At 38.7% G+C, this 144,179-nt stretch overlaps 3 protein-coding genes across 3 annotated transcripts; 1 reads left to right on the top strand and 2 right to left on the bottom strand.

The window, feature by feature from the left end:
* The first annotated feature begins 16,706 nt into the window (after positions 1 to 16,706).
* LOC138901181 (uncharacterized) lies at positions 16,707 to 17,165 on the top strand. Its single transcript, XM_070188926.1, has 2 exons — positions 16,707 to 16,809; positions 16,945 to 17,165. Exons 1-2 carry the CDS (start codon positions 16,707 to 16,709, stop codon positions 17,163 to 17,165), a joined length of 324 nt encoding a protein of 107 aa, XP_070045027.1.
* Positions 17,166 to 33,799: 16,634 nt separating this feature from the next.
* On the bottom strand, positions 33,800 to 34,360 carry LOC138901180 (uncharacterized). Its single transcript, XM_070188925.1, has one exon. The coding sequence runs from the start codon at positions 34,358 to 34,360 to the stop codon at positions 33,800 to 33,802; it is 561 nt and encodes a 186-aa protein (XP_070045026.1).
* Positions 34,361 to 43,776: 9,416 nt separating this feature from the next.
* On the bottom strand, positions 43,777 to 79,427 carry LOC138901179 (uncharacterized). Its single transcript, XM_070188924.1, has 4 exons — positions 79,231 to 79,427; positions 78,433 to 78,779; positions 44,962 to 45,386; positions 43,777 to 44,622 (listed from the first exon to the last, which is right to left on the bottom strand). Exons 1-4 carry the CDS (start codon positions 79,425 to 79,427, stop codon positions 43,777 to 43,779), a joined length of 1,815 nt encoding a protein of 604 aa, XP_070045025.1.
* Between the last annotated feature and the right edge of the window lie 64,752 nt (positions 79,428 to 144,179).

The raw sequence follows: 144,179 nt of genomic DNA, 5'->3' as shown, positions 1-144,179 counted from the left end.
TCGATTTGGATATGGGCTCGATAATGATATCGAGCTTGTCATTTGATCGGTCTTAGAGCTCGAAGTTAACCGCCCTTACTTCGGATCTTGACTGAGCTTGTCATGCAGATATCCTTTGATCGAAACATTATCGTCTCGATCAGTCCGTACGACTGACTCGAATCGGTTTTTACCATATACAATATGATTAATAAAAAGAGAAGAATGAATGAAAACCTACTTAGGAACAGGCAATTCCTAGTATTACTATCATCTGAAGTCACGAGACTTGTTAAGTTGCTAAATGATAGTGCAATATAAGAGGAACCAAGAGAGACTAAAAAAAGACCCCATAATTAAGGATAAATTTAAATAGTGACCTTTTTAAAAAGGTCATTTCTGCAATCCTTACTCTACTATGTAAGTACAAATTTTTTGTTTTCTAGAAAATATTGTACATTTTATTTAACATTGAGTATCATTTACTGGATTTGCATTACTATAGTACTTATGGCAAATGAAAGGAATTCACGTCCCTTGCTGATTAAAAAGAATGAAATAAAACCTGCTTAGTAACAGCTAAATAGGAAACTGCTAGTATTACTATCATCTGGGAGTTATCAAACTTAATAAATTTCTAAATGATAGTGCAATTGCAAGAGAAGCCAAAAGGAAAAGAAAATAAGCACTTAACAAAGAATAACGAGTAGTGTATATGCACGACATCACATTGAATTGAGTTGTAATTTAATATTGTGTTGCTATATTTTATTTTAAACGTACAATTCGATTATCATTATCAAATATCCCCTATTCTAAAAAATAGAGAGTGAAAGTCTAAAGTCTATAACATGACACTTTTTCTGATGATAAATGTAATTAATCGGTTAAAGACAGAGGTGGATCCATGATGTATATTCAATGGGTTCAACCTTTTAAGTTTTTAGTATTGAACTTGTTATATCCTTAAAGTTATGGATTCATATCTACAATTTGATGTGATTTTAGTAAGCTTTTACACATATATTTATGCTCCGTATCGAAAATGATAAATTTAATTGAACCCGTTGATACAAGACTACGTTCGCCCCTCGTTAATGAGCAAAGCTATTCTTCTCTCAGAGAGACAAAATTCGTCCTTTTACAGACCGAACACTCAATTTTGACATCTTTGCCCTTTTTTTTTTTTTTTTTTTTACCAGGACTTCCTCACCTTACCAAGAAAAGAAAAGTGAAGAGAAAATGACATCACACTAATCTTTTCTTACGATTGTCCACTAATATATAGTTGTTGTTAGTTATACTTTAGATTTGGGACCAAATCATGTCCCTATCATCACATTTGACCCTATCATCAATTTAAGTCTTTTCTTGGTCATACTTGCAGTCATGGTGTTTTATGACTTTGGAGAAATTGGAACTCAAGTCAGCAGCATCTTGTTTTTGGCAACCCCACTTTGCTTGAATATATGCACATTATTTCTCACCCCTTTCAAAGTACAATTGCCTCTATAATTGCTCAGACCACTAAAAATCATAGGCCACTACCTATCATGCATTTTGCCAACATAATCATTATTGTTTTCGACTTGATTTCTTGTTTGACCTTAAAAACTAGTAGGGTATAAGAAAGAAGAAGGAAAAGACAAGAAAACAAAATAAACGTAACATGTATTATGTTATCCAACCTCCATTTATGGTAAAAGGTAGCATATTCTCTCCTATTTGCGGACTGACAAAAGCCAATTATTAGAGATTTCTATTATTACCGCAATCTGAAAAATTGAGGTCAAAACCCAATCATGCAATTGATCCTACTAGTACAATGTTGGTCGATTGAAAATTGAATACATGATTTGTTGGAAACTTATCCTTAGTCAACCAAATTTATGATATTTCAAGATTCTTTTTCAATATAAAATAGAAAGGACTTGACTTTTCTTTAGATTTGTGGGACAAAATGGAACTTGCGAAATTAAAGAATCTAAAATTTTAAACTCAATACCTTATACTTATAAATTCAAACTAAAGACCAAACACTAGCCCAATTTTGTAGTCGGGTCACGACGGCCTTCTATTCCAGACAATTTTCCATTTATTAGTGTCACGATCTAAAATTTGACTAGTCGTGATGACACCTAACCCAACCCGCCAGATAAACCAATTAACCACTAATCAATTTCAATGACTGTTAATAAAGCAATTAAGTAAAGAAATATCTGAATCTAATACATTCCCCAAGAACTGGTAGTATAAATCATGAGTTTCTAAGAATAGAGTTAACAAAGCGAAAATGAAATAAATACATAGTTTGTTTGAATAGTACATAAACAGAGTTTTACAGATCTAAAGCTACCACAAACAAAAGGCAGCTATAGCCGAGACACAGGTACATCTTCAATCCAGCTCCCATCGATCACAACAACATCATCAACCAACATCTGCACGCAAGATGCAGAAGTGTAGTATGAGTACAACCGACCCCATGTATTCATTAAGTAACAAACCTAACCTTAGGTTGAAAGTAGTGACGAGCTAGTACCAAGGTCGGGTCCCAACTTCAATAACCAACAATAGTTCATAACAACATAAAATAAGTAATACCAGAAGTAACTCAACAATCAAATGTTCAACAAAAACATGATTTCTGAAGATAGTTTTGCCTTTCAAGTACTTCAATGAAAACCCAAATCGTTTATCAGAGTTACCAAAAATATGAATAAGTTTGAAAATAATAATTTTCCCAAAATCCTTTCCATAATAATAAGATGTTTCATTTTCTTTCTAGATAACTAGTGTAAAATAAATGCATCACTATGTCCATATCTCAACATGTGTGAGAAATCATGAATGATGTGATACCGTACATCATGAGGAAAATACATCTCTATGCATGTATGACATGTGTGCATGTCAATGCAATGTAACTCAGAGATAATCATGTACTCACACTCTGAGAGTACTCAATCTCACTATCTCACACTTTTCACTCATCATGCTCAACCACTCGGTACTATATATATGGCCCACGGAAGATCCATCCCGGAATATATACACCACTGACCCTCAGTCACTCAGTACCAAGGAAGGTCAATCCGGCCCCATGGAGAAGATCCATCTCCAAGTATATAAATACTTCGGACAAGATCCATGTCCAGGGAAGATCCATCCCTCAATATAATCAACCGCGCTCACTGGGGGTGTTCAGACTCCGATGGGGCTCCTACAACCCAAGCGCTATCATAAGCAAGATCCAGACATAAATTAATATATCATGCTATGGCGTGCAGCCCGATCCCATATCTGTCACTCGTAATCAGGCTCTTGGCCTCACTCAGTCATCAATCTCTCCAGTCTCACTCATGGGCTCACAATGTCATGAAACTAGCCCGACAACAATGATATGATGTATCAATAAATAACAACTGAGACTGAGATATGATATGAATGCATGAATATGACTAAGTACGAAATATCAATGAAATTAGTGAGATGACAGCAAGAAACGACCACTATGGGTCCCAACAGTATAGGCATAAAGCCTAAACATGATATCTAGCATGATTGACAGCTCAATTACTTTATCACATGGTGAAAACACGGATATCAACAAACTAGGGCCACTATTCAGTGCAATGGAAACAACAGAGTCCCAATTCACATGGTGCACGCCCACACGCCCGTCACCTAGCATGTGCGTCACCTCAACACAAATCACATAACACGTATTTCGGGGTTTTATACCCACAGCTCCAACATTAGAAGAGTTACTTACCTCGAACAAGCCAATTCTAACACCGAGCAAGCCAAGCGATGCTCCAAAATTCCATCTTGCGCGTTCCGACCTCCGAACGACTCGAAACTAACCAAAAATAACTAAAATACATCAAACAATGATAAAGGAACCAATCCCGAACGAAAAAGATCACTTCTTGAATCAAAATCCCAAAATTGCCCAAAAGCCTAACCCGGGCCTGCACCTCGGAACTCGACAAAATTTATAAAATCCAACAACACATTCAATTACGAGTCCAACCATACTAGTTTCACTCAAATCCGACTCCAATTCGATATTCAAAACTAAAAAATTCATATTATAAAACTTTAGGCCAAAACCCCTAATTTCCTCTATGAAATTCACAATCCAATTACCAAAAACGAAGGTAGATTCATGATATAAGATAAATAATGAGTAGAGAACGCTTACCCTAGTCCACAAGATGAAAATTACTCCAAGAATAGCCTTAATCCGAGCTTGAAAATGTTAAAATGAAGCCAAAAGTTGCGAACCCTTGTATTTATCATTCTGCCCAGCACAACCGCATTTGCGGAAAATTTGTCGCACCTGCGACCACCGCTTTTGCGGAAACACCTCGCACCTGCGCTGCCTGGCTTCCTCACCATTTTCGCTTCTGCGACTTGCTTCCCGCATCTGCGCCATTGCAGGTGCGGAAATCACATCGCACCTGCGACCTCTAATGACACCCTCCAACTTCGCACCTACGCTCGAGCTCCTGCACCTGCGGTATTGAATATGCGCCCAAATCTCCGCTTCTGCGGTCTTCCTCACCCAGCACTTTTCTCGCATCTGCGATGCCTTTGTCGCTTCTGCGGCCATCGCACCTGCGCAAACCAACCGCAGGTGCGATCCTACCAGAACCAGCAGCCTCCAAATTTGCACATGAAGTGAAAAATGATCCGAACCTCTTCCAAAACTCATCCGGTCCACTCGGGACCCCGTTCGAATATACTAACAAGTCCAATAACATAACACGAACCTACTCGAGGCCTCAAATCACGCATAATCACATCGAAATGACGAATCATACTTCAAATCGAAATCTATGAACTTTGAAACTTCAACTTCCACATCCGATACCGAAACCTATCGAATTACGTCCGATTGACCTCAAATTTTGCACACACGTCACATTTAACATTACGGACCTATTCCAATTTCCAGAATTAGATTCCGACCTCGATATCAAAAAGTACACTCCCGGTCAAACTTTTCAAAATTTCAACTTTCGCCATTTCAAGCCAAATTCCACTATGGACCTTCGAATCACAATCCGGACGCGCTACTAAGTCCAAAATCACCCAACGGAGCTAACGGAACCATCAAAACTCTGTTTCAGGTTCAAATTCACAAAAAGTCAAACTTGGTCAACTCTCCCAATTTAAAGCTTCGATGATGAAATCCATTCTTCCAATTCGATTTCGAATAATCTGAAAATCAAAATAGACGATTCACATAAGTCATAATGCATCATACGGAGCTACTCATACCCGTAAACTACTCAGCGAAGTGCAAATGCTCAAAACGACCGGTCGGGTCGTTACATCCTCCTCCTCTTAAACAAACGTTCGTCCTCGAACGTGTCCAAAGTCGTTCTCAAAGCCATCAAACCGCATATAACCTTACCATGCACATACCCGGGGCTGATCCCACGTCACCTTATCCCATACAGGTCCGACAACACACCATAACCAAAATTTCTCAATGCAACCTAGCCCACAAGCCTTCGAATCCAATTTCCAACATCCGAAATTTCTTATAAGATCTAAATCTCGCAACCTACACACTGTATAAGTCTGAACAAGCTGTAACAAAAGCCAAAACCATAACTCAAATACTCAAAACTGAAATACCATATAGCTCAAATGCTCTAAGCAATGATTTCTAATCACAGTAGCTGCTCAAAACAACCCTATGCCGGTAATAAACCTCATATCAAACAAGACTCCATTCTAAAACCTTCGTACAGTATCGATGATGAAAGAAACACGCAGAAACTCGTAACCATTCATCAGATCCACCAGCCGTGGAGCTCCCTCTCCTTCGACAAGAACCATAGCAAATTTCTAAGATGACTTTCGATATTATCCTTCCAAATATACCACAATCAAATCTGATAGCACGCATCCTAGATCCGACGACTCCATCCTATCAAATACCAGCTACTCTACTGACATGTCACACCAATACTATCCAAAGCCGTAACACGTGCAATTCGTGCACCAATAAGCATTATTCCAAATGTACTCAAACACGAAAATGACTCAAACAAGAGAACCATCCCGCAAGCTCGACGGGTACCACCCCAACGCAATGTTGAGAACCCATCACACACCGTAGAACTATAACATATGAATATAACACAAAGAATCATATCTCAACATAACTCTGCCGCAATGTACGACCCCATCCAAACACTGATCCATATGAAATACCTCAGCCACCATGCACAAAATCAATAACTACGCGCAATCCGACATCAAGTACTCACAGTGCATTACCATAACCATGGAAAAGCAAATGGCACAATGCCACACAAACCCGAATGAACATAACCAATGCGCAATCATTCATGCATCACCCAAATACCTATCTCGCACGAATTTTGCTATAAGGCCCCAATAGAACTGCACCATGGGTGCATACAACCAACGAATCACGACCCCTTGTAGCATAGAAGAGTAACTTACAGAACATAACAGAATACGAATAAGCTCCTCTACAACCAAATGACACATCCCTCAACAATAGAAGTATGGAGCCAGCCAATCCGGCTCGATGTAGAATACACATCCTAATTGGGCCTACCAATAGACCCCCAACTCAACTTTGGGCGCCCACACATGGATAAATAACCCTCTGAAAGCCCACAATAACCGAATCATAACGCTTACTATCATCTAGCTAGCTCCGGCCATGACTTCACAGTCCACAACCATGAAAACAATCTGCTCTTGAGAACTCCCAGTCTCAAAATCCATAGAACACACGAATCCCATATCCGATCCCATCTCCACCGCCAGAATGTCTAACACATCTCTCATACACGATCATCCCACGAGAAATACTTCTGAAATTCTTCTGTGCCACATAGAAAAATTTGAATATCGGCAATCGATCAATCAGGAGAGTGCCGCAATATCAATGAAGTACCCATAAATCAAAACACATTGCCTCTTCTGAAATGTATACTCTCATCAGGCCAGACCGAGTAGTAATATCATTTACCTTGTCATCTGAAACCGTCTATGCTGCCTACGAATTGATGTCCTTCCCTTCAAAACTGAACTGTGACCTTGCATATGCAAATCTCAATCCCACACCACACACCGCATTTACCATGCCATCATATGAAAAATACGAGAACTTCATAGTATGCTCCGAGTCACAAGAAACTACATACTCAATTAGCCAAGGACCTTCCATTTGATCTCATCTCGGAGAAAATCCCAATATGCAACATATTCCTCACGCCGGTAGGAAATATACTCCTCAAATCGTGGTAAAAACCATTGAGAACTCTTCGAAACCCATTTGCACACAACCAAGCTATCAGAACCAAATCTCTCTAACCCAACCCAGCCACGCAGGTTGCCAAGACCTAAGAGCATTGCCTCGAAACACCTGTAGAGACTAGCCACCTCATAAGTACCCAGAGAACCGATCATACCTATTACTGTGCTAACCCAACCTACTACCACGCTGTCCTATTTCTCCAAGTCCCTTCCAAATTTCCTTCAAATTGATACTTCTCCTTGCTGGAACACCACGATCCTTAACCAAAATTCACCACACAAGAGACCCTAGTATAAAACCATAACCCCCTAAGGCCCATAAGCCACTGACTTCCCTCTTAAGCACCACAAAGTACCACAACCGAGATACCCACTCTAAACAGACCTTATGTGAACCTAAAACTATTTCCTGAACCTTCTTGATACCAAAATGCATAATCCACAATGCTATAAAAATGCCACAAGTCTCGACACCATCCCATGCAAATATCAGATCCTAGCCATATACCAATCCGAAATTCTTAATTTCTACATATAATTCTTGAATCCATTAGAACCATTCTTGAGAGTCATCCACTCTACTCAAATTTCAATAGAACGAACCAAATAGATTGAATGACATGTGCCCCATTAGTACACCAACACCCAAGGGAGTAGTCCACACTCTTAAGCAATCGAGCAAATTCCTACTCCACGTACCCTACATCCTTCGCGAATAACCACTCAATTATTTTTATGATTCCCATATACCCATAGAGCGTAATACAACATATATCCAAAAATTCCTTTACCCGAGTCATCCTCGATCTCGACCTCTGCAAGTCATAACTGATTCACCAGTATACCCCAAACCGAAATCAATACGACACATAATCGTGCAAATAACTCATCGATAGCAAACTCCTCCACTTGGCTCAAAGCCATAGAACAAAATAGTTGATAACATCACGATACCTATACTCTATTACTGCTAGAATCCCGCACTGAAATTCAACTAAATCCTTCGCAAGACCATGTAACACAAACCATATAATACCTCAAATCGTCTGGGCAAATCTCGCATTCACCCTTGTAATAGTCAAGCCAACTTCCACAAGCGATCCAAAATCAAATTTCAACATATATCATTCACTGGTAAAAGAGAACTCTCTACAAAATATCGTAAGGACCACACAACCTCAGGACACCTCGCAGGAGATAACCCGCCTGCTTTGCCTCAACCGATATCTCTCTATACAATTCCACAGTCATGACTACTACGCAATCACTTAATATTCTTGATTCTGTACTTATCAACAAGACACGAGAATCTACTTCACTCCACAACTAAACAACATGAGAGATCCCTCAACACACCCATAACTCGAGACTATACGCCAAATCAAGACAGAAATCAAACACCCCATAGTCCTTGCTACATATCAAGTAAACTCTTCTAGTCATATTCGAACAATATAAACACATCCCCCAGTCACATCATACTCACCACATAGTCATCTAATTATAAATTCCACTAATAGGGACACCACCAGACATATAAGTCCCAAAGGCACGTGCTCACACAATCACAATCTCCGTGCTCAAGCTACAGTCAAAACCCGGCCTCAAGTCCTCCAGACTGGCCCTTCATCAGCGCACATAAATCACATCTCGCACCTTATTCATAGAAACACAAGACGGTGATGCTCAACTGATACCGAGCGCCCATGTGCGCATACGAATGTGTGGAAGGATTTCAAAGAGTTACGCTTCAAGCTGAATCAATGGCGCATAATAAGAAAAGAAAGATGGGAAGTATATCCTAAATGTCCTGTAGCCTCTCGAAGATAGGTATGGATGTCATCACGCAGATTTGCAAGAATCTACTAGACACTTTCTCATGACTTGTAGAACCTATGAACCTAGAGCTCTGATACCACCTTGTCATGACCCAAAATCCGACTATTCGTAATAGAACCTAACCCAACCCGCTAGGAAAGTCAATTAACTACTAACCAATTCCAATAACACTTAATAAAGCAATTAAGTAAAGAAATATTTGAATCTAATACATTCCCCAAGAACTGGTAGTACAAATCATGAGCTTCTAAGAAGAGAGTTTATAAAGCGGAAGTGAAATAAATACATAGTCTGTTTCAATAGTACATAAACAGAGTTTTACAGATCTAAAGCTACCACGAACAAGAGGCAGCTACAGCCGGGACGCAGGTACATCTTTAATCTAGCTCCCATCGATCACAGCAACATCAACCGCCAACATCTGCATGCAAGGTGTAGAAGTGTAGTATGAGTACAACCGACCCCATGTACTCAATATGTAACAAACCTAACCTTAGGTTGAAAGTAGTGATGAGCTAGTACCAAGGTCGGGTCCCAACTTCAATAACCAACAATAGTTCATAACAACAAAAAAAAAGTAATACTAGAAGTAACTCAACAATCAAATGCTCAACAAAAACATGATTTCTGAAAATAGTTATGCCTTTCAAGTACTTCAATAAAAACCCAAATCATTTACCAGAGTTATAAAAAATATGAATAAGTTAGAAAATAAAAATTTTCCCAAAATCCTTTCCATAATAAATAAGATGTTTCATTTTCTTTCCAGATAACCAATGTAAAACAAATGCATCACTATGCCCATCTGTCAACTTCAGTGAGAAATCATGAATGATGTAATATCGTACAACATGAGGAAAATACATCTCTATGCATGTATATCATGTGTGCATGTGTATGCAATGTATCTCATAGATGGATCATGTACTCACACTCTTAGAGTATTGAATCTCACTATCTCACACTTTCCACTCATAATGCTCAATCACTCGGTACTGTATATAGCCCATACAGCCCAAGGAAGATCCATCCCGGAATATATACATCACTGACCATCAGTCACTTAGTACCGAGGAAGGCCAATCCGGCCCCATGGAGAAGATCCATCTCCAGGTATATAAATGCTTCAGACAAGATCCATGTCCAGGGAAGATCCATCCCTCAATATAATCAACCGCACTCACTAGGGGTGTGCAGACTCCGGAGGGGATCCTACAGCCCAAGCGTTATCATAAGCCAGATCCAAGCATAAATCAATATATCATGATGTGGTGTGCAGCCCGATCCCATATCTGTCACTCATAATCAGGCTCTCGGTCTCTCTCAGTCATCATTCTCTCCAGTCTCACTCACGAGCTCACAATGTCATGAAACTAGCCCGACAACAATGATATGATGTATCAATAAATAACAACTGAGACAGAGATATGATTTGAATGCATGAATATGACTCAATATAAAATATCAATGAAATCAGTGAGATGACAGCAAGAAACGACCACTATGGGTCCCAACAGTATAGGCATAAAGCCTAAACATGATATCTAGCATGATTGACAGCTCAATTACTTTATCACATGGTGAAAACACAGATATCAACAAACTAGGGCCACTATTCAGTGCAATGGAAACAACAGAGTCCCAATTCACATGGTGCACGCCCACACTTCCATCACCTAGCATGTGCGTCACCTCAACACAAATCACATAACACGTATTTCAGGGTTTTATACCCACAGCTCCAACATTAGAAGAGTTACTTACCTCGAACAAGCTAATTCCAACACCGAGCAAGCCAAGCAATGCTCCAAAATTCCATCCTGCACGTTCCAACCTCCGAACGGCTCGAAACTAACCAAAAACAACTAAAATACATCAAACAATGATAAAGGAACCAATCCCGAACGAAAAAGATCACTTCTTGAATCAAAAGCCCAAAATTAGCCAAAAGCCCAACCCGGGCCCGCACCTCGAAACTCGACAAAATTTACAAAATCCAACAACACATTCAATTACGAGTCCAATCATACTAGTTTCATTCAAATCCGACTCCAATTCGATATTCAAAACTAAAAAATTCATATTATGAAACTTTAGGCCAAAACCCCCAATTTCCTCTATAAAATTCACAATCCAATTACCAAAAACGAAGGTAGATTCATGATATAAGATAAATAATGAGTAGAGAATGCTTACCCTAGTCCACAAGATGAAAATTACTCCAAGAATAGCCTCAATCCGAGCTTGAAAATGTTAAAATGAAGCCAAAAGTCGCGAACCCTTGTATTTATCATTCTGCCCAGCACTACCGCATTTGCGGAAATTTTGTCGCACCTGCGACCCCCGCAGGTGCGATCCTACCAGTATCGACTTACCAGAACCAACCGCAGGTGTGATCCTACCAGAACCAGCAGCCTCCAGCTTTGCACATGAAGTGAAAAATGATCCGAACCTCTTCCAAAACTCATCCGGTCCACTTGGGACCCTGTCCGAATATACTAACAAGTCCAATAACATAACACGAACCTACTAGAGGCCTCAAATCACGCATAATCACATCGAAATAATGAATCACACCTCAAATTGAAATCTATGAACTTTGAAACTTTAACTTCCACAACCGATACCGAAACCTATCAAATTACGTTCGATTGACCTCAAATTTTGCACACACATCACATTTCACATTACGGACCTATTCCAATTTCCAGAATTGGATTCCGACTCCGATATCAAAAAGTCCACTTCCGGTCAAACTTTCTAAAATTTCAACTTTTGCCATTTCAAGCTAAATTCCACTACGGACCTCCGAATCACAATCCGGACGCGCTCCTAAGTCCAAAATCAACCAATGGAGCTAAAGGAACCATCAAAACTCCGTTCCGGGTTCAAATTCACAAAAAATCAAACTTGGTCAACTTTCCCAATTTAAAGCTTTGACGATGAAGTCCATTCTTCCAATTCGATTTCGAATAATCTGAAAATTAAAACTGATGATTTACATAAGTCATAATGCATCATACGGAGCTACTCATTCCCGTAAATTACCAAGCAAAGTACAAATGCTCAAAATGACCGGTCGGGTCGTTACAATTAGGTAGGGACATTATTTGAATATGCTCTGCAATCTTTATGTAATTTGCTATTCCTCGAGATTTTGACTTTCATTATAAATCCAACCCCAAAAAATTGCTTATAGAGGTACGAATTTCAAAAATCATATAAGGAAACAACAACTCATTCTTTCAACGATGTGGGAAACTCTAAAACATGCCTTGCGTACGCCTCAACACTGCATTCCCTTAATCAATGTTGGAGACTCTAACATTTTAAAACTATATGTGAAGTTACCTTACATTTGTATACCTCTTTAAGTGTGTTTATTTTGGAAAAAGGAATAAGTACCTCCTTGAGCTAAGCTCGAATTTTCTGTTGCACACTTTATCTTTATGGGAGTCTGATTACCCCTTGAACGTTTTTGAAGTGAAATAAATACCACCTTAAAATGTCACAACCAAATCTATTTGACATGTGTATATTTCTTTTAAAAACTATTTTTCATTTTTATTCTTTTTTGCCCTTTATCCTCTTCTTCTTTTGCTTTTGTCTCTTCTTTCTCATGTTTGCGCCGCTGCTCGTCACGCCGTTCCCATCATTTTCTTTCTTCTTTTCCTTTCTCTCCTACTTTTTCATTTTTCTTAGTTCCTGATTCTATTCCCAAAAGAAACTGTTGAGAATTGGGGTTTTGATGATTAACAAAGTGTGTCCAGTAAATGTGCACTGAGAACCAGGTCCTCAAGGTAGCTGTTGAAGTATTCTAAGAACCAGTTTCTCAAGGTAGCTGGTGAAGATTCTTACAAGGCAGTAAATATTTCACAAAGTTACTATGATCCGAGATTGCTGAAAGAAGGCTGTTAATGTGATAGTGTGATAAGGGTCGTTGTCCAAGAAGATATGTTCGCATAAGTGATAGACAAGAGTCACAAGATTTGTGGAGTCCTTGGAACAGTAGGAGTCCTATCAAATGAGAAGTTGACTATGTATAGGACTCCCAAAAGATCTCATAGTCCAGTGAACTTAAATACTTTCCTGATGGACTAAGGACACTATCCTTTTGCATGGTAACTGTGGAACTACATTTTCAATACTCAAGACGATTACTAGTCTTAGTGTTCTTCTTAAGTCTGTTAGTTAATATGTATTAGGAAATCGATTTGTAATCAAGTTGTCATTCATAATATGTTAGTTGGAGGAAGTGTTTGAGTGTGAAAGTTAGAGTAACTTATAATTCATTTAAATAGTTGAAGTAGGAGAACTGTGTGGGTATTGATTTGCAGGTCTTGTATTCAGTACATTTGTGTGATGACCCAATATGTCATCTTTAATTTTAAACATTCACTTTTATGTTCTGAGACCTCGAATAGTACCTTTCAGCTCTGCTCGACTTGCGTGCACAATCCGTAAATGTTTTTGGAAAGTTTTTATGTGAAATAAATTAAAATATAAAATGGAGCTTCAAAACTCATTTGAGTTGACTTCAGTCAATATTTTGAGCAAACGCTCCCAGAATAGTATTTTGACAGTCCTGGTGGATCCGTAACGTGATTTGGGACTTGGGCGTATGCTTGAAATTTAATTTGGAAGTCCCTAGCTTGAGTTATCACTAATTATTAAAAATTAAAAGTTTGAAAGCTTAAAGAATTTTTAAGTTTGACTGATGTTTGACTTTGTTGATACCGGGTCTGTATTTTAGTTTCGAAACTCGGTATAGGTCCATTACTATATTCATAACTTGTCTGCCAAATATAATATCAAACGGAAGTGATTTGACGTGATTCGAATGCCCGATTGTTAAAATAAAAATTCTTTAAGTTTCATTGAAAATTTTATTTTGTCTGGTGTCCGATTCGTAGTTCTCACCTTATTTTGGTGTTTTGATCCCGCGAGCGAGTTCATATGAGGTTTTTGGTCTTGTGTGCATGTACGGTTTGGAGCCCCGAGGGCTCGGGTGAGTTTTGGATAGCCTACAGACCTTTTGAACTTTGGAAAAATCTAGTTTCTCTGCTGCAACAATCATCTCGTGCATTGTACTCCGCGACACGAAGCCATTGCCGTGATCGCGAAGAGATAATTATGAGCCATGATTTTTACTTTTCGCGTTCGCGAAGATTGACACGCAATCGCGGAAGGTTGGCTCCCAGTGCATCGCGAACGCATAGAGTTGATCGCATCCGCGAAGAGGAAATAAGGCAGAAGCTGGGGCACTCAAATTTGTGCTTCGCGATCACATGAAGAAGTCCGCGATCGCGAACGTCTAAATGGTCATGCTTCGCGTTCGCGTAGTGTAAATTGGCCGCCTGAACAATTTGTGCTTCGCGATCGCGAAGCCATTCCCACGACCACGAAGAGTAAAATGGACCTGGGTAGAAATTGTTCTACGCGATCGCGAAGGGATTTCAGTAATCGCGATGAGTTAATCCCTGGACAACAGAACTTAAGTTGTGGAAATGGAATTTCATCCCATTTTCCATTATCCGCGATTTAGAGCTCGGCTTGGGTGATTTTCAGAGGGTTTTTCACAAATTCGAACTGGGTAAGTGTTCCTTATCCTTTATTGATTATATTTCATGATTCCATACTCATTTAAATCATGAATCCGTAAATTTAATTGAAGAAAATCATATTTTTATAAAATCTTCCAAAAGTGTAAAATGAATATTTGAAAGGCAATCCGATGTCAGAATTCGATAATTTTTATATGGTTGAACTCGTATCGGCATGGGTTTTTGGATTCTGTGATTTTTTGTCGGGTTCTGAAAAATGGGCCCCACGTTGACTTTTGGTTGACGTTTCCGAAAATAACTTAAATTAAGTTTCTTTTGAAATGTGAATAATTTCTATAGCTCAAATTGAATTGTTGGTAAATAATTTGATAGGTTTGATTGGTTTGGAGAATAATTCGAAAGGAAAAGCCGTGGTCGAGTGATCACTTGAAATTTCAAAATAAGGTAAGTGTCGTGGTTAACCTTCACTTAAGGGAATAGAACCCTTGAATTATTTGTTACGTGAATTCCATGTGTAACGACGTATAGGTGAGGTAACGAGTCCCTATACGTCGTCAAATTGATTATTTGTATATTTATCTGAAAATCATAAATTATTTTAAATCATGAATTAATTATTATATTAATTATTTATCTCATATTCCTTGTCCAATGTTATGTCTTGAATTCATGCTATAATTGCTACATGCTTATTTGACTTATGTGACTTAATTGCTACTTGACATTTAGCATATTAAATATTAAATTACCTATTTTCTCCCTAATTTTCATAATTAATTGCTACTTGTCATTACTTGTTTCCTAAATAAATCATAATGATTGTATGCTTTGTTGCCTAAATATTTCTTATTAAATATAGTATTTATTGGAGTATTTTTACATTTAAGAGTTGTTAAATTTTATTGTCGGATCAGGTTGCACGCCGCAACAGATTTTATTTTAAGTTTATTTTGTTGGAGTGGGTTACACGCCGCAACAGAATTTAATTGGAAGATTATATTGTTGGAATGGGTTGCACGCTGCAACAGATTTTATTCTAAGTTTATATTGTTGGGGCAGGTTGTACGCTGCAACGGAAATTAATTGAAGGACTATATTGTGGGAACAGGTTGCACGCCGCAACGGAATGATAAAAGAAACTAATTGGCTATGACTGTTGAATTGACTTTAGTTATTGATATGCTTTAACGGTCTTACCTTTATTCCTGTTATTATTATTATTATTATTATTGCGTACAGGTTAGTGTAAGTGACTTGCCTTAGCTTCGTCACTACTTCGTCGAGGTTAGGCTTGGCACTTACAGAGTACATGGAGTCGGTTGTACTCATACTACACTCTGCACTTCTTGTGCAGATACCGGAGTTGGTCCCAGCAGCGTACGGTAGATTTGCTGGGATTCAGCTATCAGAGGAGACTTGAGGTATAGTTGCACGACGTTCACAGCTTTGAAGTCCCCTTCTACTTTATCTTAGCTATGTGCTTTCTTTCAGACAATTTTATTTTATTCAGGCCCTTGTTTGTATTATTCTAGAAGCATGTACACTTGTGACTCCAGTTTTGGGATGGTATTTAGACATCGTTAATACTTTGATTTGTTCATTTAAATTCATATATTATTCCGGTTGTTAGTTTTTTACTATTTAATTAAGATGATTTGTTAAAAATGGTTAAAATTATTCTAACGTTGGCTTGCCTAGCAAGTGAAATGTTAGGCGTCATCATGGTCCCAGAGGTGGGAATTTCGGGTCGTCACAATTTGGCTAATTTGTTTTAGTGAAGTTGAAGCTAAAATCCTACGTGGTAAGTCGTGGTTTTTGTACCTTTGAGCTGGGTGATTTTCCACGTAAAAATTGATGTCTTTAATTTTTACTGTTTATTTTGTTTACGCTTAAGGAGTAAGGGAAAGAACTAAGTTCTTTAGTAATTTAGGAAGGCACTTAATCTAATAAATGGTATCAGAACACGTTCTCTCAAATGTGGTTAACACATAGAGAAATATTGGAAGCAAAATGAGTGCTCCGCCTGGAATTAACGAAGGACAGTCAACTGCTAGACCACCTATGTTCAACAGAAAACACTACAGTTGGAAGAAAGTACTACAATTGGTGGAAGGTAATAATGAAGGATTTCCTAACGGCTGAGGACTATGAACTATGAAAAAAGTGAATTGAGGACCACTAACTCCCACCAAACAAAATGGGCAAAATGAGATTGTTCCCAAAGAGCCCTCTGAATTTGTGGCTGTAGAATTTAGGATGATGGAGAAGAATACAAAGGCAAAGAAGATCCTCATTTGTGGACTTGGTCTTGATGAGTACAACAGGATATCTGCATGCTCAAATACAAAAGAGATCTGGGATGCACTTCAAGCTGCACATGAAGGAACTAATCAAGTGAAGAGATCAAGGATTGAGTTGCTTATGAGAAATTATGAGTTCTTCTCTTGTTTAGTTGTTTGTTCTTCTTGACATATGCTTTATTTGATTGTATGACTACGCGAGCCTCTTTATTTATGCTAGAAATCATATTTTAGTTTATGAAACCTTATTTAGGCATGATGGGCTAAACTTGAGATGGTTGCAATACTTGATTTAGTTGTAGTCATACTTTATATCATGAGCATACATCTGCATCTTTATTTTTATTTTCCTCATGCATTTAGTTGGTTATTTCTTGAACATATGTGCACATCCTTTGAGATGGAGATATTGGTATGAATTGATATGATTATGTCATAATTGGACATTTGAGCGAATTGATATTATTATGGTATGATGGTTATTTTCGTGCGGTTATGGTGATCTTGATATGATGTTGGCACGATGAATTTCAATGCGGAACATAGATATGGATTCGTCCCTCTGGAGTAGGGTGATTACTCATGCTATATCGGGCCCTATAAGTCCAGGTGATACGTGTTTTGTGTTGAGTACGTGGGGCGTGCTTGATCATGTTGGAGCACATGAAATGTGCTGGATATTGATTATGATCGAGCCTTGAGCATGCATGATTATCCTAGACTTATGTAGAAGCATTCATATAGATGCTACTTGGTCCATATTATCTTTATATGTCGTTTTAGAAATTGTATAGTGTTTTGGCCATCTTGTTTAAGAAACATGCTTATCTTATCTCTCATTTTATACCTCATTGTTATTCTTGATTGTTCTCTATGATTTAATGTTATTATACATTGTTCAGGTTGAGAAAGTCAATATTTCGCTTTTGTCAAAATCTCGCCACTACTTCTTCGAGATTATATACTTGATAATTACTAAGTACGCATTATTTTTGTACTCATATGATACACCTGCATACTTTTGTGTAGGTTTTGATACTGGACCTAGCAGCAATCAGGAGGACACTTAGTGATTGTTTAGAGACTTCATGGTGAGCATCGTTCCCTCTTCGCAACCTATGAAGTCCCCTTGTTTTTTGTTATATACTTTTGTTTGATTCAGATAATATTGTTATATTTTGAGTCTCGGTTTTATTTTATTTAGTTGCTCATGACTTATAGTAATTCCGCTTCGGTTATTATTGTAAAACTTATTATGCTTTATCTATATTATGATAACTTACTATATCTTGTTATGCCTTATTTAGATTGATTATCATTGTTGGCTTAACTAGCTAATTGGGGTTAGATGTCATCACGATCATTGGTAAAATTTAGGTCGTGACAAGAATGCTCTTATTTTCCCGTAAAATGGTACAATTGAATTTATATGTGATTTCTAGACAAGTGAATTTGATCCTAAAATAATTAAGGAAATGTACAATACTTAGTCTTGAAATGAAGATATAATCATGAAGAATAATGATTCGGGAGCAGAGCTTCCGGGTACAACGGTGATGAAAACGAAGAACAAGAAAGTAAAATTGTATAAAGATTTTTATTGATTATAGCTTATGTTTGCCAAGAAAGTCGCAATGATAATTGATATCACTATTTATAGTTGCACCTAGGGAACAAGGTCTTAGGATCATGCCATTCTTTGATGTAAATTATGAGGGCCATTGAAGAAGGTATAATGGTGAGCATAAATTCTTTGTAATGGACAGCGCACTAAATGCTATGAAATATTCTCCATTAAATGCTACCGAGTGAAGAGTATTTATTTCACCTTTAAGAGCGTTATTCTTTCCGGTGAAAGACGGGAAAATTGCCTTCGATTTTAGCTATCCCCCGTTTTAGATTCCATGTGTCCCTCTTTTAGACGGCCACGTAGCATAGCATATTTTACCCTATACAGATAGTCCCCCTGCTTTCCGGTGACATAACTTTGTGTCACTGGGAAGTTGGTAGGAGAACTCTTTTTGGCGGGAATTAATATGATTCCTTCTAAAACGCTTCTAACGGTTGATTAGACACACGTCTCTCCGCATTTAATTTCCTAAACACGCGTCAACCCATGATTCAGCATAACATTTGCCGGTTATCGAGGTAATCATGGCCACAAACTTAGCTGCCTAAACCTTTACTTATACGCATTAACCTTTTCATTCATACTTCATAACTCTCCAAAATCTACTCATTCGACTTGCATCCTGTTCTTCAACCTTTCTCCAATTCTCTTCAAGTGAAAAAATCTTTTTCTTCTTCCATATAATGGCTTCTTCCTAAAACAATACAAGTTCTACAAAGAACAAGAACAAACCTGAGGAATCTGCTCCTCCAACAGTAGGCACCATCATCCCTAGAAGTCTTGTTACAACAAAAGACTTCGAAGAGAAATTTCCTTCTGCTAGCTCTCGTACATGGGCCGTCAGTAGGTATCCTTCTTCCATTCGTCATTATAGCATTCCTGCTGTGAATGAAGATTGTCACTGCCAGGACCTAACCATTTTCGCTCCCAATCCGATGGAGGGGGTAACCCTACCCAATGAGGGTTTTACATTATTTTACAAGTATCCCTTTACTTTGGGTGCGTTTTTCTTGAGTGGAGAGCTTGACTCCATTATTGCAGAATCTGCCTCCTATACCGGGTGTGTTTGGCACAAGTAATTCTTTCTGTGTGGAGGATGGTTGCTTGCCTTCGGTGTTTATGCCAAGAGACGAGAGAGGAGCTAACCTTAGCTCATGTGATAAATCTCCATTCCCCTAAGATATTCAGCGGGGGAATGATAAATTTCAGGTAGCACGATCACCATGCTCTACTATCTAGGATGGATGACGACAACGACTGTGGATGGATGGAGCGGTTCGTTGATGTTGCCACCAGTGATATCATTCCGGCAATGGCTTCATCCTTTCCGAAATCAGGGAACCGCACTCGTAATCTCCTTATTTAATATCCCTTTTGCTAGAAATTTCTTCATATTCGCACTGATCCTCCACATTTTGCCTTTTTCAGCAACTCGATGGGTTCCATCTAAGGTTGAGGGCTTGGCCCGGTGGGTGTAGAAAATCTTGGATGTTACTACGCCCGAGACTCGTACATGGAAAGAACTGGTCCTTAAATATAGGTGGAAGGCCAAAAACCATAGTAACTCAAACTTGTCTCATTTTTGCTTTTCACGTTAAGAAATTGATTGACGCCTTCTCCTTTTTTCCTGAAATTACGTCTACCTGTGGGCTCGGTTGCCATCCCTGAGGAGGACGTTCTGGCTGACCTTCTGACATGGCGAGGCTACTTCAAGAGGCACTTACTCGAACAGGTGTCTCCGAGCTTGCCTCGGGCATAAATATTTCTTCACGTAGTCCCCGGCCGGAGAACAAGCAATCAAAAAGAAGGCGTTCCTCTGCGGCCGAAGGAAAAATAAGAGGGAAAAGAGTGATGCCCCCGAATCGTGTCCGGAAGTCGTGGTGACGAGCCCTCCACCTGGGCCGCCCATTGATACCGTGATGATTAACGATGATGGAGAAGCTAGCGAGGACGGAGCTTCTCTACATAGAAGACGACGACATTTCTTAACTCAACAGACTGTTCAATATGTTGAGTTAGTTACACCAGTTGAGGACGATGTCTCGGAGCTCTGGGAGGGGTATGAAATGGTGGAAAATGTCAAATCCCGCTTCCGTGTCCCAATCGTCGCGCCCGATATTTTGGGGCTGAGTACCGGGTCCCTTCTATCCTCTACTGATGAGAAACCAATAACCAGCACTGCGCTTGTTGCAGCTGCTTCTCACTCTTCAACTCCATCAGCTTCTTCCCTATCTTCATCAACACCAGCAACTGCTACATCATCTCCAGCAGCCGCGTCTTCCAGAGAAGAGGGTGTCCCTCTCCCCCAGTCCCCAGTTCATGTGAATTTGAGGCAAAACTATGCTCCCCCCTCAGAAGATCCATAAAGGAGGAGGAGCATTACTTTCTCGGTCTCCACCGGATGAAATTTTCTATCCTGACCGGTGGAACTTGCTAAGTATAAGAAGCCTTTGGCTTCATAGAAAGATCGGGAAAAGATACAGGCTCTCTCTCGAGAGTGTATGTTGAACAATGCCGTGCACAACGCCGAAGCGGTATATTCCTTACTTCCCTTGTTACTGCTTTTGCTTTTGCCTGAAAATATCCTATGTTTGCCTTTCTTGCTTTGTATTCCAATTTTCCTGCTTTCGAGGGCCTCCAAAGATTGATTCGGGAAAAGGAAGAACTTACCTCCACACAGGATCAACTTTTGGCCGAGCGGGAGCAAACGGACGCTCGTGTCTCATAATTGGAGACCAAAGCTGCTGAGGCTATTTTATTGGAGCCTCGTTTGCAGTAAAGCAAGCAAGAAGTGATAACCTTTATCCAAGAGATTGGCCCACTGAGGGTTAGATTTGAATAAGCCAGGGCCAAATGCGCTGAATTCCATAACGCGTTATTGCTGCAACCAACCGTGAGGCTAGCTCCGCTAAAAGATTGACTAACTTAGAGGCAGCCTTGAACTCCAAAACTGAAGAACTTGTTGTTGCGTTGGCAAAACATGCCCAGTTGGAGGAGAAGTATAAGAAAACTATCGAGCACAATAGGATCTTTAGTTCAGCTGTCTGTGTCCTTGATGTTAGCCTCAGATGCGTTAGATCTGTCTGGAAAAGCCTTTCTACCGAGGTAACCCAACTCAAAGAAGAACGTAAGCGCTAATCGGCTTCCCTCATTATTGAGAAAATTACGCTATGTACAACATGAGGAGAAAAACCTTGGAAGAGGCCAAAGCTGGTATCATTGACTTTGATGCTGAAATTTCTAAGGCCCGTGAACTCGAGTTAGCCGCTAAAAATGTTCTCCCGGCAGAGCCTGCTACCGGTTCCAAAACTTCGGGAACTGAAAAGGAAGCAGAAGGCGAAGATGTTGAAGGTTGTTGCTCCCAAACGCACACGCAAGTATACGTGGTCGACAAGTAATATAGGATTGTAAGTCCAGATATCGCACCCACAGGGACTTGTGATTAACTATTCACTAAATTAAACTAAGACAATTAATCTACTCAAGCGATTTTCTAAAGTGTGATTATTTAACTACAACTGATCTAGAGCAGCAAACAAAGAGATTAAAGAAAACAAGTTGGCAATATTAAAGACGAATTCAATAGGAGAAAATATTCCAGAGTTATGGGTTAGCTAACAATCCCGTTAAGTTTTCTACTTAAATTGTCTAATTATTTTATTTGCTTTATTGATTGACAGGGTTAATATTGCTCGTAGCCTTCTCCCGAAGTACTACTCGCCTATTCAAGCTAACCTAACGCCTATATTCTTATGGAATTAGGTTTAACAAGAACGCATTAATAATTCCCGTATAATAACTAAGCAAGGTGATTAGGTATATTCTTATCCTAACCGCAAATCCATTCCCGATACTCGAGTTTAAGATCTTGCTCTACTCAATCTTATATGCAATCTAAAATTCCCTCTCCTGAGTTCAATCCTAGATTCGTAGATAGTATTTAATTGGTGATCAAGCAATCAAATAATTAAGCGCAAGATTGAATAAATAAACCAATATGATAAAATAATAAGAAAAATTCAAGGTTCAAACTACAACGTTCATGTAGCACCCAAAAAGTCTAGAACTAATAAACTATGAGATTAAAGGAAGAGAAGAGAAGATAAACTAGTTAGACGCTTCCTCCAAGCGTGGTGTGTTCCTCTCTGTGACTTCACATTCAAAGTATGTTAGATCCTCTCCAAATTAGGTTTAGAGCCCCTTTTATACGAGTTGGGGCAGTGTAGGACTGAAATAACATTGTCTCGGACGAATAGGAAAACTCGCACACGCAACGTCCAGACTAGCGCGAGGCCCTGGCCTTAGCGCCGAATCCAGTACGTTTTCACGTTCAGTTTCTTCGATGCGTTACTTTCATCAATTGCATTCTAAATGCAATTGAATTATATATCATTTTCTTGTTTTTTCACTTGGGAGGACAAACACCAACGGGTGCCCCCCCCTCCCGTTTCCTCCTTTTTTTTGTTTATTTTCCTTCTTTATTTCTTCCGCGCTTTATCCAATTTCGCTCCAAATCTCTTCATCTTCATACCGCTTTATTCCTACACAGTTAAAATATAATATTAAGCATAAATTTATATAGTTAATACTCAAAAGATGATTAAAAGTGTTATAATGTGAGGCAATAATAGTTAAATATATGCATTTCTGACCGAACATCAAAGGCCAAACTGGCGAGGGACAAAATGTTGAGCCATCGGCGGATCCATCCACTTTCCCTGGGGTGAGGACACTTCTCTTCCTCCAGGTTCCGGAGATGAAGCACTTTAGCTTTTCTTTTCTTTTTCCAATTTTTGTACTTGTGCCATTTTGGCATGTTATTATAAATAAGAACATCTTTTTTTCTCAAGTATTGTTTGAGTCTTTATTTCGTTTGAACATTTATGCAAGTTTTAATCTTTGCATTCTCTTCTTTTTTGCTTAAGAGTTTTGCGCAAGTTTTATTGGTTGCGTCTTATTATGTGAAGCCTTGTGTGTCGTTTTCATGAAAGCATTTTGATTCCGGGCATAAATTCTTCCAAAATCAACCCTTTTACATGGGGGTTTTCATAAGAGAGGCCCCTCTTATGCTTACTGTGCTCTTGAAGAGGATGTATCATGTTCATTACTGCACAAGCATTTGAAATACTTGTTTAACTTTTAAATGATAAAATCAATTCATCGATCAGAAAAGAAACAAGATGGAAAATAAAAGGAATTTACTTTATTCCTTTCGTTTTCAAAATGTACATAAGCATTCGTTATGTTAAAGAGAAATTGCCATTTCTTGTGGCTAATTTGTACAAATTGTTTCTACGGGGCTGGCCGCACAGTCCCCGATCCCGATGACATAATTATGTTCCCAATTTCCGTGCTCCGGTCGACGTGGCAGTCATTGTTGCTTCATTCTCATATCACCATCCCCCAGTGTTCAAATGCGAAGAATGTGAATTGGAACACTGGGAATCTTGCACCTTCGAGGATCCCACTAATGAATTGCTAGGCAATCCTCCACTCGGTAACAAACTTTGCTTCCCCTTAGGAATTTATTCTATCGAGTAAAGGACTATCTAACAATCCTCTAGTGGTTTGCACTTTTGAACGGTCGGGTAATCTTAACTTTATAGCAAACTTATTTTCCTGGTGGGAATTTTTCTATAGAGCCACCGATTATCTAACCGTTGGTATTTAGCTTAAAATATATATATTTATATGAATATCGCCTCATATTTTTCATGTTTTGTGGATTTTGGATGTGAAATATATTGATTTATGCTTATTCATGGTGTTTGTATATGCAGGAATCATCCGGAGGTGATAGGGGGCGAAATGTGCGAGATTATAGTCAACAAGAAGCAAAACATGAAAAATTGGCCATTGGGGCACCACAAGCAGCGTGGGACACTACCCGTGGCACCATTTTCAGAATGTTTAATTTTCCAGCGCCAGGGCTAGCACCCTACGCTGCCCTGAGCGCTGGTTACGAAAATTTCTCCAACTTTATCCGGGACAAGGTTATTTTGGCCAAGATCTATCGAACGCGTATAAAAGCAAGACTAACCCTATTTGAGCGGAGAGACGCAGCTTTGAAGAAACAAATACACATGAGGAATATCCGGGAGCGAGGATATCTTAGTTTTCTTCATCTTTTCTTATTATTATCAATTATTCAACACTTGTGAGTTTGTTTTGATACTATCATGAGTGGCTAAACCCATAGTTCCGGGGTTGTGATTTAGCCATGAATATTATCATTTAAAGTTGACTTAACCTTGATTACAATTTACCAATATATGGTTATTTTTTCAATCATGTGATTAATTGCTTATTTGTCTGGCCAACAGTTTTATTTACTATCTATGCTATGCTTGGGAAAGCCATGTTTAGATTAAAGAAGAATTGAAGAGAGCATGATCTTAACTTTGAGGGGGGCAGATTTGTTGTTAGGATAGGAATATACCTAGTCACCGTGCTTAATTGCATATCGTAATCTTAATGCGTTCTTAATAGATTGATTCCATAAAATATAAGCGTTAATCTATTTTGAATAGGCGAGTAGTACTTTGGGAGAAGGCTAGGCGTTAATATATTTTGAATAGGCGAGTAGTACTTTGGAAGAAGGCTACGAGAGAAATTGTTCGATTAATTAGCAACCATGAGTGAATTGTATGAAAGGGAGAGTTAACTAGAGCACAATAGGATTGGTGAATCGATCACAACCCTGGAATATTTGTCTCTACTAAATACGCAACAACCATTTTATTTCTTGATAATTTAGTTACTTGTTAGAATTATTGTGTAGTATAATCACACTTTTGAACTCGGTAATACTTGACTGAATAATAATCTTAGTGAAACTAGTGGGTAGTTAACATAAGTCATTGTGGGTTCGACACACAACTTATCATTTTGTATTACTTGTATAACCACGTATACTTGCGTGTGCCAACAAGTTTTTGGCGCCGTTGCCGGGGACTTAAATATTGACCACTTTCTAGTTTTTTGCTTTAATTATTTTTTTCGTCAAGTCTAACATTTTTATTGGTTGCTCTGCTCTCAGGAACTTTCATTGAATGTGCAGGGTCAGAAGCTAGGATAGACTTCAAGGTTTTGACCCCAAACCTGAGATAACATTTCACAGGAGGTTGAGGGAAGCAAGGGACACAAATAATCTTCAAGCACTTGTTTCATTTCCTGTGGACATGGAAGAGGAGCAACATATGACTGTTCAGGAGGTGGCGATGCCCAGCATTGCTAATGTCACCTCCAGTATTGTGGAGCCCAGAATCACTGGGCACTTTGAACTAAAACAGAGTATGATCCAAATACTACATGCGAATGGGTAGGTCTTCCACACGAGGATCCATAATAACACATCTTGAACTTCTTGGAGATTAGTGATATTATATCACTAATGGAGTCACTCTAGACTATATTGGGCTCACATTGTTCCCATTCTCAATGTTGGGTGAAGCAAAGTGATGGTTGAAGGTGGAACCAACTAATTCTATTACATCATAGAATGATCTGGCGAGGAAAATTTTGGCAAGGTTCTTTCCATCAGGAAAAACTACAAAGATCAGAAATGAGATAGTCGCTTTCAAACAAAAATTAGGGAATCTTTATACTCAGCTTGGGGAAGCTTCAAAGGGCTTCCTTGAGACCGTCCTCATCACAATCAAACAAATGAAGTGTGAGCTCACACTTTCATAGAAGGGCTACATACTGAGACAAAAATTGTGGTGGATGTTGCAGCGGGAGTTCAATTGTTGGAGAAAATCTTCGATGAAATATCAAGCATTATTGAACAAATTCTCCAAAAGAAATTCGGATTGGCAAGGAGAGACGGGTAAACACACAGTGCAAAAATCTATAGGGGTTCTCGAGTTAGATGTCATCTCTGCATTATCAGCGCAGATTGCCACACTGGCCAACCAAGTCAATCAGATGACCTTGGTTATTAACAAGCAACAAGATCAGTCAGTGCAACATGTTCAAATATTTTGTAAAGTATGTGGAAAGGGTCACACGAGCGACTTATGCCCGGTTAATCCAGAGTCTATATATTTTGTGGGTAATGTAAATAACGGCCAGACAAATAAGTATGGGAACACTTACAATCCAAACTGGAGGAATCACCCAAACTTATCTTGGGGTAGAAACCAAGGTGCTCAGAATCAGTACAGGCCACAAACGCCTCAACAGTAATATAGACCACCTCAGGCTAAACAACCTACAAACCTGACAAGTCACCTTGAGGAGCTAATGAAGAAATTAATGGCTGACCAACAAGCTCAAGCAGCAGCACACGCTGTAGCGATTCAAAATTTGGAGCCACAAATGGGGAAACTTACTAGTGCCCTAAATACTCGGTCAGTCTGAGCTCTTCCAAGTGGCACTAAGGCTAATCCTAAGGCATCTATTAATTCTATTTCATTGAGGAATGGGAGACAGTTAGAAGAATTCCAGTCGAAAAAGAGGAAGCAAGTTACCTTTCATAGAAGTAGAAGCAGAAAAATCAAAGGAGTCAGAGAATCCAGCTGAAGAGGTGGTAACTAAGCAACCCCCACCATTAGTTGCAAGGCCACCACCTCCTTTCCCTCAAAGAATGCATAAAGTGAAGGATAATATGGCCTATAAAAAGTTTCTTGATATTTTGAAGCAAGTGCAAATCAGCATTCCACTGGTAGACATCTTGCAAGAAGTGCCCAAATATGCCAAATACATCAAGGACATAGTGGCAAATAAGAGGAGGTTGACATAGTTCGAGACTGTGGCACTCACTTAAGAATGTAGCTCAAGAATTCAAAGAAAGATACCTCAAATATTGAAGGATCCAGGTAGTTTCACTATCCAAATCTCGATTGGTAAGCACACAGTCAGGCGAGCTTTGTGTGATCTTGGAGCGAGCATCAATTTGATGCTGCTATCTATGTTCGGACAGTTGGGGTTGGTCGAGCCGCATGCAACCTTGGTAATTTTACAGTTGGATGATCGCTCCCTTGCTCATCCTGAATGAGTGGTTATATATGTGTTAGTTCAAGTGGGTTCTTTCATATTCCCTGCTGATTTCATTATCATGGACTCTGAGCCTCATCAGGAAGGCCCATTTATTTTGGGGCATCTATTCTTATCCACAGGCCGAGCTATTATTGATATATGCGAAGGAAAGATGATGATGAGAGTAGGTGATCGAGTGGATGTATTCAATGTGTATAAATCACTCAGATTGCCAACCCACTATGAAGAGCTATCCATGATTTCTGTGGTGGAAAGTGATGTGACATCATTAGTGTCTTATATGATCCCCATAGATCCTCTTGAACGAGCCTTGATTAGGGATGAAGAAGATAGTAAAGATGAGATGATGGAAGAAATTGAGAAAGTACTTGACATGTCTTGCAATTATATCCATGGGTTTGGGAGATTTGAGGAGTTGGACATACCCGTTACTCTGATCCCTTCTAAGCGATCTATTGAAGAAGATCCAAGGCTAGAGCTTAAGCCCCTTCCAGCGCATCTGCGCTATGCTTATTTTGGGAACTATGAGACATTGCCAGTGATTATCTCATCCCGCTTGACCGCGAGAAGAAAAATTGCTCAGAGTACTTTGTGAGAATAAAATGGTTATTGGGTGGACAATTACTGACATCAAAGGAATCAGTCCATCATTTTGCATGCATAAAATCTTTCTGGAAGATGGACACCGACCCAGTGTTGAGTAACAAAGGAGATTAAATCCCATTATGAAAGAGTTCGTGAAGAAGCAAGTAATTAAGTGGCTCGATGCAAGTATCATCTTTCCGATTTCTGACAGCAACTGGGTAAGCCTAGTAATGGAGGGCTTGACAAATACTTTTTAAATCTCTCAAAGCCTGCTGGCACTCTAGGGTCCATTTGAAGTTGTTTTTCATTTTGAGCAGTATAAAGAAACGGTGGCATTTCTCTTATGACCAAGAAATGAATCTACTCAAAGCGGCCAATCTCCCCGTGAGGGTTTGGACATCTTTTATGCTTGACAACTGATCCAGAATGTCTTTGATGGCCTTGATCTTATCCGGGTTTACCTCGATCCCCCTTTGTAATACCAAAAATCCTAGGAACATACCTGAGCTGACCCCGAACGCGCACTTCTCGGAGTTAAGCTTCATGTTGTGCTTCCTTAGGATGTCAAAAGTTTCTTGCAGATGCTTAAGGTGATCACCTGCATTCAAAGACTTAACGAGCATATCATCTATATAAACTTCCATAGTATTCCCTATTTGTTTTTCAAACATCTTGTTTATGAGCTGCTGATAAGTGGCTCCGGCATTCTTCAACCCGAAGGGCATCACATTATAGCAATATGAACAAAAATTCATAATAAATGAAGTTTTTTCCCGATTCTCTGGGTTCATCTTAATTTGGTTGTACCCGGAATAAGCATCGAGGAAACTCATTAACTCGTGCTCGGCCGTAGCATCAATCATTTGGTTGGTGTTTGGCAGTGGGAACGAGTCTTTCGGGCATGCCTTATTCAAATCTTTATAATCTACACACATGCGAAATTTATTGTTCTTCTTAGGAACTACTACTACATTAGCTAACCAATATGGATACTTTATCTCTCGGATCAAATCGATACCGAGTAAGCAATTTACCTCTTTTTTGACGAATTTATTCCTGGCCTTCGCAATAGGGCATTTATTTTGTCTTACCGGAGGGATATTAGTATCCAAGCTTAGATTATGTACGACCACCTCCGTTGGGATACCTGACATGTCCACATGAGACCAAGCTAAGCAATCGACATTAAATTTAAGAAATTCAATAAAGCCAGACTTGAGCTCAGATTGCAATCCTGTCCCCAAGTAGAATTTCCTTTCTAAAAACTCTTCAAACAATGCAACTTGCTCGAGATTTTTTGTTGTGGATTTTTTTGCATCTATCTCTTCTAGTAACTGGAAATACCTTGGCACCTGATAAGCTTCTGACGCCTCTACCCCTGGGCTAACTTCATTCGATTTGGGAGAGGGCGTCGATTCATGTAGTTACTATGCCGCGTGTTCCTTCCCTTTGCTACTGGATATCGAAATTATATTTATCTCCCTTGCTGCGGGTTGATCGCCCCTTATCTCTTTGATTCCCTTGGGCGTTGGAAATTTCAGCTGCTGATGATACGTTGACGATACATCTCTCATCTCGTGCAACCATGGTCTTTCTAGAATAATATTATATCCCATGTCACCATTTACCACTTCAAAAAGAGTCGTTTTCATCACCCCCTCGGCGTTCGTGGCCAACATAATTTCTCCTTGGGTTGTCACCCTCGCAAGGTTGAATCCGGTAAGTAGCTTTATGGCCGGAATGATGCTTTCGTGGAGTTTAATGTCACAACCCAAAAACCTGACCTGTCGAGATGGCGCCTATTGTGGAACTAGACAAGCTGACGCATTCCAAAACAAACCGATATTTTCATTTCAAAGAAAATTTCAAGGCTAATGAGCATAAAAACCTTCGTAAAGGAGTTCAAATCAAAACAAAAGTGCGGAAAAGAAAAGCCCAACATCGGGGTGTCACTAGTCATGAGCATCTACTACAGTCTGTCTAACAATATCAAGGCTAACTCAGCCTGAAAAATAGCTAAATACAACTAAAGGAAGATAAGAGGGAGAAGAGCAAGGGCTGCGATCGCCAAGCAGCTACCATGCTATTCCCGAGAAAATCTTCAACCAGAATAATCAACAACCGCTACCGTGTCTAGCTACACCTGGATCTGCACACAAGGTGCAGGGAGTAACGAGAGTACACCAACTCAGTAAGTAACAACAATAAATAAAGACTGAGAAGTAGTGACGAGCAATAAAGCATATAATGTTTATATCAGGAAATCTCAGTAAAATACCACATGCTTTTAAAATTAGGATTTGAATCAAAACATCTCGTTTAAACCCAATTCCAGTAAAATCATTTAAAGATATTTTTCAACAGTTTTCAAATAGAGACTAAATGCAAAGGTGAGCAAAAATGATGAAATTATAGACAGCCCCTCGGGCAAAACATCACTCATATACAGTCCCTCGGGCAAACCTCACAGTCACTCGTGCCACTTGGGCATACCTCGCAATCACTCTTGCCACTCGGGCATACCTCACAATCACTCTTTCCACTCGGTCATACCTCACAATCACTCATGCCTCCCGGTCACTCAGCACTCGGCACTCGTACTCAATAGGTACCTGCGCTCACTGGGGGTGTGTACAGACTCCGGAGGGACTCCTTCAGCCCAAGCGCTATATCAAGTCAAATCATGGCATAAGTCACTCAGGCCCTCGGCCTATATCAAACATGTTGCGGCATACAGCCCGATCCCTTAAATATCCTCACAAATCAGGCCCTCGGCCTCACTCAGTCATAAACCTCTCAAGCCACTCGGGCATTTTAGTAAAAACAGGGTGCTCAGCCCAAACAACAGTTATATGCATCAAAATCAAGTAATTAAAATTGAGTTATACAGTAAACAGGTATAACCAAGACTGAGTATAGATTTTCAATCGAAACCAGTGAGAGGATAATAAGAAAAGGCCCCTAAGGGTCCAAACAACACTGGCACAAGTCACAAACATAGCATTCAGCCCAATTTACAGAAACTCTTTCTAAAACATATAAGTATCATATAGTTTCAACAAAATATGCAACTTTACAGTTGCTATGGGATGGACCAAGTCACAATCCCCAACAGTGCACGCCCACACGCCCGTCACCTAGCATGTGTGTCACCTCAAAATAGTAGAATGATACGAAAATCTGGGGTTTCATACCCTCAGGACTAGATTTACAATCGTTACTTACCTCAAACCGGTCAAATCTCTACCCCGCAATGCTCTTGCCTCTCGACGCGGCCTCCAAATTCTTTGAATCTATTCACAATCAGTACAATACCATCAATATACGCTAATGGGATGAATTCCATAAGAAAAACTATCAAATTAGCCCAAAACCCAAAATTGGCTCAAACCCAGCCCTCGAACCCACGTCTCGAAATCTGAAAAAAGATTACAAAACTAGAAAGCCTATTCACTCACGAGTCCATACATACGTAATTTATCCAAATCCGACATCACTTGGTCCCTCAAATCCTTAAATTAAACTATTAAAAATTCCAAGCCCTAACCCCTCATTTTTACTAATTACATGATTAAACAACGGAAAATCACCATATATACGAGTATTAGGACTCAAGCAACTTGCCTCACTGATAGCCCTTGAATCACCTTTCACAAATCACTCCAAAATTTCCAAAAACTGACTTGAAAATGGTGGAAATGAACCAAATCCGCGATGGGGTTCTATATATGGTTTCTGCCCAGGCTTTTCGCACTTGCGGACCATTTCTCGCTTCTGCGCAACCGCACCTGCGGAAAAATCCATCGCGGGTTCGGAACTCACTTATGAGCCCAGGTTCCGCATCTGCGGCTAACCTGTCGCACCTGCGCTTGCTCACTTGCTCGTGGCACGCTGCATCTGCGAAGCCAGCCTTCTTCCTTCCTTCCGCATCTGCGCCCTAGGTCTCGCACCTGCAGGTTCGTAGATGCGATAGCCTTCTCGCACCTGCTTATCCTGCTTATCCCAGCACTGCCCGCACATGCAAAACCCCATGCGCACCAGCGGCCTCGCACCTGCGACTATTCCTTCCGCAGGTGCGGAAATAGCAGAAGCAGCAGCTTCACCTGCATTTTCCAACTTCGACAAATCCGCTAACCACCCGGAATCACCCCGAGGCCCTCGGGACCTCAACCAAAAATACCAACAAGTCATATATCAACATACAAACTTAGTCAAACCTTCGAATCACTCAAAACAACATCGAAACACCAAATTACCCTCGGATTCAAGCCTAAGAACTTCTAAAACTTTCAAATTCGACAACCGATGCCGAAACCATCCAAACCACGTCCGAATGACCTCAAATTTTGCACACACGTCACAAATGACACTATGAACCTACTCCAACTTCCGGAATTCCATTCCGGCGCAGATATCAAATTTTTCACTGCCGACCAAAAATCGCCAAATTTTTAATTTCGCTAATTTAAGCCTAATTCTACTACGGACTTCCAAATCACATTCCAAACGCGCTCCTAAGTCCTAAATCACCTAACAGAGCTAATGGAACCATAAGAATTCAAATCAGAGATCGTTTACACATAGGTCAATATTCTGGTTGACGTTTCCAACATAAGCTTCTACTTTAAAGACTAAGTATCTCAATCCACTCTGAAACCACTCCAGACTCGAACCAACTAACCCGATACATCATAATATAGATGAATAATACAAAAATAAGTAGAAATGGGGAAAATGGGGCTATAACTCTCAAAACAATCGGCCGGGTCGTTACATTTAGCTTGCTCCAATACTATCCATTGTATAATGTTGGCCGAACTTCCTGGATCCACTAGAACACGTTTGATTTTAAAGTCAAGCACATTTAAAGAAATTACCAATGTGTGGTTGTGCAGTAGTAACAATACGTCTACGTCTTCCTCCATGAAAGTGATGTCGTCTTCAGCAACTTCCCGGAATTTCTTTCTATGGGTTATTGATACCTTCGTATTTTTTGCTGCCGAGAAGGTGACCCCGTTGATTTCATTCCCCACAAAGATCATGTTGATCGTCTGTCGAGGAGGATCTTCTCTTGCCTTCGAGGGTTCTGCGTTATCCCGATTACGACCGTAGTTATTCTTGGCCCGATCAGTTAGGAATTCTCTAAGGTGCCCATTCTTTAATAGTGTTGGCACTTCTTCCCAGAGATGCTGGCAATCCCCAGTTTGGGAACCGTGCTTCTTTGATGTTTCTACTTGTCGGCACCAACTCTACTACACTGACATCAAAATTTTATTTTGACAGCTTGGGGTAGGAAGGATCCCGCGTAACTAACGCTTCTTTGTCCTGCAATGATCTATTTTTTCGACAGTGATCAATCCTTTTGTCGATGGAGAACTTGTCCGCTGATGGGAAGCCTCTATCGTGGCCTTCGGTCCTTTCATAGGCCGAAAAACGGCCCCTCAAAGATCGTTTGTCCGTGTAGAGATCGTCTTTTGATTTTTTTTATTCTTCTCCTATCCTTTTGTCGGCGATGGGAAGCCAACCTGATCATCTTCGATCCTTATCTTTGATTCGTACCGGTTGTGGACGTTCAACCAAGTCGTTGCTTAAAACTTAAGCAGGCTTTCCTTCAATTTATGGGAAGCGTCCGAACTTATCAGATTCAGTCCATTGGTGAACGCTTTAGTCGCCCATTCATCAGGAACAGTTGGGAGTAACATTCTTTCCTTTTGGAATCGGGTAACGAATTCTCGCAGCAACTCGGATTCTCCTTGCGTAATTCTGAATATGTCGAACTTTCGGGCCTGCACTTTTCTAGCACCGGTGTGAGCCTTAATAAAAGAATCTACGAGCATCTCAAAAGAATCTATGGAATGCTCGGGTAACAATGAATACCACGTCAAGGCTCCCCTGGTGAGAGTCTCTCCAAATTTCTTCAGCAAAACAGATTCAATTTCATGAGAAGTTAAATCATTCCCCTTCACTGCCATTGTATAGATGGTAATATGCTCTCGAGGGTCTGAAGTTCCATCATACTTCGGCACATCGAGCATTTTAAAATGCTTCGAGATTAATTCTAGTGTCGCGCTTGGTTTGTATGGAAATTGAGTATACTTCTTTGAGTCCGGACCTTTTAGCACCGGTGGTGCACCCAGAATTTGGTCCATGCGGGCGTTTACTTCCCTCATAAACCATGAGATTTCATTCTTAAAGGGATTATTTTTGTTAGTGGGGCCAGATCTGTTCCCCCCAGCCCCATCAGATCCAACTTTACCCCTCGGGGTATTGTTGTCGACCCTATACGATGTTTGATTCGCGAGAGCGACGGAAGGAATCAGACCTCGTCTTTCATGTTATTCAAATCCCCCGGCAATGCCTACTTCAACTCCGTCACAACCCTATCATGTCACGTGAGGTGGCCTAGAATGATTGCATGTTGTTCTTTGAGGACCTTTACCGCATCAACAACATGTTCCTCTTTAGCATCATCGGGGGTTGCTTCCCGAACAAGTTGTGGGTACCGCCTGTCGTGGACTGGCGTGAAATCATTTCCCTCATTGTAGTTGTCACTCACTGAATCCTCGAGGTGAAGCTGGTCTCCTTGAACCTCGGGATTGTGTGCGTTGTTAACACCATTTTCTGCCATTTCTTATGAGTTTTTTCTAAGATGAATAACCAAAACACGTTATTAAAAAAGATAAGGATCAACTTAATTACACATCTGCCTAGGCCCCACGGTGATCGCCAAACTGTTTTTCCGTCAAACGGTAAAGTTAAATTTATAAGTGGTTTTTCCAGACAAGTGAATTAATTAGATCATGAAATAGTGAAATAATTAAGATAATGTACAACACTTAGCCTTGAAATGAAGATAAAATCACGAAGAATAATGATTCGGGAGAAGAGCTTCCGGGTACAACGGTGATGAAAATGAAGAACAAGAAAGTAAAATTGTATAAAGCTTTTTATTGATTATAGCGTATGTTTGTCAAGAAAGTAGCAATGATAATTGAGATCACTATTTATAGTTGCACATATGGAACAAGGTCTTAGGATCATGCTCTTCTTTAATGTAAATTATGAGGGTCATTAAAGAGGGTGTAACGGTGAGTATAAATTCTCTGTGACGGGAAGCACACTAAATTCTGTGGAATATCTTCCATTAAATGTAACTTGTGTTAAACAAATATACAAAATAAATGGAAAACAAATAGACAAAAAAAATAGAAATGTTAATTAAATTTTTCGAGCCCACATCTTCAGTTAGTGTCTTTAAGGAATTAATACTCTCACGGTACCCAAGGTATTAGATTATTTTCTCCTAGGATGAAACAAATATACTGTTCTTGGAATATCTGTACTTAAATTCCAGCAAACGTCGAACGCAAATATAGTAACAAATCATACATAGACTCTATTTAATTTGTACGCAAATATACCGAAGAAGAGTGCAAAATTTGTTAGAAAAATCTGAGTGTCTCTATATTTATATAAGTAATGAATGGGTGAGATGAAAAGGCAATTCAAGGCAGGTACCTATTCGGGAAGAACATGTGCCTTTCCTGATGTCTCTTCGGGAAATAACTTTCTTCTCTTTATTTCATGTGGGACAATATCCCTTTAATTCTTGTTCACATTCTACATATATTGCAGAAAATAGTAAATGGGTCTGTAAAAATCTTAAAATGGAGCCGCCAGAACTATTTTTCCCATCGTGAAAAGATTAGGTGGAATGACTATGGTAGAGACAAAGTATATACGGTTAAATCCTGGCCCACCCAATTTTACTGTTTGATCGAGATCGGGAGTTTGCATCAAATGACAGTCTCGTAACGGAATAGGCCATATCACGAGGATAAGGTACCGAGCTCAGAACCGAGATACCTGTCGAGATCGAGACTAGTAGCGATCGAATCCAAATGAGACAAATATCGAGCAAGATCTAAGATAGCATAAATCTCGGAACTTCCTGGATCTAACAGAAAGGCAAGATATTCGTGGCTGACGGAGGATCATGGCATAAATCTCGGTGACTGGTCGAGGATCATGGCGTAAATCTCGGAATGGATCAAATCAGAAATGATTAATTAGCTTATTATGGGGGTTCTTTCTGTAATTAGAATTGTACCATAAGTGAAACTTCTCTATTATATAAAGGGGGTTCTAATCATTTGTAGGGCACGGTTGAGAGACACAAAAAGCAATATAATTCTCTTTATTGTTCTCACCATTGTTATTCAGCTTGTTATACTTTCATAGTTCTTGTATCAACCAGTTCGAGGGTGTCCAAATTCAAGGGTTACGTTTCATTCTAAAACTGGTTTGCTTTACTTTATTGTTAATTTCTATTACTAATCCTCACATTTATCAATTGGTATTAGGTGAAATCACGTATCCTTATAACCATATTATAATCTTAATTGTTATCCAATTTTTAAGGTAAACAGTTTGGCACCCACCGTGGGGCTAAGGATAATAGTGATAGCTTAATACTAATTTTAATAACACACACTACTTTACACTTGTTCTCGTAAGAATCTTTGTTTTCAGGACAAGCATGTCAAACACACAAGCAGCACCTAGACATGGTGACAAAAACCTTGGATTTCACGGGAAAAATGACAACATAGCCGCCCCATGAATCGAGGTGCCTCAGGCCGACCTCGAGGGGGCACCAATTACAAATCTCGTCGATGCCAGTTCATTGTCGCCCTAAATGCAAATTTGGGCGTTGAGCTCGAAGGTAGTATACACGGGGAAGTTCGATCAGGTGGTCGAGGTACACAGGGCGGAGAAGATGGTGGAGTTAGTCTCCAATTGATATTCAAAATATTACAGGCTCAACATGCCGCTATAGCACAACTACAAAATCAACACCGAACACCGAGTAGGATCGAACCAGAAGTCGTTCAAAGGACCGAGCCTGTGTCAGAAAGGTAGAATGCCAACGAATCGGGGACTGACCCCGCCATTATGAAAATGTTCGAGGCGCTCACTAAACGGATTGAATCGGTAGAAAAGAAAATTTAGGCAAATGACAAGAAAGTAGAGACATATAACTCCCGGGTTGACCAAATATCGGGGGCGCCACCGATTTTAAAAGGTATGGATTCAAAGAAATTTGTACAGAAGCCTTTCCCTCTGAGTGCGGCACCGAAACCCATTCCGAAGAAATTCCGAATGCCAAAATTTCCTAAGTACAACGAAACCACTGACCCTAATGAGCATGTCACTTCTACTGAAGAAATTTGGAAAAACCTTATGGAAAAGAGCAATGATATGGTACCGCAATTTGCCGCCTAATTCCATCGATTCCTTCGCCATGCTTGCACACTCCTTCGTAAAGGCACATGCCAGAGCAATAAAGGTCGTGACTAGAAAATCGTACCACTTCAAGGTGAAACAAAAAGACAACAAAATGATGAGGGAATTCGTATCTCGGTTTCAGATGGAACGCATGGAACTACCACCGGTCACAGACGATTGGGTTGTTCAGGCCTTTACTCAAGGTTTGAACGAACGAAGTTCGGTGGCATCACGACAGCTAAAGCAAAATTTAATTGAATATCCAGCGGTAACCTGGGCCGATGTATGTAATCAGTACCAGTCATAGATCATGGTTGTGGATTCAATTGGGGACCCCTTCCAATTCTACTTATCCAAATAGGCCCGTCGGCAGAACTCAAAGGGATATCGACAGAGAACCCCGGTCGAGCAGAGATCGGTATCTACCATACAACGCAGATCGTAGAAACAGTGGCCCAGAACGCAATCCCATCCGAAATGATCGAAGGAACGATCGAAGACAAAGCTCTCTAGGGCTCATGAGCAAAAGTGGCATCTATAAACATGTCAATCCAAGAGAATCACCATGATTGTCAGAATACAAATTCAGCATCGACGCATCAGGAATTGTGTCAGCCATTGGGAGAATCAAAGATACTAGATGGCCCAGACTCCTACAAACTGATCCATCCCAATGGAACCCCAATCAAACATGCAAATACTATGGTACACATGGTCATAAAACCGAAGACTGCAGACAACTAAGGGAAGAGGTGGCATGTCTATTCAACGAAGGTCACCTTCAAGAATTCTTGAGTGACTGAGCTAAAAACCATTTCAGAGATAGAGATTCAAACAGGAAGAACGAACAGGAAGATCCACAGCACATGATTCACATGATCGTTGGTGGGGTCGATATTCCACAAGGTCCCGTGTTCAAATGCACTAAAGTATCAATCACCAGAGAAAAATGAACTCGAGACTATGTGCCAGAAGGCGCTTTATCATTCAATGATGAGGAAGCATAAGGGATTTCACAACCCTACAATGATGCTTTGGTAATCTCTATCCTTATGAATAAAATTCAGGTTAAATGTGCTTTAATTGATCCAGGAAGTTCGGCCAATATTATTCGATCGAGGGTAGTAGAGCAGCTCGGCCTATAAGATCAAATTGTACCCGCAGCTCGGATTCTCAATGGCTTTAACATGGCAAGCGAAATAACTAAAGGTGAAATCATCCTACTAGTAAATGTAGCCGGAGCTATTCAAGAAACAAAGTTTTATGTGATCGAAGGCGATATGAGATACAACGCACTGCTTGGAAGACACTGGATTCATAATATGGGGGAGGTCCCCTCAACCCTTCACCAAATGCTGAAGTTCCCAACACCGGATGAAGTAAAAATGGTGTATGGGGAACATTATGCTGCCAAAGAGATGTTCGCGGTCAACGAAGTGATACCGGTATCGGCACTTTTGTCAACAAAAGGATCAGAGTCCACAGGAAAACAGGAAGCTAAATAGCAACCATAGCTACCAGCCCCGACTCAATCGGAGAAGCAGGGAACGGACGAGGACGATGATTATTGGATTCCTCGATCCTTAATAATCCCCGAGGATTCTGACGCCACTAAATTGACGGTCGGGGAGCTGGAGCAAGTCGTACTGATCGAGCATCTACCCGATCGAAAGGAATACCTGGGTACGGGGTTAACCCCCAAGCTTAGGGAAAAACTCACTAATTTTGTTTTATCAAAAATATGGATTGCTTTGCTTGGTCACATTTAGATATGATTGGGATCCCGTCGAAAATTGCTACACATCGACTGAGCTTGGACCCAAAGTTCTGCCCGGTAAAACAAAAGAGAAGGCCCCAGTCCGAGGTAAAACATGCATTCATCAAGGACAAAGTTACCAAAATTCTCAAAATAGGGTGCATTCGGGAGGTAAAATATCCCGAATGGTTAGCAAACGTAGTCATAGTCCATAAAAAGGGAAATAAACTTAGGATGTGCGTAGACTATAAAGATTTAAACAAAGCATGTCCTAAAGACTCTTTTCCTCTGCCGAATATAGATCTCATGATCGATGCCACGGCCGACCACGAGATCCTTAGTTTCGTCGATGCCTACTCCGGGTACAATCAAATACAAATGAACCTGGAGGATCAGGAAAAGACTTCATTCATCACTAAGTACGTCACCTATTGTTATAATGTAATGTCGTTTGGACTAAAAAAATGTCGGTGCCGCCTATCAACGCTTAGTAAATTGAATGTTCGAAGAACAAATAGGTAAGTCAATGGAAGTTTATATTGACGATATTCTAGTTAAGTCCCTGCGAGCAGAGGACCATTTGACACATTTGCAGGAGACCTTCGATATACTAAGGAAATACAACATGAAACTCAACCCGGAGAAATGTGCATTCGGGGTCGGCTCGAGAAAGTTCCTCGGCTTTATGGTATCAAATTGGGGTATCAAAATCAACCCCGATAAGATCAAGGCGATCTAAGACATCACGGTCATGGATAATGTTAAGGACATACAAAGATTAACAGGGCACATAGCCGCCCTAGGCCAATTCATCTCGAGGTCTTCAGATAGAAGTCACAGGTTCTTCTCACTGCTAAAAAAGAACAACAATTTTGCATGGACCTCGGAATTCCACCAAGCATTAGAAGAACTAAAGAGGTACCTCTCGAGCCCGCCACTGCTTCATACTCCGAAAGGGGACGAGCAATTATACTTGTACTTAGCAGACTTGGAAATTACGGTAAGTGGGGTCCTAGTTCGAGAAGTGCAAGGTACGCAATTTCCTATTTATTATGTTAGTCGAACTTTAGGTGAGGTCGAGACCCAGTACCCACACTTAGAAAAATTAGTGCTTGCCTTAATCAGCGCTTCTAGGAAATTAAAACCATATTTTTAGTGTCACCCGACTGTGTGGTGACTACTTATCCCCTTCGCAATATTTTGCATAAACCCGAACTTTCGGGCCGATTGGCCAAATGGGTCGTCGAGATTAGTGGGTACGATATCGAGTATCAACCCCGAACAGCCATCAAGTCTCAAATCTTAGCGGACTTCGTGGCTGACGTTACGCTCGTCCTCGTACCTGAGGTCGAAAAGGAATAATTATTAAAATCATGTACATCATCGGGGGTGTGGACCCTATCCATAGACGGCGCTTCGAACGTGAAGGGGTACGATCTAGGCATCGTTTTGAAGCCGCCCACGGGTAATACAATTAGACAAGCTATCAAAAATTCCAAGTTAACTAACAATGAGGCCGAGTATGAGGCCATGATTGTAGGTCTTGAGCTAGCTAAAGGTTTGGGAGCAGAAGTCATCGAAGCCAAATGTTACTCTCTGCTCGTGGTAAACCAAGTCAACAGAACTTTCAAGGTCCGAGAAGATCGAATGCAAAGGTACATGGATAAATTACAGGTGACTCTACATCGGTTAAAGAATGGACCTTACAGCATGTACCTCGAGAACAAAGCAGCGAGGCCGATGCCCTTGCAAATTTGGGGTCATCAGTCGAAGACGGCGAGATTAACTCAGGGACTGTCGTACATCTTTCAAGGTCAGTAATAAAAGAAGGCCACGCCGAAATCAACTCCACAAGTCTGACCTGGGATTGGAGGAACAAATATATCGAGTACCTAAATAACGGGAAGCTTCTATCGGATCCTAAAAAATTGAGGACTCTATATACAAAGACCGCACTATTCACATTGACCGAAGATGGAACACTATATAGAAGGATGTTCGATGGACCATTGGCGATATGTTTAGGACCAGGAGATACCGACTACGTCCTACGAGAAATCCACAAGGGCACCTGCGGAAATTATTCTGGTGCCGAATCATTGGTTCACAAAGTCATCAGAGCAGGATACTATTGGGCCGATATGGAAAAGGATACAAACGAGTTTGTTCGAAAGTGAGACAAATGTCAAAGGTATGCGCCGATGATTCACCAGCCTGTAGAACAACTCCACTCAGTCTTATCCCCATGGCCATTCAGGAAGTGGGGAATGGATATCGTCAGCCCTCTTCTATCGGCCCAAGTAAAAAGCTAAATTTATTTTGGTTATGACTGACTATTTCTCAAGTGGGTTGAAGCACAGGCTTTTGAGAAAATTAGAGAGAAAGAAGTCATAGACTTTATCTGGGATCACATTATATGCCGATTCGGGATACCTGCCAAGATCGTATGCGACAATGGAAAGAAATTCGTCGGTGGCAAAGTAACAAAATTTCTCGAAGATCACAAAATAAAGAGGATCCTATCGACGCCGTATTATCCTAGTGGGAAAGGACAATCTGAATCGAAAAACAAAACCATCATTCAAAATCTAAAGAAAGGATTGAACGACACTAAGGGAAAATGGAGAGAAATATTGTCCGAAGTCCTTTGGGCGTATCGAACAACATCAAAATCCATTACGGGGGCAACACAGTTTTCTTTAGTATATGGCACTGAAGCTCTAATCCCGGTTGAACTCGGGGAACCCAGCATCAGGTTTCGATATGCAACGGAAGAGTCAAATCATGAGGCTATGAATACAAGCCTCGAATTGCTATATGAAAAATGGGAAGCCACCCTTATTCGAATGGCCGCACAGAAACAGCAGATCGAAAGGTACTACAATCGAAGAGCCAATCTTTAACACTTCAAAATCGGGGACTTGGTTCTGAGGAAGGTCACCCTCAATACTCGAGACCCAAACGAAGGAAAACTTGGCCCAAACTGGGAGGGACCATACAAGGTCCATGATACCATCGGAAAAGGATCCGACAAAATTGGCATGGTGAACGGCGAACAATTACCAAACAATTGGAACATATCACTCCTTAAACGATATTACTGCTAAGGCACGACCTTCTCCATTTTCATTTATATTTTATACTAACCATTTGCAGGTGTTTAATCGAAGATATCAAAGGATTCTTCAAACGCGGAGTCCTTAGGTCTGAAAGCACGCGTTACACTCTTTTTTCCTTAGACCGATTTTTGTCCCAAATGGTTTTTTCTGGCGTGGTTTTTAACGAGGCAACCATTGTTTGTGCTAACTTAGAGCAATTCGACAGTATCCCAGGATCCTTTACAATCAACCTCGAATACTAGGGGGCATCACCTTCGGATAGTTACAAGGAAAAAACTTTGTGTCGACAGGTTCTCGATAGGTAAATTTTGTAGAGGACCAAACGGTCAAATGAACCGTATCCATGTAGGTTACTCAAACCCTGATGGCAAAACATGTACGCATGTATAATCTATTAAAAGAAGTATTTTTCCTTAACAAATGTTCCATGATTTAGAAAAATTTATACGTTACAGTTTCATATTTATGATCTATTGTGGAAACTGGCTTAAGGGACGAGCACAACTGAAGTTCAAACATTTTACCCGATACTTAAGGACTGCCGTCCAAAACATCGACAGGATTGAATTATTAAACCTCAAAATCGTAAGACCTTAAAAAGGTAACCCTAGATTTTATAGGCCACGGCCACCCCACTCGGGGACTAATACTTCTAAAAAGTTCGAAGTATAATTGGGGAACAAGCCCAAAAGGAGAATCCCAAGTTAAAGGCTACGGCCAAATTAACACGGTTCAGAGACGTCTAATTTTCGTTATTAAACAGGTCTTCTAATATTTTCACAAACCGGTTAAAAAGGCTACCCTCGGCTAAATATCTAAGGGTCTCGATAATATCAACCCTCGAAAACCCTAATGGGTACAAATTCGTTCGTAACTCTCGAACAAATTCTTATTTTATGCCAAGGCATTATGAAACAAAGGGTCTCGATAATATCGACCCTTGAAAATACTAATGGGTACGAAACCGTTCGAACTCTCCAGCAAACCCTTTATTTCGTGATAAGGCACAACATAATTTATATGATTAAACAATAAACATTTCAAGACGAAAAGGGGGAGAAATCCATTCTTTTTTCCATAGCCGTATCGGCCTAATTCAAGAGCCTAAAGGACCAGTTTATTTTTGAGAAATCATCCTCACTCAATTAAAACCTAAGGGTCACCCTACTCCGAGTTCGAGTAAGTACTCACTCGATTATAAAAACTACACTAGCTCAACTTCGATCAAATTGCCTAAGCCTCGAACTTATGAACAAAAGTTTCATAAGGCATAAATAAATAAAATTTTCACAAGGCATAAATGAAATAAAGACAAGTCGGAAAGAAAAGAGATCTTTATATATATGAGAATATTTACAACGTCCGATCAAGATCCTAAACAAAAGAACAAAAGTGAAAAATCCTAAGGTTCCTGATCTTCTTCGGGGGCAGCTTCTTCTCCGTCGAGGTCCTCCTCATTCTCGTACCCGCTCTTTCTTCCACCATCATCATCATCATCGGAAGTGGCCAGTGCTCCAGCTTCGGCTTCATGCTTTCTAGCCTTTACTATCTCGTTGGTAAGATTGAAACCTCGAGCGTGGATTTCCTCGAGGGTTTCCCTCCTAGATTGGCATCTGGCAAGTTCGAAAATCCAATATGCTCGAGTTTGGGTGGTCTCGGCTGCCTCTCTCACTTGGACTTGAGCGGTTTCAGCATCGGTCCGGTAGACGGCCACGATCGCATCTGCCTCGACCTTTGCCTTTTCGGCTTTAGATTTGGCCTTGGCAAGTTTAGAAGCCAACCGAGCCTCGAGATCATCTATTTTTCTTGCTTGAGTCAAGATCTTCTCCTTTATACCTTGAAACTGACTTTCAACCGATGATAATTGGTCTCGAGCAATCTCTTTTTCTGCAGCAAAGCGGTCCATACCTTCTTTCCACCCCAAGGACTCTACCTTTATCGTATCTACCTCCTCGCGGAACTGCTCGATCCTCTTGATCTTCTGCTGCAGCTGTGAGATTGAAATGTTAGCCACTGTTCCCGAATTGAGCCCATGAGCTTTTAAGATTTTCATTACCTGCTCGATCAGGTCAGTCTGATCTTTGTGAGTCGTGGCCAACTCGGCTCGGAGGCCCTTGATCTGTTCTTCTTTTTTCTTACTGAGAAGGTTGAAGGAATTCCTCTCATCGATAAGCCTTTGAATGTCGGCCTCGTATCGACTCAGCTCAGTTTGAGACCGAGAACATTCTTCTCGATGAAGCGTTGAGGCCTATGCTTAAAGAAGAAAAGAAGTTAGAAAAAGAAAAATGAACACAAAGGTAATACCAACAAAGGGAATTAAGGCTTACCCTATTTAGAGTTTTCTGCGCTTCATTGAAAAGGCTCGATGCCTCGCCCGAGTCCTTCCTCGAGACTTCCAAGTCACTCAGGTCGGTAGCATCTGCGACCCTAGTAAAGTAATCGCGGAAGGGATCCTCCCTTCCGTGGGCTCCTTCGATGGAGAGGGTCTTCAAGGCCCGAGCCTCTTGAGTCATCTCCTCAGAAAATGAGTGAAGTAGCGTGAGCCTCTAATTTCTATTTCCCTAAGTGGATCACTTGGGGCATTCACCTCACCTCGAGGGGCCTCGATATCCATACCCAATGTTGGTTCAGTGTAGTTGAAAGCATCTTCGATCCTCGACCACTCGGGGACTTCGCCCAAGTCTTTTCCCGAGACCCCCTCATCTCGAGACGGAGTCTCCACAGCCTTCACCGATTTAGTAGCCTTTGGGGCCTCGGTGCTCATTCCCGCTCGGGCCACCTGCCCGGAGCCGTCTTCTCCCTCTTCTTCATCCTCCTCCCTTAGATGTCGAACAGACTCTTCGGTCAGGAGGATGATGTTCTTCCTCGGCTTACGAGCCTTCTTCTTCTTCTTAGGTTCTGGATCCTTGGAGGATGAGGTCTTTTTCCTCTTTTTGTCCTTTGCCGGTTTCGGTGCCGGGATCGAAGTCTCCTCCTCACCAGATAGGTTCATAACAGTATCTTTGCCAATGCCTATATGAAAATAAATTAAGTGAGAAATTCCTTGACAAAAACATCAAACACATGGAAAAGGGGCTTACCATGAGTTTTGGCCTCCTATCGGCCATTTGATAAATCGCGCCATGAGTGCTCAGCGTACGTAGAGGTCGAGGCCAGTTCCCGAACCCAGCTCTTGAGATTAGGAATTGCACCGGGCATCCAAGCAACCGCTACATCACGGAAAGGGATATCGATAAGAAGAAGCAAAGGGGCAAAACAATAAATAAGAACTAATCGTGGGATTATACTTACGCTTCATATTCCATTTCTTAGAAAATGGCATCTTCTCGGCCGGGATTAGGTCAGAATTCCTCACCCGAATGAATTGGCCCATCCAGCCTCGGTCCTTGTCCTCGTCTATGCTCGAGAACAGCACTTTGGTGGCTCAGCGTTGGAGTTTTATTAACCCGCCTCGATAGAGGCGGGGGCTGTATAACCTAATGAGGTGGTCGAGGGTGAAAGGCATCCACTCGACTTTGCTCACGAAGAATCTGAGCAGAATGACAATTCGCCAAAAAGAAGGATGGATTTGGCCTAGGGTTATTTGATACTTACGACAAAAATCAATGACGACGGGGTCGGGGGGGGCAGTGTGAAAGGGTAAGTGTAAACAATTAAAAACCCTTCCCCATGGGTGGTAATGTCTTCTTCCGGGGTCGAGATCACCACTTCTTTTCCCTTCCAGTTGCAGTCGTTCCTTACCTGCTTAAGGTACCCTTCAGTTATCGAGCATATATACCTCGATATTGGCTCGCATCGGCCAGGAATCGACGAGGCTTTATCGGTCTTGAAGTCATAAGTGAGAACACACACCCCGGGAACACACTCTTCAGGTCACGGCTCCACCGGTGTTTTGTCGCCGGTCGGCCACGATGAAGAAGTGTTTTCCTTTTGAGGAACAATTTTTGATGTTTTTGCCATTTTCGTATAGATTGGAAGATAAATATAGATGGAAATGATAAGATTTGGTGTTTTGAGAAGATGGTAGCAGTGAAAATCGTAGATTTGCAGATGAAGAAGTTAGAAGATATAAAAAGCTTTGGAGATTAGAAATCTGAAAGTAAAAGTTCGGAATGGTGGAGAGGGGATATTTATAAATTTCACAACGACGGTGCATTATTGGCGGTGGCCGACCATTGACTGACGCTCATTAAATGCCTTGGTAACTGTACAGACGAGACGTTTCAGTCACTTCTGTCGCTTACGGCACAAGGATGACGTCATGATAGGTCGAGGAAGAAAATCAAAGGCTCAATTCGTTTCTTGTCATTACACTCTAAAAATGAGGGGACTATCTGTATACGGTTAAAATCAAGCCCACCCGATTTTAATATTTGACCGAGACCGGGAGTTTACATTGAAGGACGGTCTCATAACGGAATAGGCCATATCACGAGGATAAGGTACTGAGCTCAGAACCGAGGTACCTGTCGAGATCGAGGCTAGTAGCGATCGAAGCCAAATGAGACAGACATCAAGCAAGATCAAAGGTAGCATAATAACAGAAAGGCAAGATATTCGTGGCTGACCAAGGATCATGGCATAAATCTCGGTGACTGGTCGAGGATTATGGCGAAAATCTCAGAACGGATCAAATCAGAGACGGTTAATTAGCTCATTATGGGGTTTCTTTCTGTAATTAGAATTGTACCATAAGTGGAACTCCTCTACTATATAAAGGGGGTTATAATCATTTGTAGTGCACGGTTGACAAACACAAAAAGCAATATAATTCTCTTAATTGTTCTCGCCATTGTTATTCAGCTTGTTATACTTTCATAGTTCTTGCATCAACCAGTTCGAGGGTATCCAAATTCAAGGGATGAGTTTCATTCTAACATTGGTTTTCTTTACTTTATTGTTAATTTCTATTACTCATCCTCACATTTATCAATTGGTATTATGTGAAATCATGTATCCTTAGAACCATATTATAAGTTTAATTGTTATCCCATTTTAAGGGTAAAAACAAGGTAAAGGAGACAAAAAATAATAATAATGAAAAACTAGTTGTTTTCACGCTCTTAAGAGTGATGTTATTCACGCACCATGCCATAAAAGCAATATGTGTCTAATAGGCACATTTTAATTTCGGTTAAGATGTTAAGTAGGTAGAACCCTCAAATTCAATGTTTAAATGAATAGATTGAACAAGCTTAAGGGTCGTCTATATATTTATCCTAATTAAAATGTCACATCTATCAAATGGGAATATATTGGAAAACTAACTTCACATTCCATGAAAGGACATCCTCTTCCTTATCCAATTCTTCTAAGAGGGGAGATGTGTCAACCCGATACGTTGTTTTGAGTATTAATCCTTATTTTTATAGTTCGAGACCTCCTTTAGCTTCGTTTGCTATTTTTTGATTTGCGTGCGTGGCCCGTATCCCTTTTTGAAAAGTTTTTATGTAAAAATTAGAAAAAAATATGTTTTATAGCTTTAAAAACAACTTGAGTTGACAATGGTCAACATGTTGTGAAAATGACCTCGGAACGGTATTTTGACAATTCTGATAGGTCCGTACCGTGATTTTGGACTTGGCGTATGCTGAAATTGAAATTGAAGGTCCCTAGATTGATTTGACTTATTTTGCAGAAAACTAGTATTTTGAAAGTTTGAAAATTTCATAAATTTGACCGTAAGTTGACTTAATAGCAATGGGGTTTGGATTTTAATGTTGAAACTTGGAATAGGTCTATATTGCTATTTGAAATTTGTCTGCAAAATTTGGTGCAATTCGGAATTAATTTAACATGATTCGGACGCTTAGATGTGATTCTAGTTGGTCTCAAGATTACTTTAAAATTCCATTCATTTTGATGTTCGATCCTTAGAATTAGATGTTATTTTGGTGATTTGATTGCGCGAGCGAAGTCATGTGATATTATTACACATGTGTGCATATTTGGTTTGGATCCCTAGGGGCTCGGGTAAGTTTTGGACGTGTTTTGGATGAGTTTGGATAGTGCAAAGGTTATTGGTGCAATGCCAGTTCTGGTGTCTGATGTAGATCTCGCATTTACGAGGTCTGGCTCATAATTATGAGCCTCGCTTTTGCGAAGAATTGTTCGCATGGGCTGGCCGGGTGAATCTATCATTTACAAGAATTTTGTTCGCTTTTGCAAAATGTGGCCATTCGCTTTCGCGAAGAAAGTGGTCGCATTCGCGATCACAGGCCACTTGAGTCTGCTTCGCATTTGCGAAATTTTTGGCCGCATTTGCGATCTAAATGTCGCATTTGCAACTTCTGGTGTTCTGAGGCAAGGTTCTCATTTGCGACCCTTATCTCGCATTTGTGATGTTCGCAATTTCGAACAAGACATCGCAGTTGTGACATTTGCAGCTGGGTAAAAGAGGAAAAATGGGAATTTAGCTCATTTTACACCATTTCTCAACCCTAAACACTCTAGATGCGATTTTTCAAGAGACGTTTCTTCCCAAATTCATTGGTAAGTGACCCTAATCCATTTTCTTTCAATTACCCTTTACTTTTCATGAGAATTCAACATCAAATTTAGGATTTCCATGGTAGAAATTAGGGATTTGGGTAGAATTGGAGATTTTTGTAAAATAGAGATTTAGACCTTAAATTGAGGTCAGATTTCGATACAAATTACATAACCGGGCTCGGGGGTGAATAAGTAATCGGATTTTAGTCCGAATCTCGAGTTTTGACCAAGCGAGCTCATGGTTGTCTTTTGTTGACTTTTTAAAAAATGATCAAAATTAAACTTCTTTTATTGATGGGTAGTTTCTAAAGCTTATTTTGAAATATTTTATCGATAATTTGCTAGATTCGGTTGGTTTGGAGGCTTGTTCGAAAGGCAAGGCTATGGTTGGTTGATTGCTTTGATTCGAGGAGTAATGTAAGTGTTGGGTCTAACCTTGACTTGAGGGAATTAGGAATCCTTCAAGTATGTGTTATGTGAATTATGTGCGAAAATGGCATATATGCTAGGTGACTAGTGTATATACGCCGTCATGATATTTGTTTTCATGTTTTCGTTCATTCCATGATATATCTTGCTTCATGCCTTAATAGTTACATGCTTTATTTGACTTCTATACCATAAATTATTACCTGTCATTTAATTATTCTTGTATTAAATTGTTCGTCCCTTCCATGACTCCATACTTATTTGTTATTTGTCTCTACTTTCTTTAATTGCATATCTAAATTTTCACATGCTTTACTTGTCTTATTGTTTGTAATATTTGTTGCCTTGTATAATTTGGTTTCACTTGCATGAGTTGTTTAATTGATAGATACCAATGAATCGGTAAAGTTGAGACTTCGAATTGTTAGAGATTATTTGATTATTATATGGTTATTTATTGCCTCGAACATTTACCCTCTTGATGTAGAAATTCTTGTAAATTTGGTTGTTGAATTGTTTATGTTGATTGAAATTGTTTGGGGAGCGGGTTGCATGCCGCAACAAAAATTGAAAGGTAATGAATTGAAATGATGGAATAAGGACGGATTATGATATTGACAGATGTTGATATGTGTGGGATCGGGTTGCGCGCCGCAATGGATTGTATATGTGGTACTTGTTTGTGATTGTTGGATTTGCCTCGGTATTGTGATATGAGACTATTAGACTTGCTCTTTTGTACTCTTTGGTAGTTGAATTTCGAGTTCGTTTTCATGAATTTATCTGCTTTACTTCCCTTTCCTATTTTCTTGTTGTTATTATTATTATTATTATTATTATTATTATTATTATTATTATTAGACTTGTTATTTTGTACTCTTTGGTAGTTGAATTTCGAGTTCGTTTTCATGAATTTAACTGCTATAATTTACTTCCCTTTCCTGTTTTCTTGTTATTATTATTCTTCTTATTATTATTATTATTATTATTATTATTATTATTATTATTATTATTTATTGTAAGTGGCCCGTCTTACCCTCATCACTACTTCGTCGAGGTTAGGCTCGGCACTTACAGAGTACATGGGGTCGGTTGTACTCATACTACACTCTGCACTTCTTGTGCAGATACCGGAGTGGGTCCCAGCAGTGCTGAGTGAGATTGCCCGGATCCAGCTACCTGTGGAGACTTGAGGTATAGCTGCACGGCGTGCGCAGCCCTGAAGTCCCCTTTTATGCAGTGCTATTTATTTTGATTCAAGCAATTGTATTTTATTCAGACTATTATCTATAGTACTCCAAACACTCATGTATTCGTGACTCCAGTTTCTGGGATTCTATTTGGATTACGTCGTTCATTAGTTTATCACTTTATTTCAGACTATTCGGATTTATTGTTATCATTTCATTTGAATTGTTAAAAATGGTTAATAAATAAAGCTAATATTGTCTTGCCTAACAAGTGAAATGTTAGGCGCCATCACGATTCCGAGGGTGAGAATTGGGTCGTGACAGTAGAGCTAGAGTATAGGTGACCGATTTAGTCGCACTCAATAATTTTGGTCCAAATCGTGTAGCGTACGAATTATAAATATGTACAAATTCTTAATTTAGAACCCAATAACTTAAGAGGAATAAAACCTCGAATATATAAGTTTCAAATGTTGATTTCGTGATTCTTCCTTTTCTGTTTACTCTTTCTCCTTTCCTTGGTGCTATATGTATATGTTATGTATCAAAAAATTAGAATTAATAGGGGGGGAAAAATGAAAACTGTGGTGATTTTGAGCAATTTTTCTTTTAAAAGATATATTCGAATAGAAAATCTGATTGGGCTTGCATATTTATTTGGGAATTTTTTAGCTTTTTTCGACGTGTGTACTTAATAGGATGAGTTCTTACTTCTTAATGGTATATAATTTGTTTCACTATTTGAAGGCACCCAAATATTGTCAACAGTGACAGGAAGAAATAATGGGTTCTATTTTTGGTTTCTTTGTGTTGCTCTTTTTATTTTTGGAACAATCTATATCTATATCTATATATTATATTAAAAGTACGAAGGCTCTTAGCGAATGTCGTTCGTCTTTTTTACCCTTTAAAAATAGATTTCTTATTGGATTCAATAGTCATTTCATAATTTCCTAATATTAAGAATTTTCAAATCAAAATAATATTTTCTTATTAAATTCTTACTTATTTAAACTAGCTAAAATAATCATAATACATTCCAATTAAGTTATTTTTTTTTATTTGAGTTAGCCACAACTCCCACAACTCTATTGCTTTATGCTTATCAAGTTATCAACTACATTGCTTTATCTAACTTTAAATTGGTTTGATTATATATTCTTTGGCTTTACGGCAATTAGTGTGGTTTCCTAAGTTCTATGTTCTCTGTTGCTATACCTTGTATATTTGATTTCGGCAAATATCGTTTTTAATCTTTGCGTCGTGTTTTTAATTTTTTATAATTCATGGTATTTTATCTATGTTTTCTATTTCATGGTTTAGAGAATATTATCGTGAAAAAATTGGGATGGCCAAGATAAAGAAACTATTTTTTATGCATGAACATGTATTCACCATGCGAACTCTATTTTCTAGCAAAGTAGAAGCTATGATGGGTGTGTATCTTAAATTCCCTTCGTTGAAAACCAAATTTTGGCATTTTAGATATTATAAGTATTAAACGCTGAGTTAAGAAAAACTATATTTCCTACTCGTGGATTGTTATGGTTTAGTATTTTAATTAAGAAATAAACTTTAATTGGTGTTGCTTTAATTCCAGGGATATGCACTGCTCCGCTTAGGTCTTGAAAATTTCTACTATTGTATCAAGGTATGTCATGCAACACTATAATAACACTTCATGCAGAAATACAATTTGTTTATGCTTGAATTAGTACTATTGTATTAGTTCGATAGTAATTTTAATATGTTGCATTCATGGATTGTTTAATCATTAGGAAAAAAGTTAAAAACCAATCAACCTTAATTCTTCTCAGATCAAAAGTTTCTTCTCTAAGTACACGGATTGTAAAGATTAAAAAGAACGTCACAAGTTCAAACCTTATGAAGGACCATTAAACAAGATGTTAAAAGAGTTTTAACTTATACGGAGTATTATATAAAATAGCAAAAATTTAAATATAATTAGGTCACTTTTATTAGGTTACAAAATCTCACTTTTATGGAGTGTTACCTATTAATCTTTTAGATGACCTAATAATATAAAACTTTTTAAAACTATCGGCGTATTCAAGTTAACTCATGTTAAAATTCTTTTGTATGCAATTTAGTTCCAATGTTGTTGCCCGTGGTAATTTGATTTTTAAAAATTTATGATTCTTTTTTTATACATATGCAGGGTAAGTTTTTGAGATGTCGACATTGCTTCGCTATGGCAGACCAAATTTATTATTTACATAATCTGTTTGAAACTTTCGTACATGATTCTTTGAGAAAATACAAAAAGGGCATAAAATTAAGTAGAAGTACCATTCTTAAAGTGCATAATATCTTCTAACATGTCACTCATTATTCATCTAATAACCAATATAATCAAAAGCTAATGTTGCTAGAAGCCTATCTAGATATGGATATGGAAAATCATAATCTCTCTATTTCCATATTGATATTTTTATTATATTTCTTATCTTAGAAATATTTATTATCCGAGCTTGATATTTTCGACTACTCTTGTAAAGAAATTTATAGTCTTTTTTCAAATTCTTTTGATTGTTTTGTACTTTTAATAGCTATAAGTTATTAATTTGTACTTCTACTAATACAAATGTGCATTTTCTACAAATCTAATAGCAACTGATTGCACATAATCAAGTAGCCTCATAATATTTGGATTTCAGCATCTTAATAATTTGTTGTGTTATGGCTTTTAAAATTTTGAATCTGTTTAATCTCTCTATTTCCATATTGATATTTTTATTATATTTCTTATCTTAGAAATATTTATTATCCGAGCTTGATATTTTTGCCTACTCTTATAAAGAAATTTATAGTCTTTTTTTCGAATTCTTTTGATTGTTTTGTACTTTTAATACCTATAAGTTATTAATTTGTACTTCTACTAATACAAATGTGCATTTTCTACAAATCTCATAGCAGCTGATTGCACATATTCAAGTAGCCTCATAATATTTAGATTTCAGCATTTTAATGATTTGTTGTGTTATGGCTTTTAAAATTTTGAATCTGTTTAAAATTTCAATCACTTAAAGGATTTCTCTTTGTAGGTTCGTGATTAACTTTTTTTTTTTTTGCTCTGAAGTTATTATTACATTAATATATTTAAATTGTAGCAAATCGCTATCCTTCATTAATTATGTTAAAACTAGCCAACCTTAAGCAAATAATCAAAATGCGTTCCATTCTTCTTCTCCTAGACTTTTTGTACGCACATATATGAAGTATTTCATAAATATGTCGAGTAATTTTTTTTACAATTTTGTCGAGCAGAGAACATACTCTTAAGTAGTGTATATATTTTTTTAACCTCAATAATAATATACTTATTTGAATATGATTTACCAGTAATTAAGACGATATGTGATAGTTGGAGACGAGACGTCTAAATAAAACTGACAGTTGCAGAAGAAGTTTTACGTTGCATTGGAAAATATGGTTATGAGTATCGTCAATAGTTATATATCGTTATTAAAGCACCTACTTGTTAAGTATGTGAATAAAGAAAAGAAAGTCCCACGTATAGAAATTTGATGAAGAAAAATTGGTAGAATATCTATAGTCTAGATTAGATGCCCAAGATGTTTAGTATTATTATTTTGATGTCGGAATTAGTCTTATGAGGAGTGTGTTGAAGAAAACTCTTCTGGAACTAAAGTGTTTAGAATGGCTATGACTGCTGTGGTGTATTATGTTTGGCGCTAGAGGAATTAAAGGGTATTCCAAAATACAAAGAATGGCTTTTGCATCATCATAAAATAAATTGTTCAAGAGATGCATTGTAGAGGAGTTTTGAAGTGAAAGCTTGTCAATTGGCTTTAAAAGCTCAATTTATATCCTATTTAACTCGCTTCAGATCTTAGCAATATGTTGTCAAGACCCCAAATTTTTCTACGTAGGATGTTGTGATGGCACTTAAATAACAATAGAAATCTAAAATAAATGAACTGCAATTTAAATAATTACAACTCACAAAACCTAGTAGAAATATGTCACAAGCTTCTAAGAATTTATCCTCAATGTATCTATATATCAGGGTCTAAGAAAAATAAGAAAGCGACATAATAATGGTAGAAGGGGACTCCGGAGTCTGCGGACGCTGGCAGATATACCTCGAAGTCTCCGTACACAGGTAGCTCACTGATGTCTGTACTGGTAGGATGTACCTGGATCTGCACAAAAAGATGTGCAGAAGCTTAGTATGAGAACACCACAGCGGTACCCAGTAAGTGTCAATCCTAACATCGGTAGAGTAGTGACGAGGTCAGGTCAGCCCTACTGGAATAATAAAAGACAAGGTAAAATGTTTAACAATATAATAAAAATAAAATGACAATAGAAATGCATCAAGTAAGTAGTATGTCACCAATTAACTATGCAAAATAGTGGCAAATAATAACTCGTGGAAACAAAACAGAATTCTTTTCAACTTTAAGAAAATCACAACAATAATCAAAGGCAACTGCGGCCATAAATCAATATCAACAAGGGCACTCCTGAGGTACCGCCTCGTAGTCCCAAATCATAAATAAATTCACAATATCTCATTTCCTTATATCACCGCGGGAACCTTCACAATTTATTTTAACAAAAATATTTTTTCCGAAATAACACCCCGCGTTTTAGCCACCTTTATCACACCGCATGACTTCTAGTAGTTCCCCTACTAGCCACGCGTATCAAACCACCCTTATCTCACTGCATGCTTTTCAACACCCAGACCTTATACCACCGCATGCGTATCAATATCACAATATAACACAATCTGCACCTCAAGTGCTCAAATATTTTAATTTGCAAAATTAAACAATATCAACAATATTTTCCGCAACAGGGAGCTCACGGCTCAATCACAATGAGTACAAACAATCTCACAAAAATATTTGGGAATAAATAACTCAATAAAAATAATATTTCAAAATTTTTAATACGTTGCTTCAATATCAAATTTAAAATGTCAAATACTTCATATTAATAATATTTAAATTAAAGAAAATCAACCTTCAAATAATGCACGAAATAAAAGAAACCAAGTTTCAACTAAACATGTAATACAATTAGCGGGAAAGGTCAAGCAAATTTAAAATATAAAAATTAAATCAATGATGAAGTATATAACAAGGTAAAATTATTTAATTACTATACAACGGTGATCTACACAATTTAAAGACATAATATTTTATATTTAGCCCGTGTACACACTCGTCACTTCGTATACACGACTTTCATTACATTACAATTATCACATCAATAACAATCCTAGGTGAAATTTCCCCCACACAAGGTTAGACAAGTCACTTACCTCGACTTGCTCCAATTTAATCCACTAGTATGCCTTTTCCTCGATTATCCAACTCTGAATGACTCGAATCTAGCCAAAATAATTCGATACAGTCAATAAAAATTATAGGAATCAATTTCATAAAAAATACTATATTTTTCAATAAAATCCGAAATTAGCTCAAAAATCGCCCGTGGGCCCACATCTCGGAATCCGGCGAAACTCACAAAATCCGACAACTCTTTCAATTACGAGTCCAACCATACCAGTTTCACTCAAATCAGACTCTGAATCAACACTGAAATCTCAAAAATTCGTTTCTATGAAATTTCTAAAAAAAATTCTCAAATTTCAATCTCAAAACACTAATTAAATGGTGAAAACAAATGATGGATTCTGGTAATCTAACCATAATTGAGTTAAGAACACTTGCCCCGATGTTTTCTCTGAAAATCTCTCAAAAATTACCTCTCCCCAAGCTCCAATTTGTCAAAAATAAAAAATGGGACGAAGTCCTTTACTTTATAACTTACAGTTTTGTCCAGACTGCCCTCGATCCTCGATCCTCGGCCTCGATCCTCGCCCTTGATCTTGGCCTCGATCATGAGCCTCGATCCCGGCCCTCGATCATGACCTCAATCATGGGCCTCGATCCTGCCCTCGATCATGGCTTCGACATGGCCCTCGACCCTGGCTTCGATCCTGGCCCTCGACCCTGGGCTCGATTTTTGGGCCTTGATTTCTGGGCTTCGAATTTTTCTAGCAGAAGAAAATTGCAGCAGTTGTTTAAGTCCAACTTTTGATCCGTTAACCATCCGAAACTCACCGGAGGCCAGGCCCTCGGGACCTCAACCAAATACACCAACAAGTCCTAAAACATCATGTACTTATTTGAAACCTCAAATCACATCAAACAACGCTAAAATCACAAATCACATCCTAATTCAAGCTTAATGAAACTTAAGAATTTTCAACTTCTACATTCGATGCCGAAACCTATCAAATCAAGTCCGATTAACCTCAAATTTTGCACACAAGTCACAAATGACATAACAGAGCTATGAAATTTTTTAGAACTGGATTCCGGTCCCGATATCAAAAAGTCAACTCCCCAGTCAAACTTCCAAACTTAAATTACTATTTTAGCCATTTCAAGACTAATTTAACTACGGACTTCCAAATAAAATTTCGAACTCGCTCCTAAGTCTAAAATTACCATACGGAGCTATTGGAATCATCAAAATTCTATTCCGGGGTCGTTTGCACATAGGTCGACATCCAGTCAACCTTTTCAATTTAAGTTTTAAACTTTAGAACTAAGTGTTCCAATTCATTCTAAAATCTTTCCGAACCCGAACCGACTACCCCGACAAGTTACATAACTGTTTTAAAAGCACATAATGAGCAGTAAATAGGGAAACGGGGCTACAACTTTTAAAACGATTGTCCGGGTCGTTACATATGTAGTATTAGGTGTTGTTGATGTTTTCGACTAATATTCGAGCTTGATGACCACTAATTAGTCTTTTTTATGTACTTACACCTAAATTTTTATTAATAAAGTCTTTAATACGACGATACACCAAATTCCAAGAACATCATTTATAAAGTATAAGGTCAGCTACAACAACATGACATATTATTATCTTATATAATGAAATACTTATGATTACAGTATTATAACTAATATACCAAAACTTTTATCTTTGTAGGTTCAAAAGATACCCGATTACTTGAAATTCAACTATTGTGCCAGTGTAATGACATTTTTTAAATGAATGTTGCATATGTCTTGACATCAATTGTTATAGGCATGCTTCATGCTTATTCTATATTCCATATATATTTTTATTAACAAACATAGAATACACGTGCAATGCACGTACATTGTAACTAATATACATAAAAATTACATAGCTGAAATTATATAGGTGAGTGGAATCTTCCGATAGCTGCAATTTCTAGGCATAACCCCTAATATTGTTTTGGATGAATGATGTAGGAAATTATAATTTTAGTCCCTTAATTATTGGAATTCGGGCTAATTTTCAAATCGTGGTATCATAGTGAACAAAAATTAACCTTCAATAAGCAGAGTTGTATGCTTTTAGTTCCTCCACTAACTCATTTTCACAAATTTTACAGGTTTCTTCACTTGATGAAAATTCGAATAAATTTTATATAAAAATATATTAAATTTACAGATAATTTGTTTTTGCAAGGGCAAAAATGTGCAACTCAAATAAGTTTAGGTGCAATATGTCCAGTTGAGCCATTACTAGGATCGAAAATGCATTTGCTAATAATTAAAGGACTAAAAATGTAAATATCCCAATACAGTAAAAAGTGAAAGAAAGAAAAGAGCAGTAACGCAAAAGAATATGGAAATACATGGGATGTAGGAGGAAAGTAAAATTTAGAGCGTGCGGATATATCCATCGTCATTTATTGAGATTCTATTACCAATTTTTAGGTTGAAACAGGCGAGGGTAAAGATTAATTATCTTTTATTCTCCCTCTGTCCAAATTAATAGTCACGTTTTGCTTCTGGATAGTCAAATTATGTGAATTTTGATTAATATACTAAAATATATTTTAATTTTGTAAAATCTATATTTTAAATTGATTCTCGTGAAGCGAAATATGAAAATTAATTTGGGACAAAGGGAGTAAAATAAGACTATGTTACGTTTTTAAGAGTTAAATGTTTTAATTTTTATCATTCTTGCATCTTAATTTTTTAGAATAAAGATTATGAGAAACAAATTAAGTGAAAGGAATCAACTAAACCTCGCTAAACATTACTATATCATGTTTATTTAATCCCCTCCCACATTATGCTTTATTTTAATTTTGCACAAACTTTCTTGGAAGGGATACTCCACGATCTATTCCAATTTGTAATGATTCACCTCAACTACTTTCAATAATATCTGAGTCTTTATTAGGCAAAAAGAAGAAGGTAAAAAAAGGAAAAGAATCAAACCATCATTTTACATTAAAAATAATAATTTTAAAGAAAAGAATTTGGTATTCTTCTATTCTTTCTTGTCTTCCTCCGAGTCGGATCCTAAGGACATCTACTAGAGAATTTGGATTAATTTGATTGTGAATAACTTAATTTTATGTCGTCAACTTCATGTTTTCACATCATTATCATACTAAAGAAGCAATTTCAAAGTCAACAACCATGGAATCAATCTCAATTTTTTTTCTTGTTTCTTATTTTCTGTTTTTTTCCCAAGATTTTTTTTTTTTTTTTTTTTGGCATGGGATTAGAGAATCAAAATGACTTGTGTGAGTACACCTATGTGTGTTGCGTTATAGAATTATAACTATTACAGTACAACTTCAATTCCACGAATATGTAACCTTGTATTTAAAAGAAAAAAAGTAAGAAAAATATTATTAAGAGATCACTAAGGTTTCAGTTAAAATATAACAATAAGCAAGAGATTGGGGTATTAATCTAATGGGTTTTGGAATTTTGCTATTAATAGAGATATTGCTTCTTTTTTTTGGGTTTTGCAACTAATGTCCCGTATTCATATATTTAGGGTTCGAACCCGCAACTTTTAATTAAAGAAAGAGTATTTATTACTTCATCACAACTGTAATCTTGCTTCTATTTTAATAACTTCATGATGATTATAAAAAGAATTGTACCATTTTTTGAAATAACTTGCAATGCAGAAAGATCTCTTGATGTGAATTTGTGACAAGTGTGCACTAGCAGCAATTAGATACTTGTAACAATCCGACTTGTCGTTTTGAGCATTTACATCCCGCTCAACAATTTGAAATCTTGAGCAGCTTCGTAATGTATATTATGACTTGTGTGAATTGTCAGCTTTTGTTTGCGGATATTCAGGATTAAATTGAAAGAACAATCCTTGTTTAGAAACTTAAAAGAAAAGAGTTGACCGAAGTTTGACTTTTGAACAAACAACTCCGGAATGAAGTTTTGATGGTTTCAATAGCTATGTATGGTGATTTTGGACTTAGGAGTGTATCAGAATATTTATTTGGAAGTCCATAGTTGATTTTGGCTTGAAATGGCAAAAGTTGGAAATGGAAGGTTTGAAAGTTTGACCGGGAGTTGACTTTATTGGTATCGGCGTCAGAATCCAATTCTGAAAATTTTAAAATAGGTCCGTTATGTCATGTATGACTTGTGTGCAAAAACTAAGGTCAATCGGACTTGATTTGATAGGTTTCGGCATCGAATGTAGAATTTAAAATTCGTTAATTTTTATTAAGCTTGAATTGGGGTCTGATTCGTGTTTTAGTATTGTTTAATGTAATTTGAGGCATCGACTAAGTTCGCGTCATGTTATGGGACTTGTTAGTATACTTGATTGGGGTCTCATGGGGCTCGGATGAGTTTTGGAAGAGTTTTTGGAAGAGTTTGTTATTTTGAGCATAAGCATGTAATGATCTAAAGGTTCATTTTTAGTTCAAGATATCGAAATTATATTTCGAGACTTCCGAGAGTTTGATAATGAATTATATGAATGATCTGGAATATTTGGTCTAATTTCATCAAGTCGCGATTGGGTTTTTAGCGCGAAACATGAGTTAGTCGTTTAACGAGCGAAATTGGTATCGCATTGAGACAATGAGCTTCGAATTAAGTTTCGATTAAACGACTAGGTTCGTATTATTATTTGTGACTCATAGGAACAAGAATCGTCGCATTCCGAGTTCGAATGATAGAGTTAGCGCCTTTTTAGTGAAAAAACTAAATTGTTGGTGCAAACAAGTTCTGGTGCGGACCATTAGTGACGTAAAATGGACTTTTAGCGACGGAAAATAAACTTTTAGCGACCTGATTATTGTTTTTATTGAAAACTTTTGTTTTTTTAGCTCATTTCAACATTTTTAGGCGAAAGAACACGACTTTGGGGTGATTTTTCAGAGAAATTTCACGGGAAATCTTGAGGTAAGTCACTTGTGATCATTGTTAGTCAATAATTGTCACGACCCGAAATTTCTCACCGATGGGACCGTGATGGCGCCTAACATTTCACTTACTAGGCAAGCCAACGTTAGAGAATCATTTACCAATTGCTTATTTTCGTTCAATAATTAGCAATAATTAACTACGATAAAATATAATAAGTGCGGAATATCATAAATCTGTATTAACTACTACCACCCGGATCTGGAGTCACAATTCACGAGCATTCTAGAACTTACTATAAGTAATAGTCTGAAAGAAATACAATTGTCTGAATGAAAGAAAACAGTAGGGCATAAAAAGATAGACGGGGACTTCAAGGTCTGTGAACGCCGACAGATCTACCTTGAGTTTCTGGACAGTGGACTAATAGCAAATCTCGATCAACCTGAGCCGGTATCAAAATCTACACAGAAAGTGCAGAGTACAGCATCAGTACAACCGACCCCATGTACTGATAAGTATCGAGCCTAACCTCGATGAAGTAGTGACGAGGCTAAGGCAAGGCACCTACAATCAACCTGTACAATTTAACGGTGTATACGCAAATAACAGGAATGAAGAACTAAACAGGAAATGTTGGGAGGGGAGACATACTAAGGGAAATATAAGATAAAGAACTACAACAAAATGATCACCGGAGCAGTCAATATACCATGAATTAACAGGAATAGTGAATACAGTAAAGAAGAATGCACGGCATCACCCTTCGTACTTTTACTCTCAATCTCACCATAAAATTTATAGAAACGGCACGACATCAACTTTCGTGCTTTTACTCTCATATCATGGCACGGCATCACCCTTCGTGCATTAACACTCACAATATGGCACGGCATCACCTTTCGTGCATTAACACTCACAATATGGCACGGCATCACCCTTCGTGCAGTAATACTCACAATACGGCACGGCATCACCCTTCGTGCATTAACACTCACAATATGGCACGACATCACCCTTCGTGCATTAACACTCTCCCTTACCATAATGCAATGCATAAATAACAACAGAAAGATAGAATAACAAGTACAAACCTTACTTCAATATTTGGTTCCATAATATCAATCTTAACTTTGAAATAAAAACTCAGTTATCACCAGAAAATTCCGTAAACATGATAAGAACGATAATTTGAACAACACTAGTATAACATGTAGCAATTTGGCATAGGAATAAGACAATATCAGAAAAACAGAGAAACATGAAAAAAAACAAGTAAATTGGCGGCGCATAGGTACTCGTCACCTCACATATACGCCGCTCACATGAATTTTACTTAGCAATTAATCTAAGGTTCCTAATTCCCTCAAGCCAGAGTTAGCCACAACACTTACCTCGCTCTGAAGGCCATTTAATTCTCAATCACAACTTTTTCTTTGGAATTCACCTCCAAACCACTCGTATCTATACAAAAATGACTCAATAATATCAAATATTGCTAAAGGAACCAATTATATTGCATAAATTAAATTTCCCAAATTTTCCTCCAAAAAGTCGAAAAATTGACCCCGGGGCCGCTTGGTCAAAACCCAAGGTTCGGACCAAAATCCTTTTACCCATTCACCCCCGAGCCCGAATATATAATTAGTTTTGGAATCCGACCTCAAATTGAGGTCTAAATTTTCAAATTTCCGAAATTCCTATTTTCTACCCTAACCCCTAATTCTACCATAAAAACTCTAGATTTTAAGTTGAAAATTCAAGAAATATAATGGGTAATTGAAAGAAACGAGTTAAGGAACACTTACCTATGATTTGGGGAAGAAAATGTCTTTGAAAAATCGCCCTAGGCCTCCTATCCTTTTGAAAACGAGAAGAAAAATAGCTGGAGTCCGAATTAAATACTCACTGCCCAGCGACCTTCACACCTGCGGTGCTTTGGTCGCACCTGCGCATCCGCATGTGTGGACGGGGTGTGTGCTTCTGCGGAAAAGGGCTGGGCCAACTAGGGCCGCACCTACGGACAGGGTTCCGCTTTTGCGGTCCCGCTCCTGCGGAGAAAAGTCCGTATCTGCAAAAAAAATGAAGTCCAGGCCTGGGTCGCATCTGCAGGGCTTTCGCTCGCACCTGTGACCAAAGGCTCGCAGGTGCGGGCACACCAGATTTGGTGCACCAACAGCCTTGTTGAGGTTTGAACTCAACTCGCACATCGCCCGAATGGTACCCGATCCCTTGGGGCTCCAAACCAAACATGCACGCAAGTCTAGAAATATCATACGAACTTGCTAACGCGATCAAATCGCCAAAATAACACCTAAAACTCTAAATTTAGCACCAAATCAAATGAAATTCTCAAGAACACTTTAAAACTTCTAATTTCTCAACTAGACGTCTGAATCACGTCAAATCAACTCTATTTCTCACCAAATTTCACAGACATGTCTTAAATATCATAATGAACCTGTATCGGGCTCCGGAACCAAAATACGGACCCGGTACTAATAATGCCAAACATCAATCAATTCTTAAAAACAATTAATTTTTAGACTTTTAATTTTTATCAAAAATTCATAACTTGAGCTAGAAACCTCCGAATTCGATTCCGGGTATACGCCCAGGTCCCACAATTTGATACGGACCTACCGGGACCGTCAAAGCACGGATCCGAGCCTGTTTACCAAAAATATTGACCGAAGTCAATTAAAATCAACTTTTAAGGCAAAAATTCTTATTTTCATCAGTTTTCAACATAAAAGCTTTTCGGAAACCTGCCCGGACTGTGCACGCAAATCGAGGAGGGTAAAAATGAAAATTTTAAGGTTTAAGAGTGCAAATTTGAGTTCTAAAACATAAGATGACCTTTTGGGTCATCACAATAATATTGAATTATCATCGAATATTACGACTAGATTACGTATTTTTGAGGTGTAATTCGAGAATTTGGGAGGGATTTGAAAATAAGATTTAAGGATTTTAAGGTCGAGTTGATGTCGGAATTTTGAAAATTTGGTATGGTTAGACTCGTGGTTGAATGAGCATTCATATTTTGTAACTTTTATCGGGTTCCGAGACGTGGGCCTCACTGTTGACTTTTTGTTGATGTTTTCAAATTTATTGTGAAATTTAGCATTTTCATATGGAATTGATTCCTACACCTCATGTTGAGTGTATCGAATTATTTGTGACTGGATTCGAGGCGTTCGGATGTCGAATCGAGAGAAAAAGGCTTATTGGAATAAAGAATTGTACGGTTTAAGGTAAGTAACATTTTTAAATTTGGAGCTGAGGGTATGAATCCCTGAATTACGTATTATATAAATTGTTTGGAGGTGACGCACATGTTAGGTGACGAGTGTGTGGGCGTGCATCATGGAAATTTGTGACATAATTGATTCCGTAGAATTTTGTAATCAAATAATCTTGGCATTATCCATGTACTTTCATGTGTTAAAAAAATTGAGCTGAGAATCATGTTAAAAATCATGCTGAGGCTATATGCCGCTATTATTGAGACCCACAGAGGCCATATTATTGTTGAATTATTTGTTTAAAATGTAATTTAATACTCAGTCATGTTCATTCATTTCATATCATATCTCAGTCTCTGTTGCTAATTATTGATACAGCATATTATTATTTTGGGCTGACTTTCATGACATTTTGAGCCCGAGAGACTGGAGAGATTGATGACTAAGTGAGGCCTAGGGCCTGATTGTGAGGATATTTTATGGATCGGGTTGCACGCCGCAACATGCCATATTGACTTTATATACTTTATTATTATGGGATCGGGTTGCACGCCGCAGCAGACCAGATTGGCTTATTATAGCGCTTGTGCTGAAGGAGCTCCTCCAGAGTCTGCACCCCCCACAGTGAGCACAATAGATATTATATTTGGGATGGAGTTCCCTGGGCATGGAATTGCCATATATATTCACTTTTGGGATGGATTTTCCTCGACATGGAGTTGCCTTATTTATTTATATTCGGGATGGAGTTCCCTAGGCATGGAGTTGCCGTATTTATTTATATTTGGGATGGAGTTCCCTAGGCATGGGGTTGACTTATTTATTTATATTTGGGATGGAGTTCCTAGGCATAGAGTTGCCTTATTTATTTATATTTGGGATGGAGTTCCCTAGGCATGGAGTTGCCTTATTTATTTATATTTGAGATGGAGTTCCCTGGGCTGGATTGGCCATGTACAGTACTGAATGACTGAATGTAAGTTATTATGTATATATTCAAGATGGATCTTACCTCGGTTGGATTGTCCATATAAAGTGAGTGTGAGTGATTGAGGAAAAATACTTATCAGAGTACTGAGTGATTGAGTACTTAGAGAGTGTGAGTACATGAGTTCATCATGTGCTACATTGCATTAGACATGCATACTCGATATGTAGGCATAGAAAAGTATTTTCCTCATGCCATCTCATAATTTTATACGAACTGAGGATTTTATTATTGAGTTATTACTTGTGATGTTTTAAATTATATTGTTATGAACTGTTGCTAGTTATTGGAGTTGGACTCTGACCCTTATCCCAACTCGTCACTACTTTCAACCTAAGGTTATGTTTGTTACTTATTGAGTACATGGGGTCGGTTGTACTCATACTACACTTCTGTACCTTGCGTGCAGATTTTGGATGTTGATGCTGGTGTACATGGCGGGAGTTAGCATTGAAGATGTACCTGCGATCCAGTCAAAACTGCATCTTGTTCTAGGTAGCTTTAGAATTTTTATATATTTTTTAATTTGTTCATGTATATTTCAAACAGATGACATATTTTTATTTCACACATGCTTTCCAAATTCTAATCTTAGAAGTTCATGATTTGTGCTACTAGTCCTTGGGTAGTGTATTAGAGTGTCACGACCCGAAATTTCCACCTTCGGGACCGTGATGGCGCCTAACATTTCACTTTCTAGGCAAGCCAACGTTAGAATAATATTAGCCATTTTAAAATAATTTTAAGTTAATTAATAATAAAGAAACAAATGCGGAAGTAAAGTCTGAAATGTAGTGAATAATCCATAATAATAACGATGTCTAAATACCATCCCAGAACTGGAGTCACAAGTGCACGAGTTTCTAGAATAATACAAATAAAGGTCTGAATAAAATTTAAGTTGTTTGAAATATAATACACAGCCGAGACAATATAGAAGGGAACTTCAGAACTGAGAACATTGTGTAGTTATACCTCAAGTCTCTACTGGTAGCTATATCTGGGTAAATCTACGGTACACCGCTGGGACCAACTCCGAAATCTGCATAAGAAGTGTAGAGTGAAGTATCAGTACAACCGACCCCATGTACTGGTAAGTGCCGAGCCTAACCTCGACGAAGTAGTGACGAGGCTATGACAAGACACGTACATAAACAACCTGTACAAGTATATACAAATACAAAGTAACCATAATACATTAAATAATAATTTATAAATTGGGAGGGAACATGCGAAGGGAAGGATATAATAATTTCAGCAGGAGATGCATCACTTAGTAGTCAATTAATTCATCAACAATAAAATGAACAAATGATAATATGAAAATGACATGGCACCACCCTTCGTGCTTTTACTCTCATTTGACACGGTATCACCCTTCGTGCTTTTACTCTCACAAATGGCACGGTAACACCCTTCGTGCTTTTACACTCACAAATGGCACGACAACACCCTCCGTGCTTTTACACTCTTCCTTACCATAAAAATGATAATATAAATTCGGAAGAGTATTTAAATGTAGGGATATACATTTATCTACCAATCAATTCAATACCAAAATACCGACTTCACCTTCCAAAATATTTAACAATAATTAAATGAATAAAAATTTCATGAATAATGATCAAATAATCAATAATACTTAAACAGGAATATCTTTAATTAAAGAGACAATTATTCACAATAAACAAATTCCACCCGCATGCTTTGACTCAACCACAACGCATAAGTATTTGTCAACTCAAATATACCTTGTACCCGCACATTAAATCATGTAGCAAATAGACAAATAATTCCTACTCCCTCAAGTCAAGGTTAACCACGACACTTATCTCGCTTGCAACCAAAATCAAGAATCCAATAAACCTTTGCCTCGCGAATTCGTGTTTGAAATCCTCAAATCTAGTCATAAATAATTCAATATACTCAATATAAATCGTAGGAATTAATTCCATATAAATTTGCTAATTTCCGAATTAAAATTAAAAATTCATCTCAAAAATCAACAGTGGGGCTCACGTCTCGAATTTTGGAAAAACTTATGAAATTCGAACACCCGTTCCGAGACGAGTCTAACCATACCAAAATTACCAAATTCCGATATCGGATTGGCTTTCAAATCCTCATTTTACATTTTTAGAAGATTTTATAAAAATCTAATTTTTCTTCCATAAATTCACGAATTCATGATGTAAATGAGTATGGAATCATGAAATATAATCAATATAGGATAAGGAACACTTACCCCAATAATTCCCGTGAAAATCGCCCAAATATTCGCCTTACCCGAGCTCAAAATGACCAAAATGAGAAAAAAATCTCGTAAGCCTTCGTTTTTAACACTGCCCAGATGCGCATGAAGGAGTTGCAGAAGCGGTGCTTTCTTCATTTGCGATGGATGAGCCACAGAAGCGATACCACACCTGCACTCCAAAAGTCGCATGTGCGAAATACCAGAACCAGAACTGGTAGTTTTTGCAAAAATGATCTGAAACTCACCCGAGCTCCTCGGGACCTCGTCCAATTATACCAACCAATCTCGTAACATAACTCGGACTTACTCGGGGTCTCAAATTACATCAAACAGCATCAAAATTACAATTCACACCTCGATTCGAATTTTTGGGTTTCAAATTTTTCAATTTACAAAACTTATGCCGAAACATGTTAAATGAATCCGGAATGACTTTAAATTTGGCACACAAGTCATAAATGATATAACAGAGCTATTCTAATTTCCAAAATCGGATTCTGGCTCCGATATCAAAAAGTAAACTCCGTGGTCAAACTTGAAAATCTTTAGCCTTTAAATTTTTAGTTTCCATTAAATTGCTATAACTTGAGTTAGGGACCTCTAAATTAAATTTCGGGCATACGTCCAAGTCCCAAATCATGATACGGACCTACCGGAACTGTCAAAACACTGATCCAGGTCCGTTTGCTCAAAATATTGACCAAAGTCAACTTAATTGAGTTTTAAGGCTCTATTTTAAATTTTAATCCATTTTTCACATAAAAACTTTCCGAAAAATTATACGGACTTCGCACGTAAGTCGAGGAATGATGAATAGTGCTTTCGAGTTCTTAGAACACAGAAATAATTATTAAATTTAAAGATGACCTTTTGGGTCATCACATTCTCCACCTCTAAAACAAACGTTTGTCCTCGAACGGAATTAGAAAAAGTACCTGAGCTAGTAAAAAGGTGCGAATATTTACTCCGCATGTCCAACTCAAACTCCCAGGTAGATGCTTCTATCGGCTGACCTCTCTATTGTACCCGAACTGAAGGATAACTCTTAGACCTCAACTATCGGACCTGTCGGGCTAGAATAGCTACCAACTCCTCTTCATAAGTCAAATCTTTGTCCAATTGGACTGAGCTGAAATCTAACACATGGGACGGATCACCATGATATTTCCGAAGCATAGACACATGGAACACCAGATGAACTGTTGATAAACTAGATGGTAGTGCAAGCCTGTAGGCTACTTCACCCACCCTTTCAAGAATTTTGAAGGGTCCAATATACCTAGGGCTCAACTTGCCTTTCTTCCCGAACTTCATTACAACTTTCATAGGTGAAACCCGGAGCAATATTCTTTCTCCAACCATGAATGCAATATCACGAACTTTACAGTCGGTATAACTCTTTTTCCTAGACTGAGCTATGCGAAGGCGATCATGAATAACCTTGACCTTATCCAAGGCATCCTGTACCAAATCAGTACTCAACAACCGAGCCTCTCCCGGTTCAAACCAGCCAACTGGCAAACGGCACTGCCTTCCATATAATGCCTCATATGGAGCCATCTGAATGCTCGACTGGTAGCTATTATTATAAGCAAACTCCGCAAGTGGAAAGAATTGATCACAAGAACCTCCAAAGTCTATAACACAAGCGCGAAGCATATCTTCCAATATCTAAATAGTGCGCTCTGACTGTCCGTCTGTGTGTGAATGAAATGTTGTACTCAACTCAACCCACGTACCTAACTCATGTTGTATAGCCCTCTAGAAATATGAGGTAAACTACGTACCTCGATTTGAAATAATAGACACGGGCATACCGTGAAGGCGGACAATCTCACGAATGTAAATTTCAGCTAACCGCTCTGAAGAATAGGTAATTGCCACCGGAATGAAGTGTGCTGACTTGGTCAACCTGTCCACAATGACCCAAACTACGTCAAACTTTCTCTGAGTCAGTGGGAGTCCAACAACAAAATTCATAGTGATACGCTTCCACTTCCACTCAAGAATTTCTAACTTCTGGAGCAAACCACCAGGTCTCTGATGCTCGTACTTAACTTACTGACAATTCATACACCGAGCTACGTATGCAACTATATCCTTCTTCATTCTCCTCCACCAATAATGTTGCCGCAAATATTGATACATTTTGGCGGTACCTGGATGAATAGAATACCCGGAACTGTGGGCCTCTTCTAGAATTAATTCACGAAACCCATACACATTAGGCACACAAATACGACCCTGCATTCACAGAACTCCATCTCCCCCCACAACAACCTGTTTGGAATCACTGTGCCGCACCGTGTCCTTAAGGACAAGTAAATGAGGATCATCATACTGCCGCTCTCTGATGCGCTCATATAAAAAAGACCGAGCGACTGTGCAAGTTAGAACCCAACTAAGTTCCGAAACATCTAACCTCACGAACTGATTAGCCAAAGTCTGAACATATGCAGCTAACGGTCTCTCACCAACCGGAATATATGCACGATTGCCCATACTCACATCCTTTCTACTCAAAGCATCAGCCACCACATTGGCTGTCACGACCCAAAATCCCACCACAGGAGTCGTGATGGCACCTAGTCTCTAAGACTAGGTAAGCCGATTCCATTGCATTTTTTTGAAGCCATTTTTTTTTAATTAAATAAATAATCAAAACTAACAACGAAAATAATTACAATATACAACCTCCCAAGATTGGTAGTACTGAGTCACGAACTCTAATTGAAGACATAGAATGATCACGAGGACCGAATATACAATACTATTTGATTACAAATTAACAGTACAATGAAATGAAAAGACTCCAAGGGACTGCGACAACCAAACAGCTCTACCTTGAATACTTACGATCCCGCTTTAACTCTGCTCAAGTCCGTTATCTTCAATACCTGGCTGTGCACAAAAATGTGCAGAAGTGTAGAGTGAGCACACCACAGCGGTGCCCAGTAAGTATCAAGACTGACCTCAATGGAGTAGAGACGAGGTACAGTCAAGACACTCACTAGTCTAATAACCTGTGCAATATAATATATAAAATAATAGGAAAACAATAACCATAAAGGCAGGATAAAACAACCAGTGATATGCACAACAGACAACAAGAATACCATTAATATCACTCAACAATTAATGAACACAATTACACCCAATTAAATCAAGCCCTTCAAATAAATGTCTTTCACATAGTTCTTCCAGATAACTCTCTTTCAAATATAATTTTCTCAAATAATTATTTTTCAAATATAATTCTTACAATAAATCTTTTCAAATACAATTTCCTCAAATAAATATCTTTCAAAATACAATTCTTTTATATAATACTTTCTAAGTAAATATCCTTCCAAATAAATATTTTGAATATAATTCTTTTAATTAAAAAGTCACCATGTGACACCTCATTTCAAAATCATCAAAATACGGGTCTCGGCCCATTTTTATATTTTTCGTAAATACGGGTCTCAGCCCATTTTCATATTTCAACGGCACCTCGTGCCTATAATTAAATCATCATATCTGCCCGGCACCTCGTGTCCTCATTTCATATCACAACTGCACGGACAATTCACGTGTCACGACCCAAAATTTCCACCTTCGGGACCGTGATGGTGCCTAACATTTCACTTGCTAGGCAAGCCAACGTTAGAATAATATTAGCTATTTTAAAATAATTTTAAATTAAGTAATAACAAAGAAACAAATGCGGAAGTAAAGTCTGAAATGTAGTGAATAATCCATAATAATAGCGATGTCTAAATACCATCCCAGAACTGGAGTCACAAGTGCACGAGCTTCTAGAATAATATAAATAAAGGTCTGAATAAAATTCAAGATGTTTGAAATATAATACACAGTTGAGACAATATAGAAGGGGACTTCAGAACTACGAACGATGTGCAGTTATACCTCAAGTCTCCACTGGTAGCTGTATCCAAGCAAATCTATGGTATGCTGCTGGGATCAACTCCGAAATCTGCACAAGAAGTGTAAAGTGAAGTATCAGTACAACCGACCCCACGTACTGGTAAGTGCCGAGCCTAACCTCGACGAAGTAGTAACGAGACTATGACAAGACACGTACATAAATAACTTATACAAGTATATACAAATACGAAGTAACATAATACATTAAATAATAATTTATAAATTGGGAGGGAACATGCGAAGGGGAAAGATATAATAATTTCATCAGGAGATGTATCACTTAGCAGTAAATTAATTTATCAACAATAAAATGAACAAATGATAATATGAAAATGGAATGGCACCACCCTTCGTGCTTTTACTCTCATTTGACACGACATCACCCTTCGTACTTTTACACTCCCTGAAAATGACATGGCATCATCCTTCGTACTTATACACTCACAAATGGTACGGCAACACCCTTCGTGCTTTTACACTCACAAATGGCACGGCAACACCCTTCGTGCTTTTACACTCACAAATGGCACGACAACACCTTTCGTGCTTTTACACTCGTCTTTACCATGAAAATGATAATATAAATTCGAAAGAGTATTTAAATGTGGGGATATACACTTATCAATCAATTCAATACCAAAATACCGACTTCACTTTTCAAAACATTCAACAATAATTAAATGAGTAAAAATTTCACGAATAATGATCAAATAATCAATAATACTTAAACGGGAATATCTTTAATTAAAGAGATAATCATTCATAATAAACAAATTCCACCCGCATGCTTTGACTCAACCACAACGCATGAGTACTCGTCACCTCACATATACGTTGTACCCGTATATTAAATCATGTAGCAAATAGACAAATAATTCCTACTCCCTCAAGTCAAGGTTAACCACGACACTTACCTCGCTTGCAACCAAATTCAAGAATCTAATAAACCTTTGCCTTGCGAATTCGTGTCCGAAATCCTCAAATCTAGTCATAAATAATTCAATATACTCAATATAAATCGTAGGAATTAATTCCATATGAATTTGCTAATTTTCCGGATTAAAATCCGAAATTCATCTCAAAAATCAACAGTGGAGCCCACGTCTCGAATTTCGAAAAAACTTACGAAATCCGAACACCCGTTGCGAGACGAGTCCTACCATACAAAAATTACCAAATTCCGACATCGGATTGACTTTCAAATCCTCATTTTATATTTTTGGAAGATTTTATAAAAATCTGATTTTTCTTCCATAAATTCACGAATTCATGATGTAAATGAGTATGAGATCATGAAATATAATCAATATAGGATAAGGAACACTTACCCCAATTTTTTCCCATGAAAATTGCCCAAAAATTCGCCTTACCCGAGCTCAAAATGACCTAAATAAGAAACAAATCTCGGAAGCCTTCGTTTTTAATACTGCCCAGGCATTTCCGCACCTGCGGCGCCTGAGCTCGCACCTGCGAGCTCGCATTTGCGAGAAAAATCTCGCATCTGAGAAATGGCTTGCCCAGTGTGTGTCCACATCTGCGGAACTTGAGCCACATTTGCGGCTGCGCAGATGCGCATGAAGGAGCCGCAGAAGCCGTGCTTTCCGCATTTGCGATGGCTAAGCCGCAGAAGCGATACCGCACCTGCGCTCCACAAGTCGCAGGTGCGAAACACCAGAACCAAAACTTGTAGTTTTTGCAAAAATGATCTGAAACTCACCCGAACCCCTCGGGACCTCGTCCAATTATACCAACCAGTCCGGTAACATAACATGGACTTTCTCGGGGGTCTCATATCACATCAAACAATATCGAAATTACAATTCACACCTCGATTTGAACTTTTGAGTTTCAAATTTTTCAATTTACAAAACTTGTGCCGAAACATGTTAAATGAATTCGGAATGACTTCAAATTTGGCACACAAGTCATAAATGACATAACAGAACTTTCTAATTTCCAGAATCGGATTCCGGCTCTGATATCAAAAAGTCAACTTCGTGGTCAAACTTGAAAATATTTAGCCTTTAAATTTCTAGTTTCCGTTAAATTGCCATAACTTGAGCTAGGGACCTCCAAATTAAATTTTGGGGCATCCGCTCAAGTCCCAAATCACGATACAGACGTACCGAAACTATCAAAACACTTATCCGGGTTCGTTTGCTCAAAAAGTTGACCAAAGTCAATTTTATTGAGTTTTAAGGCTGTATTTCATATTTTAATCCATTTTTTACATAAAAACTTTTCGGAAAATTATACGGACCGCACTCACAAGTCGAGGAATGATGAATAGTATTTTTCGAGGTTTTAGAATATAGAAATAATTATTAAATTTAAAGATGATCTTTTGGGTCATCACATAGAGTCAGTTATATATTAATGAAATCGAATTGTTGTTATTTAGCTTACCTAGCGGGTGAGATTATTTGTCATCACGACTAGCTGGATTTTGGATTGTGACAATACCATTTATATATATTGCTTTATATAGTGTTATATGAAACGACACATGGCTTACATTTCCACCACTATATAGTGGATATATTTTTAGTGGTTTCTTCGTAACACTTTTGGAATGCCTCGCTCATTTTGTTGCGTGCTTATTGTACCACTTTCAAAGTTATTATAAATTTGTTTATTTTTTGTGTCAATTCATCAAAAAGAAAAAAAAACAAAAGGTGTCCAAAAGTCATGCCCATTATAGTCAGGATATTTGTCCCGAAGAGTTCCAAACTATTGAACCTAACCTTCTAATTCAAAGGTGAGTTAGGATTTAAACTTTATAAATTTGAGATACTAATCCTTTTAAGTTATGAGATTTTAAGTATTTTAATTTAATATATTAATTAAAACAAATATAGCTTTTGGACCAAATCTAACTAGCTCGTAACCTTTACTCTCTTTTAATTTATTTATTGACCAAATACATAAATAACCTCTTAAAGTTCTTCGTGTTCAATAGGAACTGGCATTAATTTAAGCTGTCAAAATGAAAACGGAAGCCTACTTCGATAGACACTTTAGCACTAATTTCAACATTTGTTTATTCTAGCACTTAAAAATCAAAAGCTTATCTTTTGATCTTCGCAAGTCAATACGAGTCATATCACTAATCAAGATGCTATTGGGACAATATAGCAACATTATTTAAATGTATTTTTACTAATCTCAAGTTAATCATAGATAGATTTGAATGTTATTCGTTGTCATCTTTCCAAAAAGGTTAGCGTCATGACTTTATCAGCATAATTTTATTCTTCCCATATTTCTTGTGGAATTTGTCGACCAAATGACTTTTAAGTGTTGTCCAATTAATGAATTATCATTAACTTATTGTAGTTGCATGCACGATTGTTTAATCTATATTACATAATGCTCCATTACACTCACACACACTCTCTCTCTCTAAAAAGCATGTGAGAAATACGAAGAGCTAAGCCTAAATCAAGGTACATATGATCCGCCAATATGCATATATATATATATATATATATATATATATATATATATATATATATGCATACAGAAGCGGAGTCGGGGTTTAAAGTTACTGGGTTCGGAATTTAACGTTTTTATGTTAGTGGGTTTTAAAGAAAAAATTTGTACATAGTCAATGAATTTCTTAAGACAAACATATGGTTTGGATTAAAGCTATTGGGTTCGGACGAACCCGGTGTCGAAGCTCTAACTCCGCCCCTGTATGCACATACACTACAAGGAAATCTTTTATGTAATGGAATCAAAATTAAGAATTTATATAACTAATACTGACTAATTTGAAATTGAAAAATAATTAATGTTATTGTGATATGCAACTTTTATGGTAGTATATAGTTTATAAGGTATTGATCTTGGTCAAGTCTCTTAAATTAAAGTACTCGTCAAGCAAATTTTACATCAGCAAAATACGAGAGAGCATCTGCATATATAAAGAAATAAGCCTTAAAATCTACCAACACATTTTGAACTAGGAGTACGCTAATGTAGACACTATCACTAGTGAGGTTGATGCGTGGGAAGTTACATATGTTCCACATTTCTTGATATACCAGACCTAAGGTATTCATGTCTTCAACTTTAAAAAATAATTAATTCAAGAAAACTCTTGGTCAAAAGGTTTTGAATTGTAGATTATAAGTGAATTAGGGTTGTATAGATTATGTATATGGTCGAAATAGATTTCGGCCTTCCTACGTTCGATCGAGTTCGAACGGTAAGCAACCGGAGTGGGATTTTGGGATGAGTTCTGAAGGCAGTACAAATGAGCCTCGAGTCCGAAGGCTGATCGAGGAGTCGGCTCGATACTTTTATCGAGCCCGTGACCAAATCGACCCGCAAGGCATTACTTCGAGGTCAGGAATGCGCTACACCCACCCCGGAGGTCGAACTCAAGCCAAAATCGAGGGTTCGACCCAATAACAAGTTCGAGCCAGTGTCGAGCTCACAAACAAGAGCCATTACAACCGCACTAACAGAGAGAATCTTGGCGGGAATCGAGGAAGAGACAATTCATCATGGGTCCTCCACTATATGTTTTATTTTATTATAAATAAAGTAGGATCCCTCTATTATAAAGAGGGAAATCCTTGTAAGCATGGGCAGAAGGCATTGTAACAAAAGATCACTTCTCATATTGAAAGATATCTCTTCATGCTTGTTTTATTTTACCTTATTCGTTCTTTTGCTCAATATTCCCATTCTCATAGCCAAGAACATACATATTTCTATTTCTATATACGATTTGTATCAAATTGTATCACATATCCTTAGAACCATATATAAATTTAATGTTATCTGATTTTTTGGGTAAACAGTTTGGCGCCCACCGTGGGGCTAAGGGTAACAGTGGTTGTTTGATACGAATCTGCAATACACGCCAGTTTGAAACTTCAAATCAACAAGGGAAAACCCTCGACTGATGGCTTTACCTATCGACCACGAAGTCAGCCTCCAAGATGAAACCAACAACTTGACATCCAGGACCGGAAGGTGAATTAACAATGTCACCGAAGCTCGAGTCGAACTCAGGTACAAAGCAGACTGGAGCCCAATCCGCTTCGAGAAATCACCCACAAAACGAAACCAGTCATAGTGAAGTCAAATGAGCAAGAATCGGGGACTACTCCTGAAATTACTACTCGAGAAACTCACAAAACGAGTCGAAGCCAACGATAAAAAAGTAGAAACATATAATTCCAGGGTCGATCAAATCCCGGGAGCTCCACCAATGATAAAAGGGCTAGATTCGAAAAAATTCATTCAAAAGCCTTTTCCCTCAGGTGCAGCCCCAAAACCAATCCCCAAAAAATTTCGTATGACCGAAATACCTAAATATAACGGAACGACCGACCCCAACGAGCACGTCACTTCTTACGTGTGCCATCAAGGGCAATGATTTGGAAGATGATGAGATCTAATCTGTATTATTGAAAACATTTGGTGAAACCCTATCAAAAGGGGCAATGGTATGGTATCATAATTTACCATCTAACTCTATTGATTCTTTTGTTATGCTTGCAGATTGCTCCGTAAAAGCACATGCCGGAGCCATTAAGGTCGAAACCAGAAAGTCGGACCTGTTCAAGGTAATACAAAAAGATAACGAGATGCTAAGGGAGTTCGTATCTCGTTTTCAAATGGAACGAATGGATCTGCCACCAGTCACAGATGATTAGGCTGTCCAAGCTTTCACTCAAGGTCTAAACGAGTGGAGCTCGATGGCTTCACGGCGGCTGAAGCAGAATCTGATCGAGTACTCAGCTATTACTTGGACCGATGTACACAATCGATATCAATCCAAAATAAGAGTCGAAGATGACCAGTTGATTTCTAGGTTCATTACGAAAAGAACTACCAAGCGAAAATCGACCAGAGATCGATACCAGCCATATAGCGAAAACGATACTACTGCTGAGTATCCGAGGCCTCTTTAAAATCAACCTTGTATTACTGGGGGGATTTATCATTGAACGCATCTGTGATGATTATCAAATTCGATGCAAAGGAAGTTACTTCGTTATGACAAACAATGTCTCAACAGGAAACGTTGTAAGACCAAATGATCAAAACGAACCATGCTTATGTAGTTGGCCTGAGCCCTGACGCAAAACATGAACACATGTTTAATGACTTCCAAAGATAATCTTCTTTACTAATATTCTATGTTCAAGATTTATAATGCAAACAGGATCGAGTTCGAGCAAGCGCTCACTTGACCATTACGCCTTTCGAGTTCGAATCATTCACTCGACTACTAAGCCTACGGGCTACTTCGACCATTATTCCTACGGGCTACATTGTATCAAGTTCGAATCATTCACTCGACTACTAAGCCTACGACAACTTTTATTTTGAGCTCGAGCAAACACTCACTCGACTATTATGCCTAAGAGCTACATTGCATCGAGTTTGAAGCATTCACTCGACTGCTAAGCCTACGAGCTACTTTTATTTCTAGTTCGAGCAAGCACTCACTCGACCATTAAGCCTACGGGCTACTTTTATTTCGAGTTCGAGCAAGCACTCACTCGACCATTACTCCTACGGGCTACATTACTTCGAGTTTGAATCATTCACTCGACTACTAAGCCTACGGGCTACTTTTATTTTAATTTCGAGCAAGCACTCACTCAACCATTATGCTTACGGGCTACATTACTTCGAGTTCAAATCATTCACTCGACTACTAAGCCTACGGGCTACTTTTATTTCGAGTTCGAGCAAACACTCACTCGACTATTAAGCCTACGGGCTACTTTTATTTCGAGTTCGAATCATTCACTCAACTACTAAGCCTACAAGCTACTTTTATTTTGAGTTCGTGCAAGCACTTACTCGACCATTACACCTATGGGCTATATTATTTCGAGTTTGAATCATTCACTCGACTACTAAGCCCACAGACTACTTTATTTCGAGTCCGAGCAAGCACTCACTCGACCATTACGCCTACGGGCTACATTATTTCGAGTTCGAATCATTCATTTGACTACTACGCCTACAGGCTACATTACTTCAAGTTCGAATCATTGACTCAACGTATAAGCCTAGTAGCTACATCACTTCAAATTTGAATAAGCACTCGCTCGATTATAGAGGCTACGAAATCCAGAATTTGATTAAGTTGATTAAATCTTTGTGAAAACATTTATAAGGCATGTATAAAGTTTTCACAAAACAGAAGCAAGTCGGCAAAGTTGTCTATATACACAATCGTCTACATGATTGATTACAAATATAAAAACTAAGGACTAAGCTTCCTGGTCATCCTCAGGAGCGGTTTCTTATCTATCGGGCTCCCCCCCCCCAATTCTCGGATCCGCTCTTGCTACCATCATTATCATCATTATCGCCATCAGAAGTCAAGGCTTCAACTTCAGCTTCGAGCTCTTTAGCCTTTTTTATCTCTTCGACAAGGTCGAAACCTCGAGCGTGTACATCCTCGAGGGTCTCCCTCCGAGACCGACACTTAGCAAGTTCGGCAACCCAATATGCTCTAGTATCAGAAGTATCTGCCGCCTCTCGTGCCTCCATCTGAGCAGCCTCGGGATCAGCCCGATACACGGCAATGGACTTGTCCGCCAGGACTTTCGACGATTCAACCTCTACCTTAGCTTCAGCAAACCGTGTTTCAAGCTCCTCGATCCTCTTAGCCTGAGCTGAACCCTTTTGCTTGATGCTTCAAATCTGAACATCGACCGATAATAATTTGGCCAAGATGGTTTCTTTTTTCGCAGCCAGGTGGTCGATAGTCTCCTTCCACCGATTACATTCAGCCTTGATTTGATCGACTTCTTCCCGAAGTAACCCGATCTTTTCAACCTTTTGCTGCAGCTGAGATAACGAAGGGTTAACTTCCACAGTTGAGTCAAACCCATACTCTAACAGAACGAGGCTTACCTGTTTATCTAGTTCGGCCTCTTCTTCACGAGCCTTAGCCAAATCTGCTTGGAGGTCCTTTATAGCCTCGTCCTTTTGGCTGCAAAGAAGCCACAGGGCATCTCTCTCCCCCGAGACCTTCTGAAGCTCGACCTCGCACTGGCTGAGGTCGACTCGAAACGTACTAATGGCCTGCATAGTCGGAAAAAGAAGACAAGTCAAGTTTGGAAAAGAACGAAGAAACCAAGTACAGTAAAATCATAACCCAAGAAATAAAATGTTGGGCCTCTTCTAGAAGAAGAGAAGCATCACTGATGTTGGAGGCATCATCGACTCCAGTAAAGCAATCCCGAAAAGGGTCCCCTACACTAGAGCCTCTGCCCATATCGGGGGTCTTCAATTCTCGAGCCTCCTTTAACGCCTCCTCAGAAAAGGTTGGAAGACCCATTGTCATGGTCCCAAGCGAATCGCTCGGGATGCTCTGATCGAGACTCGGGGTACCGGAACCGACCCTGATTGGTACAGCCGCCATCGGCTCAGAAGTTTTGGCGACTTCGATAGCTTTTGCAGATCGGATCACCAAAGCCGAGGCACCATCTTTTTCTTCTTCTTCTCATCTCAGTCGTTCGACCGAGTGCATCGAAAGAGAGATTGCCTTCCTCCTTACCCTTCGAGTTTTGGGCTTGGGGTCCTCTGACCAAGAGACAACTTTTCGCTTCTTATCTTTCCCCGGTTCCGAGACCGGGGACTTGGTTCCTTTTTCACCACTCGAAGGCCTCAAAACGGCATCCTTGGTTACACCTGCATGAAAGGAAATCCATGACGAATGGAGCATAAAAAATATTTTCAAAGAACACGAGAAGTAACCCTTATCATGATTCTTGGCCTCCCATCTACCTTTTGCCAAATCATGCCAAGCGCGTTAGGCATAAGAGGAAGTCGAGGCTAAATTTCGAACCCAATCCTTGAGGTCGGGTATTGTGGCATCCAAAGAGCAGTTGTGTATCGGGGAAAAACATCATATAAACTCGGGAAAAAATACGAAAAGCAACGTCTTATGAAAACCACTTACGGTCGAAATTCCATTCCTCGGGGAACAACATCTTCTCTTCCGGAATGAGGTCACGAGTCCTCAGCCAGATATAACGGCCCATCCAACCCTGATCCTTGTCTTCATCGATGCTCTACATCAAAGCCTTCGATCCCCGACGATGAAGCCTGATTAGTCCTCAAAAGATTTGAGGCAGATACAGTCGTATGAGGTGATTCAGGAAAACTTCCAGCCCCTCGGCATTGTTGGAGAAGAAGCGAAGTAAGGCTACTATACGCCATAGAGAGGGATGAATTTGACCAAGGGTGACCTGATATCTTTTACAAAAATTGATGATCACCGGGTCGATGGGACTCAACGTAAAGGGGTAAGTGTAAACACTTAAAAACCCCTCCACATAGGTGATGACGCTCTCTTCGGGGGAGGGAATTTGCAACATGACCTCGGAACCCGAGTTGCAATCTTTCCTCACAGCCTCGAGATGACCCTCTGTTATTGAGCACATGTACATCGACACATGCTCACATCGACCCGGAACAGATGAAGGATTCTCAACCTTAAAATAGGTCTTCAGAATACACGGGCCGAGAATATACTCATAGGTAGGCGGCCTCGCCGGTGCCTTGTCGCCGGACGGCCGTGAAGAATAAGTTTTCTCCTTCTGAGGTACGGTTTTCGAAGTTTTGGCCATTAATATGAGAGAAAGAAAGGAAAAGGAAGATGAAAAGTTGATGTAGATTGCTCTGCAAATGGCGAAATAGAGAGAAAGGGTAAGAAAATTTGGAAGAGTGAAAGACGTAAAAATGATAAATGTTAGATAAAGGGGTTATTTATAGGCTTGCATCGTGACGGTTCAATATCATAGGTGGCTGACCACCGTCTGACATGTATTAAATACCTTAAAAAGACTAAATCGATGGGACAGCTATCACATACGTCATGATCGAGCCCTGTGCAAACGTCAGCTTATAACCCGATCGAACTATCGAAGATCATATCGATTCCCACAACATCCTTCCTGAGAATCGAGGGGACTATCTGTATACGGTCGAAATAGATTTCGGCCTTCCTACGTTCGATCGAGTTCGAACGGTAAGCAACCGGAGTGGGATTTTGGGATGAGTTCCGAAGGCAGTACAAATGAGCCTCGAGTCTGAAGGCTGATCGAGGAGTCGGCTCGGTACTTTTATCGAGCCCGTGACCAAATCGATCTGCAAGGCATTGCTTCGAGGTCAGGAATGCGCTACACCCACCCCGGAGGTTGAACTCAAGCCAAAATCGAGGGCTCGACCCAATAATGAGTTCGAGCCAGTGTCGAGCTCACAAACAAGAGCCGTTACAACCGCACTAAGAGAGAGAATCTTGGCGGGAATCGAGGAAGAGACATTCATCATGGGTCCTCCACTATATGCTTTATTTTATTATAAATAAAGTAGGATACCTCTATTATAAAGAGGGAAATCCTTGTAAGCATGGGCAGAAGGCATTGTAACAAAAGATCACTTCTCATATTGAAAGATATCTCTTCATGCTTGTTTTATTTTACCTTATTCGTTCTTTTGCTCAATATTCCCATTCTCATAGCCAAGAACATACATATTTCTATTTCTATATACGATTTGTATCAAATTATATCACATATCCTTAGAACCATACACAAATTTAACGTTATCTGATTTTTCGGGTAAACAGATTACTAATGAGACATTTGTGCTTCGTTTATTGGATGATCAAGTAAAGGAAATAAGACGTGGTCTAATTACTAATGATATTATATCACAGATTTAAGAATTAGTGTCATGGAGAATAAGTACCTAAACAGGTATCTTCATCGAGCCGCTATACAATTCTACACAATGTGTAACAATAGTAGATAAATAATAAAACTTAACCTAAATAGTCGATAACCAATTGCTTAAACCTAAAAATGCTAAAATAGTCGATAAATATATAAAATATATATATAATTATGTATACTTAGTATAATATATATATATATATATATATATATATATATATATATATATATATATATATATATATATATATATATACTAAAAAATAAACAGTCGAGTCCGATCGGTTATTTGCTTAAAAATTTCCTAAAATAAATTGAACAAGACCACTTTAGAAAAAATAGGAGTACAAAAGATGAATAAAATGGGGAAGAAAACAACCAAATTAAAGCACTAAAAATGAAGAGAAGAAAGCTTGAAGATGCGTGAGTGGCCAGCGAGAAAAACTCATCTAGGTGGGTAGCTTTATGAAAAAGTTTTGCTTTTGAGTCAGTTTTGGAAAAAATGAAAAGAATACATATAAAAGCCAGGAGAAAGCCACTATTTTAGTGTCTGATTCCGAGGAACAAATCTTTTTTAAAATTAATGTAGGATATCTGATTTTGTCTCCATATGTTCACACTAGAAAGAATAATTTTCTAATATGTAGATATGGTTTCCCTTTTGGCCTTGCATGCCAAACCAAAAAGGGCACAGACACAACGTAAGAATTTTTTTTATATGGTTTCCCTTTTGGCCTTGCATGCCAAACCAAAAAGGGCACAGACACAACGTAAGAATTTGTTTTTTAAAAAAATTATTATTTTCCTGCATTAGCTTAAATGCTTAGGAGATTGAATGTTTTAGATATGCTATATTTTGGGTAAAAGATCATAAATAGCTTGATTTATAACTGCTAACTCAAAATTAGTCATAATTTTAAAAGTAATTAAATTTAGTTACTTTTTTCACATAAAAATAAAATCTGAACAAAAATACCATTAAAAATCCGAAAAAAATTTCAGCATAATGTATTGGAATTCCAACATAATATGCTGAAAATTTATGGGCAGAAGCTCCATGCATAATCCAACATATTATGCTGGAACTTTTAGTGTTTCGGCTAGGATATTTTTGTCCAAATTTTATCTCCACATAAAATAGTAGCTATTTTTCAATAATTTTATAAATGTCAACTAATTTTTAATTAGCGGTCCGAATACGGGATAGCCCATCCTATTGTGACTATATTTCGATTCAGCGAAGTTGAAACTGAATGCTGATCATGGGTCCAAATAATTTGGGTCTGAAAGATTAATTCTTAAACAGAAATTTTTGTCCAAAAGGAAAGGCAAAATGTATGTGAACCAATTGAATGCAGACTATGTTAAAACTTAACCTCGACAAATAATTGAACTTATTATTATTAAAATGATTGTGCTGAAAAGAAATACTAAATTAATTCATGATGCAATCGATTTCTTGATCATTTGTAAAGTGGAATAAAACATTCATTTTAAAGAGAAGTACAAAAAAAGAAAAAGAAATTGTCACTAAAACTTATAGTCGAGTAAGGCTATTTGGAGTCTCTTGTACAATATAGATGTTTCTTTAATTCTGAGTGTCCTTATTCACTTTCCAATTTATCATGACCAGAAAATCTAACTCTCGAAATCGTGATGACGCATAACATTTCGGCCAACATTAGAATAGTTTATTCATTTTTAACAGTTCAGATTAAATAACAACAGAGAAGCCGAAATAACTGAAATAAATCTGAAGTTAAGTGCGGAAAACCATAACAACTAAAATATCTAATACCACTCTGAATCTCGTATCACAAGTGCACGAACTACTAGAAAAATACAGATAAATGTCTAAATGAAATTAAAGTTGTCTGAATGAAAATATACAACTAAAATAAATCAGAAGGGGACTTCAGGGCTGCGAATGTCGAGCAGCTATACCTCAAGACTCCGTCCAATAGTCAACCCGAGCAATCTACTGACCGCCGCAGGGACAGACTCCAAAATCTGTACAAGAAGTGTAGAGTATAGTATGAGTACAACCGACCACATGTACTATGTAAGTGTCGAGCCTATCCTCGACGAAGTAGTGACGAGGCTAAGACGGGTCACTTACAATAACCTGTACGCAATATAAAATAATGACAGGAAAGGAAAATACGAAAACGAAATAAGTCACTTAACTCATAGAAATTACTCAATCCTCAAAGAAAACCAGTAAATGCCAGAATTACCAATCCTTTGAATCTCGTACGAAAGTACCGAAGCCAACACAATACAATAAGAAATAGAAAATACATAAATTATTGCGGCATGCAACCCGATCCCACCGTATAACACTATCCTCCCTTATTCCACCATATAAATATCAATAATAATAAGTAAATATATATTGCGGCACGCAACCCGATCCCACCATATAATAAGAGTCCATATCATAATTTACTCTAATTTCACCATATCAATTTCACCCTTATTTCACCTGTTGATGCGCGCAACTCGATCCCACCGTATCAATATAGATCCTCCCTTATTACTCCTATTGCGTCGTGCAACCCGATCCATAAATAAATTAATAAGTGCAATTAATTTAACAGCAAAAATCACAAGAATCTCTACGATTAACGAATATGAAAGCTACAAATCAAGAAGGAATCTCGTACCAAATCATGAAGAGCTACAATTAATATCGAGCAACAAGGCAAGTCAAATATATGACAGTTAAAGTGTACAAGTAAGATAATTAAGGCAAGTATCAATTAAGCATGGGAGCATGAAAGGAATTAACATGTATAACGTGAGAATAATAAATGACAAGTAGCAAGTTAAGGCATAGGAAGCAATTAAGGCAAGTAACAATCAAGACATGGAGTGCTATAATTAATAAAATACGGGTAGACATGGAAACAAGTAATTGACGGTGCCACCTCGCATATACGCCGTTACTCATGAAATTCACATAGCACACAACTCAAGGGCTCCTAATTCTCTCAAATCAAGGTTAGACCCAATACTTACCTCACTTCGCAATCAACTCAAAATTCAACCACGGCCTTGCCTTTCGAACAAGCCTCCAAACCACCCAAATCTAGCAAATTATCAACTAAACGATTCAAAATAAGCCTTAGAAATTACCCACAAATGAAAGAGGTTCAATTTAGATCATTATTGAAAATAAGCTATAGGAACACCCAGCCTCCACAATTGTGCACTTTTGCTTCGCAAATGTGAAGCCTGCTCTAACATTGTCGAGTCGCAATTGCGACTCTTGGATCGCAAATGCGATCATTGTTTAGTCCGCAAATGCGAACTTTTCCTCACAATTGCGAGTCCTACCCAGCCATCCTATGCTCGTAATTGCAAAGTTTTCTTCGCAAAAGCGAGGCTCGCATTTGCGATCCAGACCTCGCAAATGCGAGATCTGCAGTCCAGCACTAAATGAAAACTTGCACCAACTATGATTCTAAGTCAAAAACCACTCCCAAGCCTATCCGAAACTCACCCAAGCCCCTCGGGCTCCAAACCAAACATGCACACAAATATAATAACATTATACGAACTCACTCGCGCGATTATAATACCAAAATGACACCTAGAATTACTAATCAGATACCAAAACGAATGAAATTTTCAATAAAACTTAAGAACATGCAACGTTTTAACCAGACGTCTGAATCACGTCAAATCAACTCCGTTTTACACCAAAATTTACAGACAAGTCATAAATACTATAATAAACTTATACCAAGTACTGGAATCAAAATTCGGACCCGATAGAAATAAAGTCAAACTATGGTCTAACTTAGAATTTCTTTAAACTTTCAAACATCGAGTTTTCGACAAATTATGATAAATCAAGTTAGGGACTTCTGAATTCGATTCCGGACAAGTCCCAAATTACGGTACGAACCCACCGGGGCCGTCAAATTATTGATTCGAGTCCGTTTGCTCAAAATATTGACCAAAGTCAACTCAAATAAATTTTTAAGGCACAATCTTAAATTTTTATCAATTTTTCACATAAAAACCTTCCGGAAAAAGATACGGACTATGCACGCAAATCGGGTAAGGCTAAACGGAGTTATTCAGGGTTTCAAAACACAGAATTCAGGATTAAAAGTATAAATGATCTATCAGGTCATCACATTCTCCACCTCTAAAACAGACGTTTGTCCTCGAACGGACATAGAAAAGTATCTGGACTGGTGAAAAACTGTGGATATCTACTCCACATGTCCGACTCGGACTCCCATGTGGATGCCTCGATCGGTTGACCTCTTCACTACACTCGAACTGAAGGATAACTCTTAGACCTCAACTGCCGAACCTTCCGGGCTCGAATAGCTACCAGCTCCTCCTCATAAGTCAAATCCTTGTCTAATTGGACTAAGATGAAATCTAACACATGTGACGAATTACCGTGATATTTTCGGAGCATGGACACATGGAACACTGGATGGACTGTTGATAAACTGGATGGCAATGCGAGCTTGTAGGCCACCTCACCCACTCTCTCAAGAATCTCAAAGGGTCCGATGTACCTAAGGCTCAACTTGCCCTTCTTTCCGAACCTCATCACATAATTTATGGATAAAACCCGGAGCAATACCCTTTCTCCGACGATGAATGCAACATCACGAACTCTACGATTGGCATAACTCTTCTGCCTAGATTGAGCGCTGCGAAGTCAATCCTGAATAATCTTGACCTTATCCAAGGCATCATGTACCAAATCTCTACCCAACAACCGAGCCTCCCCTGGCTCGAACCATCCAAATGGCAAACAATACTATCTCCCATATAATGCCTCATATGGAGCCATCTGAATGCTCGATTGGTAGCTGTTGTTGTAGGCAAACTCCGCAAGCAGCAAGAACTGATCCTAAGGACCCTCAAAATCCATAACACAAGCGCAAAGCATATACTCCAATATCTGAATAGTGCACTCGGACTGGCTGGGGATGAAATGGTATACTCAACTCAACTTGCGTGCCTAACTCATGTTGTACTGTCCTCCATAAGTGCAAGGTGAATTGCGTACCTCGATCAGAAATGATAGACACGGGCACACCATGAAGACGAATGATCTCGCGGATGTAGATCTCAGCTAACCGCTCTAAAGAATAGGTAATTGCCACTGGAATGAAATGTGCTAACTTGGTCAACCTGTCCACAATAACCCATACTGCATCGAACTTCTTCTAAGTCCGTGGGAGTCCAACAACAAAATCCATAGTGATACGCTCCCACTTCTACTCAGGAATCTCTAACTTCTTAAGCAAACCACCAGGTCTATGATGCTCGTACTTTACTTGCTGACAATTTAGACACTGAGCTACATATGTAACTCTATCCTTCTTCATCCTCCTCCACCAATAATTCTACCTCAAGACCTGATACATCTTGGCGGCACTCGGATGAATAGAATTCCGGGAACTGTGGGCCTCCTCAAGAATCAACTCACGAAATCCATCCACATTGGGCACACAAATGCAACCCTGCATCCTCAAAACCCCATCATCCCCAACAGCAACCTACTTGGCACCATCGTGTTGCACTGTGTCATTAATGACAAGCAAATGGGGGTCATCATGTTGACGCTCCCTAATGCGCTCATACAAGGAAGACCGAGCAATTGTGCAAGCTAGCACACGACTAGGCTCTGAAACATCTAACCTCATAAACTGATTGGCCAAAGCGTGAACATCTGCTGCAAGTGGTCTCTGACCAACTGGAATATACGCAAGGCTGCCCATACTCATAGACTTTCTACTCAAGGCATCAGACATCACATTGGTCTTCCCGGGATGATACAAAATGATGAAATCATAGTCTTTCAATAGCTCCAACCACCTTCTTTTCCTCAAGTTGAGATCCTTTTGCTTGAACAAGTACTGTAGACTCCGATGATCCGTGAATACCTCACACGATATGCCGTAAAGATAGTGCCTTCAAATCTTCAGTACATGAACAATGACTGCTAACTCTAAGTCATGAACATGGTACTTCTTTTCATGAACCTTCAACTGCCGCGACGTGTATGCAATTACCCTGCCATCCTGCATCAATACTGCACCGAGCCCAATACGAGATGCATCACAATACACCGTGTAAGATCCTGAATAGGTGGGCAACACCAATATTTGCACCGTAGTCAAAACAGTCTTGAGCTTCTGAAAGCTTAACTCACACTTGTCTGACCATCTGAACGGGAACCCTTCTAGGTCAATCTGGTCAATGAGGCTGCTATAGATGAAAACCCCTCCACGAACCGGCGATAATAACCGGCCATACATAGGAAACTCCAGATCTCTGTAGCTGAAGTAGGTCTAGGCCAGTTCTAAACTGCCACAATCTTCTTAGGATCCACCTTTATGCCCTCTACCGATACAACATGTCCCAAATAGGCGACTGAGTCTATCCAAAACTCACACTTTGAGAACTTGGCATATAACTAGCTATCTATTAGAGTCTGAAGTACAACCCAAAGATGTTGCTCATGCTCCTCTCGACTGCGGGAGTATATCAAGATATCATCAATGAATACAATCACAAAAGAATCCAAGTAGGGTTTGAACACCCGGTTCATCAAATCCATAAATATTGTTAGGGCATTTGTCAACCCAAATGACATCACTAGGAACTCATAATGCCCATATCGAGTCTGAAAAGTCGTCTTAGGGACATTGGATGGTCTAATCCTCAACTGATGGTAGCCAGACCTCAAATCAACCTTCCAAATTACTTTGGCAACCTGAAGTTGATCAAATAAGGCATCAATCCTCGCCAATGGATACTTGTTCTTGATAGTCACTTTGTTCAACTACCGATAGTCTATACACATCCTCATCGGCCCATTCTTCTTCTTCACGAACAACACGGGCGCACCCCAGGGCGAGACACCAGGTCTAATGAATCCTTTGTCAAGGAAATCTTGTAACTGCTCCTTTAACTCCTTCAACTCCGGCGGGGCTATACGGTATGGCGGAATAGAAATGGACTGAGTTCCCGGAGCCAAATCAATACAAAAATGAATATCCCTATCGGGTGGCATCCCCGACAAGCCTGCAGGAAACACCTTTGGAAACTCACGAACAACTAGCACTGAATCCATGGAAGAAACCTCCTCACTAGAATCACGGACATAGGCCAAATAAGCTAGGCATCCCTTCTCGACCGTGCGTCGAGCCTTCACATAAGAAATAACTCTGCTGGTAGAGTGGCTAGGAGTCCCTCTCCACTTTAGCCGAGGCAACCCCGGCATGGTTAAGGTCACCTTCTTGGCGTGACAGTCCAATATAGCATGATAAGGTGACAACCAATCCATACCCAAGATAACATAAAAATCTACCATATCAAGAAGTAGAAGATCTACACTAGTCTCAAGACTCCCAATATAACTACACACAAGCGATATACATAATCTACAATAATAGAATCCCCCACAGGCATGGACACATACACAGGAGCACTCAAAGAATCACGCGGCACAACCAGATATGAAGCAAAATAGGATGACACATAGGAATAAGTAGATCCCAGATCAAATAGAACTGAAGCATCTCTATGGAAAACGGGAACAATACATGTGATTACGGCGTTAGATTACTCAGCCTCAGGCCTAGCTGGGAAAGCATAAAATCGGGGTTGGGCCCCACCACTCTGAACTACATCTCTAGGACGGTCTCCAGATGGCTGGACTTTACCTCTAACGGCTTGACCTCCACCTCTAACGGCCTGAGCCCACCACTGGCTGCCTGACCCCTGCCTCTAGCTAGCTGAGCAGACAGTGGAGAAGCCGGTGCCGAAACCATGGCATGAGAAATCTGCTGTGGCATGCCACCCAATAATTTTGGACAAGACATCCTGATGTTCCCAATACCACCACACTCAAAACACCCATCCTGCTGCTCTGGTTGCTAAAGCTGACCCGAACGGTCCGGATAACCACGATAATAACTTTGAATTGGAGGCACATTGATAGGAGCTGATGGTGCACTGTAGGCTGGCTACCCGGAATAAGGCACATAAGGACCACGATTCACAGTAGCACTATGAGATGCCTGAAGCACTGAAACTACCGGAATGACGGGGCCTCTTGTGTGACACCAGCCTCCTCTCTTGAGCACAAACCAACTCGATCTATCTGGCAATATCAACGGCCGTCTGGAAGGAAATATCACTCCCCGTCTCCTTGGACATATGAAACTTGATAGTGTAAGTGAGTCCATCAATAAATCTCCTCACTCGCTCCTTCTCAATAGGAAGCAAGATAATATCATGGTGAGCTAAGTCCGCAATTCGATTCTCGTACTGGGTGACAGTCATACCACCCTGTTAAAGTCGCTCAAACTGCCTGCCTACGGTACTCCTCTCTTAGGGTGACAGGGATGAACTTCTCTAGAAATAGTCGTGAGAACTTATCCTAGGTAAATCCAGGCGACCCTGCTGGTCTAGTCAACATATAATCTCTCCACCATCTCCGGGCAGAACCAGTCATCTGAAATACTGCAAAATCAACCCCATTAGTCTCAACTATACCCATGTTGCACAACATCTCATGGAAACGGTCCAGAAACATCCTGTGGATCCTCAGATGATGCACCACTGAAATGAAGGGGAAAGAGCTTGGTGAACTTATCTAATCTCAACATAGCCTCAGAAGACAAAGCGGGCCTATCACTGGCCTGTGCCACAATAACCGGCTGAACTACCCCAATTGGCGGGGCTACTGGAATCTGAAACTCGGGAGCCACCTACTCCGGAGTGTGAGTAGCTGGAGTCTATGCTCCTTCCCCAGACCGAGACACGGCTGGTGCCACTGTAAAGGTACCTGTCTAGGCCACGCTCTCCATAAGGCCCACGAAATGGACTAGAGCATCCTGAAGTACTACTATGGCTATGAACCCCTTCGGGACCTGAGTTGGTCCGACAAGAACAATCTGAGCTGGAACCCCCTCCTCGAAATCCACCTGAGGCTCCACTGCGGGTGCTGATGCTCGAGTTCTAGGATGAGCTCTGCCTCTACCTCTGCTTCGGCCTCTAATGCGAACTCGGCTTCGACCTCTTCACTTAGCCGTAGCTACTACTGGGGGCTCCGGCTCCTGTTCGGTGGTATATGCAGTGCATGTTCTCGCCATATGTGAGAGAACAAGAATAGCCTATGGAAGATAAGTACATACATCTTCGTACCGATTCTCCAGACTCTACTAAGCTTGCTCGTGACTCGTGAGACCTAGGCAACCTAGTGCTCTAATACCAACTTATCACGACCTGGAAATCCTACCTTCGAGACCGTGATGGAGCCTAACATTTCACTTGTTAGGCAAGCCAATGCTAGAATAGTTTATCCATTTTTAACAGTGCAAAGTGTAGTATGAGTACAGAGTGTAGTATGAGTACAACTGACCACATGTACTCTGTAAGTTTCGAGCCTAACCTCGACGAAGTAGTGACGAGGCTAAGGCGAGTCACTTATAATAACCTGTATGCAATATAAAGTAATGACAAGAAAGAAAAATATGGAAAAGAAATAAGGCAGTTAACTCATGGAAATAACTCATTCCTCAAAGAAAACTAGTAAATGCCAGAATTACCAATCCTTGGAATCTCGTACGAAAGTACCGAAGCCAACACAATACAATAAGGAATATATATTGTTGCGGCACACAACCATATCCCACCGTACAACACTATCTCATTTTATTCCACCATGTAAATATCAATAATAATAAGTAAATATATGTTGCGACGCGCAACCCGATCTCACCATATAATCAGAGTCAATATCATAATTCACCCTTATTTCACCCTATCAATCTACTATTATTTCACATGTTGCTACGCGCAACCTGATCCCACCATGTAATCCTTCCTTATTCCTCTTGTTGCGGCGTGCAACCCGGTCTATAAATAAATTAATAAGTATAATTAATTTAACAACACAGATCACAGGAATCTCTACTATTAACGAATATGAAAACTACAAATCAAGAAAGAATCTCGTACCAAATCATGAAGAGCTACAATTAATATTGAGCAATAAGACAGGTCAAATATATGACAGTTAAAGGGTACAAGTAAGGCAATTAAGGCAAGTATCAATTAAGCATGAGAGCATGAAAGGAATTAACATTTATAATGCGAGAATAATAAATAACAAGTAGCAAGTTAAGGCATATGAAGCAATTAAGGCAAGTAACAATCAGGACATAGAGTGCTCTAATTAATGAAATAAATTAAAGCAAGTAACAATCAAGACATGGAGTGCTCTAATTAATCAAATAAATTAAGGCAAGTAACAATCAAGACATGGAGTGCTATAATTAATGAAATATGGGTAGACATGAAGATAAGTAATTGAAGGCGTATAGACACTCGTCACCTCACATATACGCCTCTACTTATGAAATTCACATAGCACATAACTCAAAGGTTCCTAATTCCCTCAAATCAATGTTAGACCCAACACTTACCTCACTCCGTAATCAATTCAAAATTCAACCACGGCCCTGCCTTTCGAACAAGCCTCCAAACTAACCAAATCTAGCAAATTATTAACCAAACGGTTTAAAATAAGCCTTAGGAACTACCCACGGATTAAAAGGTTCAATTTTGATCATTATTGAAAAAGTCAACCCCATACTCGCTTGGTCAAAACCCGAGGTTCGGACCAAAATTCGATCACCCATTCACACTCGAGCCCGGTTATGCAATTCAATTCGAAATCCGACCTCAATTCGAGGTCTAAATTCCAATTTTATAAAAAATCCCTAATAAAATTCAAATCTTTAATTTCTACCATGAAAATCCTAGTTTGATGTTGAAATCTTATGAAATGTAATGGGTAATTAAAAAAATAATAGATTAGAGTCACTTACCAATGAGTTTAGGAAGAAAAGCTCTTGAAAAAATCGCCTCTAAGGTGTTTAGGCTTGAGAATTTGAAAACAAATGAGCTAATTTCCATTTTTCCCTTCTTTTACCCAGCTGCAGTTATCGCAATTGCGACACATAGTTCACAATTGCGATGATCGTAATTGCGATCAACCCTTCACAAATGCGAAGAAGTCACTGAGCTTGTTGTCGTCGCAAATACGGTAATTTGTTCGCAATTGCTAACACCCAGCCTCTGCAATTGTGCACTTTTGCTTCGCAAATGCGAAGCCTGCTCTTATACTGCCGAGGCACTATTGCGACTCTTGGATCGCAATTGCGAACTTTTTTTCGCAATTGTGAGTCCTGCCCAGCCATCCCATGCTCGTAAATTCGAAGTGTCCTTCGCAAAAGCGAGGCTAACATTTGCGATCCATACCTCGCAAATGCGAAATCTATAGTCCAGCACCAAATGGAAACTTGCACCAACTATGATTCTAAGTCAAAAACCATTTCAAAGCCTATCTGAAACTCACCCGAGCCCCTCGGGCTCCAAACCAAAAATACACACAAGTATAATAATATTATACGAACTTGCTCATGCGATCATAACACCAAAATAACACCTAGAACGACGAATCTGGCACCAAAACGAATAAAATTTTTAATGAAACTTAAGAACATGCAACTTTTCAACCGGACGTCCGAATCACGTCAAATCAACTCTGTTTTGCACCAAATTTTGCATACAAGTCGTAAATATTATAATGAACTTATATCAAGTTTTGGAATCAAACTACGGATCCGGTAGCAACAAAGTAAAACTACGGTCAAACTTAAAATTTCATTAAACTTTTGAACTTCTAGTTTTCGACAAATTATGATAAATCAAGTTAAGGACTTCCGAATTCGATTCCAGGCATACGCTCAAGTCCCAAATAACGGTACGAACCCACCGGGATCATCAAAATACTTATCCGGGTCCGTGCTCAAAACGTTGACCGAAGTCAAATCAAATGAATTTTTAAGGCACGATTTTATATTTTTATCAATTTTTTACATAAAAACCTTCCAAAAAAAGACACAGACTGTACACGCAAAATCAATGAAAGCTAAACGAAGCTTTCAGGGGTTCGAGATATAGAATTGAGGGTTAAAAATATAAATGACCTATCGGGTCAACACACAATTTTTCGATCTTCCTACCTAATATGAAATTATTTTGAAGAAAAAAAAGTATTAAATATGATTAATAAAATAGTAGTAAGAGTATTTAATTTGCACTCTTTACGACAGTAAACTAACAAAAAAATGATCATCGTTCATGAAGTTATTTTTTTTTAATAAAACATGTTGCTTACATTAATCAAGGTCAAAACGAAAATACAAACTTTTTGGCATATTGGAACGCACTAAAAATCTCTTCTTTCTTTTTTCATGATTTTCTCTTGTCCTTTATTGTCCTTTTAGTTTGGTCGGTAAGCGCTGTATTTGCCTAACAACTTGAAGCGTTACGCAACAGCGTCCATACTCCATAGTTGTGTAATTGCTATACTAAGTGAAGCTTTTTGGCTTTTGTTTTAAACAAAAAGGTTTTCGGGTAAAGAGAAAGAAAAAGAAAGGAAATAGGACGTGCTTTTATCTTGAGAAATGGAGTAATAAATTGGTCTCTATACGAAATTTGACCAAACTAGCTGTTTGTTTTCTAATAATTCGGTATCCTGAACATATTAGCTTGATTAACTAGAATTTGTCACCTCGTTAGGCGCATTAAAGAAAGAATGCCCCATATGTATGATATTTTTTATTTTCATAATTCAAATTCTAAACTTCTAATTAAGAATGAAGGGATCTTGTCCATTCTTCTACGACTTGTAATGGCGACTTGCAATTTTTACTTGATTTAGGACGCAGGTTTAGCATCTTATATGCTAAGTAAAGATAAGTGGAATGTAAATCAACTCATATATATTAATGAGAATTGAGTAATATTTTGGTTACTGAATTATTGTTTTATTTTACAGGAAAAAAAGTTAGTATTATTAAGTTTAATTTTGGACCCAATCATATTCAATTGAGCATATTTAACCTTTAATCGGTCAAAGAGTGATTTTGGACAAAACTCTAACCGGATATTATATCTTCCTTGTTGTATTTGTCAACTCCTTTTTTTTTTAATTGCAAAATGTTACACGAATGAAATAATAATCTCAATGATAAAATGAAACAAAAATGTAAAAACTTATGTGGAAATGTTATAAATATATTATATTATGGATGTTCATTTAGTATTCCGTTGTAAATAAGCTTCCTAAAGAAGCTTATCTATACGAGACTTCGCCGTAAATATGTTTATCTATTTAGTACTCTATTAAAAATAAGTCTCCTGAAGAAGCTTATCCTTTCAGTACCCCGTTATGGATAAATATCACACCCGGTAGAAGATTACACATATCTAGTATAATGAGCTTATCCTTTCGGTACCCCATTATGGATAAACATTACCTCCGGTAGAAGATTATTCATATCTGGTATAATGAGCTTATCCTTTCGGTACCCCGTTATGGATAAACATTACCCCCGGTAGAAGATTGTCAATATCTGGAATAATGAACTTATCCTTTCGATACCCCGTTATGAATAAACATTACCCCTGATAGAAGATTATCTATATCAGCTTACACAGCAGCAGCTTGCAGAAGTCGCTTACACAACAACTTGCTTTCTTCTATAAATAGAGAAAATTTCAGTTCATTATGTACATAGGTTTGAAGTTTGAATAATATATCAGTTTCTCTCTATACTTGTCTTTACTTAACAATCTTTATTTTATAACACGTTATCAACACGAGACTCTGCCATCTCGAGAAAATACTTTAAAAGTATCAGAGGTACGAACTTTCTTTTTCTAAATAATGTCAAATCTTTCTAAACGTGAATTTGTAGCCCTGGATATATCGAGCAAATGCTACATGTCTTGGGTGCTTGATGCTGAAATTCATCTTGATGCTATGGGCCTAGCATACACCATCAAGGACAAAAATCAAGCATCAAACCAAGACTGTGCCAAAGCAATGATATTCCTACGCAATCACCTTGATGAAGGCTTGAAAATGGAATATCTCACTATTAAAGAACCAGTCATATTGTGGAATAATTTGAAAGATAGATATGACCACCTGAAGATGGTCGTTCTTCCACAGGCACTTATGATTGGACTCATCTAAGGCTACAAGATTTTAAATCTATCAGTGAATATAATTCTGCTATATTCAAAATTATTTCCCAATTGAAACTATGTGGTAATAATATTGCTGATCATGATATGTTGGAAAACAACTTTTACCACTTTTCATGCCTCGAATATGCTCTTGCAGCAGCAATATCGAGAGATGGGATTCAAAAAGTATTCTGAACTTATCTCACATCTTCTTATAGCCGAGCAATATAATGGGCTATTAATGAAAAACCATGAAAGTCGACCTACGGGTTCTTATCCATTCCCTAAAGTAAATGAGACGAACTTCTACCAAGCTAAGCGTAGGAGAGGATGTGGCCCCAGTCGTGGTCATAGCCGTGATCGGGGAAGAAACACTAATCATGATAATAATAATAATGCACCAAAGAACCCTCCTCACCCCCAGCAGTGAAAAAGGAACGAACAAAAGCATGAAGTGGTGCAAGCAGCAAAGGCAGAAAATGCATGTTGTAGATGTGGAGGAAAAGGGCACTAGTCACGTACCTGTCGTACGCCAAAGTACCTGGTTGAGCTATATCAAGCCTCCCTGAAGAAGATAGAGAAAAATGCTGAAGCAAATTTTATTTCTGAAGATAATTTAGACTTTGTGCATTTGGATGTAGCTGATTACTTTGCACTCTCGGAAGGAGAAACAAGTCATGTGATCGGTGATGAATCTGTAAAAATATAAATATTTTAATTTTTGTTGTTTGTAGTAGATAGTTTGGTTATGCAATTGTTGTACATAAATAAAAGTTATGCCTTGATAATGATGTTTATTATCATATTTATTTTGTTTATGTCATTTTGAAGAAATTTTCTCTCATGATACAAGAAGTGTCTGAGAGATATTTGGTAGTACAAAATTTATCAAATGCTCCTGAAGAGCTAAATGTTTGTCTAGAAGACAAATAACACAAGTAGTGCCTGAATAATATTTGATTGTGGACCATAAATTGAAGGCTCCCGAAGAGCTTATATGCAAATTTGTCAATCATATTATATGATTGTGGTCGAAACATATATTGTAATAAACTTTACTAATACGAATGACTATCATACTGAGACTATAAATAATTGGAAGATTGAAAATCTTCATGTTTCCATAATCATAGGGGGTAAAATAATATGTATGTGAGAACTTACCCGCCTTATTTTTTAATTTATACTACATCATATATCACAGTAAACCAGAAGTTTATTAATGCAAAAGTTTATGCCATAGTAAACCAGAAGCTTACTGAGAGATAGCACATGCCATGATAAACTTGAAGTTTTCATTTGCCATTTTTAAATGAGCTATTTGAGAATTCAGATAAGCATATACTGAAGAACTAGAAGATTCTTCAGGAATTCTCTTGTGTTGCTTATTCTCGTAATAAATTGATTATACTAGCTAAAGTTGGGACTAAGACTCCTGAATTCTGGAATATATATAAAAGGTGAATGGCCCATTCACCTATCACGTGAACCATTAATAGATGCATATATGATATGGTTACATATGTGTTTATTGTCAACCTGCAGTTTGGCATTTGAAATTGCTTTTCTCAATTAAGAGCAAAATTTCCAGATTATGAAATCAAGATAGATCATCTTGATGATGCTGGTTTATATCCAAGCTAGTTTAGCATTGAATACCTCCTATTAATGGCTAAACTATTGCTTATGAGAACATAGCCTCATGTGTTGGTCTAAGATTTTCTAAATTGCATACAGCAACACTTGTATGCATCAGACCAACAATATATGATAAGTCCTCCCCTCACAATTGGTTTAGGATCAGAAACCAAATATTTTTACTATCTAACAACTTTTGATGTGTGATATATGATTAATTTCTCTACCACAATGCACAAAGATAGGTTTTTCAAAGAAGATTGAGGATATGTGTTAGTTTTTTTTAACATTTGGGGGATGAACTAAACAGCTGAAAATTATGCTAAATGAATCGAATTATCATTAATATGATTCTCACTTAGAAGATAATTCAAGTCAAATGCCAGAAGCATTTGCTGATTCAAAATTAAATACCATATTTCAGCTGCAAATGCTCCTATTAAAATTAAAGTCCCTGAAGGATAAAGTTTACTGCACGCATGAAGCGTAGTAAACCGATCAGTTCCGAAGGTAACATTCCTTGGAAAATGATAGATATGATCATAATGAGGAGGATATGAGCTCTAGAAGAGCCCACAACATAACATTTCACGAAACTCTAGAAGAAGTTCAGGTACCTGAAAATAAAGAAAGTGATCAGATCTCAACAAGTTATGTCGCTTATGAACTGATACAAAATGATCGTCGACGATATATTTGATACAATATAGTTCATAATATTGTAAAAGATTGTGAGGATCGGACCTGTAGTTCAAACACCTGAAGATGTCATGCCATCTAAATACAAATCATAACCAATATGACTCATTTGATTAAGTCTATATGAAAATCCCTGAAGGATTTAAAATGCCTGAAGCAAATCCAATATCTCGGGAAATGTATTCAATAAGATTACAAAGATCTTTGTATGATTTAAAGCAATCCTGGCGTATGTGGTATAATCGCCTTAGTGAATATTTGCTGAAAGAGGGTTACATAAATAATGTTATTTATCCATATATTTTGGCATTAGAATTTGTTATACTTGCTGTTTATGCTGATGACATAAATCTTGTTGGAACTCTAGAAGAGCTCCAAAAGGCAATTGAATATCTTAAGAAAGAATTTGAGATGAAAGATCTTGGAAAGAATAAACTTTGTCTTGGTCTGCAAATTGAATATTTAGCAGACGAGATCTTTATCCATCAATCTGCCTATACAGAAAGGATCTTAAAATGCTTTTACATGGACAAAGCGCACTCATTGAGTACACCAATGGTTGTTCGATCACTTGAAGTGAATAAGGATTTGTTCCGACCTCCAGAAGAGGATGAGGAACTCCTTGGTCCCGAAATACCTTATCTTAGTGAAATCGGTGCACTTATGTATCTTGATAATGCTACAAGGCCTGACATAGCATTTTCTGTTAATTTACTAGCAAGATATAGTTATTCCCCTACACGGAGACATTGGAATGAGATTAAGCATATATTGCGATATTTAAAGGGAACACTTGATATGGGTTTATTTTATTCTAACAAAGGTAGTGTAGATCTTGTTGGTTATGTGTAACGACCCGGCTGTTCGTTTTGAGTATATTCGCCCCGATCCCCTATTTATTGTTTCTCCCGTACCTTTTTCTGCTTATTTGACTTATCGGGAGGTTTTGTTTTTGGGGTTCGGAGTGTTTTGGGATACTTAGTCCCTAAAACGGGAGCTTAAGTTTTAGGATTTTGATAGTAGTCGGAACTGTGTAAAGACGACTCCGGAATGGAGTTTTGTCAGTTCCATTAGCTGCGTTGGGTGATTTTGGACAAAGGGTTTGTCCGAATTGTGTTTTGGAGGTTTGTAGCTCATTTAGGCTTGAAATGGCAAAAGTTAATTTTTTGGAGATATTGACCGGTAGTGGACATTTTGATACCGGGGTAGGATTCCTATTCTGGAAGTTGGAGTAGGTCCGTAATGTTGAATATGACTTGTGTGCAAAATTTGGGGTCAATCGGACGTGGTTTTGTTGGTTTCGACATCGATTGTCGAATGTGGAAGTTTCAAGTTCTTAAGTTTGAATCGGAGAATAATTTGTGATTTTAGCGTTGTTTGATATGGTTTGAGAGCTCAACTAAGTTCGTATGGCATTTTAGAATTAGTTGGTATATTTGGTCGAGGTCCCTGGGTCCTCGGGTGAGTTTCGAGTGTTTAACGGATTGACTTTGGGACTTATGCAATTGTTAGAGCTGCTGCACTTGGTGTAATCGCACCTGCGCACTTTGGGCCGCAGGTGCGGCGCCGTAGAAGCGGCCATGGAGCCACAGGTGCGGCCATAGATCTGCAGAAGCGGACGCGCAGAAGTGGAAGTGGAGCGCAAATGCGGGCTCGCAGAAGCGGCCCTTTGTCGCAGATGCGGACCTAGCCCCCCTTAAGTGATTTCGCACCTGCGATAGAATTTCCGTAGGTGCGGTTGAAGGCTCGCAAAAGCGAGATTTCGGGGCACAAAAGAGGGAAAAATTGAGGGTTTGATTCATTTTTTCATTTTTGGACTTGGGAGCTCGGGAATTGGCGATTGTTCGAGGGATTTTCAGACAGAGCTTTGGGGTAACGATTCGTAACTCGATTTTGGTTGTATTTCATTAATCTATAGTTATTTCCTCCATTTAATTTCGGATTTGGATTGAAAATTTGGGAAAATGGGGGAAGAGTTCCCTAACCGAATTTCTGAGTTTTGATTGGGATTTAGACACCGGATTTGTATAATTTTGGTACGAGTGAACTCGTGAGTGAATGGGTGTTCGTATTCTTTGACTTTTACCCGATTTCGAGACGTGGGCCCGGGTCGACTTTTTAGGAAGGATTTCGAATTTTTTATTAAAATCTTGATTTCATTAATTAGATTAGTCTATTTTAGTTATATTTATAATATGTAATTATTTTTGGCTAGATTTGGGCCATTCGGAGTCGGATATTCATGGAAAAGGTATTTTATAACGACCAGACTTGTCGTTTTAAGAATTAACGCCTCGTTCAGCGACTTAAGGTCTTGAGCAACTTCATAATAAGTATTATCACCCGCGGGTGTGGTCGAGTTTGATTTTTCGGAAGATTCGTAATTATTAAAATAAATAATCCTTAATTAGAAGCTTAAATGAAAAGAGTTGACCAGAGAGTTGACTTTTGAGCAAATGACTCTGGAATGGAATTTTGATGGTGTCAATAGCTCCGTGTGGTGATTTTGTACTTAGTAACGTGTCCGGAAAATTATTTGGAGGTCCATAGTGGAATTAGCCTTGAAATGACAAAAGATGAATTTTTGGAAAGTTTGACCGGGGGTGACTTTTAGATATCGAGGTCGGAATCCGATTCTGGAAATTGAAATAGGTCTGTTATGTCATTTATGACTTGTGTACAAAATTTGAAATCATTCCGAATTGATTTGATGTGTTTCGGCACAAGATATAGAATTTGAAAGTTCAAAGTTCATAGATTTTGATTTGAGGTGTGATTCGTCGTTTTGATATTGTTTGATGTGGTTTGAAGCCTCGACTAAGTTCGTATTGTATTTTGGGACATGTTGGTATAATTGGTTAAGGTCCCGAGGGCCACGGGTGGATTTTGGAAGGTTAATGGAATGGATTCGGACAAAAATGGGCTGCTGGAATTTTTCTGCTGCAGAAGCTGTTTTTGGACAGCAACTGGTACAATCACAGAGCCGATTTTGGAAGCTTATATCTCAAAATGTAAAAGGAATATGAACATGTTCAAAACATGAAAGTTGTATCCCTTTGATTCTTATTTCCAGAATGTTAAACCACTAATCGTTTGGACATTTTTACAGAAAGTTATGATGGATTGAATGAATGCTGGTAGGGTAGTTTTGCCAGAAATTTTTGATGCGTGGAGCCAACTTTGGAAGCTTATATCTCATAATTCATAAGGAATCAGAAAATTATCAATACATAAAAGTTGTAGTATTTCGATTCTAGTTTCCAGAAAGTTAAATCATTCATCATTTGGACATTTGTACATAAAGTTATGATCGATTGAAAGAAGTCTGGTGCGAGTAAGTTTTGGTGTGAACTTTTAGTGACGGAAAATGAACTTTTAGTGACGGATGGGCAGAAACTTAAGGACCAAAAATGGTTATTTCCTTCATTTCGTTTTGGATTTTTGGAGCACGGTTCTTAGGCGATTTTTGGGCGATATCCACGGAAAAATATTGGGGTAAGTGTTTCTTATCCTATATTGATTATATTTCATGATTTCATACTCATTTACATCATGAATCTGTGAATTTATAGAAGAAAAATCAAGATTTTTGTAAAATCATCCAAAAACAAAAATTTGAGATTTGGAGGTCGAGTTGTTATCGGAATTTGATAAAATTAGTATGGGTGGACTCGTAATTGAATGAATTTTTGGATTTTGTGAGTTTTGTCAGATTCCGAGATGTGGGCCCCACAAACGATTTTTGAGTTAAATTTCGAATTTTGTTGGAAAATTAGTTTTTTCATATGGAATTAATTCCTATAATTAGTATTGACTAAATTGAATCAATTTCAATAGATTTGAGCTGTTCGGAGGATTTATTCAAGCAAGACGGCTATTTTGAAATATCTGCATAACTTCAAGAAGGTAAGTATCTTGCCTAACCTTGAGTCGGGAAAATTACCCCTTAGGCATTGAGTCTTATGTGAAAATTGTATAATTGAAAACCATGTATGCGAGGTGACGAGTACGTACTTGGTTTATATGTGTATATTATATCGGTTGAAATTCGTAGACGCCCTTAAGTATTAAATTGGAAAATTGTTGTAACTTATTAAATCCCTTATTTGTCATGCCTCATTCCTTATTTGCCGAGGTTGTTTTTATATGATAATTTGGTGTGATTGTCACTTGACTTTTACGTGAACTCTGTGTTTGTTTGAGTTGCCATTTTTATAGAAAATACTTTCATTATTGATTTTACCTATAGATAATTTAAATAGAAAATTTAGTTAATAAGATGAATAAATCTATTTATTTCTTGAAGTTGTGATTTAAAAGAGGTGTTGTTCCTTGATGAATTACTTTTCAATTCACGTTGTTAAAAATTTGGTATTGAATTAAAAAGGCCATGAATCATATTGAGGCAAAGTGCCAAATTGTGAAATATTATTCGGTTGAGTTGTTCACTCCCGAACATTTTGTTAAGATGTTGTACATATTATGATCGAGTCGTGGGCTCCTTATTGTGAAAAAATAATGTATTGTTGATTTCAGTGAAAAGTTATAATATTTGAGCACTTGATGTGCAATTTGTGATATGTTGTAATATTTGAGCACTCGATGTGCAATTTGTGATATGTTGTAATATTTGGGCACTTAAGGTGCAAGTTGTATTATGCTGTGATATTTGGGCACTTGAGGTGCGATTTGTGAGATAATGGTGGCTTGAAACGTGTGGCTAGTAGGGGAACTACTAGAAGTCATGTAGTGATATAAGGTCAGGGTGTTGAAATGCATGCAGTGAGATAAGGGTGGCTTGAAACGTGTGGCTAGTAGGGGAACTACTAGAAGTCATGCAGTGTGATAAGGGTAGCTAAAACGCGGGATGGTATTTCGGGAAAAATAATTTCTTTAAAATTAAATGTGAAGGCTCCCGCAGTTATATAAAGAAATGAGATATTGTGAATTTATTTATGATTTGGGACTACAAGGCGGTACCTTGGGAGTGCTCTGTTGATATTTCTTTATTTATGTTCTTGTCTTGGGTGATTTTGTTTCATTTAATATGTAAATTTCTGTCTTCTTCCATGATATACTAGTTGACTTTATTATTATGTGTTTTGTGCTCCTAGTTGTATTGTGTTTGCTTTGGCATTTTAGCACGAAACTCTGAAGAAGTATATTTCTTACTAATTTTCGATGATTGAGTTGATTTAAATAAAAGAAATTATTATTATTATGTTTTACATTAAATAGTTTTACATCTAAATCAATAGTTTATCTGATGCTTTAATTTAGGTATAATGTTATTTTCTTCACCCAAATAATTTCTAAAATAAATTTATTTCTTTGTTGATTTTTTACTTGATTTAAAAATTATAAACTCACTTTAGTGGAAATAAATTGATCATGTGGATCTTATATACATTGATATTATTGGCACGTGAGTTGTCCGTGCAGTTGTGATAGAAATATGGGCACGAGGTGCCGTGGAAATATGGAAGTGGGTCGAGACCCGTATTTTTATGATTATTAAATGAGGTGTCATACATTGACTTTTATTTGAGGGAATTATATTTCAAAAATATTATTTGAAAGAATTATAGTTGAAAAACATTATTTGAAGGGAGTATATTTGAAATATATATTTATTTGATAAGGTTATATTCTAAGAATTTTTAGTGAAAAACATATATTTGAAAGATTTATACTTGAAGTACTTACATTGGAAAGAAGTATATTTGAGGGACTTGATTGATTGGTTGTATTTGTGTTCCTTATTCGTTTGAGCAATATTTATGGTGTTCTTGTTGCCTTGTTGTTTACATTATTTATTTATTCTTGTTGTCATCATTGCCATTTGTTTCTATTATTATTATTATTATTATTATTATTATTATTATTATTATTATTATTATTATTATTATTATTATTATTATTATTATTATTATTATTATTATTATTATATACTGCTACACTGCACAGGTTAATTGATTAGTGAGTGTCTTGACTGTACCTCGTCACTACTCCACCGAGGTTAGTCTTGATACTTACTGGGTACCGACCGTGGTGTACTCATACTACACTTCTGTATATTTTTGTGCAGAGCCAGGTATAGAAGCTATCGGGCTCGGATAGAGTTAAAGTATGATCGCAAGGATTCAAGGTAGAGCTGCTTGGTCGTCCCAGTCCCTTGAAATCTTTTCATTTTATTGTACTGTTAATTATTAATCAAACAGTATTGAGTATTCGATCCTTGAGATCATTTCATATATTCAGTTAGAGTTCGTGACTCAGTACTACCAGTCTTGGGAGGTTGCTATATTCATATTTTTTCCGATGTTGGTTTTGATTATCTATTTAATTCAGTTTCGTTAAAAAAATAAAATGGCTTCGAAATGTAATGAAAATCGGCTTACCTAGTCTTAGAGATTAGGTGCCATCACGACGCCTGTGGTGGGCTTTTGGGTCGTGACACATTCTTACTGATTGATTGAGCTTGGTTCGAGGTAAGTGGCTTGCCTAACCTTGTGTGGGGGAACTCCCCTTAGGATTTGATACTGTTTTTGATATATGAGCTCCGTGTACGTGAGGTGAAGAGTGCGTACACAGGCTATTGTTGCAAAACTCTATTTTCATTAAGTAAAATACCTGTCTTCCTTTAACTGAGCTACACTAGCATATGAATTTATCCTGTTTAGTCTAGAATATCATGTCTACGTATCTTAATTGCTTATGTGAACTCTGTGCAGCATGCTTAGTGAATTTCTTATTTCTTCCTTGACTGGTACTTAGTCTAAATCGTAAGATTTCGTGATGTAGTTGTATTTCTATGATTTGCGCTGCATATTTACTTTGGGACTACGAAACGGTATTCCGGTAGATCTCCCTATTTTGTATATTTACTTTGGGACTAAGAAACGGTATTCCGGTAGATCCCCCTGCTCTGCATATTTACTTTGGGACTACGGAACGGTATTCCGGTAGATCCCCCTACTCTGCATATTTACTTTGGGACTACGGGACTGTATTCTGGTAGATCCCCCTGTTTTGCATATTTACTTTGGGACTACGGAACGATATTCCGGTAGATCCCCCCTATTTTGCACATTTACGTTTGGGAGTACGAGACGGTATCCTGGGAGATCTTCTGTTGTTATTTTCTCTGTACTGAGCTTTTGACTTGCTATGATTTTATTCTTGTTAAATTTCAGTACTTATTTTTACTGCAATATTTTATTATGTCTTGGTTATTATATATATATATATATATATATATATATATATATATATATATATATATCCAGTAGGATCCTGACCTGATCTCGTCACTACTCGACCAAGGTTAGGCTTGACACTTACTAGGTACCGTTGTGGTGTACTCATGCGACTCTTCTGCACATGTTTTATATGCAGATCTAGGTATTTCTTATCAGCCTCGCTACTAGGTGAGAGTGCTTGCTGCTGTATGGAGACTTCAAGGTATATCTGCCGCGTTCGCAGACCTCGGAGTCCTCCTCTATTCCCTCCTATCTCATTTACCTTCTTTACTTCAGTTATTAGACTATGGTATAAAGAGATACTAGTTTCCTTCTGTAGCTTGTGACTTATGATATTTCGGGTTTTAGGAATATTGTATATTACTGTATTAATGGCTATTGTACATGCCAAGCGGCATTATTACCAGTCATTTAGATACCGGTTGCATATAGTTGTTAAGTTTTACTTCCATTTTGTTATTTCCGTATTTCGTTAGGCTTACCTAGTCGTAGAGAATAGGTGTTGTCACGGCGTCTTACGGAGGGAGAATTGGGTTGTGACATTATGCAGATGCAGGTTATTTATCTGATCCACATAAAGCTCGATCTCAAACCGGGTACATGTTTACATGTGGAGATACTGTCATATCATGGCGCTCCACAAAGCAATCTATTGTTTCTACTTCTTCAAATCATGCTAAGATAATAGCTATTCATGAAGCAAGTAGGGAATGCGTATGATCGGGATCAGTGATTCATTTTATTCAAGGAAAATATGGTTTGGAATGTGATAAAAGATCCATAATTTTATACAAAGACAATGCTGCATGCATAGCCCAATTAAAGGGGAAATTTATAAAAGGAGATAAATGGTTACATTTATGTGCAACAAATCCGTTCGAGTGACAATCCGACAGATTTATTCACTAAATCTTTGCCAACTTCAACTTTTGAGAAGATGATATACAAGATTGGAATGTGAATACACAAATATTTGAAACATGATTTTTATCAGGGGGACTAAAATACGCGCTATACTCTTTTTCCCTTACTAAGATTTTTCCCACAAGGTTTTCCTTATAAGGTTTTTGTAAACAACTAGTTATGCGTAATTACTAAATATGTGTACTCTTTTTTCTTCACTAGGATTTTTTCCCACGGGTTTTTTCCTAGTAAGGTTTTAATGAGGCACATTATCTTTTAATGAACATCCAAGGGGAGTGTTATAAATATATTATATTATGGATGTTCATTTAGTACTCCGTTGTAAATAAGCTTCCTGAAAAAACTTAACTATATGAGACTTCGCCGTAAATATGTTTATCTATTTGGTACTCTATTGAAAATAAGTCTCCTGAAGAAGTTTATCCTTTCAGTAACCCATTATGGATAAACATCATACTCGGTAGAAGATTATCCATATCTGGGATAATGAGCTTATCCTTTCGGTACCCCGTTATGAATAAACATTACCCCCGGTAGAAGATTATCCACATCTGGTATAATGAGCTTATACTTTCGGTATCCCATTATGGATAAACATTATCTCCAGCAGAAGATTATCCATATATGGTACAATTAACTTATCCTTTAGTATCCCGTTATGGATAAACATTATCCCGGTAAAAGATTGTCTATATCTGGTATAATGAGCTTATCCTTTCAGTTCATTATGTACATAAGTTTGAAGTTTGAATAATATATCATTTTTTCTCTATACTTGTCTTTACTTAATAGTCTTTATTTTATTATTGCGGAAAATCTTTCTTTAGCGATAATCAGCGAAAAATCTTTCTTTATTACTTACTATTGTTCCTTAGTTGTTTATAGGAAATTTAAGACAAAAGCGAAAACAGAAAAAAGAGCATAAAATCTTCCTTAAGCATGAGATAAAAGGTCAAACTAGCCAAACTAGGGTCAAATTTTGCTTAAATTGACGTATAATATGCATGCACGTTTTTTAATGTTACTCATTTCATCTCATTTGGAAAAAAAGAAAGAAAGAAAATATACGGTAAACAACGTGACATAATTACAGGGCGGCTCAATAAAGCTGATGGCCTAAAGTCAAATCTTAATAAAAAGTTCAATTTTTTTTTTTAAGTTATAAATATTATTATTTTAAGTTTGTTTTCTTAACTTTTTAGATAAAAAGCTATTAACAATCATTTTCTTTTAATAATTATTTTGCAATATATATATATATATATATATATATATATATATATATATATATATATAAAGAGAGAGCTAATATCTTGAAAGAGATAATTTTTTAATCTCACGTAAGGTTTTATTTAAAAGCTTATTTTCGCATATGCAACTATTACAAGAATTGTTAATATTATTCTATAAACAATATATGCATTTGAAAAATAATTAAATTTTTTTATTTGATTGAGTATATCGATTAAAAATTTATTTTTTGCTTGTACTATTTTTCTTAATATTTTTAAATCAAAAAATATGTCTAAACCATCAATATTGGAGTGCCTATTATGTTTAAAGGAATTTCCGCGGTTTAAGTGATGTTTCTTTATGCTCTCATCACCTAGTGATCTCAATATTGTACCACTAAAATAGAAAACCAAAGATACTCTTTATACGCTTTGAATTGTTCAAATTAATTTTGAAGTTTTCTTCTCCCTTTTTATTAAATAATTATACTTTTTACTTAAAAATACTCAATTTTTAGAAAAAAATAATTCATAAACCTACTGAGGGTAAAAACAAAAGGGGCCCCAAAACTTTTGGAGCCTAAAGCGCCTGCTTCACTTGCTTTACCCAAAAGCCGGCACTGCATAATTATTTGTATGGTTATAAATCATGTAGTTAAAATAGGAGTGTCAAATGAGCGGGTTATGTTGAATTTGAAAATTAAAAATGAGTTAAACTAATAAGTGGGAATGCCACACCCAAATTTTAGTTACTCGGGCTAAGTGCATTAGGTCAAGTGTAACGACCTAACCGATTATTTTGAGTCCTAGCATCTCGTTCTACGATTTAAGACCTTGAGTACGTTCATATGATATTTTATGACTTGTATTTATGGTTGGTTTGGGTCCTGAGAGGTTTACAAGTGATTTGGAACACTAAGTTCCTAACTAGAGGCCTAAAGTTAAGAGAGTTGGCCAAAGACAATATTTTGAGTAAACAAGTTCAGATTCATAATTTGATGGTTCCAATAGGTTAGTATGATAATTTTAGACATATACATATATCTGGATTAGGACTCGAAGGGCTCGAGTGCACTTAGGTACTATTGCATGAAAATTGGGAGTTTAAGTTTCATAAGTTTGACTTGAGAGTTGACTTTTAGTTGCATTATTTGCCTTTGTATTTTAAGCATTTGGACAAGTTTATATAGGGTATTTAGACTTGTCGCGATAGTTTGGAGGGAAACCGAGGGGTTCAAATGAGTTTCAGCGCGTTAGGAACAAGATTTCAAAGATTTAAAGTATTGCTATGTGATTTTTGTTCTTAACATAACTTCACAAGAAAACTACTCTAAATCTATAGCGAATTTGATAAAGATACTTTGATAAGAGTTGTATCCCTTTGAATCTAGTTTCTATAAATTTAAACAATTTTTTTCTAGCATCAGTATAAAATAAAATGACTATTTTAGTGAAGGGTGGTATTGTTATTATTACCGGAAGTCTACAGTAAAATTTTCTACACTTGTGTATATAACATTGTTTCGTATCTTAGGAGCTAGGAAAATCGGATTGGGGTGATTTTTAAGAGAATTTTTATCTGCTTCATTGGGGTAACTAATTCTAATATAGATCAATGGTTTATATATGAATCTATCACTAGATAAATATAAAATCATGAATTTGAACAAAAGAAATTAAAGTTTTTGTCCAAACCTTATGCAATACCTCATAAGTTAAATGAAGACATAATAGTTATTTGGCCAAACTAGTTGAACAAAAAAATTATTAATAAAAAAGAGATTAGGGTCGAAGCCACTACGAGATTAACAAGAAGCAAAAAGGGTTAGGTATTGATGATAATAGAAATATCAGAGGGTTTTTCTTTACAGTTCCCAATAATTCTTCTACATAATTGTCACGATCCCAAAATTTCACGGAGCCATGGTGGTGCCTAACACCGCTTGCTAGGGGCAAGCCAATAACATATATGGGAAATTAAACTTCAACAATGATAAGAAATAGTCTCGGATAGTGGAATAACATGAATAACTGATATCATAATAACAATACAACTGAAACCACCCAAATTCTGGTGTGAACGAATGCATGAGCTATGTAAAATGCAAATACAAAGTCCGAACAACATAGAATGTTATTTGAAAGACTAAAAAGTAATAACATAAGATAAAAAAGGAGATTTAAACGCACGCGAATGGAACAACAGTGCTACCTCAAAGTCTCCAAGCAAATCCGAATAAACAGATTACTAGCAACCACCGCTATCAGAACACCTGGATCTGCACATAATGTGCAGAGTGTAGTATGAGTACAACTGTAGCGACCCGATATATCGTTTTGAGAAATTGCACTTCGCTCGGAGTTTTGAGAGCTTAAGCATCTCCGTATGATATGTTATGACTTGCGTAAATCGTCAGTGTTGGTTTTCAAGTTATCCGGAATCGATTTGAAAGGATAAACTTCAAGCTTCAAGCTTTAAGTTGGAAGAATTGACTAAGGTGAATTTTTGGGTAAACGGTCTAGGAATCGGGATTTGAAGGTTCCAGCAGGTTCGTATGATAATTTCGGACTTGGGCGTATGTTCAGATTGGGTTTTGGATAACCCGGGAGCATTTTGGCGCCTATTGTGGAAGTTAGCATTTTGAAAAAAATTCATCATATTTGGGCTGAAGTGCATTTCAATGTTATCGATGTCCGTTTGGGATTCTGAATCTGAGAACAGCTCCGTATGGTAATTTTGGTTTTGGGAGCGTGTCCGAAAATGAATTTGGAGGTCCGTAGGTCATTTTGGAGTCGTTTGGTAAAAGTTAGAAATTTGAAGATTTTTGAGAAGTTTGACCGGAAGTAGACTTTTTAATATCGGGGTCGGAATCTGATTTCGGAAGTTAGAGTAGGCCCGTAATGTCAAATGTGACTTGTGAGCAAAATTTGAGGTCAACCGGAGTTGATTTGATATGGTTCGGACGCTCGGTTGCGATTCTAGATGTTCTTGAAGTTTAGTTGATCTTCATGCATTTTGGCGTCCGTTTTGTTGTTTTAGAAGTTATTTTGATGATTTGAGCACGCGAGCAAGTTCGTGTTGTATTTCTAGACCAGGGTAAATGATTGGTTTGGAGTCCCGAGGGCTCGGGTGAGTTTCAGATTAGTTTCAGATTTATTCTTCATAAATTTTGATTGCTGGTACTGGTATCATCGCATTTGCGATGTATTGGTCGCAAATGCGATGACCGCAATTGAGAAGCAGCCATCGCATTTGCGAAGTTTGGGTTGCTGGGGAGAGTTCGCATTTGCGAAGAACTCTGCCGCATTTGCGAAATTTTTGCCTTCGCATTTGCGATGTATAGGGTCGCAATTGCGACCAAAGCAGGAGGCCTTCCAGTTCGCATTTGTGATACATTGTTTGCATTTGCGAGGGTCGCATTTGCAAACCCCCTGTCGCAAATGTGACATCTGTAACCTGTTAAGTACTGAGAATTCCGAGACTTAGCTTCATTTGAGTATATTTTGAACCCTAGGTCCGAGAAGAGGCGATTTTGTGAAGGTATTTTCATACCAAATCATTCGGTAAGTACCTTTAATCATTTTCCAACTACATTTCATGATTATATATTTGATTTAATATCAAATTCATGAGAATCTAAAGGAAAATTTGGGGAAAATTGTAAAATCTTACAAAATGCAAAATGATGATTTGAAGGACAAATTGGTATCGGAACTTGATAATTTTAGTATGGTTGAATTCGTACCAGAATGGGTATTTGGGTTTTGCAAATTTTATCGGGTTCCGAGGTGCGGGCTCAGGGAGTTGACTTTTATTGACTTTTTAGAATTTGAATAAAAATCACACCTTTATTAATTGAAGTTGTTTTCCCTTGCATTGTGTGATGTATTTAAGTCGTCTTTGACTAGATTGAGCCGAGCGGGGGTGAATTGTTAAAGGAAAATCTAAATTGAGTATTGAATTAGCCGAATTGAGGTAAGTATTTTTCCTAAGTTTATTGAGGGAAGTTTTCCTCCTATTTGTCATTATTTTCCACATGCGGGGGTGATACATATATGAGGTGACAAGCGTATATGTATGTGCCAGGGTTAATCATGCTCGGAGGGGGGGAGGGTGGATTACGTTACATTTATGGTTGTAGAATTTCGCGATCTCTTGCTTTATGCCTTACTTGACTCTTAGAAACTAAGAACATAATATTAAATGATAGAAATCAAGACTTAGCTTATTATAACTTGATCAATTTAATGGAAATTCTGAGAATACATTGGTGTGTTTAATTCGGTCATCAATATGCATAATCATTAATATATTGCTACGACCGATATTCTTGAGATACTAGATTCTATACTTGTATTGTAGATCATTTGTGAAATTTGTTGGAATACTTGAATAAAAAGGTTCTTGTGGGTTTATTGAACTATTTTCGGCTTGGAAGATTGTGATTGGGATTCATAAATATTCGTTTAAACACTCCCCTTGACGTTATTTATGCTTCCTGCCTTGTTTGTCATTGATATACATATGCTTGGTAAGGAAGAGTGTAAAGCACAAAGGGTGATGTCGTGCCTTTATTTATGCATTATCATGTGAGGGAGAGTGTAAAGCACGAAGGGTGATGTCATACCATATTATTGAGAGTAAAAGCACGAAGGGTGATGCCGTGCCATATCATTGAAAGTAAAAATACAAAGGGTGATGCCGTGCCATATCATTATGAGTAAAAGCACGAAGGGTGATGCCGTGCCATGTTATGTGAGTAAAAGCACGAAGGGTGATGCCGTGCCATTGTATTGATATTATTACGCTTTCATGTTATGGTGAGTTCATGGCACGAAAGGTGTTTCCGTGCAAGTGAGGACGAGAGACATGCATTATGTTATGATTTCTCTTTCTTGCAGATAGTTTTATGTCTTTACCAGGAGTTGTTGTTATCGTGTTCATGGTTCTTATGTGATATGTTGTTACTGCTCTGTCTTATCCTCTATCACCTTTGTTGTCATGTTACCTTGTGTCACGACCCAAAACTAACCCCTGTCGTGATGGCGCCTATCGTGAAACTAGGCAAGCCGACTAATTTTCAAAACAAATCGATATTTTCATTTTAAAGATAATTTCAAGGTTATTTAACATAAAACCTCCATTTAAAGAGTTCAAATCAAAGAAAAACAGAAGTGCGGAAAAGAAAAGCCTGACATCGGGTTGTCACTGCTCATGAGCATCTGCTAAAATCTGTCTAACAATATCAAGGCTAACTCAGCCTGAAAAATATATAAATATAACTAGAGGAAGATAAGAGGGAGAAGAGCAGGTGTTGCGATCGCCAAATAGCTACCTTGCTATCTCCAAGAAGATCTGCAACCAGAACACTCAATAACCGCTACCGTGTCCAGCTATACCTGAATCTGCACACAAGGTGCAGGGAGTAATGTGAGTACGCTAACTCTGTAAGTAACAACAATAAATAAAGACTAAGCAGTAGTGACGAGCAATAAAGCATATAACATCTATATCAGGAAATCTCAGTAAAATACCACATGCTTTTAAAATCAGGATTTGAATCAAACATCTCGTTTAAACCTAGTTCCAGTAAAAATTATTTAAAGATATTTTTCTAACAGTTTTTCAAACGAAGGCTCAATGCAAAAGTGAGCAAAAATGATGAAATCATAAATAGCCCCCCGGGCAAAACATCATTCATATACAGCCCCTCGGGCAAATCTCACAGTCACTCTTGCCACTCGGGCATACCTCACAATCGCTCATGCCTTCCAGTCACTCAGCACTCGGCACGCGCACTCAGTAGGTACCTGCGCTCACTGGGGGTGTGTACAGACTCCGGAGGGGCTCCTTCAGCCCAAGCACTATAATCTGCATGGACAACTCACGTGCGATAATAATAAAGTATGCTGCAGGAGGGCAATCCCGATCCACACTCATCCTCACAAATCAAGCCACTCGGGCATTTCAGTAAAACAGGGCATTCGGCCCAAAATATTTATGTGCATCAAAATAGAGTCATAAAACTGAGTTATGCGGTAAACAAGAATAAACATGACTGAGTATAGATTTTCAATCAAAAACAATGAGAGGATGGTAAGAAACAGCCCCTAAGGGTCCAAACAGCATTGGCGCAAGGCCCAAACATGGCATTCAGCCCAATTTACAAAAATTCTTTCTAAAACATATAAGTATCATATGGTTTCAACAAAGTATGCAACTTTACAGTTGCTAAGGGACGGACCAAGTCACAAATCCCCAATAGTGCACGCCCACACGCCCATCACCTAGCATGTGTGTTACTAAAAATAGTAGAATGATACAAAATCCGGGGTATCATACCCTCAAGACTAGATTTACAATCGTTACTTACCTCAAACCGGACAAATCTCTAACCCGCAATGATCGTGCCTCTAGACTCGGCCTCAAAATGCTCAGAATCTATTCACAATCAGTACAATACCATCAATATGCGCTAATGGAATAAATTCCACAAGAAAAACTATAAAATTAGACCAAAACCCGAAATTGGCTCAAACCTGGCCTCCGGGCCCACGTCTCGAAATACGACAAAATTTACAAAACTAGAAAGCTCATTCACTCACGAGTCTAACCATACCAAATTCATCAAAATCCGACATCGTTTGGTCCTTCAAATCCTTAAATTACTCTCCAAAACTTTCAAGCCCTAACCTCTCATTTTCACAAATTACCATGATTAAAACAACGGTAAATCACCATATATACAAGTATTAGGGCTCAAGTAACTTACCTCAACGAAATCCCCTTGATTCCCTCTTCAAACCTCTCCCAAAAGCTCCAAAAACCGAGTTGAAATTGTGAAGAATGACCAAAATTCGCGAAGGGTTCTATTTATGGTTTCTGCCCAGGTTTTTCGCACCTGCGGCCATTTTCTCGCACCCGCGCGAACTCACCTACGCTCTAAGAAGCCGCACCTTCGCAACTCACATAATCACCCAGATTACGCACATGCGGACCCCTTCCTCGCACCTGCGGACTCGCATCTGCGGTCCCAGGTGCGCATCTGCGAAACCAGTCCAAACTTCTCATCTCCGCACCTGCGGGCTCGCAGATGCGGCCAATTCTTTGCACCTGCGTTCCCAGCCTTGGCCCAGTGTCTCCCGCACCTGCGCATTCCCCACGCGCACCAGCGGCCTCGCACCTGCGACCCTTTCTTCCGCAGGTGCGGAAATAGCAAAAGTAGCAGCTCCAGCTGCAATTTCCAACTTCAACAAATTCGTTAACCACCCGGAATTACCCCGAGGCCCTCGGGACCTCAACCAAAAATACCAAAAAGTAATATATCAACATACCAATTTAGTCGAACATTCGAATCACTCAAAACAACATCAAATCATCAAATTACCGTCAGATTCAAGCCTACGAACTTCTAAATTTCCAAATTCGGCAACCGATGCCAAAACCAACCAAACCATGTTCGAATGACCTCAAATTTTGCACACACGTCACAAATGACACTACGAACCTACTTCAACTTCCGAAATTTCATTCCGATCCCGATATCAAATTTTGCACTGCCGACTGAAATCGTCAAATTTCCAATTTCGCCAATTCAAGTCTAATTCTACTACGGACCTCCAAATCACATTTCGGACGTACTTCGAAGTCCAAAATCACCTAACGGAGCTAACGGAACCATCAGAATTTGAATCTGATATCGTTTACATATAGGTCAACATCCGGTTGACTTTTCCAACTTAAGTTTCTACTTAAGAGTCTAAGTGTCTCAATTCACTTCGAGTTCCTTTCGGATCCGAACCAACTAACCCGATATAACATAATATAGTTGAATAATACAAAAAGAAGTAGAAATGGGGAAAACGGGGCTATAACTCTCGAAACGACCGGCCGGGTTGTTACAACCTCCCCCTCTTAAACATCCGTTTGTCCTCGAACGGGTCTAGAAACATACCTGGAGTCTCAAATAGGCGTGGATATCTGCTCCGCATCACCCACTCGGTCTTCCAGGTAGACTCCTCCACATGCTGACCTCTCCATTGCACCTTCACTAAAACTATATCCTTTGACCTCAACCTTCGAATCTGCCAATCCAAAATAGCCACCGGCTCCACATCATAAGTCATATCAACTTCCAACTGAACCGTGCTGAAATCCAAAACATGGGACGGATCTCCAATATACTTCCGGAGCATGGAAACATGAAACACTGGATGCACACTCGACAAGCTGGGTGGCAAGGAAACCTTATAAGCCACATCCCCTATTATCTGAAGCACCTCAAAAGGCCCAATGAACCGGGGGCTCAACTTACCCCTCTTACCAAACCTCATAACACCCTTCATGGGTGATACCTTCAGCAAAGCCTTCTCCCCAACCATAAAAGACACATCACGGACCTTCCTATCCGCGTAGCTCTTCTGCCTAGACTGCGCCGTGCGAAGCCGCTTCTGAATCACTTTCACCTTATCTAATGCGTCCTGGACCAAGTCTGTACCTAAGAGCCTAGCCTCACCTGGCTCAAACCATCCAACAGGAGATCTACACCTCCTCCCATACAAAGCCTCGTACGGAGCCATCTGAATACTTGACTAATAATTGTTGTTATATGCAAACTCCGCGAGTGGCAGAAACTGGTCCCATGAACCCGCAAAGTCAATGACACAAGCACGTAACATGTCCTCCAATATCTGTATAGTGCGCTCGGACTGCCCGTCCATCTGAGGGTGAAAAGACGTGATTAACTCAACCTGAGTACCCAACTCTCGCTGCACGGCCCTCCAAAACTGCGATGTGAACTGAGTACCCCTATCTGAAATGATGGAAACTGGGACACCATGCAGGCGAACGATCTCTCGGATGTAAATCTCAGCCAACCGCTTTGAAGAGTAAGTAGTACCAACTGGAATGAAGTGCGCGGACTTGGTTAGCCGATCCACAATAACCCAAATAGCGTCGAACTTCCTCGAAGTCCGTGGAAGCCCAACTACAAAGTCCATAGTGATCTACTCCCACTTTCACTCTGGGATCTCTAATCTCTGAAGCAAGCCACCCGGTCTCTGATGCTCATACTTAACCTGCTGACAGTTTAGATACCGAGCCACAAACCCAACTATATCCTTCTTCATCCGCATCCACCAATAGTGCTGCCTCAAATCCTGGTACATCTTCACGGCACCAGGATGGATGGAATACCGCGAGTTGTGGGCCTCCTCAATAATCAGCTCTCGAAGCCCATCTACATTAGGCACACATATCCGGCCCTGCAATCTCAGCACCCCGTCATCACCAATAGTCACATCCCTAGCATCACCTCTCCGAACCCTGTCCTGAAGAACGAGGAAGTGGGGGTCATCATACTGACGCTCCCTGATACGGTCATAAAGAGAAGACCTGGAGACCACACAAGCCAATACCCGGCTAGGCTCTGAAATATCTAATCTGACAAGCTGGACCGCTAAGGTCTGAACATCCAATGCCAAAGGTCTCTCTGTTGCTGGAAGATATGCTAAACTCCCCAAACTCTCTGCCTGGCGACTCAAAGCATCGGCCACCACATTGGCCTTCCCCGGATAGTAAAAAATAGTGATATCATAGTCCTTGAGAAACTCCAACCATCTCCGCTGACGCAAATTAAGATCCTTCTTCTTTAACAGATACTGCAGACTCCGATGATCAGTATAGATCTCACAATGAATCCCATACAAATAATGGCGCCAAATCTTCAAGGCGTGAACAATGGCTGCTAACTCAAGATCATGGATAGGATAGTTCTTCTCATGGGTCTTCAACTGCCGCGAGGCATAGGCAATCACCCGACCCCTCTTGCATCAAAACACAACCAATGCCTATCCTCGAGGCATCACAATACACGGTGTAAGAACCTGAAGCTAATGGCAGAACTAACACTGGAGCTGTGGTCAAAGCAGTCTTGAGCTTCTGAAAGCTCTCCTCACATTCATTCGACCACCTGAATGGAGAACCCTTTTGGGTCAATTTGGTCAAGGGCGATGCAATAGATGAAAATCCCTCCACAAATCGACGGTAGTAACCCGCCAAACCAAGAAAACTCCTAATCTCCGTGGCTGATGATGGTCTAGGCCAACTCTGCACCGCCTCTATCTTTTTCGGATCCACCTGAATACCCTCGCTGGACACCACGTTCCCCAAGAATGCTACTGAACTGAGCCAAAACTCATATTTAGAGAACTTTGCATAAAGTTTCTCCTCTCTCAATCTCTGCAATACAACCCTCAAATACTGAGCGTTCTCTTCCTGGCTACGGGAGTACACCAGGATGTCATAAATGAATACAATGATGAATGAGCCCAAATAGGGCTGGAATACACTGTTCATCAAATGCATGAACGCTGCTGGGGCATTGGTCAGCCCAAAAGACATTACCAAGAACTCATAATGGCCATATCAGGTCCTGAAAGCTGTCTTGAGAATATTTGAATCCCGAATCTTCAGTTGGTGATAACCGGACCTCAAATCGATCTTGGAGGACACCCTCGCTCCCTGAAGCTCGTCGAATAAATCATCAATACGAGGCAAATGATACTTGTTCTTGACTGTGACCTTGTTCAACTGCCTGTAATCAATACATATTCTCATGGAACCATCCTTCTTTTTCACAAATAGAACGGGTGCACCCCAAGGTGACACACTAGGCCGAATAAACCCCTTATCGAGGAGTTCCTGAAGTTGTTCTTTCAATTGCTTCAACTCCTCCGATGCCATACGATACGGTGGAATAGAAATGGCCTAAGTGCCCGGCACCAAATCAATACCAAAGTCAATATCCCTGTCAGGCGGCATGCCCGGTAGGTCTGCAGGAAATACATCCGGAAAATCACGTACCACCGGAACAGAATCAATGATAGGAGTATCTGCACTAACATCCCTCACAAAAGCCAAATAATATAGGCAACCATGCGCTGAGCCTTCAAATATGAAATCACCCTACTTGGTACATAATCTATAGAACCGCTCCACTCAACCCTCGGAATTCCCGGCATAGCCAACGTCACCGTCTTAGCGTGACAATCTAGAACAGCATGACATGGAGATAACCAATCCATACCCAATATCACATCAAAGTCAACCATACTAAGCAACTATAGATTTACTCGGGTCTCCAAACCCCCAATAGTCACCACACATGACCAATATACGCGGTCCACAATAATAGTATCGCCCACAGGAGTAGATACATGTACAGATGAAACTAAGGACTCACGGGGCATATCCAGAAAATGGGCAAAATATGAGGTAACATATGAATACGTGGAACCAGGGTCAAATAATACTGAGGCATCTCTGTGACAAACTGAGACAATACCTGTAATCACAGCATCTGAAGCAATAGCATCTGGTCTGGTAGGGAGAGCATAGAAACGGGCCTCACCACCCTCTGATCTGCCTCCCCCTCTAGGGCGACCCCTAGCTGACTGACCTCCACCCCGAGCTGACTGGGTGGGTGGTGAGGTAGCTGGTGCTGTAGTCGGAGGCTCACTCCTCTACTGAGATGGACCTCCATGAAGACGAGGACACTGCCTCCACATATGCCCAAGATCCCCACACTCAAAACAACTCTCTGGTGCTGGCGGCCGAAACTGAAGGGAACCCTTAGCACCGGGATAACTGGTAGAAAAACCTGGCATGGAAGAGCCCTGAACAGGTGGAGCACGGGACGAACTCTGAACTGGAAGGGCACTAAGTGATGATTGGCCCTGATGAGAACTGTGAGAACCATGGCCAGATGATGCACCCCGATGAAATGGCCGAGCTGACTGAGCCTGTCTGAAATGACGACCTCTATCGTGCTGGAACTGACCCCCAAAAGGAGCACCGCTGAATCTACCCTGACCACGAGGCCTCTTGGCCTCCCTCTCAACCCTATCCTGACCACGGACCATCTCAATCTGCCGAGCAATGTCGACAACCTCATCAAAGGTAGCACCTGAAACCCGTTCCCTGGTCATGAGCAACTGTAGCTGATAAGTGAGGCCATTAATAAACCTCATGATCCTCTCTCTGTCTGTGGGAACCAACCAGATAGCATGACGGGCCAACTCAGAGAACCGCATCTCATATTGTGTCACAGACATATCACCCTTGCGGAGCCACTCAAACTGTCTACGTAACTCCTCTCGGCGGGATCGAGGCACGAACTTCTCCAAAAAGACCACGGAGAACTGCTTCCAAGTAAGGGGTGCTGCGCCAACAGGCCTACGCCTCTCGTAAGTCTCCCACCATCTGAGTGCAGTCCCAGAAAACTGAAAGGTAGTGACTGAGACCCCACAAGTCTCCAAAATACCAGCAGTACGGAGTATCCTATGACACTTGTCCAAAAAGTCCTGAGCATCCTCTCTCTCTGTACCACTGAAAGGTGGTGGCTGAAGTCTCCCAAACCTCTCCAACCTGCGCTGATCATCCTCAGGCATAGCAGGAACCACATAATCTTGAGCTACAGCAACCGGCTGGGCTGGTGGTACCTATGGTATCTGAAGTCCCTGAATAACCTACTCGGGTGTGCGAGCGACGGGAGTCTGAGTGCCTCCTCTGGCCTGAGAAGTGGTTGCGGCCGTCGAAATAGAGACCGCCTGAGCAAGGCCAGCACACGCTGTCAGAATCTGAGCTAGGGCCTCCTGAAGGCCTGGAATCACAATAGGCACAGATGGTGCATGAGCTGGTGCATCAACAACTGGAACTTGGTCCTGATATGGGACAACCGGTGGATCTGTAGGTACTGCCCCAGCTGTTGTACGGGCTGCACCTCTACCCCTACCACGGCCTCTACCGCGGCCTCGGCCTCTCGCGGCCCTGGCTGGTGGTACTGGTGGCTGGCCCTCCTAACCGGTAGTACGAGTCCTCACCATCTATGAGAGAATAAAACAACAGATGTTTAGTTACTAGAATCAACAGATTCACACGACAAGAATTCAAGGATGTGGAGTTTCCTAAAGGTTCTGCAGCCTCTCGAAGATAAGTACAGATGTCTCCGTACCGATCCGCAAGACTCTACTAAACCTACTCATGACTTGTGAGACCTATGTAACCTAGGCTCTGATACCAATCTGTCATGACCCAAAACTAACCCCTGTCATAATGGCGCCTATCGTGGACCTAGGCAAGCCGACTCATTTCCAAAACAAACCGATATTTTCATTTTAACGATAATTTCAAGGTTATTTAACATAAAACCTCCATTTAAAGAGTTCAAATCAAAGAAAAATAGAAGTGCGGAAAAGAAAAGCCCGACATCGGGGTGTCACTAGTCATGAGCATCTGCTAAAATCTTTCTAACAATATCAAGACTAACTCAGCCTGGAAAATAGCTAAATACAACTAGAGGAAGATAAGAGGGAGAAAAGCAGGGGCTGCGATCGCCAAACATCTACCTTGCTATCTCCAAGAAGATCTGCAACCAGAACACTCAATAACCGCTACCGTGTCCAGCTATACCTGAATCTACACACAAGGTGCAGGGAGTAACGTGAGTATGCCAACTCAGTAAGTAACAACAATAAATAAAGACTGAGCAGTAGTGACGAGCAATAAAGCATATAACATCCATATCAGGAAATCTTAGTAAAATACCACATGCTTTTAAAATCAGGATTTGAATCAAACATCTCGTTTAAACCTAGTTCTAGTAAAAGTCATTTAAAGATATTTTTTTAATAGTTTTTCGAGCGAAGGCTCAATGCAAAAGTGAGCAAAAATGATGATATCATAAACAACCCCTCGGGCAAAACATCACTCATATACAGCCCCTCAGGCAAACCTCACAGTCACTCTTTCCACTCGGGCATACCTCACAATCACTCATGCCTCCTAGTCACTCAGCACTCGGCACTCGCACTCAGTAGGTACCTGCGCTCACTGGGGGTGTGTACAGACTCCGGAGGGGCTCCTTCAGCCCAAGCGCTATAATCTGCACGGACAACTCACGTGCGATAATAATAAAGTATGCTGCAGGCGGGCAGCCCCGATCCATACTCATCCTTACAAATCAAGCCACTCGGGCATTTCAGTAAAAACGGGCATTCGGCCCAAAATATTTATGTGCATCAAAATAGAGTCATAAAATTGAGTTATGCGGTAAACAAGTATAAACATGACTGAGTATAGATTTTCAATCGAAAACAATGAGAGGATGGTAAGAAACAGCCCCTAAGGGTCCAAACAGCATTGGCGCAAGGTCCAAACATGGCATTCAGCCCAATTTATAGAAATTCTTTCTAAAACATATAAGTATCATATGGTTTCAACAAAGTATGCAACTTTACAGTTGCTACGGGACAGACCAAGTCACAAATCCCCAACAGTGCACGCCCACACGCGCGTCACCTAGCATGTGCGTCACTAAAAATAGTAGAATGATACGAAATCTGGGGTTTCATACCCTCAGGACCAGATTTACAATCGTTACTTACCTCAAACCGGTCAAATCTCTAACTCGCAATGATCTTGCCTCAAGCCCCGGCCTCCAAATTCTCCAAATCTATTCACAATCAGTACAATACCATCAATACGCGCTAATGAAATGAATTCCACAAAAAAACTACAAAATTAGACTAAAACCCGAAATTGGCTCAAACCCGGCCCCCGGGCCCACATATCGAAATATGACAAAATTTACAAAACTAGAAAACTCATTCACTCACGAGTCTAACCATACAAAATTCATCAAAATCCGACATCGTTTGGTCCTTCAAATCCTTAAATTACTCTCCAAAAATTCAAAGCCCTAACCTCTCATTTCCACAAATTACCATGATTAAAACAATGGGAAATCACCATATATACAAGTATTAGGGATCAAGTAACTACCTCAACGAGATCCCCTTGATTCCCTCTTCAAACCTCTCCCAAAAGCTCCAAAAACCGAGTTGAAATTGTGAAGAATGACCAAAATTCGCAAAGGGTTCTATTTATGGTTTCTGCCTAGGTTTTTCTCACATACGGCCATTTTCTCGTACCCGCGCGACCGCACCTGCGGTCTAAGAAGACGCATCTGCACAACTCACTTAATCACCCAGATTCCGCACCTGCGGACCCCTTCCTCGCACCTGCGGACTCGTATCTGCGGTCCCAGGTGCGCATTTGCGAAACCAGTCTAAACTTCTTATCTCCGCATCGGCGCTCAAAGCCTCGCACCTGCGGGCTCGCAGATGCGGCCAATTCTTTGCACCTGTGTTCCCAGCCTTGACCCAGCGTCTCCCGTACCTGCGCATTCCCCATGCACACCAGCGGCCTCGCACCTGCGACCCTTTCTTCTGCAGGTGCGGAAATAGCAGAAGCAACAGCTCCAGCAGCAATTTCCAACTTCAACAAATCCGTTAACCACCCAAAATTACCCCGAGGCCCTCGGGACCTCAACCAAAAATACCAACAAGTCATATATCAACATACAAACTTAGTCGAACCTTCGAATCCCTCAAAACAACATCAAATCATCAAATTACCGTCGGATTCAAGCCTAAGAACTTTTAAATTTCTAAATTCGGCAACCGATGCCAAAACTAACCAAACCACGTCTGAATAACCTCAAATTTTTCACACACGTCACAAATGACTCTACGAACCTACTCTAACTTCCGGAATTCTATTCCGACCCCGATATCAAATTTTTCACTGCCGGCTGAAATCGTCAAATTTCCAATTTCGCCAATTCAAGCCTAATTCTACCACGGACCTCCAAATCACATTCCAAATGCACTCTTAAGTCCAAAATCACCTAACGGAGTTAACTGATCCATCAGAATTTGAATCCGAGATCGTTTATACATAGGTCAATATCCGGTTGACTTTTCTAACTTAAGTTTCTACTTAAGAGACTAAGTGTCTCAATTCACTCCGAGTTCCTTCCGGACCAGAACCAACTAACCCGATATAATATAATATAGCTGAATAACACAAAAAAAAGTAGAAACGACCGACCGGTTCGTTACACCATGCCTTCTATTTACTGAAATTTGCCAATATCATGCTTACTTCCTGCTATTATGATTGCATCCATGTCATCTGTTTTGTTGCACTTAAGTGTAGGTCTTCTTCCATACTAGTCGTTCATGTCCCTACTTACTAATTTATAAAGATCATGTGTTCGCTTCCTTATTTGCTATATCTATTTTCATGCCTTCACCTTGTTAGTCAGTCGAAGTTACATCCCTTTGTCCTAATCGTTGTTATTACCTCTATGTTTACTGTTTAGTATGTTACTGATGTTCTCATGTAAATTCTCATCCTCCATAGCTAAATGCGTATTTCCTACACTATTATTTCTATTATTGGCATTCCTATCATTTGGTTGGTACTGTTTACGCATAATTGGTGAGGATGAGATAAATGCACGAAGGGTATTGCCGTGCCATTGGATTTGATGTCTTGGATATATTTCTCTCGTTATGAAAGTTTTGAGGTGAATGTTGTGATTTATTGGCTTTCGCTCTAAGGAAAGGATTGGGTGAGATATTGATACCTTTTGAATTGTGTTTTCTTCTAGTACTCCGTTATTTCTTTGTATATTCGTTTCGTGTGCTCTATTCTGTTGTACTGTAGTATAGTTCTATTATTAGTTTATATTACAGGTTTTATCAGTGATCACATTTTAACCAAAGCCACTCACTACTTCGACGAGGTTAGACTAGATACTTACTCAGTACATGGGGTCGGTTGTACTGATACTACACTTCTGCACATTGTGTGCAGATGTTGGCTGTTGTTGTTGTTGATGTGCTCGGCGATGTCGGAGTTGAAGATGTACCTGTGTTTCTGTTGTAGCTGCCTCTTGTTCATGGTGCCTTAGATTTATAAAAACTATGTTTATTTACTTTTCAAACAGAAGATATATTTACTTTATATTAGCTTTGTAAATTCTATTCTTAGAAGCTCATGATTCATACTACCAGTCCTTGGGGATGTATAAGATTCATATAATTCCTTTGTTTAATTGTTTTATTAAGTTAATTGAAAATGGATAATCGTTAATTGGCTTACCTAGCGGGTTGGATTAGGTGCCATCACGACTAGTAGATTTTGGGTCATGATAGGTGGTATCAGAGTACTAGGTTCGTAGGTTCTACGAGTCATGAGCAAGTGTCTAGTAGAGTCCTGCAGATCGGTTTGATGACATCCACACCTATCTTTGGGAGGCTACATGGCATTTAGGAAAAATTTCCCTTTCTTCTTTCCTTATCATGCGGCCTTGTTTCAACCTAAAATCTATGACTCTGACTCTTCCCAATCGCTCATATGTGATGTTTTGCACTCAGTATTCGCTATGCGCCAATGATCGGTGATGCTGCAGATAGATTACGATGGGTTGTGGATGCTTGATTATCAACGCGATGTGTTGTCTAGCATCAGAAGCATATGCAATGTTAAATCTTCTAGTCGTTCATTTGAGGCATGAGGCGGGTTAATATATCTGGTTGGTAAGCACAGATTTGGGAAGATTGACTGGTGGCTAGACTATTGTGATTAAGGTGTCGATTTGAGTATAACCGGAGGGCCATCTCCTGCATGATGATTTGGATCGTGTGTCTCATATACGGTTTCCATTTAGTGGAGTGCATATGTAATCATTTCATAGCATTTGGGGAAGTTGTTTGACTACTGCAATGATGGGTAAGCGCTTGGCAGAGTGTTCGGGGTGTTCTATGATCGGCATTGCATGAGTTTTGAAGTATTCAGCTAAATAGTCATGCGAAATCGAGGCATGCTATGAAGATATGGTACTTTGGATTACTGATGAGGTGATCTATGGCTTCGAACTAAGTGGTGGAGTCTGCTAATGGAGATCAGATTGTAGGATCATGGGCCGTATCAGTTTCCGGACCGAGAGATTGCTTGGTTATTTCCTTGAATGGGCATATGCTGGTGAAACACGGGTTGCTCGACGCGTATTAGCTCTGTTTTTAAGATCAAAGTAAGATGAGTGATCATCGAGAAGGTTCTAGCGAGTTTCAGGTTTTATGTAGCCTTTAAGGACTTTTGAATTTGTCTACGGGCAGACTTGAAATCGGTAGCGAATGGTAATCGGATCTGCGGTATTTCCTTGTCAAGAAAGGTCTACATGTCAATGTTGGAGTTATGCAAGAAATGGCTTCGGGTTCCCAAGAAGTTCCCTCAAGGCGGTCATATCGGATTGAGTTACTTTCGGGTTGGCAGCCTGCGTGACCAGTTGAGTTAGGGGCGATTGGTTCTGATTGCTCGATTATGTGATACTGAGTTCCGAAGAATTTATCAAGGTTATGACCACGGCCGGGGTTGGTGTTTACTACAGGTGTAGAAACTATATTGTGTATGGTGGTGTTCTCCTGGATTGAGTTAAATGAAAGATTCTCGGTTGATGAGGTGTTCAGTTTGCTTTTGGTTCAAAGTTGACTATGAGATTTTCGTAGCATTGCGAGTTAGCATGTTAGAGGCGATGCACCGTGTGGGGTATAAAAGTTGCACGTACAAGGTTGCAGATAGTTTCAGAGGGGAGTATATGAGTTCTTGAAGATACAGATGATTTTGGGTGTTTAAGGTTTTGCTGGCACCATGTGTTTCCATAGGGGGAGAGTTCACCTATTGGCAGGTACGATGTGTTTTGACTTATGGGTGTTTTTTCGTGAGATGATGGAGCATGAGTCACGTATCAGCCATTTGAGTAGCGGTGTTATGATTGGGTATGAAGATTCTGGTATTCGTGAGGCTCAGAGACTGAATGTTCTTGTCGGCAGACTATTCCTTGATTGCGAGTTGTGAAGAAATGCAGAGGATTGGATAATTGATGGTAGGTGTTATGGAAAGGTTGCTATAGACTTTTGGAAGGTTTATTACATGTTGGGGATGATCGAAAATTGGTTTGGGGGTTGCTTTTAAGCCTAATGAGAATGTGTATTCTATATCGGATTTGATTTGTTTGTTCTTGCATAGTTGTTACCACATGTATATCATCGGGCGAAATGGATGTTATTCGTGCCTTGGTTTATGTTATATGTTTCTCTCTTATACTGTGACGGGTTGTAAGGGTTACATGATTCTTCACATATATATTGTGGTACAGTTTAGGCCTCATGGCACTATGGGCGAGGTGGACTTCGTGATGTTGATTTGCTTATTGCACCATAGTTCCTAATAATTTTCCCACAGTTATATTTTCGTGCACTCTGTTATGCTTGATGTTGACACACATGTGATCAGTGAACCCTGGTATTATGGCTCGATGGGTACCCTATGTGGATTGGCATGATGGGATCGGGTTGCACGCCGCAATGGTACACTGATGAAATGTGACTCCTTATTCCTATTTCGTGTATTTTGCTTTCACCTAGTTGAAAATAGTTCATAGTAAAATGCTAAAATTTCCCTGCCTGCTTAACTTGCTTAGTAGTCTTCTTATTTAGTTTTCTTACTGTTATCTGTCATGTCTGAATTATTACTTGCTAGTGTACAGAACCGGGTTGTGTGGGGCTCCATATGATTATTGTTGATACTTGTCGGTGTGGCTGCTCATATTGGCTGAGATGATTTTCTAGACCTGATATTTGTGCTATTGTATTGGGATGAGGAAGGTTTGGAAGAATAACATAATATTTTGTTGAGGATGTGGACAATGGCCTGGTCGGGCGAGTGAGTTTCTTGGCTTATTGATCAGATGAGTGGTTAAGCGGTTATGCATGTTTCTTTCATCATCGGTAGGGTATGAAGGTTTTGAACGAGGTTCTAATCGATAGGAGGTTGCTACCAGCACCAGATTTGTTTTGGGCAGTAATGGTGGTTAGCAGTCCCTACTGTAAGTGTCGAAGTGATGTGGTATATCATGTGATTACATCTTGGTTTATGGTTATGGCCTAATACAACTTGTTCAGGCTTATATTGTGTGTAGATGTGAGATTTGGGGATTATAATAAATTCGGGGTGTTAGAGATTTGGGTTTAAAGGGTTAAGGGCCAAGGTTAAAGTAAGGTTCTCTAGTTAGGTTGTATTGGCAGGTTTATATGGGGCAAGGTGACGCGGGATCACCACGGGTTTATGCATAGTAAGGTTATACTGTGATTCGATGGCTTTAGAATGACTCCTGGCACGTTCGAGGACGAACGTATGTTTAAGTGGTGGAGGATGTAACGACCCGACATGTCATTTTGAGAAACTGCACTTCGCTCGGAGTTTTGAGAGCTCGAGCATCTCCGCATGATGTGTTATGACTTGTGTAAATCGTCGGTGTTGGTTTTCAATTTATCCGGAATCGATTTGGAAGGATGAACTTCAAGATTCAAGCTCAAAGTTGAAAGAATTGACTAAGGTAGATTTTTGGGTAAACGATCTCGGAATCGGGATTTGAAGGTTCCAGTAGGTTTGTATGATGATTTCGGACTTGGGCGTATGTTCGGATTGGGTTTTGAATAACCCGGGAGCATTTTGACGCCTATTGTGAAAGTTAGCATTTTGGAAGAAATTCATCTATTTGGGCTAAAGTGCATTTCAATGTTATCGACGTCCTTTTGGGATTCCGAGTCTGGGAATAGCTCCGTATGGTAATTTTGGTATTGGGAGATCGTCCGAAAATAGATTTGGAGGTCCGTAGGTCATTTTGGAGTTGTTTGGCAAAAGTTAGAAATTTGAAGGTTTTTGAGAAGTTTGACCGGAAGTGGACCTTTTGATATCGGGGTTGGAATCCGATTTCGGAAGTTGGATCAGGCATGTAATGTCAAATGTGACTTGTGTGCAAAATTTGAGGTCAACCGGAGTTGATTTGATATGGTTCGGACGCTCGATTGCGATTCTAGAAGTTCTTGAAGTTTAGTTGATCTTCATGCATTTTGGCGTCTGATTCGTTGTTTTAAAAGTTATTTTGATGATTTGAGCGTGCGAGCAAGTTTGTGTTATGTTTCTAGACCTGGGTGCATGATTGGTTTAGAGCCTCTAGGGCTCAGGTGAGTTTCAGATTAGTTTCAGATTGATTCTTCATAAATTTTGTTTGCTAGTACTGGTATCATCGCATTTGCGATGTATTGGTCGCAAATATGACAGCCGCAGTTGCGAAGCAGTCATCGCATTTGCGAAGTATGGGTTGCTGGGGAGAGTTCGCATTTGCGAAGAACTCTGCCGTATTTGCGAAATTTCTGCCTTCGCATTTGCGAAGTATAGGGTCGAAATTGCGACCAAAGCAGGAGGCCCTTCAGTTCGCATTTGCGATACATCGTTCGGATTTGCGAGGGTCGCATTTGCAAACCCCCTGTCGCAAATGCGACATCTGCAACCTGTTAAGTGCTGAGAATTCCGAGACTTAGCTTCATTTGGGTATATTTTGAACCCTAGGTCCGACAAGAGGCGATTTTGTGAAGGGATTTTCATACCAAATCATTGGGTAAGTACCTTTAATCATTTTCCAACTACATTTCATGATTATATATTTGATTTAACATTAAATTCATGAGAATCTAAAGAAAAATTTCGGGAAAATTGTAAAATCTTTCAAAAATGCAAAATGATGATTTGAAGGACAAATTGGTATCAGAACTTGATAATTTTAGTATGGTTGAATTCGTACCAGAATGGGTGTTTGGGTTTTGCAAATTTTATCGGGTTCCGAGATGTGGGCTTAGGGAGTTGACTTTTATTGACTTTTTAGAATTTGAATAAAAATCACACCTTTATTAATTGAAGTTATTTTCCCTTGCATTATGTGATGTGTTTAAGTCGTCTTTGACTAGATTAAGCCGAGCGAAGGTGAATTGGTAAAGGAAAAGCTAAATTGAGCATTGAATTAGACGAATTGAGGTAAGTGTTTTTTCTAAGTTTGTTGAGGGAATTTTTCCTCCTATTTGTCATTGTTTGCCACATGCGGGGGTGATACATATATGAGGTGACGAGTGTATATGTTTGTGCCAGGGTTAATCATGCTCGAGTGGTGGATTATGCTACATTTATGGTTGTAGAATTTCACGATCTCTTGCTTCATGCCTTACTTGACTCTTAGAAACTAAGAACATAATATTAAATGATAGAAATCAAGACTTAGAAAATTATAACTTGATCAATTTGATGGAAATTCTTAGAATACATTGGTGTGTTTAATTCAGTCATCAATATTCATAATCATTAATATATTGCTACGACCGATATTCTTGAGATACTAGATTCTATACTTGTGTTGTAGATCATTTGTGAAATTTGTTGGAATACTTGAATAAAAAGGTTTTTGTGGGTTTATTGAACTATTGTTGGCTTGGAAAGTTGTGATTGGGATTCATTTGAAATATTCGTTTAAACACTCCCCTTGACGTTATATATGCTTCATGCCTTGTTTGTCATTGATATACATATGCTTGGTAAGGAAGAGTGTAAATCACGGAGGGTAATGTCGTGCCTTTGTTTACGCATTATCATGTGACGGAGAGTGTAAAGAACGAAGGGTGATACCGTGCTATATTATTAAGAGTAAAAGCACGAAGGGTGATGTTGTGTTATATTATTGAAAGTAAAAGCACGAAGGGTGATGTCGTGCCATGTTATGTGAGTAAAAGCACGAAGGTTGATGCAGTGCCATATCATTGTGAGTAAAAGCACGAAGGGTGATGCAGTGCCATATCATTGTGAGTAAAAGCACGAAGGGTGATGTCGTGCCATGTTATGTGAGTAAAAGCATGAAGGGTGATGTTGTGCCATTGTATTGATATTATTACGCTTTCATGTTATGGTGAGTTCATGGAATGAAGGGTGTTTCCGGGCAAGTGAGGACGAGAGACATGCATTATGTTGTGATTTCTCTTTCTTGCAGATATTTTTATGTCTTTACCTGGAGTTGTTGTTATCGAGTTCATGGTTCTTATGTGATATGTTGTTACTGTTCTGTCTTATCCTTTATCACCTTTGTTGTCATGTTACCATGCCTTTTATTTACTTAAATTTTCCAATATCATGCTTATTTCCTGCTGTTATGATTGCATCCATGTCATCTATTTTGTTGCAGTTAAGTGTAGGTCTTCTTCCATACTAGTCGTTCATGTCCCTACTTGCTAATTTATAAAGATCATGTGTTCGCTTCCTTATTTGCCATATCTATTTTCATGCCTTCACCTTGTTAGTCAGTCTAAGTTACATCCCTTTTTCCTAATCATTATTATTACCTTTATGTTTACTGTTCAGTTTGTTACTGATGTTCTCATGTACATTTTCGTCCTCCATAGCTAAATGCGTATTTCCTACACTAGTATTTCTATTATCGGCATTCCTGTCATTTGATTGGTACTGTTTACGCATAATTGGTGAGGATGAGATAAATGCACGAAGGGTGTTGCCGTGCCGTTGGATTTGATGTCTTGAATATATTTCTCACATTATGAAAGTTTTGAGGTGACTGTTGTGATTTATTGGCTTTCGCTCTAAGGAAAGAATTGGGTGAGATATTGATACCTGTTGAATTGTGTTTTCTTCTAGTACTCCGTTATTTCTTTGTATATTCGTTTCGTGTGCTCTATTCTGTTGTACTGTAGTATAGTTCTATTGTTAGTTTATATTACAGGTTTTATCAGTGATCATCTTTTAACCAAAGTCTCGTCACTACTTTGACGAGGTTAGACAAGATACTTACTCAGTACATGGGGTCGGTTATACTGATACGACACTTCTGCACATTGTGTGCAGATGTTGGCTATTGTTGTTGCTGTGCTCGACGATGTCGGAATTGAAGATGTACCTGCATTTCTATTGTAGCTGCCTCTTGTTCATGGTAGCGTTAGATTTATAAAAACTCTGTTTATGTACTTTTCAAACAGAAGATGTATTTACTTCATATCAGCTTTGTAAATTCTATTCTTAGAAGCTCATGATTCGTACTACTAGTCCTTGGGGATGTATGAGATTCAGATAATTCCTTTGTTTAATTATTTTATTAAGTTAATTGAAAATGGATAATGTTAATTAGCTTACCTAGCGGGTTGGGTTAGGTGCCATCACAACTAGTAGATTTTGGGTCGTGACAACAACCGACCCTATGTACTCAGTAAGTAGCTAGCCTAACCTCAGGGAAAGCAGTGGCAAGGTATGCAAAGTCTGGTGCTCACTTTCAACAACCAAAAACACTAACAACATACTAATGGCATAAAAGGAAAAGTAGTTCAAATAATAATATGTTCAACTCTAACACAATAAGATAAGAAATAAGCATGATTTTCAGGTATATCAGTAAAGGCATAAACGTTTCCACAGAAATCGCCTGGACATGAATTTATCAAGACAAACTGTAATTTCAAGCTCTAAATATCAAATAGAGACATCCAATATCAATTAGCATGAGAAAAATACAACTCTATGTATGCATGTCAAATATACATGCCAAAATCAACAACATCACAGTTTAACCATCAAGTATACACAATCTCATTATATTCATAGTACCTGGCATAAGTACCCCTCAATTATACTCTTAACATTCTCATGGTGTCAGGTACAATACCTCTGAATCATCACACATATTCAGCATTGTACGAGTACCTTGCATAAGTCCCTCACTAAGCACATCTCGTGTTCCTACACTCATAGGGACCAAAGTAACATGGATTATTACCTGACTCCGGAGGGGAGGATCCTAGCCCAAGCACTGATCGGATCAAAAGTCAACGATCAATATTACTCAGGCCAATATGCGAGACTTGATGCAAGCGTCACCTCTCTATCAATATCAACACAACTCTCTGGCCCAAGATCAGTTATCAATCCTCTCAATATGGAATAGCCTAAATTCAATCATCAATCCTCTTAATATGGAAGAAATACGGTATCAAAGAGGCATGATAGCAAAACAAGGCATATATAATAGCCTACAATCTACCCAAATCATCAAAAACCTCAGTGCATGTATATATACTCGTCACCTCGCGTATGCGTCACCCCTAACATATAACAAACATCATAGCATGTGGAAAAATACCCTCATCCGGGATAGTCTTCGACTTCAAATCGCGTCAAACCTCACTTTAGCCCTTCGTCCATGCAAATCTAAGTCAAACATAAATCAAGGAAGTCAACCAATGCTATAGGAGATCCCAAACCATAAAGTTTTGATCTTTAAAAAAATCCGAAAAAATCAACAAAAGTGAACATGGGCCCGCATGCTCGAAAAATTCGATGAACCATAATCTGCCGAGTCCAAATATATACTTAGTTTCCGAAACCGAGTCCATATCGGTACTCCAATCCCCAAAATAAACGTATGTAAGCAAGTAAATATTTAATTTTGTTATTATTTGTACATATAATGTACATTGAATAATAATTAATAATATATTCTTCACATATACAGATTATATATTTTATATGTCAAATATATATCAATTATACACTAAATACATAATATATACAGCGAATATGTACAAAGTTATATATTTTTACATAATTATACGTCAAATATATATTATATGCATAAAATATACATATATTATGCATTTGTGTTTGAGAGAATAATGAAACTAGTAATTCGAAGAAAATTTTCATTAAGAAACGGTAAGTTTAGAAAGTTCAGATTAATGATGAGAGAAAATTGTGAATAAATTAATATGGCTCAAAATTAATCTCTTAAATTGTAGGTTAGTATTTATATTTAAGAAGTTGAAGACCATTAAATAAGGTAAAAAACCTTTAAAATGCTATAACTGTAAATGAATATGCTAATTTTGGAATAAAGCAAAATTACTATTATTTATATAAATATTTTTAATAAGAGAAGTACGATGTTAAAATTCGATAACTTTTTGTATCAATTAATTTGGAAGAATTTACATAGAATACAACCCTTTAAATGCTCATTTACATTTTCTACAACAGCCTTGACAAAATTACTTTTAGTACAATGTATTTTAAAATCTTACCTTTTTAATTAAATTATGTACAACTTTTCATATCCTAAAATCTCTCCCTTGAGATTCTCTCTCACTTAAAAGATATCTCTTTCTGATTCCCTCTCACCTAACATATCTATCACTATCAATTGTTTCCCACAATTTCTCCAGTAAAATATATTCTCATATATCACAAGCGTTTATCCCACTTTTCTTTGTCCCATATGTTCTGTGTAGGTCACAATGCATAGAAATCACATTGCTCGGAAAATCAAGAACAATGGTGGTAGAGATAATGTTCGAATTGAAGAAATTTCATAATCATCTCTTGAAATAACTAATTTGGTGTCAATATCCCATAGTTCTGGTGCACCAACGGCACATGCCAGTCATCACCCTCGTTCTAATTATCAACAACTTGCATATGGAAATAAGGAAGATAAAAAGATTTTTGAAAACATGCACGGTACAAATGAATCTATGAAGAAGATTTGCAAGGGTAAATCTCTAGTGTTTGACGATGATAATGGTTTCTGTTTGGATTCGATATGGAAACATGCATTTTCAGTTTTAAGTTATAGAAGGTTTTTATTTTTTCTCCCTTAGAACCCTCGTAAATCATCCTAAAATCACTAAAACTTGAGAATTTAGCAGAGGAAAGTATATTATATGTACATTAAAATCACTAATACAGCGAATATGTACAAAGTTATATATTTTTACATAATTATACGTCAAATATAAATTATATGCATAAAATATACCTATATTATGCATTTGTGTTTAAGAGAATAATGAAACTAGTAATTCGAAGAAAATTTTCATTAAGAAACGGTAAGTTTAGAAAGTTCAGATTAATGATGATAGAAAATTGTGAATAAATTAATATGATTCAAAATTAATCTCTTAAATTGTAGGTTAGTATTTATATTTAAGAAGTTGAAGATTATTAAATAAGGTAAAGAACCTTTAAAATGCTATAACTGTAAATGAATATGCTAATTTTGTAATTAAGCAAAATTACTATTATTTGTATAAATATTTTTAATAAGAGACGTACGATGTTAAAATTCGATAACTTTTTATATCAATTAATTTGAAGGAATTTACATAGAATACAACCCTTTAAAGACTTATTTATATTTTCTACAACTGCTTTGACAAAATTACTTTTAGTACAATTTATTTTAAAATCTTACATTTTTAATTAAATTATGTACAACTTTTCATATCCTAAAATCTCTCCCTTGAGATTTTCTCTCACTTAAAAGATATCTCTTTCTGATTCCCTTTCACCTAACATATCTATCACTATCAATTTTTTCCCACAATTTCTCCAGTAAAATATATTCCCATATATCACAAGCGTTTATCCAACTTTTCTTTGTCCCATATGTTCTGTGTAGGTCAAAATGCATAGAAATCACATTGCTCGGAAAATCATGAACAATGGTGGTAGAGATAATATTCGAATTGAAGAAATTTCATAATCTTCTCTTGAAATAACTAATTTGTTGTCAATATCCCATAGTTCTGGTGCACCAATCACCCTCGTTCTAATTATCAACAACTTGCATATGGAAATAAGGAAGATAAAAGGATTTTTGAAAAAATGCACGGTAGAAATGAATCTATGAAGAAGATTTGCAAGGGTAAATCTGTAGTGTTTGACGATGATAATGGTTTCTGTTTGGATTCGATATGGAAACATGCATTTTCAGTTTTAAGTTATAGAAGGTTTTTATTTTTTCTCCCTTAGAACCCTCGTAAACCATCCTAAAATCACTAAAACTTGAGAATTTTGCAGAGGAAAGTATTTGCTTTCCCCAAGTTTTTTTGACAATATATATATATATATATATATATATATTGTATATTTTGTTATTGTGTATTTTAATCATATATACATTTAATAATATATACATTATATCTTTTTCCCCAAGTTTACTTCTCCTTTATTAGTGCATGAGCAAAATGTATTTACTTCCCCCAAGTTTTTATACAATATATTATTGTAACATATATATACTATATATATATGTTATTATATCTATTTTAATTTTATACAAACGTTGAACTGGAAGAAAAAATAGAAGATTATTAACAAATATATTATACACAGTATAATATATACTACGTATTACTGTATATTTTCTTTGAGATTTTCATACCTAAAATATATCCTTATATATCTTTATTGAGATTCTCTCTCACGTAAAACGTATCTATCCTGTAACAACCTGCCCGATCGTTTTGAGCATTACAACCATGTTTCCCCATTTACAGCTTTATTTGTGCTTTATAACTGTATTATGACCTATCAGATTAGTTAGTTCGGGTCCGGAAGGATTTCGGAATGAATTGAGACACTTAATCTCTTAATGGAAAGTTTAAGTTGAAAAAGTCGACCGGATGTCGATTTATGTGTAAACGACCTCAGATTCGAATTCTGGTGATTCCAATAGCTCCATATGGTGATTTTAGACTTAGGATTGTGTCCGAAAAATTATTTGAAGGTCCGTAGTGAAATTTGGCTTGAAATGGCGAAAATTAAATTTTTGGGAAGTTTGACCCGGGGGGTGGCTTTTTAATATCAGGGTCGGAATCTGATTCTGAAAACTGAAATAGGTCTGTAATGTGAAATGTGACTTGTGTGCAAAATTTGAAATCAATCGGACGTGATTTGACAGGTTTCGACGTCGTTTGTAGAATTTGGAAATTTCGAAGTTTCTTAGGCTTGAATCCGTGTGTAATTCGTGTTTTCGATGTTGTTGGAGGTGATTTCAAGATTTGACTAAATTCGTATGATGTTATAAGACTTGTTGGTATGCTTGGTTGAGGTCTTGGGGGCCTTGGGTTGATTTCGGGTGATTAACGGACTTGATTTTGAGTTGATGAAGCAGCTGAAGTGATGCTGCTACTGGTATAACCACACCTGCAGAGTGGGCACCGCAGGTGCGCGCACGTAGAAGCGCGGAATGAATCGCAAAAGAGACCAAGGAAGGACTGGGCAGAGGTTGCGGGTGCGAAGACATTCCCGCACCTGCGATGGTCACAGAAGCGGACTGAAGGGCGCAGAAGCGAGGTTGAGCCATAGGTGCGATGGGTTTTCGCACCTGCGATAGGCGCAAATGCGGTCCAAATTTCGCAGAAGCGAAAACCCTGGATAGAACCCTTTAAGTTCGGGGTTTCACTATATTTTACTATTTTCGGATATTGGAGCTCGGTTTGGGCGATTTTGTAGAGGAAGTATTCCACACAACTTGGGATAAGTGTTCTTGACTCCCTTGTGATTATATTTCATGAATTAATCTTCATTTTTGGTGTAAGATTATCGAATCTTCAAGAGAATCGAAGGAAATTCCTATAATTTCATAAAATAATTTTTTGAGTTTTGAGCATCGATTTGGAGTCAGAATTGAGTGAAATTAGTATGGTTGAACTTATAATTGGATGGGCTGTCGGATTTTGTGAGTTTCGTCAGATTCCGAGACGTGGGCCCCATGGGCGATTTTTGAGTTAATTTTGGATTTTTATTGAAAAATTAGTATTTCCTTATGGAATTGATTACAATAATTGGTATTGACTGAATCAAATTAATTGTGGCTAGATTCGAGCCGTTCAGGAGTTGATACGCGCATAATGAAATTTCTGGAGCATTTTGATCTTGCTAGGAATTGGATTCGTCTTGTTCGAAGTAAGTAAATCTTCTAATCTTGGAGCTGAGGGTATGAACCCTGAATATACGTATTATGTGAATTGTTTGGAGGTGACGCACATGCTAGATGACGGGCGTGTGGGCGTGCACTATAGAAATTGTGACGTAATTGGTTCAGTAAAATTTTGTAGTCAAATAATCTTGGCATTCTCTGTATAATTTTATGTGTTAAAAAAATTGAGCTGAGAATCATATTAAACATCATGCTGAGGCTATGTGCTAGTATTATTGAGACCTACAAAGGTCATATTGTTGTTGAATTATTTGTTTAAAAAGAAATTTCATACTCAGTCATGTCCATTCATTTTATATCATTTCTCAGTCTCTCTTGCTACTTATTGATTCATCATATCATTATTTTGGGCTAGTTTTGTCTCGATCCAAAATTCATTAAAGGTCGTGATGGTGCCGGACTCCGCTGTCAGGCAAGCCAACAATAAATACTCAATTTGGTTCTCGTTTTTAATATTTTGAAATCACATTTTTCCTTCAATTAAATAATAAGATATGGAATTTTCAAGATAACTAATAATGTTTTCAATAAATTTCAATACGGGACAACCCATAATCACCCTAAAACCCGGTGTCACAAGTGTATGAGCATCAACTAGGAAGTAAAATGAAATACAACGTCTGTCCGGAATACAAATTTGGACAGGAGAAATATAAATACTCTGAAGGAGACTCTGCTGGCTGCGGATCGTAGTAGAGAGTGCAGCTCACCTAAGTCCCCGCAATAACCACGCCTCTGCGCCCACAAGGCCTCTAGAAATATATATACCTGCATAAAATAAATGTGCAGCAGGTGTAACATGAGTACGTAAATCAACGCATACCCAGTAAGTATCCCGCCTAACCTCGAAGAAGTAGTGACGAGGGGTCAACTCAGACACTTACTATGGGCTATAATTAATATACCAATGATATAATTAAGCATGGATCACGTAGAATGGTTGTAAGCCCTATATCATGAAATAAGTAAATAATTCTTTTGTTAATAAGAAATTTCTCCAAATTTATTTTCATCATTTAACGATTTATATCTCAGGCCAATGAAGCAGTATCAATTATTATAATTTTCAAAGCAATTAATACAATCATGCGCAAGTCATGCCGAGATCGTACGACCCGATCCAACATATAAATATAAATCGTGCATTGCCGAGGGTCGAACGGAATGAACCATAGATGCATCTATTACCTCGCTTGCGGATCATACATGCGACGCGGTTAAATATAAATTTATCAATAAATCATGCATCTATTATCCCGCTCGCGGATCATACATGCGACGCGATCAAATATAAATTTATTAAGTTATTACAATATTCCTAAATTTCTTTTAGAACATACGAAGTCCAAATGAAAACTTTTTGAAAACTTAATTTTCTCAATTTAAATTCATCTCAAAACAATTAATACGCAAACCTCAATCTTGCTTCTTTTCAAGGTAAACAGTAACAACAAATCAAATAACAATATCGATAAGGCACCCATGGGGTTAATTCCCTCTTACAAGGTTAGAAAGGAGATTTACCTCGCTCCGAAATTTTATAACCGGCTCCAAAGCCGATCCAACAACTCAAACTAATGACGTCGCTCCAAAACTAATCAAATAAGATGCAACCCAATCAAAATATGCTACAATACTCATAATTAATCAATTTACAACAATTTCCAACTCCGCTCGAAAAGTCGATAAAAGCACCCTTGGACCCACGTGCCCGGATTCCGAAAATTTTCAAAGATAACCATTACCCACAGCCTCACGAACTCAAATATATAATTTATTCTCAATTTCATGCCCAAATTCATGATCAAAATTCAAGAATACTAATTTCTAGGTTTTTCTTCAAAATCTCAGATTTTTACAAATTTTCATGTCTAAATCCGTATATAATCCAAGTATTTAACTTGTAATAGGTGGGAATCACTTACCTTGACATAGATGGCTAAAATCTCCCTCCCAAGAGCTCCAAATATCGCCCAACCAAATGAAAAATGGAGGGAAAATGGCCAAACCTCGTCTTTAAAATGACACTGCCCAACCCGACTTCTCGCACCTGCGGTCACTTGACCGCTTCTGCGGTTTCGCAGGTGCGGCAATTATTCCGCTTCTGCGGAGATACCCCGAGCCGCTGCTTCCGCTTCTGCGCCTTCCCTTCTGCAGGTGCGGTCTCGCTTCTGCGGCGAGATAACCGTATCATCGGTCTCAGCACTGCTCAATCAAAATCGCACTTGCGCCCCGCATGGCCGCTTCTGCGGCTCCGCACCCGCGGCCAAAACCTCGCAGGTGCGGCTACACCAGCTACCATCTGCCTCATCATTCCTTTAGTCCAATAATTGACCATTTAACTATCCGGGATCCACCTAAGGCCCTCGGGACCTCAACCAATTATACCAACACGTCCTAAATATTACAAACTCAGTCGAGGCCTCAAATCATGCCCAATAACATCGAAACTACGAATCACCCTCCAATTCAAACTTAATAAACTTTGAAATTCCAAACTTCTACAATCGATGCCGAAACCTATCAAATCACGTCCGATTGACCTCAAATTTTGTACACAAGTCACATTTGACATTACGGACCTAATTCAGCTCCGAAATCGGAATCCGACCCTGATATCAAAAAGTCCACTCCCAGTCAAACTTCTCAAAAGCCTTCAAATTTCTAACTTTCGCCAAATGACCCCAAAATGACCTACGGACCCTTCAAATCCACATTTGGACGTGCTCCCAATACCATAATCACTATACGGAGCTATTCATAGACTCAGAATCCCAAACGGACGTCGATATCATTGAAATGCACTTCAACTCAAATTTATGAAATTCTTCCAAAATGCCAACTTCCATAATAGGCGCCGAAATGCTCCCGGGTCAGCCAAAACCTGATCCGGACATACGCCTAAGTCCAAAATCATCATACGAACCTGTTGAAACCTTCAAATCCCGATTCCGAGGTTGTCTACGAAAAAATCACACTTTAGTTAATTTCTCCAACTTAAAGCTTCCGAAATTAGAATTATCTTTCCAAATCATCTCCGAACTTCCCAAAATTAAATTCTGACCATGCGTACAAGTCCTAATACCTGAAGTGAGGCTACTCATGGCCCCAAACTGTTGAGTGACACGCTAGGGCTCAAAACAACCAGTCGGGTCATTACAAGTTTCATGACATTGTGATCCCGAGAGATTGATGACTAAGTGAGGCCGAGGGCCTGATAGTGAGGATAATTATGGGATCGGGCTTCACGCCGCAGAAGGCCATATTGTCTTTATATACTTTATTATTATGTGGATCGGGGCTACCCGCCTGCACCAGGCTTTATAGACTTTATTATAACACGTGAGTTATCCGTGCGGATACAGATATTGATATTATAGCACGTGAGTTGTCCGTGTAGCACGTGAGTTGTCCATACAGATTATAGCGCTTGGGCTGAAGGAGTCCCTCCAGAGTCTGTATACACCCCCAGTGACCGCAGGTACCTACTGTGTGCGAGTGCCGAGCGATTGGGAGGACTGAGTGACTGTGAGGACTGAGTGACTGGGAGAACTGAGGGAAATTATACTCTGAGAGTATGCATATGATTTTATCATTGAGTTGCATCGCATTGACATGCACATTTGATATACATGCATAGAGATGCATTTTCCTCATGTTGTACGGTATCACATCATTCATGACTTCTCACGCATATTGGCAGATGGGCACAGTGATGCATTTGTTTTACACTGATTATCTAGAATGAAAAATGAAATATCTTATTTATTATTGAAAGGATTTTGGGAAAATTATTATTTTCAAACTTATTCATATTTTTGGCAACTCCCGTAAACGATCTGGGTTTTATTGATGTACTTGAAAGGCAAAACTATTTTCAAAAATCATGTTTTTGCTGAGCATTTGATTGTTGAGTTACTTCTGGTATTACTTGTTTAAGTTATTATGAACTATTGTTGGTTATTGAAGACCCGATCTTGGTACAAGCTCGTCACTACTTTCAATCTAAGGTTAGGTTTGTTACTTATTAAGTACATGGGGTCGGTTGTACTCATACTGCACTTCTACACCTTGCATGCAAATTTTGGATGTTGATGCTGCTATACATGGCGGAAGCTGGATATGAAGACGTACCTGTTTTCCAGTAATTGCTACCTCTTGTTTATGGTAGCCTTAGATTTATAAAAATCTGTTTATGTACATTTCTAATAGATGTTGTATTTATTTCATACCAGCTTTGTAATTTTCAATCTTAGAAGCTCATGATTTGTACTACCAGTCCTTGAAAAATATATAAAAATTCAGTAAATTACTATAGTTTATTTGTCTTGTTAATATCATTGGAATTGGATAGTTACTAGTTGGCTTAACTAGCGAGTTAGGTTAGGTTCCATCATGACTAGTGGATTTTGGGTCATGACAAGGTGGTATCAGAGCTCTAGGTTTATAGATTCTACAAGTCATGAGCAAGTGTCTAGTAGATTCTTGCGGATCGGTATGATGACGTCCATACTTATCTTCGAGAGGCTACAGGTAATTTAGGATATATACTTCTTATCTTTCTTTCCTTATCGTGCAAAATTGATTCAGCTTGAAACATCACTCTTTGAATTCCTTTCACGTATTCGTATGCGCACATGAGCGCTCGGTATCAGTTGTGCATCGCCGCTTGTGATTCTATGAATGATGTTTGAGATGTGTATTCTATGTTCTGGTGATGGGCCAGTCTGGAGGACTTGAGGCCAAGTTTAGACCGTAGCTTAGGCTTGGTAGCTTCAGTTGTAACTTGTACATTTGGACTCATATGTCCGGTAATGTCCTTACGAGTAGAATTTATGGCTCGATGAATGTAGAAATGGCTTTGTGATGAGTATGATATAAGTGCGGGATGTGTTAAGATGATGTGAATGTGGCGAGAAGTGTTTCCTTGAAGTATAAAGGAAGGCCATTGGGTTCTTGATTTTTGTTTTGATGTGACGTACAATCTCGAGTGTGAATGTTTTGAAAGATCCTTCACGTTGTTAAATTTTGGGGCAAATTAAATTCTCGTGTATGGTTAATGAGTTTGGACTCAGAAAGATTAAGTGATTTCATAGTAATTGTGGCTGCGAAAGGGTATAACAAGATGCCAATTTGAGACTAAGCAGGTGGGTTATCTCCTGCGGAGTAATCTACGTATGCGTGTTCCTTATGATGTGATTTCTTTTCTGCCAGCGGGACGTATGTGTTGAGACTTGAATTTGAATCTGGTTGAGAAAGTTGACTTGAGTGTTAAGAGAATGAATGCGAGATTAGCGGATGATTGAGGTATTTTATGGTTGGTGTTGCATCGGCATGAGAAGAATTTTTATTGAACTGACTGCGGTATTAAAGCAATAATAGAGTATGGGTACTATGAATTATCGAGTGTTTTAATTGATGGCTTTGAGCCAAGTGGGGGAGCCTGCTATTGACAATTCAATTCATGGTTATGTGTCAAATATTTTGTTTTGGTCTGAAGTATACTTGGGAATCAGTGATGACTTGTAGAGGTGGAGTTCGAGAATGACTCGAGTAAGAAAATTTCTGGATACGAGTTATATTGCACTTTATGAGTACATGAAAATTATGGGATGAGTGAGTTGTTATTTGTGAATGATGTAGTGCGCACGGAGTATGAATTTGATCGATGGACTTAAGGCAGGATTACCTCTTTGAGTGATGATGTGCTAATGGGGCACGTGTCTTTCAGTCCATTTGGGGGGTGTAATTTGGATTTGAACAAAGTGGATGACTCTCGAGAAAGTTTCAATAGGTTCGAGGTTTATATATAGCAACTGAGAATTTCTCCGTACTTGTGTATGGATAAAATATGAGATTTGCATTTGATGGTGCTTGGACTTGCGGAAATTCTGTATGACTATGGATTCAACATTTTAGTATAAGGAATGTAAGGAGAACAATTTTAAATTCACATAAGGTATTTTCAGAGTGAGTGTTACAGTTGTGGTATTTATGGAGGTGCTTAAGAAGAATACATTTGCTTATGGGCCGTAGGGCATTATGGTTTTATTCTAAGGTTCGTGGGGTCAGTTGTGGTTAAAGATCGTGGTATTTTAGCAAGGAGAAGTATCAATCTGAAGACAAATTCGGAAGAAACTCGGAGAAATAGGACAACTGGGTAGAAGACTGGACCAGTATGGTAATGGTAGGATCGGTCCTTTGGGTAATTACGATGTGGTAAGATTTTACAGAAGTTTTAGTGGCAATACTCTTAGGTTTGGCGACCTGCGTGGATTGGTTGAGTTAGAAAGATTTAAATCGGATGGCATGATAGATGCGGTGTATTGTATGGGAGTAAGGTTTACGTATGCAAGGTCACAATTTAGTTTTGAAAGGGAGATCATAAATTTTTAGAGGGCATGGACGGTTTCGATGATTAGATAAATACTATAACTATTTGGTATTGCGTGAGTAGTGTACATTTTAGAAGGCGTACTATGTTTTAAATTATGGATATTTCATAGGTGTTGCGGCACTCTCCTGCTTGATCGACTACTGATTTTAAGACGTTGCTATATGGAATGAAAGAATGGGAGGAGTATTCCTCGTGGGATGATCGTGTATGATAGATATGTTAGACATTCGGGCAGTAAAGATGGGATCGAAAATGGTGATTCGTGTGTTCTATGGATTTGGAGACTGGGAGTTTTCATGAACATATTGTTTCATGCTTTATGACTGTGAAGTTGTGGCCGAAGCTAGCCAAATAATAGTATGTATTATAATTCAGTCATCATGGATTTTCGGAGGGTTATTTATCTATTTGTGGGTGACCACAATTGATTTGGGGGTCCATTGGTAGGCCCAATTAGGATATGTATTTTACACCGAGTCGGATTAGTTGGCTCCATACTGCTATTCTTGAAGGATGTGCCATTCGGTTG

Source organism: Nicotiana tomentosiformis, chromosome 11 (assembly GCF_000390325.3).
Source record: "Nicotiana tomentosiformis chromosome 11, ASM39032v3, whole genome shotgun sequence".
Lineage (NCBI taxonomy): Eukaryota > Viridiplantae > Streptophyta > Magnoliopsida > Solanales > Solanaceae > Nicotiana > Nicotiana tomentosiformis.
This window is presented reverse-complemented; position numbering and strand designations above follow the sequence as displayed.

Coding starts and splice junctions, on each gene's coding strand:
- LOC138901180 (XM_070188925.1), bottom strand. CDS start 34,360: ATGGACCAAATTCTGGGTGCACCACCGGTGCTAAAAGGTCCGGACTCA.
- LOC138901181 (XM_070188926.1), top strand. CDS start 16,707: ATGAGTGCTCCGCCTGGAATTAACGAAGGACAGTCAACTGCTAGACCA. Junction 16,810..16,944: donor AGTACTACAATTGGTGGAAG/GTAATAATGAAG, acceptor TTGTGGCTGTAG/AATTTAGGATGATGGAGAAG.
- LOC138901179 (XM_070188924.1), bottom strand. CDS start 79,427: ATGGGTCTTCCAACCTTTTCTGAGGAGGCGTTAAAGGAGGCTCGAGAA. Junction 45,387..78,432: donor CGATAATGATGATAATGATG/GTAGCAAGAGCG, acceptor ATTTTCATATAG/GCATTGGCAAAGATACTGTT. Junction 44,623..44,961: donor TCGAGGCCCCTCGAGGTGAG/GTGAATGCCCCA, acceptor CTTTAAGCATAG/GCCTCAACGCTTCATCGAGA.